Source organism: Orcinus orca, chromosome 2 (genome assembly GCF_937001465.1).
Source record: "Orcinus orca chromosome 2, mOrcOrc1.1, whole genome shotgun sequence".
Taxonomy (NCBI): Eukaryota; Metazoa; Chordata; class Mammalia; order Artiodactyla; family Delphinidae; genus Orcinus; species Orcinus orca.
This window is the reverse complement of record NC_064560.1, coordinates 163792851-163937029: the sequence shown is the minus strand read 5'-3', so window position 1 is coordinate 163937029 and position 144179 is coordinate 163792851. Positions and strand designations below refer to the sequence as shown.

At 38.4% G+C, this 144179-nt stretch overlaps 2 protein-coding genes, 1 long non-coding RNA gene and 1 other non-coding gene across 5 annotated transcripts; 2 read left to right on the top strand and 2 right to left on the bottom strand.

The window, feature by feature from the left end:
• Nucleotides 1-34888: 34888 nt before the first annotated feature.
• On the top strand, nt 34889-77895 carry SGPP1 (sphingosine-1-phosphate phosphatase 1). Of its 2 annotated transcripts, XM_004262117.3 has the most exons (3): nt 34890-35762; nt 68573-68662; nt 75439-77895. In XM_004262117.3, the coding sequence occupies exons 1-3, from the start codon at nt 35067-35069 to the stop codon at nt 75988-75990; spliced, it is 1338 nt and encodes a 445-aa protein (XP_004262165.1). In that variant the 5' UTR covers nt 34890-35066; the 3' UTR covers nt 75991-77895. The 2 variants fall into 2 exon arrangements, with proteins under 2 accessions (XP_049562358.1, XP_004262165.1); XM_049706401.1 differs by lacking the exon at nt 68573-68662 and having other exon boundaries at nt 34889-35762.
• LOC117200277 (small nucleolar RNA SNORA61) lies at nt 63983-64108 on the bottom strand. Its single transcript, XR_004481748.1, has one exon. It is a non-coding gene; the product is annotated as a small nucleolar RNA SNORA61 (small nucleolar RNA).
• Nucleotides 65748-107849, bottom strand: LOC117200194 (uncharacterized). Its single transcript, XR_004481685.2, has 3 exons — nt 107766-107849; nt 68276-68440; nt 65748-66522 (listed from the first exon to the last, which is right to left on the bottom strand). It is a non-coding gene; the product is annotated as an uncharacterized LOC117200194 (long non-coding RNA).
• A 349-nt stretch (nt 107850-108198) lies between these two features.
• WDR89 (WD repeat domain 89) lies at nt 108199-143331 on the top strand. The gene is made up of 3 exons (XM_004262116.3): nt 108199-108291; nt 120377-120505; nt 141737-143331. Exon 3 carries the CDS (start codon nt 141767-141769, stop codon nt 142925-142927), a length of 1161 nt encoding a protein of 386 aa, XP_004262164.1. The 5' UTR covers nt 108199-108291; nt 120377-120505; nt 141737-141766; the 3' UTR covers nt 142928-143331.
• The last annotated feature ends 848 nt before the right edge of the window (nt 143332-144179 follow it).

Here is a 144179-nt window from a genome sequence, read left to right as displayed (position 1 = left end):
CCAGCTCTAAACAAAACTGACTCGACAAATTCATTTTACTCTCTAAATCAGTTTTTCTTCAAGTGAGGTACTGCGTTATTTCAGGATCTTTCATTGTAGAAAGAAATTTTGTTTCAGTGACCAAAAGGTAGGAAACTAGAATAAAGGATGGGAGGAAATAGAAAACTTCAAATACAATGAATACTTCAAAGGAAAAAAAAATAGCAATTTTAGCTCCTTATAAAGAGAAGAGGATCAACAATAAGAACTACAATTTATTAAATGTTTCCTATATGCCGGGGAATGTGTTAAACTTTTTTCATTAATAACCTCATTTATTCTTTGCAAAATTCCTACGAGGTAAGCATTGTGATCTATTCCAAGACTACACAGCCAGCAAGTAACAGAGTTAGGAATTGAGCTTACTTTTACTTGTCTCTTAAGTTGATCTCCTAAGCACCACACATACTGCCTTCAACACAACACACGTTGGACATCAAATTCTACAAACATCATGAAATGGCTCTGATGACGTGGGAGGTAGAGAATAAGAGTTTAATAGCTAATGAAGCAAAATGGAAAGCGGGAAGAAAACTGGGGAGGCAATGGACAAAACTGTCTCTAAATGAGTTCCAAAATCTAGTCAGAAATTCTTAGCACCTGTCTGGTATCTTGGGCAACAATACCTGCTTTAGACAAAGTAAAATAATTAGTCCACGAGCAAACAATTAAGCCAAGAGAAAAGCTATTGGCATTGACGGTGTGGGGCCATTGGTTAAGATAATTTGTGAATCATTTTGCATAAATCATAAAATGTCACATTACGTATTGCTGTAATACATGACTTTCTTGAGAAATTCTAGAACTATAGAATTTTAATTTTAGAATAGAGCTAATCCTTGAACTATAATGTTGTTGGATACTTGCCAGATCCATGTACTGAAATGGTTCATATACCATAAGAAGGATGATAATTTCTTGGAGTTGATTCCAAAGTTTAAGAATTTGAACCAGGAGTGCCTATTGAGGATCTGAAATTATTCTTGTGAACAATAAACACATGATGCTGGACATGACAGGCCACTTTAGGATTGCCAGAGAATTATGACAGTTAGTCTTTTCTACCCAGTAGACATTTCCTCCCTGCTTTCTTGTGGGGACTCCATTTCTTGTGGGGCTGATTTCCTACCGCTCTCCATCAGGGGTACACTTCTGCATCTACCACCACCACCATCACCTTAGGAAATAAACAGATGGTGCAAGACTAGCTAGATACTGGACATCTGTAGCAGCAGAGATTGATCTTGGGGAGGGACCAAGCAGGGGTAATCACAGCCCTCTTTGGGACATTTGTGCTGAAGAAAAGGCACTCTTCTGCTGCTGTGAGGAAAATAAGTCTATAGTGGCAGATGGCCATCATTGCCACCATTTGGAGAAAGCTTGTAAGAGCATAAAGCCAAAAGCAGAGAGAAGAAAATGCTGAGAATTGTGGGTTTGTGACATTATTCCAATGACATCATCTGAGACTCTGAATCTAGCTGTAGTTGAAGCTGGAAGCAATCTTGCATTTCCCGGTTACACAGCTGACAGATACCCTTTTGTGTTTAAATTAATTTGAGTTTAGTTTCTGCCACTTGCAAATAAAAGTGAACCTTGACCAAAGGTACACTATAAATGTATGCTATAAGTACAGTAATACCCAGATATTGCTATAATCTCAGGTGCCTGTGGATCAGGAGTCCATAAACTCTGGCAAATGTGCCACAGGCTTTGCTGTGGTATGATGAAACACAAACTCTACCACGATGGCCGTAATTTAAAAATTTTTGTTTTCATTCCTTTTTTTGAAAGGTACCTGTGCAGTTTAGAGAATCCTAATAAAAGCATCATCCACCCCAATTCAGAAATAGAAAGTCACTGGTACCTTAGAAGCTACTTCATGCCCTTTCCCCATTGCCCAAGAGGTAACCACTATATATTATCTGGGTCTGTGTTTCTTTGGTCTCTGTATAAATGAAATCATACTGTGTTTTTCCTCTGTGACTTGAATTTTTCTTTCAACAATTTGTTCTCGAGAATCATCTATATTGATATATAGTGATGAAATAAAATTTATATTTTAAGGCAGGACAAGAAAAAATTAAACACAAAATTCTCTGTGTGTGTTTGTTTGGGCCTCCTCCCTCCCTAATGTGCACTGTGCATCTGCATTACACATTAACCAGAGCTCCTCAAAGATGCGAGTGCCTGCCTAACCGTAAAAATCAATTTTTTTTCTCTTTCTTCTATCTCTAGCATGTAACTTCTTAAAAGAATATGTTCCTTTCAACATTCATTTATGATAAAAATTCTCCAGAAAGTGGACATAGAGGGAACTTACCTCAACATAATAAATAAAGGCCATATATGACAAACCCACAGGTAACATCTTTCTCAATGGTGAAAAGCTGAAAATATTCCCTCAAAGACCAGGAACAAGACAAGGATGTGCACTGTCACCACTTTTATTCAAAATTGTTTTGGAAGTCCTAGCCACGGCAATGAGAGAAGATAAAGAAATAAAAGGAATCCAAATTGAAAAAGAAGAAGTAAAACTGTCACTGTTTGCAGATGACATGATACTATACATAGAGAATCCTAAAGATGCCACCAGAAAACTACTAGAGCTCATCAATGAATTCAGTAAAGTTGCAGGATACAAAATTAATACACAGAAATCTCTTGCATTCCTATACACTACCAATGAAAGATCTGAAAGAGAAATTAAGGAAATGATCCCATTTACCATTGCATCAAAAAGAGTAAAATACCTAGGAATAAACCTACCTCAGGAGGCAAAAGACCTGTATTCTGAAAACTATAAGACACTGATGAAAGAAATTGAGGATGACACAAACAGATGGAAAGATATACCATGTACTTGGACTGGTAGAATCAATATTGTCAAAATGACTATACTACCTAAGGCAATCTACAGATTCAATGTAATCCTTCTCAAATTAACCATGGCATTTTTACAGAACTAGAACAAAAATTTTAAAAATTTGTATGAAAACACTAAAGACCCCAGATCCAAAGCAATCCTGAGAAAGAAAAACAGAGCTGGAGGAATCAGGTTCCCTGAGTTTAGACTACACTACAAAGCTACAGTAGTCAGAACAGTATGGTACTGGCACAAAAACAGAAATATAGATCAATGGAACAGGATAGAAAGCCCAGAAATAAACCCATGCACCTATGGTCAATTAATCTATGATAAAGGAGGCAAGAATACACAATGGAGAAAAGACAGTCTCTTCAATAACTGGTGTTGGGAAAACTGGACAGCTACATGTAAAACAATGAAATTAGAACATTCTCTGATATCATACACAAAAATAAACTCAAAATGGATTAAAGACCTAAATGTAGGGACTTCACTGGTGGCGCAGTGGTAAGAATCCGCCTGCCAATGCAGGGACACGGGTTCGATCCCTGGACCAGGAAGATCCCACATGCCACAGAGCCACTAAGCCTGTGCGCCACAACTACTGAGCCTGCACTCTAGACCCCATGAGCCACAATTACTGAGCCTAACTTCCACAACTACTGAAGCCTGCATACCTAAAGCTTGAGCTCCGCAACAAGAGAAGCCACCGCAGTGAGAAGCCGACGCACCGCAATGAAGAGTAGCCCCCTCTCGATGCAACTAGAGAAAGCCCACATGCAGCAATGAAGACCTAATGCAACCAAAAATAAATAAATAAAAATAAAATAAAATTTAAAAAGACCAAAATGTAAGGCTGGACACTATAAACTCTTAGAGAAGAACATAGGCAGAACACTCTCTGACATAAATTGTAGCAATATCTTTTTGGATCCACCTCCTAGAGTAATGAAAATAAAAACAAAAATAAACAAATGGGACTTAATGAACCTTAAACACTTTTGCACAGCAAAGGAAACCATAAATAATATGAAAAAACAACCCTCAGAATGGGAGAAAGTATTTTCAAATGCAGCAACTGACAATGGATTAATCTCCAAGATATACAAACAGCTCATGCAGCTCTATGTCAGAAAAACAAAAAACCCAATCAAAAAATGGGCAGAAGAGCTAAATAGACATTTCTCCAAAGAAGACATACAGATGGGCATAAAGCACATGAAAAGATGCTCAATATCACTAATTATTAGAGAAATGCTAATCAAAACTATAATGAGGTATCACCTCACACCAGTCAGAATGGCCATCATCAAAAAATCTACAAATAATAAATGCTGGAGAGGGTGTGGAGAAAAGGGAACCCTCCTACACTATTGGTGGGAATATAAATTGGTATAGCCACTATAGAGAACAGTATGGAGGTTCCTTAAAAACCTAAAAATAGAGCTACCATAAGATCTAGCAATCCCACTCCTGGGCATATATCTGAAGAAAACCATAATTTGAAAAGATACATGCACCCCAATGTTCATTGCAGCATTATTTACAATAGCCAGGACATGGAAGCAACCTAAATGTCCATCAACAGATGAATGGATAAAGAATATGTGGTACATACATACAGTGGAATATTACTCAGCCATAAAAAAGAACTAAATATGCCATTTGCAGCAACATGGATGGACTGAGAGATTGTCATACTGACTGAAGTAAGTCAGACAGAGAAAGACAAATGTCATATGATATTGCTTATACGTGGAACCTAAAAAAAGGTACAAATAGACTTATCTGCAAAACAGAAATAGGGTTACAGATGTAGAAAACAAACTTATGGTTACCAGGGTGTAAGGGTGGAGGAAGAGATATTGGGAGATTGGGATTGACATATCCACACTACTATACATAAAATAGGTAACTAATTAGGACCTACTGTATAGCACAGGGAACTCTACTCAATACTCTGTAATGACCTATATGGGGAAAGAATATAAAAAAAGAGTTGATACATGTATATGTATAACTGATTCACTTTGCTGTACATCAGAAACTAACACAACATTGTAAATTAACTATACTCCAAAAAATAGAAATAAAAAAATTTTTTTTGGAGGAGACCTTCAAGATGGCAGAGGAGTAAGACATGGAGATCACCTTCCTCCCCACAAATACATCAAAAATACATCTACATGTGGAATAACTCCTACAGAACACCTTCTGAACACTGGCAGAAGACCTCAGACTTCCCAAAAGGCAAGAAAATCCCCACGTACCTGGGTAGGGCAAAAGAAAAAAGAAAAAACAGAGACAAAAGAGTAGGGATGGGACCTGCACTTCTGGGAGGGAGCTGTGAAGGAGGAAAACTTTCCACACACTAGGAAGCCCCTTCACTGGTGGGAACAGGTGGTGGGCAGGGGGGAAGCTTCAGAGCCATGGAGGAGAGCACAGCAACAGGGGTGCAGAAGGCAAAGCGGAGAGATCCCTGAACAGAGGATCGGTGCCGACCAGCACTCATCAGCCTGAGACGCTTGTCTGCTCACCCGCTAGGGCAGGTGGGGGCTGGGAGCTGAGGCTCAGGCTTCAGAGGTCAGACCCCAGGGAGAGGACTGGGGTTGGCTACGTGAAGACATCCTGCAGGGGTCTAGTGCACAACAGCTAGCCAGTAGGGAGTCTGGGAAAAAGTCTGGGCCTGTCGGAGAGACAGGAGACCACTGTTTCGGGGTGTGTGAGGAGAGGGGATTCCTGCTCCATGTGCCCACAGAAGGCAGAGCACTGCCTAAGCGAGCTCCAGAGATGGGCGCAAGCTGTGGCTATCAGCTCAGACCCCAGAGATGGGCATGACCCGCTAACACTGCTGCCACTGCCACCAAGAATCCTGTGTGCAAGAGCAGGTCACTACCCTCACCCCCGCCCCGGGGCCTGTGCAGCCCACCACTGCCAGGGTCCCATGATCCAGGGACAACTTCCCCAGGAGAACACACAGCACGCCTCAGGCTGTAGTAATGTCATGCTAGACTCTGACCCTGTAGGGTTGCCCTGCATTCCAATTATGACTGCCATACCCCTTTCCCTCCCTGGCCTGAGTGAGCAAGAGAGCCCTAATCAGCTGCTGCTTTAACCCCCTACTGTCTGGGTGGGGAACAGAAGCCTGAGGGTGGTCTACATGCAAAGGTGGGGCTAAAACAAAAGCTGAACCCCAGGAGCTGTGTGAACAAAGAAGAGAAAGGGAAATCTCTCCCAGCAGCCTCAGGAGCAGTGGATTAAATCCCCACAATCAACTTGATAAACCCTGCATCTGTAGAATACCAGAATAGACAACAAATGTTCCCAAATTTGAGGAGGTGGACTTTGGGAGAAACTATAGATTTGGGGTTTGCTTTCAGTGTCTGATTTGTTTTTGGTTTTATGTTTATCTTACTTTAGTTTTTAGTGCTTGTTATCATTGGTGGATTTGTTTATTGATTTGGTTGCTCTCTTCCTTCTTATTTTTTAAAATTTTATATTTAACATTTTTTTTCCTTTTTTCTCTTTTTGTGAGTGTGTATATGTATGTTTCTTTGTGTGATTTTACCTGTTTAGTTTTGCTTTTACCATTTGGATTGGGGTTCTATCAGTTTTTTGGGTTTTTTCTTCCTTTTCTTCCGAGCTGTGTGGCTAGCAGGGTCTTGGTGCACAGCGGGTGTCGGGCCGGAGGCTCTGAGGTGGGAGAGCGGAGTACAGGCCATTGGACTACCAGAGACTTCCCGGCGCCATATAATATCAGCCGGCGAGAGCTCTCCCAGAGATCTCCATCTCAACACTAAGACCCAGATCCACCCAACGGCCAGCAAGCTCCAGTGCTGGACGCCCCATGCCAAACAACTAGCAAGACAGGAACACAACCCCATGCATTAGCAGAGAGGCTGCCTAAAGTCATACTAAGTTCAAAGATACCCCAAAACACACCACCGGATGCGGCCCTGCCCACCAGAAGGACAAGATCCAGCCCCACCCACCAGAGCACAGGCATCAGTCCCCTCCACCAGGAAGCCTACACAAGCCACTGAACCAACCTTAGCCACTAGGGACAGACACCAAAAATAACAGGAATTACAAACCTGCAGCCTGCGAAAAGGAGACCCCAAACACAGTAAGTTAAACAAATGAGAAGACAGAGAAATATACAGCAGATGAAGAAGCAAGGTAAAAACCCACCAGACAAAACAAATGAAGAGGAAATAGGCAGCCTACCTGAGAAAGAATTCAGAGTAATGGTAGAAAAGATGATCCAAAATCTCGGAAATAGAATGGAGAAAATACAAGAAACGTTTAACAAGGACCTAGAAGAAAGAGCAAACAAACAATGATGAACAACACAATAAATGAAATTTAAAATACTCTAGAAGGAATCAGTAGCAGAATAACTGAGGCAGAAGAATGGATAAGTTACCGGGAAGATAAAATAGTAGAAATAAATGCCACAGAGCAGAATAAAGAAAAAAGAATGAAAAGAATTGAGGACAGTCTCAGAGACCTCTGGGACAAGGTTAAACATACCAACATTCAAATTATAGGGGTCCCAGAGGGAGAAGAGAAAAAGAAAGGGTCTGAGAAAATATTTGAAGAGATTATAGTCAAAAACTTCCCTAACACGGGAAAGGAAATAGTCAGCCAAGTCCAGGAAGTGCAGAGAGTTCTATACAGGATAAATCCAAGGAGAAACATGACAAGACACATATTAATCAAACTATCAAAAATTAAATGCAAAGAAAAAATATTAAAAGCAGCAAGGGAAAAGCAACAAATAACATACAAGGGAATCCCCATAAGTTTAACAGCTGATCTTTCAGCAGAAACTCTGCAAGCCAGAAGGGAGTGGCAGGACATATTTAAAGTGATGAAAGGGATAAACCTACAACCAAGATTACTCTACCCAGCAAGGATCTCATTCAGATCTCATGGAGAAATTAAAACCTTTACAGACACGCAAAAGTTAACAGAATTCAGCATCACCAAACTGCCTTTACAACAAATGCTAAAGGAACTTCTCTAGGCAGGAAACACAAGAGAAGGAAAAGACCTACAAAAACAAAGCCAAGACAATAAAGAAAATGGGAATAGGAACATACATATCAATAATTACCTTAAATATGAATGGATTAAATGCTCCCACCAAAAGACACAGACTGGCTGAATGGATACAAATACAAGACCCGTATATGTGCTGTCTATAAGAGACCCACTTCAGACCTAAGGACACATACAGACTGAAAGGATGGGATGGAAACAGATATTCCATGCAAATGGAAATCAAAAGAAAGCTGGAGTACCAATACTCATATCAGACAAAATAGACTTTAAAATAAAAACAAGAGACAAAGAAGGACACTACATAATGATCAAGGGATCAATTCAAGAAGATATAACAATTGTAAATATTTATGCACCCAACAAAGGAGCACCTTAATACATAAGGCAAATGCTAACAGCCATAAAAGGGGAAATCAACAGTAACAATTATAGTAGGGGACTTTAACACCCCAGTTTCACCAATGGACAGATCATCCAAAATGAAAATAAATAAGGAAACAAAAGCTTTAAATGACACATTAGACCAGATGGACTTAACTGATATTTATAGGACATTCCATTAAAAAACAACAGAATACACTTTCTTTTCAAGTGCTCTTGGAACATTCTCCAGGATAGGTCATATCTTGGGTCACAAATCAAGACTCGGTAAATCTAAGGAAATTGAAATTGTGTCAAGTATCTTTTCTGACCACAACACTATGAGACTAGATACCAATTACAGGAAAAAAACTGTAAAAAATACAAACAAATGAGGTTAAACAATATGCTACTAAATAACAAAGAGATCACTGAAGAAATCAAAGAGGAAATCAAAAAATTCCTAGAAACAAGTGACAATGAAAACACAATGCCCCAAAACCTATGGGATGCAGAAAAAGCAGTTCTAAGAGGGAAGTTTATAGCAATACAATCCTACCTCAAGAAACAAGAAACATCTCAAATAAACAACCTAATCTTATACCTAAAGTAATTAGAGAAAGAAGAAGAAAAAAAAACCCAAAGTTAGCAGAAGGAAAGAAATCATAAAGATCAGATCAGAAATAAATGAAATGAAGAAAACAATAGCAAAGATCAATAAAACTAAAAGATGGTTCTTTGAGAAGATAAACAAAATTGATAAACCACTAGCCAGACTCAACAAGAAAAAAAGGGAGAAGACTCAAATCAACAGAATTAGAAAAGAAAAAGGAGAAGTAACAACTGACACTGTAGAAATACAAAGGATCATGAGAGACTACTACAAGCAACTATAGGCCAATAAAATGGACAACCTGGAAGAAATGGACAAATTCTTAGAAAAGTACAATCTTCCAAGACTGAACCAGGAAGAAATAGAAAATATGAACAGACCAGTCACAAGCATTGAAATTGAAACTGTGATTAAAAAACCTTCCAGCAGGGACTTCCCTGGTGGTACAGTGGTTAAGATTCTGCCTGCCAATGCAGGGGACAAGGATTTGAGCCCTGGTCTGGGAAGATCCCACATGCCACAGAGCAACTAAGCCTGTGTGTCACAGCTACTGAGCCTGCACTCTAGAGCCCATGAGCCACAACTACTGACCCAAGTCACAACTACTGAGCCCGCGTGCCACTACTGAAGCCTGCGCAACTAGAGCCTGCGCTGTGCAACAGGAGAAGCCACTGCAATGAAGAGTAGCCCCCACTCGCCACGACTAGAGAAAGCCTATGCACAGCAATGAAGACCCAATGCAGTCAAACATTAAAAAATAAATAAATAAATAAATGTATTTATTTTTTGAAAAAGGGGGGCTTCCCTCATGGCACAGTGGTTAAGAATCTGCCTGCCAATGCAGGGGACATGGGTTTGAGCCCTCGTCCAGGAAGATCCCACATGCTGTGGAACAACTAAGCCCGTGTGCCACAACTACTGATCCTGCACTCTAGAGCCCGCGAGCCACAACTACTGAGCCCATTTGCTGCAACTAGTGAAGCCCACACACCACAGTCCATGCTCCGCAACAAGAGAAGTCACTGCAATGAGAAGCCCGCACACTGCATCGAAGAGTAGCTCCTGCTTGCCGCAACTAGAGAAAGCCAACACGCAGCAATGAAGACCCAATGCAGCCAAAAATAAATAAATAAAATAAATTAAAAAAAAAAACCTCTCGGTTAAAAAAAAAAAAACCTTCTAACAAACAAAAGCCCAGGACCAGATGGCTTCACAGGTGAATTCTATCAAACATTTAGAGATGAGCTAACACCTATCCTTCTCAAACTATTCCAAAATATAGCAGAGGGAGGAACACTTCCAAACTCATTCTACGAGGTCACCATCACATTGATACCAAAACCACACAAAGATGTCACAAAGAAAGAAAACTACAGGCCAATATCACTGATGAACACAGATGCAAAAATCCTCAACAAGATACTAGCAAACAGAATCCAACAACACATTAAAAGGATCGTACACCATGATCAAGTGGGGTTTATCCCAGGAATGCAAGGATTCTTCAATATACACAAATAAATCAATGTGATACACCATAGTAACAAACTGAAGGATAAAAACTATATGATAAATTCAATAGATGCAGAAAAATCTTTTGACAAAATTCAACACCGATTTATGATAAAAACTGTCCAGAAAGTGGGCATGGAGGGAACCGACCTCAACATAATAAAGGCCATATATGACAATCCCACAGCCAACATCATCCTCAATGGTGAAAAACTGAAACCATTTCTTCTAAGATCAGGAACATGACAAGGTTGCCCACTCTCACCACTATTATACAATCAAGGTTTGGAAGTTTTAGCCATGGCAATCAGAGAAGAAAAAGAAATAAAAGGAATCCAAATCGGAAAAGAAGTAAAACTGTCACTGTTTGTAGATGACATGATACTATACATAGAGAATCCTAAAGATGCTACCAGAAAACTACTAGAGTTCATCAGTGAATTTGGTAAGTAGCAGGATACAAAATTAATGCACAGAAATCTCTGGCATTCCTATACACTAATGATGAAAAATCTGAAAGTGAAATTAAGGAAACATTCCCATTTACCAATGCAACAAAAAGAATAAAATACCTAGGAATAGAACTACCTAAGGAGAGAAAAGACCTGTATGCAGAAAATTATAAGACACTGATGAAAGAAATTAAAGATGATACCAACAGATGGAGAGATATACCATGTTCTTGGATTGGAAGAATCAACATTGTGAAAATGACTATACTATCCAAAGCAAGCTACAGATTCAATGAAATCCCTATCAAACTACCAATGGCATTTTTCACAGAACTAGAACATAAAATTTCACAATTTGTACGGAAACACAAAAGACCCCAAATAGCCAAAGCAATTTTGAGAAATAAAAATGGAGCTGGAGGAATCAGGCTCCCTGGCTTCCTACTATACTACAAAGCTACAGTAATCAAGACAGTATGGTACTGGCACAAAACCAGAAATATAGACCGATGGAACAGGATAGAAAGCCCAGAGATAAACGCACACACATATGGTTACCTTATCTTTGATAAGGGAGCCAAGAATACACAATGGAGAAAAGACAGCCTCTTCAATAAGTGGTGCTGGGAAAACTGGACAGCTACATGTAAAAGAATGAAATTAGAACACTTCCTAACACCATACACAAAAATAAATTCAAAATGGATTAAAGCCCTAAATGTAAGGCCAGACACTATCAAACTCTTAGAGGAAAACATAGGCAGAACACTCAATGACATAAATCATAGCAAGATCCTTTTGACTCACCTCCTAGAGAAATGGAAATAAAAACAAAAATAAACAATTGGACCTAATGAAACTTAAAAGCTTTTGCACAAAAAAAAAAAAAAAAGCTTTTGCACAGCAAAGGAAACCATAATCAAGATGAAAAGACAACCCTCAGAATGGGAGAAAATATTTGCAAACGAAGCAACTGACAAAGGATTAATCTCCAAAATATACAAGCAGCTCATGCAGCTCAATATCAAAAAAAACAAACAACCCAATCCAAAAATGGGCTGAAGACCTAAATAGACATTTCTCCAAAGAAGATATACAGATTTTCAAGAAACACATGAAAGGATGCTCAACATCACTAATCATTAGAGAAATACAAATGAAAACCACCATGAGGTATCACCTCACACCAGTCAGAATGGCTATCATCAAAAAATCTACAAACAATTAATGCTGGAGAGGGTCTGGAGTAAAGGGAACCTTCTTGCACTATTGGTGGGAATGTAATTGATACAGCCACTATGGAGAACAGTATGTAGGTTCCTTAAAAAGCTAAAAATAGAACTACCATATGACCCAACAATCCCACTCCTGGGCACATATCCAGAGGAAACCGTGGTTCGAAAGGATACATGCACCTCAATGTTCATTGCTGTGCTGTTTACAGTAACCAAGGTATGGAAGCAACCTAAGTGTCCATCAATAGATGAATGGATACAGAAGATGTGGCACATTTATACAATGGAATATTACTCAGCCATAAAAAGAAACGAATTTGAGTTATTTGCAGTGAGGTGGATGGACATCAAGTCTGTCATACAGAGTGAAGTAAGTTAGAAAGAGAAAAACAAATATTGTATGCTAACACATATATATATGGAATAAAAAAAATGGTTCTGATGAACCTAGGGGCAGGACAGGAATAATGACACAGACGTAGAGAATGGACTTGAGGACAAGGGGTGGGGAAGGGTAAGCTGGGAGGAAGTGAGAGAGTAGCATTGACATATATACTCTGCCAAATGTAAAATAGCTAGTGGGAAGCAGCTGCAAAGCACAGGGAGATCAGCTCGGTGCTTTGTGACCACCTAGAGGAGTGGGATAGGGAGGGTGGGAGGGAGACGCAAGAGGGAGGGGATATGGGGATATATGTATACGTATAGCTGATTCACTTTGTCTTACAGCAAAAAGTAACACAACATTGTAAAGCAATTATCGTCCAATAAAGATGTTTAAAAAATATTTTTTAAATGCCTGAAAAGATTTGCAAAAAAAAGAAATGTGGTACATATATACAATGGAATATTATTCAGCGATAATAATGAATGAAATAATGCCATTTGCAGCAAGATGGATGGACCTAGAGATTATCATACGAAGTGAAGTAAGTCAGAGAAAGACAAATATCATATGCTATCACTCATATTTGGAATCTAATTTTGAAAAAATGATACAAATGAATTTATTTACAAAACAGAGACTCACAGATTTTAAAAACAAACTTATGGTTACCAAAGGGGAAACTTGTGGTGGGAGGGACAGATTAGGAGTTTGGGATTAACATACACACAGTACTATATATAAAATAGATAACCAACAAGACTTACTATACAAAACAGGGAACTCTATTCAGTATTCTGTAATAACCTATATTGGAAAAGAATCTGAAAGAGAATGAATATGTGTATGTAAAACTGAATAACTTTGCTGTACACCTGAAACCAATACAGCATTGCAAATCAACTATATTCCAATAAAATTAAAAAATAAAATAAAATAAAACTCTTCAACTATTAAAAAAAAAAATAGTGTTCTTAGGACTTCCCTGCTGGTTCAGTGGTTTAGAATCCTCCTTCCAATGCAGGGGACGCAGGTTTCATCCCCAGTCTGGGAACTAAGACCCCCTGTGCTGCAACTACTGAGCACGCATGCTCTGGAGCCCACGAGCCACAACTAGAGAGAAGCCCACATGCTGCAATGAAAGATCCCGCATGCCTCAACGAAGATCCCATGTGCTGTAACTAAGACCCCATGCAGCCAAATAATGAATTAATCAATTAAAAAATAAATAAGTAAAAAAAATAAAATTAGTGCAATCCAAATAAGATCTGTACCTGAGTTTATTAAAAAAAAAATAGTGTTCTTTCCCATCTCTGTAGGGGGTCATGGTCACTGTACGTATCGCTGGACTATGTATCCTTGGCGAACTTTGTATATCATTTTGATGTGTAATCCTTTGTTTCAAAAATGTATATGACTATTCCTTCAACTTATAACAGGTGGAACAGATCTCAGAGCTTTCTGAGAATCTACTTCCAGGGTTATAATCCTCCGTTTGGCTCAAATAAAATTCCCTTTTTTCTTCTTAACTTGGTAGTTAATTGAATTTTCATTGACAGTAGAAAAAAAGTTAATTTATTTTTACTGCTGTGTAGAGTATTCCATTGTGGGAACCTACAACAACTTATTTGTCTATTCTTCTGTTGGAGGACATTTGGGTTTCCCATTTTTTGCTACCACAAATATTGCTTCTATGAACATTCTTATATGCTCCTAAGGCACATGTGCAAGAGATGCCTTAAAGTGTACCTAGGAGTGGAAACAGTGGGATGTTGGGTATGCTTGTGTTCTTTCTTTCCAGGAAATGCCAAATTATTTTCCAAAGCAGTTGTAGCAATTTCAGCTTCTACCAGCAATGTATCAGAGTTCTGATTATTCCACATATTCTTACCAATATCTGGTATTAATGCTCTGTTTGGTTTAAATTTTCATTTTCCTGATTACTAAAGAGGTTGAGCATATTTTTATATGGTTATGAACCATTTCATTTCTTCTTTGGTGAAATGCCTGCGTCTTGCATCTATTTTTTTGTATTAGTTTGTCTTATTCTTATTAACCAACAGTCTTACAATGATTCTGGATGCTAATCTTTTGTTAGTTTTATGTGTCACAGTATCTTCTCAGTTTATTACTCTTTTTGGTGTCTTGATAAATAGAAGTTCTTAATTTAAATGTATTGAATTCATCCATATTTTCTTTCATGGTTTATGGTTTTTGTGCTCAATTTAAGAAACCCTTCTCTACTCCTAATATAATAAAGATACCTTCCTACATATCATTTAAGAGGTTTGAAGTTTTGCCTTCCACATTTACATCTCAATCCACCTGGAATTTTCTTTTGTATATTGTATGAGGAATGATCTGTTGCTTTCCCATAGGGATTCATAATGGCCTCGGCATTGTTTATTGAATGCCCAGTCTTTCCTCCATGATCTGCAGTGGCCATTATGCTGGTAGGTTGTTCTGCTTGTTTGTTTAGTCTTTGTTATGCTCTGTTGGTCTTTGTATACAAGTCCATGCCAATTACACTTTGCTTTCCTTACTATAGTTCTTTAATGTCTTGTTATCTGGTAGATCAAGTCCCCTCACCCTGTTCTCCTTCTTTAGGAGTTCTTCTTGGTTAACCTTAGTCCTTTTCTCGGATATGAATTTTAGAATTAGCTATCAGGTTCCACTAAAAATTTAAAAATCTGTCTAGTTTTAAATTTTAACTTAATTGAATCTGCAGTTAAATTTAGGGAGAACTAAAACTATCAAATAGAGTCTTATCTAATAACCTGACATATTTATTTACTTAGGATTTTAACGTACTGTATTGTATTTTCATAACATTTTATCATTTCCATCAAAAAGGGATTATATCTATTTTATTAAATTTATTCCCGAGTACTTTTGGTTTTTCTGATGCCATTGAAAATAGCATATTTGGGGGTTTCCCTGGTGGTGCAGTGGTTGAGAGTCTGCCTGCCGATGCAGGGGACACGGGTTCGTGCCCTGGTCTGGGAAGATCCCACATGCCGTGGAGCGGCTAGGCCCGTGAGCCGTGGCCGCTGGGCCTGTGGGTCCAGAGTCTGTGCTCCACAATGGGAGAGACCACAACAGTGAAAGGCCCGCGTACCACACACACACACACACAAAGAAAATAGCATCTTTGGGGCTTCCCTGGTGGCACAGTGGTTAAGAATCCGCCTGCCAATGCAGGGGACATGGGTTTGAGCCCTGGGCCGGGAAGATCCCACACGCCGCGGAGCAACTAAGCCCGTGCACCACAACTACTGAGCCTGCGCTCTAGAACGTGCGAGCCACAACTACTGAAGCCTGTGTGCCACAACTACTGAAGCCCACGTGCCTAGAGCCCGTGCTCCGCAACAAGAGGAGCCACCACAATGAGAAGCCCACACACTGCAATGAAGAGTAGCACCCACTCGCCACAACTAGAGAGAGCCCATGTGCAGCAACGAAGACCCAATGCAGCCAAAATAATAAATAAATTTATAAAAAAAGAAAAGAAAATAGCATCTTTTTAAAAAATTACGTCTTCTGGACTTCCCTGGTGGCACAGTGGTTAAGAATCTGCCTATCAATGCAGGGAACATGGGTTCAAGCCCTGGTCCGGGAAGATCCCACATGCCTTGGAACAACTAAGCCCATGCACCACAACTACTGAGCTTGTGCTCTAGAGCCTGTGAGCCACAACTACTGAGCCCACGCACTGCAACTACTGTAGCCGACATGCCTAGAGCCCATGCTCCACAACAAGAGAAGCCACCGCAAGGAGAAGCCTGGGCACTGCAACGAAGAGTAGCTTCCAATCGTTGCAACAGAGAAAGCCTGCATGCAGCAACAAAGACTGAACACAGCCAAAAATAAATTAATTAATTAGGGCTTCCCTGGTGGTGCAGTGGTTGAGAGTCCGCCTGCCGATGCAGGGGACACGGGTTCGTGCCCCGGTCTGGGAAGATCCCACATGCCGCGGAGCGTGAGCCATGGCCACTGAGCCATGGCCACTGAGCCTGCGCATCCAGAGCCTGTGCTCCGCAACGGGAGAGGCCACAACAGTGAGAGGCCCGCGTACTGCAAAAATAAATAAATAAATAAATATAATTAATTAACTTTTAAAAATCATAAAAAAATAAAAATTACATCTTCGAATTGGCATTTGTTGTTGATGTTTTACTGTTGAATTGCAGTTGAGTTTTGCATATTGATTTTTTAAAAATATTTATTTATTTATTTGGCTGGGCCGGGTCTTAGTTGCGGCACATGGGATCTTTGTTGCAGTATGTAGGATCTTTAGTTGTGGCATGTGGGATCTAGTTCCCTGACCAGGGATTGAACCCGGGCCCCCTGCATTGGGAGCACCAAGTCTTAGCCACTGGACCACCAAGGAAGTCCCTGTATATTGGTTTTTATACATTCTTGCCAATTTCTCTTATTGATTTTAATAATTAATTTCTAGATTTTTAAATTTTATCATCTACAAATAATGATAGTTTTGTTTCTTCCATCCCTATCTTTGTCTTATTGAAGCATCTAAGATTTCCAATACAAGAAGTGGTAATAATGGATATCTTTTACTTGCTCCTGATCTTAAAGACATGTTTAGTATTTTACTATTAAATAAAATATTTGGTATAGGTTTTTTGCAGATAACTTTTATCAAGTTAAGTAAGTTCCATTATAGTCCTAATTTAAAAAAACGGTTTTGTTGTGAATGGATGTTGAATTTTATTTAATATTTTTCCTTCATCTACTGAGAAGATCATATGTTTTTCTTCTTAGATCTGTTAATGTGGTAAATTACATTAATCAGTTGTCTACTATTAAACCAACCTTGTGTTCCAGGATAAATCCGATATGCTAGCATTTTTAATGCATTGTTTGATTTGATTTGCTAATGTTTTGTTTAGAATATCCATATCTTATTTCATGAGTGCAAGTAGCCAGCAATTTTCCTTTCTTGTTTTGTCCTTTTCTGATTTTGGTTATCAAGGCCATGTTAGTCTGATTAAATATTACCCTATGCAATGGTACATCTAGAAACTATATCAGCTCTGGAATCCCCCAAATAATATATATATTTAATAAATTAAGTTATAGCATATAACCCCAAACATTCATTCAATCATTTCCATTAATATACTTAAAAATTGTTCAGGAGTACCATTTATCCATAGAAGAGAAATATATACATCTATAGATACAAATATTATTCCTCTGTAAATGGCGATTTCTGAATTATGTTGAAGATGAACCAGTTAAAGAAAGCAGGTAAGACAGATATATTCAAACTAAATGCTTTCATCTACACTATCATTCCTTTTAATTTAATCTTCTTTCACTCCTACATAGAATATTTCTCTGACTATGTATTGTATAGGGCAGTGTAGTAAAAAGAAGACAGTACTCCACCAATACCCAGCAGACTTAATTCTCATTCCAGCTCTGCCACATTCTAAGATGTCTCCACTATAGACTGGTGATAATAATTTATTATAGTATCACTGTTAGGATCAAATGAAATAGTGAATCATCATTATTCTTTTGATATTCTGGTATTCTTGATAACTCAATGTGTAAGAGTATTCCATTTAAATTCTTTTTCAGTTGAGTATATTTTTGGATGAAAATACCTATTTTTGAAAATCTAAAGCAGCTAAATTTAGTTGCAGAATTAATATAAAAAGATTTTAAAAACGGAAATTATGAAGTTGAAAGATTGCTTTGTTCTTCTCAGACAGTAAGTGGGAGTGATATGGATTTATATACTCATAATTTATACATGAAACTAAATAATTTTGTGCACCAGACAATCAAAACAATATGAAAAAGAAGAATAAAGTAATAGGGACCTGCTTCTGAAGTGATAGCCTACTTCTGGATGTATATGCGAACTTGGCGTTGTTAAAAAAAAAATGTTCATGACATTTTTAAAGAGAGTAAGGAAGATTTCATTCAAGACAAACTCCTGCAACGAGGATTTTGCAGTAGGGCAGGTTGTGTGGGCTCAACTCTGAATACCGTAAGGACAAGTGGGGATTTACAGCCAAGGAGCAGGGTAGAGGTCAGTGAATAGAACATTACTAAGAGGAACCATCAGGGGTAAAGGAGATTCTTGCTGAAGGCTGGCCCACGGTAATAAGATATCAAGAGTGCGGTATGAGGAATTTGATCTGATATGAAAGGTGATCAGATACCAAAGGTAGGGGATTTTCACTAAACCCACTCAGCAGGATTCTTGCTAAAACTAGACTAAGAGGCCAAGGACTGAGCCCAAGGCTGATTTAGGCTTGGTCAAGGAGAGTCTCTGTCAGTGGCTGTGATGTCTGCCTCTTGACTGGATGGTTGAAATGTCAGCTTTTTCTAGCCTCACACTGAGATAATCTAAGGTTGCTTCATGTCAACTCGCCTTGTTATCCTGAACTAGCAACAATTAAAACTACAGTGTTCAAATTACAGGTTTGAAGCCTAGGATCCAACGTTTGGACTTTACCTTTCAGCAATAATTTTAGTATCTGGCAACCATTTCTGTTCTTAGTGACTAGCACTAAACTGTAATAAGAACAACTTTGAAAACAGTGGAATGATTAAGCTCCAGATAAATTTTATAATACTGAAGTCTTTGTCCTTTTACTAGATGTGGGTGTGTTAGAATGAATGAGTATGCCTAGGTGTTGAAATGAAACTCAAACAGGTTTGCACTTGACATCCAAATACTAACACTTTTGCTCCTCAACAGGAATCTGAGTATAAAGTAATGTCTTCTTATTTTATTTGACAATGTTGACCTTTATCTGAAGGTTAGGCAGTCCCCTCACCCTTCTTCCCCATAGGACTTAGATAAGATGCTTGCCTTGTTTGTCTATGACAGTGCCACACACCGACCCTCTAAAACTTTGGTTAAGCTTCTTTCCTTCCCCCAGGACCCTGAACTCGGACCCACCCTGAGCCTGAGGCAGCATACAGCCCCTCCTTAAGGGCCGCTCTCTGAGAAGAGGCTAGCCTCGGGGTAAAACATGCCTGATTTACTCTCCCATCACACCACCCTTGCGTCCTACATCCCCTCACCTGGTCCTCTCTAGCCTTGTTCACTCCTCTCTATAAACGAGAACCCCTTTTTGCACAACTGCTGAGATACTTGCAGGTCTTCTGGTCACAGGTTCCCCCTTATTGCAACAGTCCCCCCACTTCCCCTGAACAATGCTTTCAGATTTGACATAGTCTGTCCTTGAATATGACATTTATTGAACTGATTTCACACTATTTCATCCTAAGTAGACATATTTTCAGAATATCTTACATCTGCCATCTTCTTTCCACAGCTACTGCTCTCATTCAGGCCCTTATTAACTTCATCCTTGCCCATTATTAACTGGTATCCTTAGCCTCCAGTTTAATTTGATTTCTCACATGGCTAGCAAATTAATCTCCCTCAAGATCACTACTGCAGCCTCAGCATTCTTTGCACTCTTTTTGTTCTTTTTTGGTTCTCTGTTGCCTAAGAATAAAGTCCAAATTCCTTAGTGAAGTTTTTACGTCTTTCCAAGAGGTCTAACCTCATCTCTTCTTCCTCCCGTTGAAAGCTTTCAGCTGTTTCTAAAACCTTCCTTGATATTTCCAGTCTTGTTGTGTTTGCCCATTTTATTTTCTGCGCCTTGAATGTTTTCCCTCCAAAATTCCCCCCTCTGAATTTCTATCCAACACACATGCTATTCTTTCCCTGTTTGGGAATTAATCTCTTCCACTATTATTCCTCTGACACTGTGTCTGTACCTCCACTAAAATATTTAACACAGTCATCTTTTATTACAGTAACTTTACATTTTTTCTCTCTCCTTCCAGGTTATAAACTTCTTGAGGGCATGATTGTGCCCATTCCTCTGTGTATCTTCTCTGGCCCTTAGTCTAATGCCTTGCATTTGGTAAACACTCAATATTTGCTCTTGTAATTAAAATGAATGGAGATAAAATATGAGAGTTCAGGACTCAGAAGTCAATTGAATGTTGTTTACAGTAAGGCAGGAGATGGAATTTCCTGACTAATAATGGTAATAAGAGAATAGCAAAGATTGAACTGGTTGTTTTACGACCTCCTGGGAGGCAATATAGATAATGTGTCAAGACTGTGGGCTCTGGTTTCAGGCATCCAAAGCAGCCTCTACTACTTAACAACTCTGTGACCTCAGGCATATTCTTTAATGTTTCTATGCCTCAATTTTTCATGTGTAGAATGAAGATAGAAAGATTTACCTTACAGGGTTGTTGTGAAGATTAAATTAGTTACTATTTGTAAAGCATATCAAATAGTACACATCACATAACAAGATCCAATAAATATTAACTTTAATATCAAAATTGGGTATCCAAAAAGGAAAAGCTTTCACTTTATTGTTCCCTCTAGTGATCATTTAAGTCAAATAATTCCAAGGAATTTGTTACCAAATAGTTACTGGACACACTGGTTTGAATTGATCTGCGTCATCTCTAAGGATCATCAGGTCTCTCAAAGATTTGTATAGGAACAGACAAGGGAATGACCTCTTACAACCTACAGCTGTGCTGGGAATGAGCCAAAGCCAAATAATCAAGTTCATATACGTTTTAACAATCTCTTTAGGCTTCAGGGTCTTTCTAGGAGAGTTCTGTAGGAATGGATTTCTAAAGTTCATTCACTCATATGTATTCATTCAGTTATTCAGTAAACACTGTGGGAGGAAAATCAAAATAGAGTTGGTATTGCTAGGAGAGCTCTCTAAAATGGAGCCAGGAGACCACTGAGGAAATGTGACTTATGCATGTCTCTGCCTGGATGGAATCTGACCTTTTGACCACTTATTGTCCTGACAAAGGCATCTAGAAAATCTGCCCAGGAGCTCAAAGTAATTGTTGGACCCTAAAAAAAGTTGGGAGAGCCTACCCCTTGAGGACAAATATTTCCTTTCTTATGTCAGAGTACAGCCTTGGGGCTTTTGCCTTTATAAGCTCCTGACTCCTTCTCTTCCCCGAAACACTCTTTTGGTTTTACCTGAATCTGTATCTTCTGAATTGCAATTCTTAAGACCCCCAATACACCTTTTTCTTATTTGCAGCCTTCTATATTTTATTACACACACACACACACACACACACACACATATATTTTGGTTGACAACATTTAGGTGCTAGGTATATAGAAATCAAGGATATTATTCCTGTCTTCAACTAATTCATGTTCTCGTATAGGAAACAGTATTTTTTTTTTTTTTTTTTTTTCCGGTACGTGGGCCTCTCACCGCTGCGGCCTCTCCTGCTGCGGAGCACAGGCTCCGGACGTGCGGGCTTAGGGGCCATGGCTCACGGGCCCAGCCGCTCCGCGGCATGTGGGATCCTCCTGGACCGGGGCACAAACCCGCGTCCCCTGCATCACCAGGCAGATACTCAACCACTGAGCCACCAGGGAAGCCCAGGAAACAGTCTTGAAGGACTCAGCCAGATGAGAGATGGAAGGAAGTGAGTTCAAGACAGAAATAACATAAACTGACACAGAGAACGGACACAGAGCACTGACACAGAGGCACAAGGGAGAATGAAATATTCAGAGCAATTCATTTCAGAATAACTAAATATAGAGTGAGGGTATCAGGGCAGTGGTAGGAGCGAGAGGCAGGAGCAGGATGATGACGACCTTGTATATGAGGCCTGAATAGCACCTGGCTTCCCTCACTCTGCCAGTCAACGTCCCCTTAGCTTGCATACCTCATGGGGGGAGGGGAGAAGACAACAAAAAGTCTGGTAGTAGCCAAACAGCCTCTGTAAAACCAAAGCTCTGGATAGACTAGACCTCAATCACCTGTTTTTCCTCTTGCATCCTGAGAGATCTAACATTAGCCCTTCGGGAATGCCAAAGTAAAATTTGAATTTTATCCTGAAGGCCACGGGGGAAAAAAGGAAGGATTTTAAGCAGGATAGAACTGTGATCCAGTTTGCCTTTCAAAAAGCAGTTTTTAAAGCAGGGAAGAGATTTGAGGGGGTGGTGAATGGAGCCAGAGGTATGAAGAAGACAATGATTCTAACTGAATATGCTGAGTTTGAGATAATGATGGATATTTGTACGGTGATGTTAAAATGATAATATACCAGATTCAGTTCTTTAAATAAAATTTCCAAGGTATATTCTGTGATTAACTCACTTAAGAGTTAAAAAATTTCTTACCTATATAATGTCATTTTAGCCTTTCCATAATCCTATAAGGCTCTTGTTCTCTCCACTTTGCAGTGAGGATTTGTACCTCTGAAGTTGTAAGTGATTTATTTGCTTAGGATCTTAGAATCTTAGAGGAAGTCAGTGGCAGATCCAAGCCCCAAAGCTAGCTCTTCTGAATCGAGACAGTGTTCTTTCCATAACTGCATACGTTTATAGTAACTCATTAACTCTTTATTCAGTGTCAATTTTGCTCCCAGCATTTTGTTACTGGAAATAAAAAGGAATTAGAAGCTCAGCACAGGGCCTTGCCTCTGGGGGACAGCAAGAGGTTTTGCAGCAACAAAAAATTGTCAGCAAAGCTGTAGATTAGCAATCAGATCTGACTTCTAGTTCTAACTCTGCCTCTAACTACCTGCCTGATTATATTTGATTTGAAAATTGGAAAACCTACCTCAAACAAATTTAAATAGAAAGGGGAATTTATTGGCTCATGAAATCCAAGGAAGAACTGAACAGTCAAACATGAAGAAAGACAGGGCAGCAAAGGTGGCCTGAGGAACAACTGGGAAGAGGGGCTCAAACCTTGGCAGGAGTCTTTGAGACCTTTTGTTTCTGCTGCTATCTGTGGCAGTTTCACTTTCTCTCACATGAACCTTGAATATGGGGCATGATATTGGTAGGTAGAAGGAAAGAAAGCCAGTGTTCCAGGTAGGCAAAGGAGGCTCTGAGTTAGTGATGTAAGTGGTCTATGAATGAAAGACAAGCCTGACTGGAATGGAGGCTTCATCCTTGTTCCTTGGAAATAACATTGGATTGCTAAGGTAGAAACTGATTATGTTGAACCTAAAAGATAAACACAGAATTTGTTATGGTTGAAGCAACCATTATAGATTTCCTGTATAGAGTCAACTGTGACTCTGAAACCCCACTTTACAATGTAAATCTTCAACCACTTCCTAGAATGCTCCTTCCTTCCTTGTCAACTGAACTTGATTTAAGAATAAAGAATGGGGGGCTTCCCTGGTGGCACAGTGGTTGAGAGTCTGCCTGCCGATGCAGGGCACACGGGTTCGTGCCCCGGTCTGGGAAAATCCCACATGCCGCGGAGCGGCTGGGCCCGTGAGCCATGGCCGCTGAGCCTGCGCGTCCGGAGCCTGTGCTCCGCAACGGGAGAGGCCACAACAGTGAGAGGCCCGTGTACTGCAAAAAACAACAACAACAAAAAAGTACAGCTGCAAAGAGAGATGTTAACAAACAAAGAAGTAAAATATTAGGGATAAAAAAATGATTTAAAAAAAGTACTACAGAATTGGGGTAAAATAAACCTGAGTGCAAATGGTCTGCACGGTAAGGAAAAACATTCCATGGTGATCTCAGCCTGTGTGCACCAGAAACAAAGTGGGTGAGAGGCCATTTAATTTGTTGACTGAGATACACTCAGACCATTTTTCTATAAGGTATTTTTCCCGTAAACTCTTTCTTTGGGAGAAAGTGATTGAAAGGCTGGGGCATAGAAAATGTAGAGGATAAAAAATTTAACTGTTACTTATAAAATTTTATCTATATTTGTCATACATTTTCTTTACCTTTGTGGTATGATAGGTACCTTTTTGAGAATTCAAAAGAAATCCTATTTTTGAGAAATATAAAACTAATCAAAGATGCAGGATAAAACCATTAGGTTATATGAAGTTAATAAACATGGGTTTAATCTTTCAAAAATATTCATAATGACCACTGATTGATGCCATAAGTGCTATGTAATGACATCTACATGTCAAAAATATTCTAGTAATAGCAATAATTTATGGTAAATAGTTTGCAACATATAAATTCTGTAGTTTAACAAATACAAAATTAAGTTGAAACAGAAATAGGCTCACAGACATAGAAAACAAACTTATGGTTAACAAAGGGGTAAGGGCAGGGGGAGGGATAAATTAGGAGTTTGGAATTAACATATACACACTACTATATATGAAATAAACAACAAGGACCTACTGTATAGCACAGGGAACTAGACTATCTTGTAATAACCTATAATGGAAAAGAATCTGAAAAAGAACATATATATAGATACACACACACATATATGTGTAAATTATATATATATATGAATTCAGTTATATATATATATATATACATATATATATATATATAAACTGAATCACTTAGCTGTACACCTGAAACTAACACAACATTGTAAATCAACTATACTTCAATAAAAATTTTTTTTTAAATTCTAAACAAAAAAAAAAGAATGAAATTAACTTGGGTTCCTGGTAGATAAAAGAAAATAAATTAATTATAATGAATATTCAGTTTAAAATGAATATCATCATTTTCTTATTAAGTAACACAGTTTCCCCCACCCTAGGGGGTTTTATGGAGATATAATTCACATTGCACATTGTATTAGTTTAAGGTGTACAACATAATGATTTGATATATGTATATATTGCAAAATCATTACCACAATTTTAGTTAACATCCATCACTTCACATAGTTACAATTTTTTTTCTTGTGATGAGAACTTTTAAGATCTACTCTTTTAGCAACTTTCAAGTATACAATACAGTATAACATAGTTTTGAACATAAATTACTTAGAAGGTGCATTTCTAATGATAAAGTTCTTTGAACTCATTGTAAAAGTAGCTGAATCAATGATTTATCACAACTCAATATGATAAATTACCTGTTGAAGGTAAAATGACCAAGGCTAAGACTGTATATTGTGTTTTCCCACTACTTTTAGGAAAGTTCCATTAGAAATGACAGCAACATTTACCTTTATAGAACACGCGTCTTAAGAATGTTTCAGAGGAGGAACCAAGATGGCAGAGTAGAAGGACATGCTCTCACTCCCTTATGCGAGAACATCAGAATCACAACTAGCTGCTAGACAATCATCGACAGGAAGACACTGGAACTCACCAAAAAAGATACCCCACATCCAAAGACAAAGGAGAAGCCAAAATGAGACCATAGGAGGGGCGCAATCACAGTAAAATCAAATCCCATAACTGCTGGGTGGGTGACTCACAGACTGGAGAACACTTATACCACAGAAGTCCACCCATTGGAGTGAAGGTTCTGAGCCCCACGTCAGGTTCCCAACCTGGGGGTCTGGCAATGGGAGAAGGAATTCCTAGAGAATCAGACTTTGAAGGCTAGTGGGATTTGATTGCAGGACTTCAACAGGACTGGGGGAAACAGAGACTGCACTCTTGGATGGCACACACAAAGTAGTGTGCACATCAGGACCCAGGGGAAGGAGCAGTGACCCCATAGGAGACTGAACCAGACCTACCTGCTAGTGTTGGAGGGTCTCCTGCAGAGGCGGGGGGTGGCTGTGGCTCACCGTGTGGACAAGGACACTGGCAGCAGAAGTTCTGGGAAGTACTCCTAGGCATGAGCCCTCCCTGAGTCCACATTAACCCCACCAAAGAGCCCAGGTAAGCTCCAGTGTTGGGTCCCCTCAGACCAAACAACCAACAGGGAGGGAACCCAGCCCCACCCATCAGCAGTCAAGCAGATTAAAGTTTTACTGAGCTCTGCCCACCAGAGCAAGAGTCAGCTCTACCCACCACCAGTCCCTCCCATCAGGGAACTTGCACAAGCCTCTTAGATAGCCTCATCCGCCAGAGGGCAGACAGCAGAAGCAAGAAGAACTACAGTCCTGCAGCCTGTGGAACAAAAACCACATTCACAGAAAGATAGACAAGATGAAAAGGCAGAGGTCTATGTACCAGATGAAGGAATGAGATAAAACCCCAGATAAACAACTAAATGAAGTGGAGATAGGCAACCTTCCAGAAAAAGAATTCAGAATAATGATAGTGAAGATGATCCAGGACCTCAGAAAAAGAATGGAGGCAAAGATCCAGAAGATGCAAGAAAGGTTTAACAAAAGACCTAGAAGAATTAAAGAACAAACAAATAGAGATGAACAATACAATAACTGAAATGAAAACCACACTAGAAGGAATCAATAGCAGAATAACTGAGGTAGAAGAACGGATAAGTGACCTGGAAGACAGAATGGTGGAATTCACTGCTGCAGAACAGAATAAAGAAAAAAGAATGAAAAGAAATGAAGACAGCCTAAGAGACCTCTGGGACAACATTAAATGCAACAACATTCACATTATATGGGTCCCAAAAGGAGAAGAGAGAGAGAAAAAGGACCAGAGAAAATATTTGAAGTCGAAAACTTCCCTAACATGGGAAAGGAAATAGCCACCCAAGTCCAGGAAGAGCAGAGAGTCCCATACACGGTAAACCCAAGGAGAAGCACGCTGAGACACATAGTAATCAAACTGGCAAAAATTAAAGACAAAGAAAAATTATTGAAAGCAGCAAGGGAAAAATGACAAATAACATACAAGGGAACTCCCATAAGGTTAACAGCTGATTTCTCAGCAGAAACTCTATAGCCAGAAGGGAGTCCCATGATATACTTAAAGTGATGAAAGGGAAGAACCTACGACCAAGATTACTCTACCCGGCAAGGACCTCATTCAGATTCGATGGAGAAATCAAAAGCTTTACAGACAAGCAAAAGCTAAGAGAATTCAGCACCACCAAACCAGCTCTACAAGAAATGCTAAAGGAACTCTAAGTGGGAAACACAAGAGAAGAAAGGAACCTACAAACACAAACCCAAAACAATTAAGAAAATGGTCATAGGAACATACATATTGATAATTACCTTAAACGTGAATGGATTAAATGCTAAAACCAAAAGACACAGGCTTGCTGAATGGATACAAAAACAAGACCCATATATATGCTGTCTACAAGAGACCCACTTCAGACCTAGGGACACATACAGACAAAGTGAAGGGATGGAAAAAGATATTCCATGAAAATGGAAATCAAAAGAAAGCTGGAGTACCAATACTCATATCAGATAAAATAGACTTTAAAATAAAGAATGTTACAAGAGACAAGGAAGGACACTACATAATGATCAAGGGATTGATCCAAGAAGAAGATATAACAATTGTAAATATTTATGCACCCAGCATAGGAGCACCTCAATACATAAGGCAACTGCTAACAGCTCTAAAAGAGGAAATTGAAAGTAACACAATAATAGTGGGGGACTTCAACACCTGACTAACACCAATGGACAGATCATCCAAAATGAAAATAAAAAAGAAAACAGAAGCTTTAAATGACACAATAGACCAGATAGATTTCATTGATATTTATAGTACATTCCACCCAGAAACAGCAGATTACACTTTCTTCTCAACTATGCATGGAACATTCTCCAGGACAGATCACATCTTGGGTCACAAATCAAGCCACAGTATATTTAAGAAAACTGGAATCATATCAAGCATCTTTTCTGACCACAACGCTATGAGATTAGAAATGAATTACAGGGAAAAAATGTAAATAACACAAACACATGGAGGCTAAACAATACATTACTAAATAACCAAGAGATCACTGAAGAAATCCAAGAGGAAATCAAAAAATACCTAGAGACAAATGACAATGAAAACACAACGATCCAAAACCTATGGGATACAGCAAAAGCAGTTCTAAGAGGGAAGTTTATAGCTATACAAGCCTACCTCAAGAAACAAGAAAAATCTCAAATAAACAATCTAACCTTACACCTAAAGGAACTAGAGAAAGCAGAACAAACAAAACCCAAAGTTAGCAGAAGGAAAGAAATCATAAAGATCAGAGCAGAAATAAATGAAATAGAAACAAAGAAAACAATAGCAAGGATCAATAAAACTAAAAGCTGGTTCTTTGAGAAGATAAACAAAATTGATAAACCATTAGCCAGACTCATCAAGAAAAAGAGGGAGAGGACTCAAATCAATAAAATTAGAAATGAAAAAGGAGAAGTTACAACAGACAATGCAGAAATGCAAAGCATCCTAAGAGACTACTACAAGCAACTCTATGCCAATAAAATGGACAACCTGGAAGAAATGGACAAATTCTTAGAAATGTATAACCTTCCAAGACTGAACGAGGAAGAAATAGAAAATATCAACAGACCAATCACAAGTAATGAAATTAAAACTGTGATTAAACATCTTCCTACAAACAAAAGTCCAGGACCAGATGGCTTCACAGGAGAATTCCATCAAACATTTAGAGAAGAGCTAACACCCATCCTTCTCAAACTCCTCCAAAAAATTGCGGAGGAAGGAACACTCCCAAACTCATTCTATGAGGCCACCATCACCCTGATACCAAACAAGACAAAGATACTACAAAAAAAAGAAAATTACAGACCAATATCACTGATGACTATAGATGCAAAAATCCTCAACAAAATACTAGCAAACAGAATCCAGCAACACATTAAAAGGATCATACACCACGATCAAGTGGGATTTATCCCAGGGATGCAAGGATTCTTCAATATACGTTAGTCAATCAATGTGATAAACCATATTAACAAATTGAAGAATAAAAACCATATGATCATCTCAATAGATGCAGAAAAAGCTTTTGACAAAATTCAACACCCATTTATGATAAAAACTCTCCAGAAAGTGGGCATAGAGGGAACCTACCTCGACATAATAAAGGCCATATACAACAAAATCACAGCAAACATCATTCTCAGTGGTGAAAAACTGAAAGCATTTCCTCTAAGATCAGGCACAAGAGAAGGATGTCCACTCTCAGCACTATTATTCAACATAGTTTTGGAAGTCCTAGCCATGAGAATCAGAGAAGAAAAAGAAATAAAAGGAATACAAATTGAAAAAGAAGTAAAACTGTCAGTGTTTGCAGATGACATGATAGTATACAGAGAAAATCCTAAAGATGCCACCAGAAAACTATTAGAGCTAATCAATGAATTTGGTAAAGTAGCAGGATACAAAATTAATGCACAGAAATCTCTTGCATTCCTATACACTAATGATGACAAATCTGAAAGAGAAATTATGGAAACACTCCCATTTACCATTGCAACAAAAATAAAATACCTAGGAATAAACCTACCTAGGGAGACAAAAGACCTGTATGCAGAAAACTATAAGACACTGATGAAAGAAATTAAAGATGACACCAACAGATGGAGAGATATATCATGTTCTTGGATTGGAAGAATCAATATTGTGAAAATGACTCTACTACCCAAAGCAATCTACAGATTCAATGCAATCTCTATCAAATTACCAATGGCATTTTTTACAGAACTAGAACAAAAAACCTTAAAATTTGTATGGAAACACAAAAAACCCCAAATAGCCAAAGCAGTCTTGAGGGGAAAAAACGGAGCTGGAGGAATCAGACTCCCTGACTTCAGACTATACTACAAAGCTACAGTAATCAAGACAATATGGTACTGGAACAAAAACAGAAACATAGATCAATGGAACAAGATAGAAAGCCCAGAGATAAACTCACACACCTATGGTCAACTAATCTATGACAAAGGAGGCAAGGATATACAGTGGAGAAATGACAGTCTCTTCAATAAGTGGTGCTGGGACAACTGGACAGCTACATGTAAAAGAATAAATTAGAACACTCCCTAACACCATACACAAAAATAAACTCAAACTGGATTAGAGACCTAAATGTAAGACCTGACACTATAAAACTCTTAGAGGAAAACATAGGAAGAACACTCTTTGACATAAATCACAGCAAGATCTTTTTTGATCCACTTCTTAGAGTAATGGAAATAAAAACCAAAATAAACAAATGGGACCTAATGAAACTTCAAAGCTTTTGCACATCAAAGGAAACCATAAACAAGACAAAAAGACAACCGTTAGAATAGGAGAAAATATTTGCAAATGAATCAACAAAGGATTAATCTCCAAAATATATAAACAGCTCATGCAGCTCAATATTAAAGAAACAAACAACCCAATCCAAAAATGGGCAGAAGACCTAAATAGACATTTCTTCAAAGAAGATATACGGATGGCCAAGAAGCACATGAAAAGCTGCTCAACATCACTAATTATTACAGAAATGCAAATCAAAACGACAATGTGGTATCACCTCACACCACTTAGAATGGGCATCATTAGAAAATCTACAAATAATAAATGCTGGAGAGGTTGTGGAGAAAAGGGAACCCTCCTGCACTGTTGGTGGGAATGTAAATTGATACAGTCACTATGGAGAACAGTATGGAGGTTCCTTAAAAAACTAAAAATAGAATTACCATATGATCCAGCAATCCCACAACTGGGCATATGCCCAGAGAAACCAATAATTCAAAGAGACACATGCACCCCAATGTTCATTGCAGCACTATTTACAATAGCCAGGTCATGGAAGCAACCTAAATGCCCATCGACAGACGAATGGATAAAGAGGATGTGTTACATATATACAATGGAATATTACTCAGCCATTAAAAGGAACGAAATTGGGTCATTTGTAGAGATGTGGATGGATCTAGAGACTGTCATACAGAGTGAAGTAAGTCAGAAAGAGAAAAACAAATATCATATATTAATGCATATATGTGGAACCTAGAAAAATGGTACAGATGAACCGGTTTGCAGGGCAGAAATTGAGACACAGATGTAGAGAACAAACGAATGGACACCAAGGGGGGAAAGCAGGGGGTGTGGGGGTGGTGGTGTGATGAATTGGGTGATTGGGATTGACATGTATACATTGCTGTGTATAAAATTGATGATTAATAAGGACCTGCTGTATAAAAAAAAATAAAATTCAAAACAAGAAGAATGTTTCAATATTGCATAAAGTTAAACTGAAGTACAGAGGGAGAGGGATATAACAAAATTTGTTTAACATGTTGATTGTGGGACATGGATTAAGACATTTTTGGCTTTGCAGGCAAGACACTGAATCACACCCATATAGTCATATCATTACTTGGGAGCAATATTTTTTTCTTTTAAAAAATGTTTATGCTTTATTATAAAAATGCTTGCCACAGAATGTTTAAGTTTGAATCTTTTGATATAGTTAAATTTCTGTTAAGTTTTAAGATATTCTATTATAAAAAGTTCAGACTGATTGTGAATAGCATCCACCAAAACTACTATTCTTTCCAGTGTGGTGTTTTGGTTTCCAGCTTAGACTTTGTCCTTATCATTAACAGATTTATTGCACCAGCAGGACAGTGTTAGCCTCTTAACAACTTGCATTCTTTTTCCTCTTTAGTGCAGTCGTAGGCCAAATTCCCATTTCCCCATCATTTTTGTCTCCATTGCCTTTAAAGGGAATATTGCATTCTGATAAAATCTGCCAGTGCTGAAGGAGTCATAATTTGGCCATGGAATACACAGACAGTCCCCAGTATGTGATGGTTCGATTTAAGATTTTTTGACTTTATGATGGTGCAAAATATTACACATTCAGTAGACACCATACCTCAAATTTGAATTTGATCTTTTCCAGGGCTAGGGATATGCAGTACAAAAGGCTGGGCAGGGCAGGGAGCTGCAGCTCCCAGTCAGCCACTAGATCATAAGGGTAAACAGCTGAGACACTTATAACCATTCTGTACCCAGCCATTCTGATTTTCACTTTCACTACAGTATACAATAAATTACATGAGATATTCAACACTTTATTATAAGATAGGCTTTGTGTTAGGTGATTTGGGCCAACTGTAGGCTAAAGTAAGTGTTCTGAGCACGTTTAAAGGTAGGCTAGGCTAAGCTAAGATGATGGGTAGGTTAGGTGTATTAAATGCATTTTTGACTTACGATATTTTCAATTTATGATGGGTTTATCAGGACCCCCACCTCAAATAGAGTAAGATCTGTAAAGATCACCTTCTACTTTGTTTTATATATTTTCCTCTTTTTCTGCTATCTTTAGACTAATGCCCAGAATAAAAATTTCTTGGATAAATCTGAATAATTCCCCTACAAACAAATTATTTTCACAGAAAAGCACGTGTAAAGTGCCTCACTGAGACTGTTCGACATTTCTTTCTACGAACACAGTTGCTCCTTGACTATGTCTGTTTCACAGAACCAGTCACAGCTAACCCAATGCCGCCTCTCTGCCTCTCACTCCACATAGTGATTGCTTGTATCTCACTTCCTAGAACTGTTTATTATGCCTGGCTTTACATCTTTGAATATACTTGCATGTTTTCTCATGTTTTGTCTTCCTCACTAGATTAGAAATGTCTCAATATTAGACACAATAATTTCCAATCAGGGATGGACTATTATTTGCCTGCAGATCTCTGAATTCAAATGAAATCCTTTCAAATCCCTTCCTTCCAATTCCCAGAACCCGATTCTAGTTCAGGCACTCATTCTCTCGCCTGATTACTGTAATCATCTTCTAATGATTTACCTGGCCTTTGGTCTCTAACCTCTGGCAATTCATTGCTGATTTCCTTCCTAGTCATCTTTCTAAAGCACAGTTCTGCTGGTGTCACTGCCTAGCTTAAAGGCCTTTGATGGCTCCCCACTGCTTACAAAATAAAATCCCCAGCCTTTACAATCTGGTCCTATCTTCCGTTTCTAACCCCATTCCAGCCACTTACCCTTCCTACTCTGTATTCTATGAGCTATTAATTGTTTACCAAATACATCTTTGCACATTTCCATCCCCTGTCTTTATTCATTTTCTCTCTTCCTCAGATGGACTTCTCCACTTATTCATATCTTGCTCTTCAATTATGATCCAGCTCAATTGGATCACCTCTTAACACCTTTCTTGCTGTCCCTAGTCAACTTGTTTCTTCTTTCCAGAGCATGTTGTTTATGACTCAGTTGTAGCACTTACCATCTGCTCTGTACTCCAGAGGTGGATATATCTCTGTCTCCCATTTATACTGTGAGCAACTTGAGCGCACGGTTGATGATTTATTCATCTTTCCATGGCCATGGCCTGGCAAGTGGAGTGGGAGAAGGAGAATAATTCTCCCTGGGAAAGAAGAAAATATTTCTAATGACATAAGGGAGGGGAAGTTTCCAGCCTGTTTCTTGGAAGAAGTTCACATTTTAAAATTATAGACATTCACCGTACCTGAAATAACTTCCTGGAATTAGAGTTCAGAGCCCTTCTGATAAAAAACCATTCTTTCTAGAAGTCAAGTTTGTAACTTGTGAAACATGGAAGTTAAGTCTCTCAACCAGCCTTATCAAACTCAAAAATCTACACCCTGTGTTCAGCCACCAATTATGTATCTTCTGTGCAACCCTGCTAGCTATTAGAATTTACTAAAAGGAAATTCTATATGTAAATCAATAATAACTGTGATCTCTTAAAACCAAACAAAGGCCAGTCTTGAAAATTCCCTGGGCAGACAAAACCAATTTAGTCATTTCTTGCTTATGCCTTTGGAAATTATAAACAAAACTTGAACTGTTTCTCACGGTTGATATGAGGTAACCACTGAAAATTCTACTATTTTAACCAATCACTATGAAGAAGAAACAGTCACGGCCTTTTCACTATATAAGCTGCTTTATAACAATATATCCTTGAGCCTCACTCCATGTTTTGGTTTGAGTGATTCTAGTTTGCAAACTGTTTTTTGGTGTGTGCACAATACCCTTTCACTAATTACTACTTCAGTGATATATTGGTTTTACTTCAGCTGTTTGCGAACTTTTGACAATCAATGACACGTTATTGTCCTGGGATCTATATCTACTCTTGTCACCACTAGTCAACTGGCACGTGGCTTTCAGGACACCAACCGTCAGGGACAGCTCCGTAATTACTTGTTATTCCTTGAGTCGAACGATTCCGGGCGCAAGGTGGTTACTTAGCCTTCATTCACCATTTGATTCTGTGCCAGCAGGTCGTCCGGGTGCTTGGCCACTGGCACCGCCGAACCTGGCACCAGGATCGTGGCCTCTCCCAGTCAACGCTGGACCGAGAGAAGCCAGCAACCCCAGCTGGCGGGGAACGAGGGCTGAAGTTGGAGGAGGAGGACGCGCAAAGTCCCGCCCGCCGAGCGCCGCGACGCCTGGTGGGTATTAATAAGGAGAACCTCAAGGCCGCGGCCCCGCCGAGCCTCAGGCGCCCTGACGCCGCCCGTGTGAGCTCGGGGCGGACCCAAGCGGCCGGGCCCCCTTCCATAGTGGCCATGGGGGCGGGGCGGGGCGCGGCGCGCGCCGGCGCGTGGAGGCCGCGGGCAGTGGCGGAGCGCGCGGCAAAGGAGGGGCGCGCGGGGCGGGGACGCGCGGGGCGGGGACGCGCGGGGCGGGGACGCGCGGGGCGGGGACGCGCGGGCGGGGGCGCGCGGCCGCTGAGGCCTGTGGCGCCGTCACCCGGCAGACTCGAGCGGGTGGAGGGAGGCGCCGCCGGCGAGGCGCGCGGAGACAGATCGGGGCTGCACCGGCGGCCGGTCCACCCTCCCGCCGCCGTCCTCCGGCCCGCGGACCGCGCGGTCCCGTTATCATGTCGTTGAGGCAGCGGCTGGTCCAGCTGGTCGGCAGTTTGCAGGACCCTCAGAAAGTGGCTCGTTTCCAACGGCTGTGCGGGGTGGAAGCGCCGGTGAGCCGCACCGCCACAGCTGACGCCGACCCGAGGGAGGATGAGAAGGCGGAGGCGCCCCTCGCCGGAGAATCCAGGCGCCGAGAGCGGCAGCTGGGGGCGTCCGGAGGCCCCCCGCCGCCCGGGAGCGACCGCAATCAGTGCCCAGCCAAGCCAGACGGCGGCGGCGCCCCCAACGGCGTGCGGAACGGTCGGGCGACCGAGCTGGGCCCGGCCTCGCAGCGCCGCGCGGGGGTCCTGCGCCGCAACTCGCTGACGGGCGAGGAGGGCCAGCTGGCCCACGTGAGCAACATGCCTCTCTACTACCTGTTCTGCTTCGGCACGGAGCTGGGCAATGAACTCTTTTACATCCTGTTCTTCCCCTTCTGGATCTGGAACCTGGACGCCCTAGTGGGCCGGAGGCTCGTGGTCATCTGGGTGCTGGCCATGTACCTGGGCCAGTGCACCAAGGACATCATCCGCTGGCCGCGGCCCGCCTCGCCGCCCGTGGTCAAGTTGGAGGTTTTCTACAACTCAGAGTACAGCATGCCCTCCACCCATGCCATGTCCGGCACCGCCATACCCATCTCCATGATCCTCCTCACCTATGGCCGCTGGCAGGTAAGGGTCCCTGTCCTCGCCCGGCTCAGCCTAGGGGAGTTAAAGGACTCCGAGCCGTTGTTGCTGTCTGCAGTTATTTGAATTTGGCCCTTCCCCTCCCAAACCTCTCTTCCCACAGGTTTTCACAGTACCCGCAAACAGGCCCTTTTTAGCTTTTAAAAAAATAATGAAACGATGGGGGAAACCTTCAGACTTAGTCGTCAAACTCTATTTTAATAGTAATACCTTTCTTGGAACCTAAAGTAAACACTATTCGTGGAGTAATACATTATCATCGGGCTTTGGTTGAGTTTCTAAGCGATTTTAATTTTTGTGATGCACAGAATATAATTATGATTACTTAATGTAATGTCCTTATAATTAATAGTTGGGTGACTAAGATTCACCCGTTTTATATGGTGCCTTTCGCCAGACTGATTTGTTTCAGGCGTAGGTAAAGTCATTGGCTTTATCCCGAGACAATGTTTATGAAACAAACATGGTCGTTCAAGCAATGAAGTAATGAATTTTAAATGAAAGCCACCCTTTGTGGAAGTTAATGGAGCACCGCCTGACTGCTCTTTTAAAGGGGTGTGGTTGCTAATTTGCTGATAGACACAGTTTAATTAGCTTTTGGATCACTGATCTGAACTATCACTTTGAGCTACAGTATTATTGTTGAATTAGCTTTACAAATGGTTTTAAAGTTATTCTTAAAATTAGGGTTCTTGGTCAGACTAGTGGGTTTGTAAAAATGGTAAATATGACAGCAAGATCAGCCTGACAGCCGGGGATGAGTTCTTAACAGTAAACTTTTATATTTTGCCTACTTCTTCTGGCCTCCCATTTTTCAGTTTTTCATGGTCTGTAAATGTTACTTAGATTTAAAAGCTAATTCCTTTTTTATATAGAAGCAAAATTTATTCTTAGACTGATTTTTTATCTGTCTTTCTAAAATTCTTATTTTAAAAAGTATAGTTGGTTTACAATGTCGTGTTAGTTATCTTTTAAATTGTAAGGAGGTTTGTTCATTCTGCAGACCAGTCCCTTAATTTAAGAATAAAGTTAATAACTATGAAGAATCTAAAGAATCAGACTTCCTTGATTTTTTTTCCATTACAGCACAAAATCATCTCACACTGAGAAATACACATTCTGTATAAAACTCCATTATGGTAAGCTTACTTATCTCAGGCTTAATTTCAGTATAGATAAACCCTTGTCCTCATGGACATTTCTGTGCAGTGCATCTCTCTTACAGGAACATGGAAAGTATGTAATGTATATAGTAAGAATGGCAGAATTATGAGGGAAGAGTACCATGAACAGTTTTTTTTTTCCTGTTTAACTTAAGGAGATACACAGTAATATTCAGATTGTAAATTAGTGCTGCCTGTTTTGCATAATAGATAAATATCTCAAGTTTATTTAATCTAAATGCTTCAGAATTTAAGACTGTCATTGACTTATCATATTAACTGGTTAGCTAATGATGTTTCTCTTATTTTTATGAGATTTTCCAGATTCCATAATGATAGAGCCTTTTGTAACTCCTCGTTGAGTAGCTATGTTGCAAGCTATTAATATTAGCAGTCCAAGAAAGAGAAAGTAGTTGTTGCTCATCATTCATTCAGAACACATGCTAACCGGAAGTCTGAAAACAGTACTGCTGGATTGTTTATGGGATGCAGCTATCGATATTTTAACACTTCAGGGTTATTTGAATTATCAGAATATGCTTACATTACAGTTTTTGAACAACCTAGTATATTTAATTCAAAGTTTGAGGAATTTATATATCATACAGTTTTAGAATTTGAGCTAGACAGGACTTTAAAAATCACCTAGTCTCAAACTGTCATTTTACAGATGTGGAAACTGACCAGTTACATTAGAATTAATCTTGGAAAATTGTTTCTTCTTTTACGTGTCCACTCTAAGTTTGAATAAACTTCCAAAATTTGAATGATTGTCTTTGGTTAGTTGTTTTTTTTTTTTTTTTGCGGTACGCGGGCCTCCCACCGCTGCGGCCTCTCCGCAGGCCATGGCCCACGGGCCCAGCCGCTCCGCGGCATGTGGGATCCCCCCGGACCGGGGCATGAACCCGTGTCCCCTGCATCGGCAGGCGGACCCCCAACCACTGCGCCACCAGGGAAGCCCTGGTTAGTTGTTTTGAAAGAAAGACTCCCGTACATGAAAGTTCTGTGTTTATAAATGTTTGGTTGTAATAATGCAGTACAAAAAACCAAAATGACTTTTTAAATTTTTTACTTTTTAAAAAAATCCTTGTTTTGATTGAAAACAAAAGTACCTTCCTTTGCTTAAGGTGTTTTGGTCCTCTTCTCTGCCAATTAGTATTATAGTACTTAGAAGGCTTATATTTCCAGAGTGGGTAATGAAAAAAATATATATTGGAAAGTGGGATAAGAATTAAACAATGCAAGCCTAGTGTTTTTCTAATTAATAGCAGTTTTGGTTGACAGTTGTTTCCATCTGCTCGTGCTCCTACTGCTTATTCAGGACAGGTGTGTTTATTTCTAGTGCCTAGGATGCTGAAACGTCTCTGGAAACTGAGTTATCTCATATGCCATCCCTTTGGCTTGAGACAACTACTTCACTCACTCCTCACTTCATGTTCTTAACTTGAAATCTGGACAAGGTTCACTCACATGGAGCCTTTTAAATGAACCTTTTCTGTTTCATTATTCATTTGTTCTTAAAATGACAGTAAGCCAGAAAAATCACTTGGGTCTTCTGTAAAGTGCAGTTTCTGCACCTTACCCCCAGAGATTCTGATCCATTAGATAAGTGAGGGGTATTGCATTTTACTGAAATTCCCCAAATATTTTTGAGGAAAAAATGTACTTTCTTCAATCCCTTCAAAAATATCAAGGAAGTCTGATTCCTTAGATTCTTTTTTTTTTTTTTAATTTTATTTATGTATTTATTTTTGGCTGCATTGGGTCTTCAGTGCTGTGCGTGGGCTTTCTCTAGTTGGAGCGAGCAGGGGCTACTCTTCGTGTGGTACGCGGGCTTCTCATTGCGGTGGCTTTTCTTGTTGCAGAGCACAGGCTCTAGGCGGCCGGGTTCAGTAGTTGTGGCACGTGGATTCAGTAGTTGTGGCTCACGGGCTCTAGAGCACAGGCTCAGTAGTTGTGCCACATGGACCTAGTTGGCGCTGCGGCATGTGGGATCTTCCTGGACTAGGGATCGAACCTGTGTCCTCTGAACTGGCAGGCGGATTCCTAACCACTGCGCCACCAGGGAAGTCCCCTTAGATTCTTCATAGTTATTAACTTTTTTCTTAAATTAAGGGACTGGTCCGCAGAACGAACAAACCAACCTCCAGCCAGTAAAATCAACTCTTGATCCTTAGAATATATTTTATATTTCTACAACATTGCTGTCTCAGTTCTTTTGCAGTTCGATTCTTTGAATCTTGTAAAGATATGTTAATAATACAAAAAGGGAGATTGAAACAGTATGGCTCCAAACAATTATTTGATATGCTGGAAGAATTTTTTCCAGTAATGCAAGATAGAAAGTGTTATGGCATTTCTCCAGGTATTAAATACCTTGATCCATTGGCCAAGATAATGATTATTGCTCTCATATTATTTGTTGGAATTTTTTGTAGTCTGAATTGGGAAAAAAATAAGAAGTAAGGGACATCAGATATTAAGAACATAGTCTTTTGAAGAATAATCTAAAATAAAAAATAAAGCACTCCTTTTGTATTTATGTCTGCATGTTCTTTCCAGAAATAAAAAGTCTTAATTTTTAAATAATATGGCATATAATGAGTTCTAATTATATACTTAATTTAATAACATTAAGCAAGTTTTAGATGAATTTCATTTTTAAAAAATTAGTGACATCTCACATTTTATAGGGTTACCTATAGGTAACCTATAGGTGTTACCTATAGGGTTACCATTCCCAACTAGGGCATATGCTTTCACTACTTTTAATAATAATAATAGTTATATTATTATCTTTATTAACATTTATTAAGGTCTTACTATGGGTCAGACATTGTTTGAAATGTTTATTACCTCATTTAGTCTGCTCTTAAAACATCCCAATGTTTGGTCCTACTATTAATACAAGTTTACAGATTAGGAAACTGACATAGAGGAAGGATAAATGACTTAGAGTAACATAGCTAGTGAGTCACAGGCTGTCTTTTTTTTTTTTTAATTTATTTATTCATTTATTTTTTGCTGCATTGGGTCTTCATTGCTGCACGCGGGCTTCCTTTAGTTGCAGCGAGCGGGGGCTACTCTTCATTGCGGTGCGCGGGCTTCTCATTGCAGTGACTTCTCTTGTTGCGGAGCATGGGCTCTAGGCGTGCGGGCAGTAGTTGTGGTGCGAGGGCTCAGTAGTTGTGGCTCCCGGTCTCTAGAGCGCAGACTCAGTAGTTGTGGCACTCGGGCTTAGTTGTTCCGCGGCATGTGAGATCTTCCCGGACCAGGGCTCGAAGCCCTGTCCCCTGCATTGGCAGGCGGATTCTTAACCACTGCTCCACCAGGGAAGTCCCACAAGCTGTCTTTAAACTTACAGACAAACTCCAGAGCTTACAGAGAAAACTCTTTTCATAACATACTTTGTGATTTTTAAATAATCTTTGCAATAATAAAATTTTTGAAATAGATATGTGTGTTCTTAAAATACAAAAACAGCTTTTATATACCTTGAGAAAATAATGTGTACATACATGTGCAATAGTGACAAATATTTCTTTTAAACATTAAGTTGTTGACTGAAATCAAATGCTGATTTGATCACCTTTCCTTTCCTCTATCTTCCTAATATAAATAAAAAATTAAGCATAATGAAGTCTTTGGGGAAAAAAAGAACATAAGATATTCCATCATAATGTAGTTTATTGTAGATTAAAAAGGAAGATATCTGTGAGATCATGAAACAATAAAAGAAAGGCAAGACATAAGAGTTAGAAAAGTAGGTCACAAATGAGAGAGACCAGAAAAGGCTTCAAGAGCCAAGGAAACTGATCATTATAGTAATTCTTGGAAGAAACACAGTTTATTAAAAAATCAAATTGGTTCGCTACTTTATTTCTTTTTACCTAGTATGATACTTGTGTTTGAAATGCACATTTTCCTGATTTTGTAAGTACTTATTATTAAATCTTCATTTTAAATTAATTTATTTGAACAGGTAATAGATTGTAGAAAATTCAATATTTATATAAAAATATGAAGAGGAGAGTACAGTTTCTCTTCTTTTTCTGTTCCACAGCTATGAGAATCTCATTTCCAGAGGGATTCATTGTTAGAAGTTTCTTATTTAGTCTTATAGAGATAGTCTTTACTTTTGTAGGCATATATTTATATAGTTTATTTTTCATACAAATGGCAACATACCGTTCTGGACCTTGCTTTTTTAATGTAGAAATATATTGGGGAGATTTTCCTTTTCTTTTACCCAAAAATTAATGAATACTAATTTTGTGCTTGCGATCGTCTAAATGCCTTACATGACTTTTAATCTCCATAAAATCCCATGAGTATTGTCACTGGTTTGCAGAAGAAACTGAGGCAGAGGGAAGATAAGTAACTAGCCCAAAATGACTCTGCAAGTACCTAACAGAGCCTGGATTCAGACCCAGGCAGTTCTGCTATGAAGTGACACTATACTACTGTTATATTGCCTCTCCGTATTAGCATTTTCCATGTTTTATACAGAGAGCTATCTGATTTTTTTCACATGTGCATGATGTTCCAGTATATTAACAGCGTAATTTATTTAAAAGTTGACTATTCCAGTACTGCCAATTCAAAGACTTTCTCTATTTTTTTTCCTATCAGATTGTTGGTATTTTACTAATTTTTAAAAACTATACCTCTTTGGTTTTCTTTTTTTTTCTTTAAGTCCTTGCTCTACCTTCAGATAATGTTACACCATTTCAAGTATAGCAACAGTATACTTCATTTTTCCCTTTTCCCAACTTTTTTTTTTTTTTTTTTTTTTTTTTTTTTTTTTGCGGTACGCGGCCCTTTCACTGTTGTGGCCTCTCCCGTTGCGGATGCGCAGGCTCAGCGGCCATGGCTCACGGGCCCAGCCGCTCTGCAGCATGTGGGATCCTCCCGGACCGGGGCACGAACCCTTGTCCCCTGCATCGGCAGGCGGACTCTCAACCACTGCGCCACCCTCCCTCCTTTGTGTTATTGTTGTCGTACATTTTACATCTACATATGTTATAATACTCAGAATACATTATTGTTTTTGTAGAGTGTTCCAGCATTATTTCTAGAAATATTTTTTTCTCCCTTCTTTCACATCATCCCCTTCTGGAACTTCAATCTCATGTATGTTAGATTTGTTTAGCACTGGTCACTTGTAAATCACTAATGCTATGATGATGATGACGACGATGAAGAAGATGATGATGATGATTGCAGTGTTTCTGCTCTCTGTGCTTCATTTTGGATAGTTTCTATTGCTACAACTTCAAATTCACTGGTCTTCTGCAATGTCTAGTTTTCTGGTAAACTCATCAAGTAGAATGAGATATGATTTTAGATACTATGTATTTTATATCTGGAAGTTCCTATTGGGTCTTTGGTCTAGTGTACAATTAAATTACTTGTCAGTTTAATCTTTTTAGGCTTGCTAGAGTGGGTCTAGAATAACCATAGTCTAGAGCTAATTTAGCCTCACTACTAAGGTGATAACCTTCCAAAGACTACCCAATTCCCTCAGCACTCTGCCTGGTGGGAAAGCAATTACAGGCCTGTGTAAGCTTTGGGAATTATTTGGCCTACTGCTTTCCAATAGAAAAGCCTGATGGATTTTCATCCCGTGTGTGCACAGGTTAGTACTCAGCCAATGATTTGCAGAGACCCCTCCACCCCCACGGGGCTCTTTCTCTGTGCAGAGTCCTCTCTCCAGTACTCTCTTGAAAATTATTGCTGCTTTGACTTCTGGGAACTCCTGTTTCTCTCCCCTCAACTCAGTGAGACTGTTGGACTTTGTTTTGCTTCCTCCTCCTGTGCTACAGCCTGGAGACTGCCTCTAGCAGCAAGCCAGGGCAGTCATAGGGCTCATCTCATTTGTTTTCCCTTTTCTCATGAATCACAGTCCTGTGCTATTTGTTTTCCAGTATCTGAAAACAGTTCTTTCATATAATTTGTCTAGTTTTCTTGTTGTTTACAGTGGAATAGCCTTGTTTTCTTTTACAACAGTTAATCATTTATGGGCAGAAACAGAAATTCTCTTACCTCTACTGTTTTTTTTTTTTAACATATAACAGCTTACTGAGATGTAATTCATATACCATACAATTCATCCATTTAAAATATACAATTCAGTGGCTTTCAGTGTATTCATAGTATTGTACAACCATCGCCACAATCAACTTTGGAACATTTTCATCATCCCCCAAAGGAACCCCATACCCATAGCAGTTGTTCTCTATTTTCCCCCAATCCCTAGGCACACCTAGGCAACCACTAATCCACTCTAGAGATTTGCCTACTATTGTCATCTCATGCAAATGGAAGCATACATATGTAGTCTATTGTGAATAGCTTCTTTCACTTAGCATAATGTGTTAAGATTCATCCATATTATAGCATGTATCAGTAATTCATTCCTTTTTATTGCAGAGTAATATTCCATTGGATGGATATACCACATTTTATTTATGCTTTCATCTGTTGTTGGACATTTGAGTTCACTTTTTAGTTATTCTGAATAGTGTTGCCATGGATATTTTTGCGAAAGTTTTTGTGTGGACGTATTTTTCTTTTCCTCTTGGGTTACTTACTAGTTTTTTTTTCTTATTTTGCGGTACGTGGGCCTCTCACTGCTGTGGCCTCTTCCGTTGCGGAGCACAGGCTCCAGACATGCAGGCTTAGCGGCCATGGCTCACAGGTCCAGCCGCTCCGCGGCATGTGGGATCCTCCCGGACCGGGGCACGAACCAGTGTCCCCTGCATCGGCAGGCGGACCCTCAACCACTGCGCCACCAGGGAAGCCCACTTACTAGTTTTTGAAGCCTTTTATGTAGTGGTGAAATTTGCCTTTTGACTGTGGTGTGATTTGGAAGTATGTTTCCCTAATCATTACTTCTCTTCTGACTTTTTTAACAAGGAGAAATTTTTCTTTTTATGTATCAATCTTTTTTTTTTTTTTTTTATGGTACGCGGGCCTCTCACTGTTGTGGTCTCTCCCGTTGCGGAGCACAGGCTCCGGACGCGCAGGCTCAGCGGCCATGGCTCGCGGGCCCAGCCGCTCCGCGGCATGTGGGATCTTCCCGGACCGGGGCACGAACCCACGTCCCCTGCATCGGCAGGCGGACTCTCAACCACTGCGCCACCAGGGAAGCCCTATGTATCAATCTTTTATTTCATAGTTTCGCAATTTTGTGTAATATTAGGATGGCTTTCTACCATGGTTTCTTTTTTTTTAATTTAATTAATTTATTTATTTTTGGCTGTGTTGGGGCTTCGTTTCTGTGTGAGGGCTTTCTCTAGTTGCGGTGAGCGGGGGCCACTCTTCATCGCGGTGCGCGGGCCTCTCACTGTCGCGGCCTCTCTTGTTGCGGAGCACAGGCTCCGGAGCGCAGGCTCAGTAGTTGTGGCGCATGGGCTTAGCTGCTCCACGGCATGTGGGATCTTCCCAGACCAGGGCTCGAACCCGTGTCCCCTGCATTGGCAGGCAGATTCTCAACCGTGCCACCAGGGAAGCCCCCTCTACCATGGTTTCTTATAGTACTTTTATGGTTTCATTTTTTATGCTTAAATTTTTGAATCATCTCTTGTTTTGAGAAAGGAATCCAACTTGATATTTCCCAATGGCACCATTTATTGAATAATCCATTTTTCCCTACTGACTTGAACTGTCACTTTTATCATATATTAAGTATAGGTATATATTTGGGTCTATGTCCATAATTTGATTTAGAATTGATATATCTAATATTTTGTGCAAGTACTATACTATTACATTTATTGTAGTTTTATAAATAGTTTTTCAGAATTCTTGCTGTTTTTATTTATCTGTCTTCGTGTACTTTTGATTCTGTCTAGTTCTAAAAGAAAAATCCTTTTGTGGTTTTTTTATTAATTGGAAAGATAAAGTTGTCCTTTCACATTTAAGTTTTTGATCCACCTTCAGTTGCCTTGTACGTGCTGTGAGGTATGGATCTGATGTAATGTTTTATATAAATAATTAACTGACCTTGTGCCATTTTTGAATAGTTTATCCTTTCTCCACTTATCTATAATGCCACTTATGTTACATATCAAGTTCCCATATATGTATGGGTCTAATTCTGGGTTCTCTGTTTTGTTTCACTGGCCTGTTTGTCTCTCTCCTTAGCAATATTATCACCTTTCTTAATTGGTATAGTTGCTTTAGAATAAGTCTTGGTATCTGTTTATGAAAGTTCTCTATCATATTCTTCAAGACTGTGTTGGCTATTTTTGAATATTTGTTTTCAATATACAGTTTAGAACCAGCCCTTTAATTTCCATGTAAAAACCTGTCTGGACTTTTACTGAAATTGCAATGAATTTATAAATTAATATGGAGTGAATTGATAGCCTGACAATTTTGAATTTTCTTATGTTTGAATATGGTAAATCTTATTTATGTTTTCTTAAATGCATTTCATGAAGTTTTGTAATTTTCTCCATATGGATCAAGCATATCTTTTGTTGGATTTATTTCTAGTTACTTTATTTATTTTTGTTACTGTTGTAAATGATATCTTGTTAAAATTCAAATATTCTAACTTTTTGTAGCTGGAATATAGAAATGCCCTTGGTTTTTATACATTGATCACATATAAACTTTGTTCAACTCGCCATTAGTTTAATAATTTGTAGGATAGTCTCATCTGTTCTCTATAGGGAAAATCATCTCAGCTGAGAATAATGACAAGTATATTAGTTCTGTTGTAGTTGTACACTTTTTTCCTTCTCATTGACTGAAAAGCTTTAATCAAGGTAATGACATTCAATTCCACAAATACGATCTCTTCACATTTCTAATAAGTACTAGGCAATAACATAAGCCCTCCAGATATCAGAGTGACTAAAACAAATATGGTCTGTTTGCTCAAGGAGATTAGATTGGTGTTTTAGAAATACTCTTGTGTCTGTAGGATGGAAAATGGACTGGAGAGAAGCAAGACTGGAGGCAGGTAAGCCAGGCCTAGTAAGAGGTTACTCTGCCAGTGTAAGGGAGAGATGATGGGAACCTAGATCAGGAGACTGCAGACAGGCCTGCTGCCTGATTTTATATGACTTGTGAACTGTGAATGGTTTTCACATTTTTAAATAGTTGAATAAAGTCGAAAGAAGAATGATATTTTGTGACACGTGTACATTATATTATTCAAAATTTTAGGGGCTATACAGTAAAGCTTTATTGGAACACAGCCGTGTTCATTCATTACATAATTGTCTGTGGTGCTTTTGTGCTACAACAGCAGAGTTGAGTAATTGTGACCTTGATTGTATAGTCCACAAAGCCCAAGATAGTTACTTTCTGGCTCTTTACAGAAAAAGACTTTGCTGGCCCCTGACCTTTAGGTGGCAGTAGAGAGAAATGGTGAATTTGAGAGTTATTAGGAGGTAGACTGACAAGGCATGGTGATTAACTGGGTGTGGTTGTAAAGAGGAAAAAGTGGAATAAAGGATTATTCCCAAATTTCCAGATATTTGGAAAGGTGAGAAATATTAGTTTGATTTATAGAGATAGAAGATATTGAAATCAGGTCAGATTTGTGGAAAGGGGCAGGAGCGTGGAGGAGATGAGTTCTGTTTTAGATACGTTGAATTTGACGTGTCTGTAAGACAGCCATTTGCAACTATCTAGGAGGCAGCTGTATACATGAAAGAGACCTGGACAGGTTTGGTGTCAACAACATAGACGTGCAGAACAAAGTGATTAGAGTGGATGATATTGCCCTCAGTGAGGATACAGAGTAAGAAGAACAGAGGGTCTATAGGAAAAAAAAATTTAAAGACATCAATATTTAAGGAATGGATAGAGTAAAAAGAATCTGGAACAGAATCTGACAAGTAGCAGTTCGAGAGGTTAAGAGGATATCTTAGGGATTGTCTAACTAAGGCAGCGTGTGTGTGAGTGTGTGTGTGTGTGAGTGTGTGTGTGTGTGTGTTGTGGGGGTGCAGTGTTCTAGTAACCCATTTGAACTAGCTTAAGCAAGCAAACAAACAAACAAAAAAACCAAAAAACGTTATTTGAAGGCTAGAGGGGGGCTGTCTCGTGGAAGTCAAGGATAAGAAAGTGCTACCAGGTCTCATGAGGGATTGGAGCTAGGCTCTGGAATGCTATCAGAACTAAAGGCATGCCATCCATCTTTGTTTCTTGAGGTTGCATGGTCTCTCATTTCTGCTTCTTTCTTTTCTGTCTGTACTTTGGCATGTGTATGTCAGCCTCACCCCTAGTTCTATGTCATTTCCAAATTCAAGCACGTAACAGAGACTGACTGACTTTCTGACTTTATTACTATTAGGAAAAAGAATCTGATCGGCTCAGCCCAGCCAATGGATTTGCTTCCCTAGAGCCAAGTGTCTGATTCAGGGGCTGTGGTCAAGAGAGCAGGATCACACAGTATGAGCATGTCTCCAGGGCCACACTGCTGGGTCTAAGTGGGGATGTTTGCAGAAGAGAGGCATATAGATTGGACAGTATCATAAAAAGAATATACTATAAACTGCAAGTGAAAGAAAGAGAGGGTATTCTGGAAAAGGAAAGTAGTTAATATTGTTAAATGCTACTAAAGATAAACGGGATAAGTACTGAACCTTATAGAAGGCTTGGAAAATAGAAGAATAGGAAAAAGCTAGTGTTAACTTTATTTCCTTACAATTTTGAAATAATTGGGACCATATTGTATGCGGACTTTATTCTTTTTTTATTTAATATAATGTGATGGTAAATTTTGAGTCAACTTGGTTAGGCCACAGTACGCAGATTTTTGGTCAAACACTATTCTAGATGTTTCTGTGAGGATATTTTTAAAAGACACTAACATTTAAATCAGTAGATTTTGGATAAAGTAGATTACCTTCCATAATGTGGGTGGAGCTTTATCCAATCAGTTGAAGGCCTTAAGAGAAAAAAGACTGTCCTCCCCCAAGGAGGAAGGGATTCTGCCAGCAGACTGCCTTTGGACTTGAGCTATGTCAAGTCTTCCCTGGGTCTCCAGGCTGCTTTTATACCCTGAAGATTTTGGATTTGCCAACCTCCATAATCCTTAAAATAAATCCAATATAAAGCCAATTCTTTATAATAAATCTCTCAATATATATGTATACATATACATCCTATTGGTTCTTTTTCTCTAAAGAATTCTGAGTAATACATTATGTCATAAATTTTCTATCAGTAAAAATTCCTAGAAAACTATTAATGAATGAAATATTTTCATATTCCTGCAAAATACTTTTTATACTATAGGGTTGTCCTTACTGTTGATATTATTATCTTTATAAACAAGGAAACTGCATTGCAAAGAGACTATAAAACTAGCCCATGGTCCCACACCTGAAGAAGTAGGCACCTTTCGGAGAGTCTGCCGAGTTCCCAGCCCTCTGAAGGTTCCCTCACCTATAGGGCTGCCATATTTTCTCTACGTGTTCTTGCCCATCAGGAACTGAGAAGAGTACTGTTTGGGCAGGTTCCTCAATGAAGAAGTAGTGAATTCAGAAAGCTTTATCTACCATGTGGACTGAAGAACAGAGAAACTAGTCTGCAGAAAAAGAAGAATGAAGTGGATATGTAAAGAGAAGAGATGGTCCTGTGACCGTCCAGTTTATAATTCCAGTTTCTTCTTGAAGCTTAGCCTCATTCTGCCCTAGGGTTCTGTGAGATGCTCTGTATCTTTACAGATACATATCTTTTTTTCCCTTCAAGATAATTTAATATCTGTTATTTACATTTTTAGAGTCCCAATAAATGCATGTAGTAAGTGGCTAGATCCAGGTCTGTGTAGCTCCAAAAACTGATATTTTATTTTATTTTTTTTGGCTTCGCTGCGTGGCTTATGGGGTCTTAGTTCCCCGACCAGGGATTGAACCAGGCCCTTGGCAGTGAAAGCGCCGAGTCCTAACCACTGGACTGCCAGGGAATTCCCAAAAACTGATATTTTAAGCACTACTTTATTATCAATAAATGTTGATTTATTCATTGTTGTATGGTATATATAATTTTATTATAAACATATTTATATATAATCCTTGCCCTCATTTCTATTTCTTTAGTGAAGAATTCTAGGAGAGAGGTTACTGATTCAATGTATATGAACATTTATAGCTCATTGTGTATTGACAAAATGCTTTCCAGAAAGGTTGCCTCAATTTTTACTCCACTAGCAGTGTATGAGAACAATGCAAGATATATCATTAATGTGTTCTTCCTGTCCTTTGTTGTTCATATAAACACTGTCCATTCCTCAAATGGAAAATATAATATTTTTTCTTGGTGCTTGCCTTTGTCCCCTGTTTAAGTTACTTTAAAAATTTTTGACTTCTACTAAGAACAGTCTTTGTAACTGCTTTTTTTAAAATTTTAATTTAATTTTTTTTTTTTTTTTTGGCTGCTTTGGGTCTTTGTTGCTGCGCGCTGGCTCCCCCTAGCTGCGGCGAGTGGGGGCTACTCTTTGTTGCGGTGCGCGGGCTTCTCATTGCGGTGGCTTCTCTTGTTGTGGAGCACGGGCTCTAGGCGCGTGGGCCTCAGCAGTTGTGGCTCGCAGGCTCTGTAGTTGTGGCTCACAGGCTCTAGAGCGCAGGCTGAGTAGTTGTGGCGCACAGGCTTAGTTGCTCCGCGGCATGTGGGAATCTTCCCAGACCAGGGTTCGAACCTGTGTCCCCTGCATTGGCAGGCGGATTCTTTTTTTTTTTTTTTTTGCTGTACGCGGGCCTCTCACTGTTGTGGCCTCTCCCGTTGCGGAGCACAGGCTCCGGACGCGCAGGCTCAGCGGCCGTGGCTCACGGGCCTAGCTGCTCCGCGGCATGTGGGATCTTCCCGGACAGGGGCACGAACCCGCGTCCCCTGCATCGGCAGGCGGACTCTCAACCACTGCGCCACCAGGGAAGCCCGGCAGTCGGATTCTTAACCAGTGTGCCAGCAGGGCAGCCCTATAACTGCTTTAATTGTAAGTAATTTTATTAACTTACTGACATCAGTGAGTGTGAATGGAAAATGTCCTAATATAAAACATAATTCCAATTATGAATTTATTTAAGGAAAGCATATCAGTAAGAGTAAAAACATTTGGTAGAATAACTGAAGGAAATGTTTAGATAAGTGTTCTGTGATAGGATTTGCAATGAAAAGATTAGATAGTGGCATGAAATTAAAAACATCTAGGAGGTCATATAATCTGTTTTGGGTTTGGTAATTTTTTATTGATTTGAAAATAGGAAGGATTTGTACATTTTTCTTTCATCTTTTTGCTGTTGTTGTTGTCATTTTGCTTTTTTCTTTGGCCGCCCAGCTTGCAGGATCCCCAACCAGGGATCGAACCCGCACTCTCAGCAGTGAAAATGAGGAGTCGTAACCACTAGACTGCCAGGGAATTCCCTCTTTCATCCTTTTTGATAAGATCTAAAGACTTAAGTAAAAACATTCTTTTTAGAGGAAATAACATAAATTCAGCAGATAAAGCTCAACATTCTCTAAGAAAAAGAAAATAGAAGCTAGGAACCCTTACCAAACTCAAAATTATAACTTATTTGTGTAGTGATAAAAAAGTGGTAAATTGGAAAAATCATCAGAATAGGCCACTAGAATATAATACTAAATGTTATTTAGCATTGCTGGGTATGTTTCTTATTTTGTAAAGAGAGGGGAGAGGAATTAGTGTAAGATCCTTTGTACTTGCAATTAAGTGCAGTTTGTACCTAGCCTCCATTCTAAGAAAAACTAAGTAAAATGTATCTGTGGTATTTTTGATCCTAGGGATACAAGGAATTAAACAAATAATACACTTTATACAGCTTAGTATAGTGGTTAAGAGCTCAGACTTGGGAATCAGACTTCCAGTGTTTGAATCTCATCTCTGTAACTTAATACCTGTTTGATTTTGGGCCTCTCTCTGCCTGTGTCATTTAAATTAGAACACCTACCCCTTAGGGTTGTTCTGATGATTAAATGAGCTAATATTTGTAAAGCTCTTAGAATAGTGCCTGGTACATGGTAAATTGTATGTTAAATTATTTAATCTATTAATATCTCAGTAGAAAACAAACCCACACACATTTCTTCTAACATCTGCCTAGAATTGAATTTGGGGTATAAAAAAATCCAGTTTGAGTTTTCTATTGCAATGCCTTTTGCATTTTGAAAATTACTGTACTTAATTGCCTTTATTCCACTTACTCTCCCAAGTGCTGAGGCAGCTCCAGAAGAGCTGTTGTCATCCCAGACTAGATTTGCTCCCAACCCTAGAGATTTGAATTAGGAATTAAAAAAAAAAAAAAGTCTCTGCAGAATCTGTACTAGACACTGGAGAGATTTTCTGGGACCTTGTGAGCAAATAGACTATATTATCCAAGAGACAATTAGATTAAAAATGATTTGACAGGTTACAATCATAATGAATTAATGAATTGGATACTGCCTGGAAGACGGGATTTACTAAATTTCTTTTGTTTCTACTCTGGTTTCTGCAGAGGGAATTAAGAATTTGTTGTTCACCTTAACTATCTGGAAAGCTGTGGGCTTTAGAGCTTCCTTTAGCAGCCCTAAAATGATGCAATCTATATAATACTACATGTAGCCCTTATCTTTTTTCCTCACAAATCCCTTCCCTATAATAGGAATTGGGAAATGGACTTATTTTGTTAACATAAGGTCACATCAACTAGTTTGCTAATAAATAGTATTTCCTTATTATGGTTTGTAATATAAAAGACATTTAAAATTATAATTAAGTTCTATTGATGAGTTCTTTTGCTAAATTGTGATATAAAAGTTTGACGGTGAAACAGTAACTAAGATGACAACAAATGTGTATAGGTCAAAACAGTAGATTGAGTTGAAAATGTTTTAGTACACATTTTTATTAATATGTACATTAAATGACTGTATATGGGTCAGATTTTGTTTTACCTATTTGAACCGACATATTACTCTACATTAGTCTACTGGTGTGGAAAGTACCATGAAGGAAAAGATGCTATTTTGATTAAATTTTTTTGATTATTTATTTTTGCTTTTAGTGTAGAAAATATAGTTCATATTGTGTTGTTGAATGAAGTGGCTTTTATATTTCTATGCAACTTGAGTTACTTTGTTTTAGAAAGTGTATATTACTTTTAAAAGCTTAAGCTACAGAATCCTTACCTAATAATGTTTGTTCTAAAACAAGTATTGGAAGTTCCCTTTCCTAGTTTACTCAACAGGATTTTCAGATTGCAGTTTATCATGGTGAATTCCAGAGATGCTCTTAGAACTAAAGTTTAACATAGCCCAGGTTTGAGGCCAGGAATTGAATGATACCATGGCTTTTGACCCCGAGTTATCTTGAATGAGTTACTGTAAGACTGATGTTCTTAGTGGCTAAAGGCTTACATTTACTTCATTCAACAAGTATTTATTGACTGCCTACTATATGCAGACACTAGACAATAATTAAAATAAATACTATTATTTTATGTACATATAAGTATTTGTAATACATATGTACATATAGAATATACATAAAATATATCCTAATGCATAAATATATCCTGTCAAAGATAAGGGTGTTTAATTTCTTTTATTAATGTTTTGTAGTTTTCAGTTTAATTTCTTTTATTAATGTTTTGTAGTTTTCAGTATACCATTCTTTTATTTATCTGGCTAAATTTGTTCCTAGGTATTTTATTCTTTTGGGTGCTATTGTAAATTGAATTGTTTTTTTAATTTCCTTTTCAGATTACTCATCACTGGTGTATAGAAACAAAACTTATTTTTGTGCATTGATCCTGTACCCTGCAACTTGCTGAATTCATTTCTTTCTTTCTTTTTTTTTTTTTTAAACATCTTTATTGGAGTATAATTGCTTTACAATGGTATGTTAGTTTCAGCTTCACAACAAAATGAATCAGTTATATATATACATATGTTCCCATATCTCTTCCCGCTTGCGTCTCCCTCCCTCCCACCCTCCCTATCCCACCCCTCCAGGCGGTCACAAAGCACCGAGCTGATCTCCCTGTGCTATGCGGCTGCTTCCCACTAGCTATCTACCTTACGTTTGGTAGTGTATATATGTCCATGCCTCTTTATCGCTTTGTCACCGTTTACCCTTCCCCCTCCCCATAGCCTCAAGTCCATTCTCTAGTAAGTCTGTGTCTTTATTCCTGTTTCACCCCTAGGTTTTTCATGACATTTTTTTTTTCTTAAATTCCATATATATGTGTTAGCATACGGTATTTGTCTCTCTCTTTCTGACTTAGTTCACTCTGTATGACAGACTCTAGGTCTATCCACCTCATTACAAATAGCTCAATTTCGTCTCTTTTTATGGCTGAGTAATATTCCATTGTATATATGTGCCACATCTTCTTTATCCATTCATCCGATGATGGACACTTAGGTTGTTTCCATCTCTGGGCTATTGTAAATAGAGCTGCAATGAACATTTTGGTACATGACTCTTTTTGAATTATGGTTTTCTCAGGGTATATGCCCAGTAGTGGGATTGCTGGGTCATATGGTAGTTCTATTTGTAGCTTTTTAAGGAACCTCCATACTGTTCTCCACAGTGGCTGTATCAATTTACATTCCCACCAACAGTGTAAGAGGGTTCCCTTTTCTCCACACCCTCTCCAGCATTTATTGTTTCTAGATTTTTTGATGATGGCCATTCTGACTGGTGTGAGATGATATCTCATTGTCGTTTTGATTTGCATTTCTCTAATGATTAGTGATGTTGAGCATTCTTTCATGTGTTTGTTGGCACTCTGTATATCTTCTTTGGAGAAATGTCTATTTAGGTCTTCTGCCCATTTTTGGATTGGGTTGTTTGTTTTTTTGTTCTTAAGCTGCATGAGCTGCTTATAAATTTTGGAGATTAATCCTTTGTCAGTTGCTTCATTTGCAAATATTTTCTCCCATTCTGAGGGTTGTCTTTTTATCTTCTTTATGGTTTCCTTTGCTGTGCAAAAGCTTTTAAGTTTCATTAGGTCCCATTTGTTTACTTTTGTTTTTATTTCCATTTTTCTAGGAGGTGGGTCAAAAAGGACCTTGCTGTGATTTATGTCATAGAGTGTTCTGCCTATGTTTTCTTCTAAGAGTTTGATAGTTTCTGGCCTTACATTTAGGTCTTTAATCCATTTTGAGCTTATTTTTGTGTATGGTGTTAGGGAGTGATCTAATCTCATACTTTTACATGTACCTGTCCAGTTTTCCCAGCACCACTTATTGAATAGGCTGTCCTTTCTCCACTGTACATTTCTGCCTCCTTTGTCAAAGATAAGGTGACCATATGTGCGTGGGTTTATCTCTGGGCTTTCTATCCTGTTCCATTGATCTGTATTTCTGTTTTTGTGCCAGTACCATACTGTCTTGATTACTGTAGCTTTGTAGTATAGTCTGAAGTCAGGAAGCCTGATTCCTCCAGCTCCATTTTTCGTTCTCAAGATTGCTTTGGCTATTCGGGGTCTTTTGTGTTTCCATACAAATTGTGAAATTTTTTGTTCTAGTTCTGTGAAAAATGCCAGTGGTAGTTTCATAGGGATTGCATTGAATCTGTAGATTGCTTTGGGTAGTAGAGTCATTTTCACAATGTTGATTCTTCCAATCCAAGAACATGGTATATCTCTCCATCTATTTGTATCATTTTTAATTTCTTTCATCAGTGTCTTATAATTTTCTGCATACAGGTCTTTTGTCTCCTTAGGTAGGTTTATTCCTAGGTATTTTATTCTTTTTGTTGCAATGGTAAATGGGAGTGTTTTCTTGATTTCACTTTCAGATTTTTCATCCTTAGTGTATAGGAATGCCAGAGATTTCTGTGCATTAATTTTGTATCCTGCTACTTTACCAAATTCATTGATTAGCTCTAGTAGTTTTCTGGTAGCATCTTTAGGATTCTCTATGTATAGGATCATGTCATCTGCAAACAGTGACAGCTTTACTTCTTCTTTTCCGATTTGGATTCCTTTTATTTCCTTTTCTTCTCTGATTGCTGTGGCTAAAACTTCCAAAACTATGTTGAATAAGAGTGGTGAGAGTGGGCAACCTTGTCTTGTTCCTGATCTTAGTGGAAATGCTTTCAGTTTTTCACCATTGAGGACGATGTTGGCTGTGGGTTTGTCATATATGGCCTTTATTATGTTGAGGAAAGTTCCCTCTATGCCTACTTTCTGCAGGGTTTTTATCATAAATGGGTGTTGAATTTTGTCAAAAGCTTTCTCTGCATGTATTGAGATGATCATATGGTTTTTCTCCTTCAATTTGTTAATATGGTGTATCACGTTGATTGATTTGCGTATATTGAAGAATCCTTGCATTCCTGGAATAAACCCCACTTGATCATGGTGTATGATCCGTTTAATGTGCTGTTGGATTCTGTTTGCTAGTATTTTGTTGAGGATCTTTGCATCTATGTTCATCAGTGATATTGGCCTGTAGTTTTCTTTCTTTGTGACATCCTTGTCTGGTTTTGGTATCAGGGTGATGGTGGCCTCGTAGAATGAGTTGGGGAGTGTTCCTCCCTCTGCTATATTTTGGAAGAGTCTGAGAAGGATAGATGATAGCTCTTCTCTAAATGTTTGATAGAATTCGCCTGTGAAGCCATCTGGTCCTGGGCTTTTGCTTGTTGGAAGATTTTTAATCACAGTTTCAATTTCAGTGCTTGTGATCGGTCTGTTCATATTTTCTATTTCTTCCTGATTCAGTCTTGGCAGGTTGTGCCTTTCTAAGAATTTGTCCATTTCTTCCAGGTTGTCCATTTTATTGGCATAGAGTTGCTTGTAGTAATCTCTCATGATCTTTTGTATTTCTGCAGTGTCAGTTGTTACTTCTCCTTTTTCATTTCTAATTCTATTGATTTGAGTCTTCTCCCTTTTTTTCTTGATGAGTCTAGCTAATGGTTTATCAATTTTGTTTATCCTTTCAAAGAACCAGCTTTTAGTTTTATTGATCTTTGCTATCGTTTCCTTCATTTCTTTTTCATTTATTTCTGATCTGATTTTTATGATTTCTTTCCTCCTGCTAACTTTGGGTTTTTTTTGTTCTTCTTTCTCTAATTGCTTGAGGTGGAAGGTTAGGTTGTTTATTCGAGATGTTTCCTGCTTCTTAAGGTGGGCTTGTATTGCTATAAACTTCCCCCTTAGAACTGCTTTTGCTGCATCCCATAGGTTTTGGGTCGTTGGGTCTCCATTGTCATTTGTTTCTAGGTATTTTTTGATTTCCTCTTTGATTTCTTCAGTGATCACTTCATTATTAAGTAGTGTATTGTTTAGCCTCCATGTGTTTGTATTTTTTACAGATCTTTTCCTGTAATTGATATCTAGTCTCATGGCATTGTGGTCAGAAAAGATACTTGATACAATTTCAATTTTCTTAAATTTACCAAGGCTTGATTTGTGACCTAAGATATGATCTATCCTGGAGAATGTTCCATGGGCACTGAGAAAAATGTGTATTCTGTTGTTTTTGGATGGAGTGTCCTATAAATATCAATTAAGTCCATCTTGTTTAATGTATCATTTAAAGCTTGTGTTTCCTTATTTATTTTCATTTTGGATGATCTGTCCATGGGTGAAAGTGGGGTGTTTAAGTCCCCTACTATGAATGTGTTACTGTCGATTTCCCCTTTTATGGCTGTTAGTATTTGCCTTATGTATTGAGGTGCTCCTATGTTGAGTGCATAAATATTTACAATTGTTATATCTTCTTCTTGGATCGATCCCTTGATCATTATGTAGTGTCCTTCTTTGTCTCTTTTAATAGTCCTTATTTTAAAGTCTATTTTGTCTGATATGAGAATTGCTACTCCAGCTTTCTTTTGGTTTCCATTTGCATGGAATATCTTTTTCCATCCCCTTACTTTCAGTCTGTATGTGTCTCTAGGTCTGAAGTGGGTCTCTTGTAGACAGCATATATAAGGGTCTTGTTTTTGTATCCATTCAGCTAATCTGTGTCTTTTGGTGGGAGCATTTAGTCCATTTACATTTAAGGTAATTATCGATATGTATGTTCCTATTCCCATTTTCTAAATTGTTTTGGGTTCGTTATTATAGGTCTTTTCCTTCTCTTGTGTTTCTTGCCTAGAGAAGATCCTTTAGCATTTGTTGTAAAGCTGGTTTGGTGGTGCTGAACTCTCTCAGCTTTTGCTTGTCTGTAAAGGTTTTAATTTCTCCATCAAATCTGAATGAGATCCTTGCTGGGTAGAGTAGTCTTGGCTGCAGGTTTTTCTCCTTCATCACTTTCAGTATGTCCTGCCACTCCCTTCTGGCTTGTAGGGTTTCTGCTGAGAGATCAGCTGTTAACCTTATGGGGATTCCCTTATGTGTTATTTGTTGTTTTTCCCTTGCTGCTTTTAATATGTTTTCTTTGTATTTAATTTTTGACAGTTTGATTAATATGTGTCTTGGCGTATTTCTCCTTGGATTTATCCTGTATGGGACTCTCTGTGCTTCCTGGACTTGATTAACTATTTCCTTTCCCATATTAGGGAAGTTTTCAACTATAATCTCTTAAAATATTTTCTCAGTCCCTTTCTTTTTCTCTTCTTCTTCTGGAACCCCTATAATTCGAATGTTGGTGCGTTTAATGTTGTCCCAGAGGTCTCTGAGACTGTCCTCAGTTCTTTTCATTCTTTTTTCTTTATTCTGCTCTGCATTAGTTATTTCCACTATTTTATCTTCCAGGTCACTTATCCGTTCTTCTGCCTCAGTTATTCTGCTATTGATCCCATCTAGAGTACTTTTAATTTCATTTATTGTGTTGTTCATCATTGCTTGTTTCATCTTTAGTTCTTCTAGGTCCTTGTTAACTGATTCTTGCATTTTGTCCATTCTATTGTCCATTCTATCTCCAAGATTTCGGATCAACCTTACTATCATTATTCTGAATTCTTTTTCAGGTAGACTGCCTATTTCCTCTTCATTTGTTAGGTCTGGTGGGTTTTTATCTTGCTCCTTCATCTGCGGTGTGTTTTTCTGTCTTTTCATTTTGCTTATCTTACTGTGTTTGGGGTCTCCTTTTTTTGCAGGCTGAAGGTTCGTAGTTCCTGTTGTTTTTTGTGTCTGTCCCCAGTGGCTAAGGTTGGTTCAGTGGGTTGTGTAGACTTCCTGGTGGAGGGGACTAGGGCCTGTGTTCTGGTGGATGAGGCTGGATCTTGTCTTTCTGGTGGGCAGGTCCACGTCTGGTGATGTGTTTTGGCGTGTCTGTAGACTTATTATGATTTTGGGCAGCCTCTCTGCTAATGGGTGGGGTTGTGTTCCTGTCTTGCTAGTTGTTTGGCATAGGATGTCCAGCACTGTAGCTTGCTGGTCGTTGAGTGAAGCTGGGTGCTGGCGTTGAGATGGAGATCTCTCGGAGATTTTTGCTGTTTGATATTATGTGCAGCTGGGAGGCCTCTTGTGGACCAGTGTCCTGAAGTTGGTTCTCCCACCTCAGAGGCACAGCACTGACTCCTGGCTGCAGCCCCAAGAGCCTTTCATCCACAGGGCTCCTTAATTTGGGATGATTAGTTGTCTATTCAGGTATTCCACAGATGCAGGGTATATCAAGTTGATTGTGGAGCTTTAATCCGCTGCTTCTGAGGCTGCTGGGAGAGATTTCCCTTTCTCTTCTTTGTTCTCACAGTTCCCAGGGGCTCAGCTTTGGATTTGGCCCCGCCTGTGCGTGTAGGTCGCCGGAGGGCATCTGTTCTTTGCTCAGACAGGACGGGGTTAAAGGAGCCGCTGATTCGGAGGCTCTGGCTCACCCAGGCCGGGGGGGTAGGGAGGGTCACGGAGTGTGGGGCGGGCCTGCGGCGGCAGAGGCCGGCGTGACGTTGCAGCCTGAGGCGCGCCGTGCGTTCTCCCGGGGGAGTTGTCCCTGGATCCCGGGACCCCGGCAGTGGCGGGCTGCACAGGCTCCCCGGAAGGGCGTGTGGCTAGTGACCTGTGTTCGCACACAGGCCTCCTGGTGGCGGCAGCAGCGGCCCTAGCCTCTCATGTCTGTCTCTGGGCTCCGCACTTCTAGCCGCGGCTCGCGCCCGTCCCTGGAGCTCTCTCAAGCAGCGTTCTTAATCCCCTCTCCTCGTGCACCAGGAAACAAAGAGGGACGTAAAAGTCTCTTGCCTCTTCGGCAGGTCCAGACTTTTCCCCGGACTCTCTCCCGGCTAGCCGCGGCGCCCTAACGCCCTGCAGGCTGTGTTCACGCAGCCAACCTCAGTCCTCTCCCGGCACTCCGACAAAAGCCGGAGCCTCAGCTCCCAGTCCCGCCCGCCCCGGCGGGCGAGCAGACAAGCCTCTCGTCTGGCGAGTTCCGGTCGGCCCGATCCTCTGCGCTGGAATCCGTCCGCTTTGCCCTCCGCACCCCTGTTGCTGTGCTCTCCTCCGCGGCTCCGAAGCTTTCCCCCTCCGCCTCCCGAAGTCTCCACCCGCGAAGGGGCTTCCTAGTGTGTGGACCCTTTTCCTCCTTCACAGCTCTCTCCCGCTGGTGCAGGACCCGTCCCTATCCTTTTGTCTCTGTTTAGTTTTTTCTTTTGCCCTAACCAGGTACGTGGGGGGTTCCTTGCCTTTTGGGAGGTCTGAGGTCTTCTGCCAGCGTTCAGTAGGTGCTCCGTAGGAGCTGTTCCACTCGTAGATGTATTTCTGGTGTATCTGTGGGGAGGAAGGTGATCTCCGCTGAATTCATTTCTTAACTCTAGTAGTTTTTTGTGGATTCTTTGGGATTTTCTGCTTTTAACATCATGTCATCTGTGAATAGAGATAGTTTTACTTCCTAATTTAGATGTTTTTTATTTCTTTTCCTTGCCTAATTGCTCTGGCTAGAACTTACAATACAGTGTTAGATAGCAATGGTGAGAGGTAGACATCCTTGTCTTGTTCCTAATCTTGGAAGGCAGGGTGGGAGGAACCTTTCAGTCTTTCAACCATTGAACATAATAGTGTCTGTAGATATTTCATAAATGCCCTTTATCACGTTAAGGAAGTTCCCTTCTATTCCAAGGTTTTGAGAGCTTTTATTAGGAAGGAGTGCTGGATTTTGTCAAATGCTTTTTCTGCACCAATTGAGATGATCATGTGATTTTTTTTGTTTTGTTTTTTGCGGTACGTGGGCCTCTTACTGTTGTGGCCTCTCCCGTTGCGGAGCTCAGGCTCCGGACACGCAGGCTCAGCGGCCATGGCTCACGGGCCCAGCCGCTCCGCAGCATGTGGGATCCTCACAGACTGGGGCACGAACCCGTGTCCCCTGCATCGGTAGGCGGACTCCCAACCACTGTGCCACCAGGGAAGCCTGTGTGTTTTGTTTTGTTTTTACTTCATTCTATTCATGTGGTGTATTACATTGATTGATTTTTCTTTGTTGAACCACCCTTGTATTTCTGGGATAAATACCACTTGATCGTGGTGTATAATACTTTTAATGTGCTGTTGGATTTTGTTTGCTAATACTTTGTAGAAGATTTTTGCATCAGTATTCACAAGGGATATTGGCCTGTAGTTTTCTTGTGATGTCTTTGTCTGGTTTTGATATCAGGGTAATAACGGCCTCACAGAATGAGTTAGGAAGTGTTCCCTCTGCTTCTGTTTTTTGGAAGAGCTTGGAAAATACTGACATTAAATCTTCCTTAAATGTTTGGTGGAATTCACCAGTGAAGCTGTCTGGACTCACGTTTTTCTTTGGAGGTTTTTTTTTTTTTTACATCTTTATTGGAGTATAATTGCTTTACAATGGTGTGTTAGTTTCTGCTTCATAACAAAGTGAATCAGTTATACATACACATATGTTCCCATATCTCTTCCCTCTTGCGTCTCCCTCCCTCCCACCCTCCCTATCCCACCCCTCTAGGTGGTCACAAAGCACTGAGCTGATCTCCCTGTGCTATGCGGCTGCTTCCCACTAGCTATCTATTTTACATTTGGTAGTGTATATATGTCCGTGCCACTCTCTCACTTTGTCACAGCTTACCCTTCCTCCTCTCCATATCCTGAAGTCCATTCTCTAGTACTTTGGAGGTTTTTGATTACTTACTCACTTTCTTTACTCGTAAGTCTGTTTAGACTATATTTCTTCTTGAGTCAGTTTTGGTAATTTGTGTTTTTCCAGGAATTTGTGTATTTCATCTAGGTTATCTAATTTGTTAGCATATAATTGTTCATAGTTTTCTCTTATAATCCTTTTTTAAAAAAATTAATTTATTTATTTATTTTTGGCTGTGTTGGGTCTTCGTTGCTGTGTGCAGGCTTTCTGTAGTTACGGCGAGCGGGAGCTACTCTTCATTGCGGTGTGTGGCCTTCTCATTGCGGTGGCTTCTCTTGTTGTGGAGCACAGGCTCTAGGTGTGAGGGCTTCAATAGTTGTGGCACGTGGGTTCAGTAGTTGTGGCTTGTGGGCTCTAGAGCGCAAGCTCAGTAGTTGTGGCAAACAGGCTTAGTTGCTCCTCAGCATGTGGGATCTTCCTGGACCAGGGCTTGAACCTGTGTCCCCTGCACTGGCAGGCAGATTCTTAACCACTGTGCCACCAGGGAAGTCCATATTGTAATCCTTTTTATTTCTGTAAGATCAATAGTAATGTTTCCACTTTCGTTTCTGATTTGTCAGCCAGGCTGTAGATTTATTAGTCTTGTTGTTGTTCTTTTTTTTTTTTTTTTTTTTTTTTTTGCAGTACGCGGGCCTCTCACTGTTGTGGCCTCTCCCGTTGCGGAGCACAGGCTCCGGACGCGCAGGCTCAGCGGCCATGGCTCACGGGTCCAGGTGCTCCGCGGCATGTGGGATCTTCCTGGACCGGGGCACGAACCCATGTCCCCTGCATCGCCAGGTGGACTCTCAACCACTGTGCCACCAGGGAAGCCCTTGTTGTTCTTTTTAAAGAAATAACTTTTAATTGTGTTGCTTCTCTTGTTTTTCTATTCTGTATTTCATTTTTCTCCACTCTTATCATTTTATTATTTCCCTCAGTTGCTAGCTTTGCATTTAGTTTGCTCTTCTTTTTCTAGCCTTCAAGGTACAGAGTTGTGACTGATTTCTTTCTTTTTAACGTAGGGCTCCACTGTTATACACTTCCCTCTGAGTGCTGCTTTTATTGTATTACATGATTTTTATTATGTTGTGTTTTGTTTTTACTTGTCTCTATTTTATAACTTCCCTGTGATTTTATCTTTGGCCTATGGTTATTTAAGCGTAGTGTAATTTCGGGACCTCCCTGGTGGTCCAGTGGTTAAGAATCGGTCTTCTGGGCTTCCCTGGTGGTGCAGTGGTTGAGAGTCCACCTGCCGATGCAGGGGACACGGGTTTGTGCCCTGGTCTCGTGCCCTGGTCCGGGAAGATCCCACATGCCACGGAGCGGCTAGGGCCGTGAGCCATGGCTGCTGAGCCTGCGTGTCCGGAGCCTGTGCTCCGCAACGGAAGAGGCCACAACAGTGAGAGGCCCGCGTACCGCAAAAAAAAAAAAAAAGAATCTGTCTTCTGATGCAGGGTACACGAGTTGGATCCCTGGTCAGGGAAATAAGATCCCACATGCCACAGGGCAGCTAAGCCTGCACCACAACTACTGAGCCCTTCCGCTCTAGAGCCTGCGGGCCACAACTAGAGAAAAGCCCGTGGGCTGCAACTGGAGAAGCCCCCACACCGCAAGGAAGAGCCCTCGAGTTGCAATGCGTGCTGCAACTAAGACCCAACACAGCCAAACAACAATTAAAAAAAAAAGAGTAGTTTAATTTCTACATACAGTTGATCCTCATTTTTCATGCATTGCTTGTTTGTAAGTTTACCTACTCAGTAGAATTTGTCACTCAAGAATCAGTACATTCAGACCTGTGCAGAGTGGTGAAAAATTTGAGTCATCTGGTATACATGTTCCCAGCCAAGGCTGAGCAAGGCAATAAACTGCTTTCTTGTTTCAGCTGTTATACTGTAAACAAGAGTCCTTTTTGCAGTCTGTTCAGTACCACATTTGTCATGTCTTTGTGCTTTTTTTTTTGATGGCTTTGCTGTTTAAAAGGGTCCCCAAGCTGCAGTGCTGTTTTGTGTTCCTACATACAAGAAGGCTGTGATATGCTTTACAAAGGAAATATACATGTGTGAAGTAAGATTCATTCAGGCACCAGTTATAGTTCTTTTGGCCATGAGTTCAATATTAATGCATCAACAATATAGTACATCCAGAAAATGGAAGAGGAAATTCACTGATGTGTATGTAAGGCCACTCTGGAAATGCTGAAGTAGTGTCTGTAGTGTCTGATGAAGCTATGGAAAAGATGGAAAAGTGTCTGACTTTGTGGATTCATGAGATGATAACCAATTAAAAAAAAGAAAGCATAGTGGACAGCATCATTATGAAGCTGAAAGCCAATGAAATCATGTTACCCAGAGTAAGGAAAATATTAAATTCTTCTCTTGTAGTACTGACTGGCCTGCACATTTCAAAAGACTATACAGCATGAAAAATGTTAAACTTGCAGTAATCCTGAGTCAAGATCAAGAGGCTGTGGGAGAATCTTTAGGTTGTCTGCTAAGTGTTATTTAGGAAAAAGGCTATGTGGAAAAGCAGGTTTTCAATGCTGATGAGACTGGCTTATAGAACTATTTCTCCAGTTCTGTCAATGTTTGCTTCAGTTATTTTTGGGCTTTGTTTGGTGCAAATGTGTTTATAATCATTATATCTTCTTAAAGAATTGATCCTTTTATCAATACATATTGTCCTTTGTCTTTGGTAACAATTTTTGACCTGAAGTCTGTTTTGTCTGATTTTAGTAGTGCCACATAGTTCTCTCTGTTGGTTACTATTTGCATGAAATATGTTTTTGCATTTGTTCACATTCAACCTATTTGTGTCTTTGGACCCAAAGTGAGTCTCTTTAGGCAGCATATAGTTGGATCGTGCTTTCTTATCCATTCTACCAATCTCTGCCTTTCATTGGAGAGTTTAAACCATTTCCATCTAAAGTAATTACTGATAAGGAATGACTTTTGACATTTTGCTATTTGTTTTCTGTGTGTCTTATGCGTTTTTTACTTCTAATTTCCTACATTGCTGTTTTCTTTTGTGTTTGAGTTTTTTATAGTGGACCTTTTTTTTTTTTTTTTTTTACCTTGTTTTAAACTAGCCCACATGCTATATAGCAGACACTATGAGCACAGCTTCAGGACTACTATTCCTCCTTTTACGACCACTGAGACCAGGGTTCAGATCCAATGGGAAAGGGAACTGGAGGGTTATAGCATACCATTTTGATTCCCTTCTTATTTCCTTTTGTGTATATTTTTTAGATACTTTCTTTGTGGTTACCATGGGGATTACAATTAATAACTAGATATATTTTGAAGGTATAACTGACACTTTTAATGGATTGGATGATGGGTATGAATGAGGAAGTCAAGGTTAACAACAAGGTATTTGGCCTGAGGAATGGAACAGTGGAGAAGTCATTTATTAGGAAGGAGATAACCATAGGAATTTAAGTTGGTCAGATGTGGAGACGGCAGAGAAATCAGGAGTTCAGATTTAGTCATGTTACATTTGAGATGCCTGTTAGACATTGATCACGTAGGCAGTTGGATAATAAAAGTCTGAGATTCAGGAGACGTGTCCTGGCTAGAGATGGAAATTTGAGTCATGAACATATGGATTGTATATAAATCCTTGGGACTGGATGAGATCACTAAGGGAGTGAGTGTAGATTGGGAAATGGGCACACTAATACTAAAGAGCTGTGAATAAAGGGGGGAACTAACAAAAATGACTGAAAAGGAGTGGTCTATGTATATTTTATATATTTGTAATAGATTCTGTCATTTCTTAGGAAAGGATAATTCCACATAAATCTGTTTTCTTTCCAGCAATATCTAAATGAGGACAGTGGTCCTAAATATTAGTGGTCCTAAATTTTAGAGACAGTTTAACATAAAATAAAAAGGTAGTTATAATTTGGATATTCTTAAATATAAAATAAGTGTGCCAGATGAATTGGTTATTATGCATAATCTTCCTCCCCCAACATGATCCCACTTTAGGAATATTACTTTATCTAGTTTTTCTAGGTGGTTTGACTTTTTTTTTTTTTTTTGGCGGTACGCGGGCCTCTCACAGTTGTGGCTTCTCCCGTTGCGGAGCACAGGCTCTGGACGCGCAGGCTCAGCGGCCGCGGCTCACGGGCCTAGCCACTTCGCGGTATGTGGGATCTCCCCGGACCGGGGCGCGAACCCGTGTCCCCTGCATCGGCAGGCAGACTCTCAACCACTGCGCCACCAGGGAAGCCCGGTTTTACTTTTTATAGTCATTAAAATCTGTGATCTTTTTTATCTGCTTAAAAGATTGCTTGATAAAATACTTCTTTGCTTTAATACTGTAATTATACTGAATTCTGTTCTGCGGGGAGCGAATGTGAAAGTTATGTAGTCAGAACTGAATCAGGTCTTCCCCCAAATGTGTTTCTTTCCACAAAAAAAATCTAGGGAAAATATTGTGAAGGTAGAGACTAATTGCTTAAAAAAATCAAACATCAATGAAAAAAAAATGACTTGTTCTTTTCCCAAGTAGTCATCTTACCCCAGTGAGATCTAAAGGTGCTCTGGAATAGGGGAAAAGCTTCCACATCTAGCTTGTTTGCATTCCTAACTCTCCCATTTAAACACCTTGGAGTTAGTAAACCTGAATAAAGGTGGATTAAGTTAAGTTAAATTCAGTTAACTTAAAATGCTTCTTTGCCTACCTTCAGTCCTAGCTTTTGAGACTTAATAAATGAATTTTTCTTCTATCTATTGTGTAAGAGAATTCCCACCAATAACTTTGTACTTTTTTACTTCCTTATGGGGTCTAAGTGAAAAAAGAGAAAGAAGAAAGACGCATAGGAGACTTTTTTGGTGGTGGTGGTAGTTTTTACTTCTTTGCCTCTCCCTTGCTATTAACAGTTTAAAAAAAAATTAACAGAAAAATTGAAAATACCTGAGTGCCTGCTACAGAGACAAAAGCCACTGTTATCATCTCTCACCTAGATTGTAACAGCAGCCTCCTAACTGGTCTTTCTGCTTCCACCCTTGCTCCGTTATTGTCTAATTCCATGACACTGCTCTGCTCAAAACCCTGCAATGGCTCCCCATTTGATTCCCCACAAAATCAGATTTCTTACGGAGGGCTCTCAGGCTCTGGTTGCCATGACCTCTCTCACCTCTCCTACCTGCTCTCTCTGTTCCAGCCACACTAGCTTCCTTGCCAGTCACATTTCCTCATTAAAGACTTTGCTCTACCTGATCCCACTCCCTCATATAGGTTCTTTCCTCAGATACCTGGTTGGCTAATTCTCTCACTTCCGTCCAGTCTTGCCTTAAATCTCAGCTTGTCAATATAAAGCCTCCGCTGACTATCTTTTAATACTTCAACCTGCCCCACTCACACTCCCATACTCCTAATCCTGTTTCTGTTACAGTTTTAATTATGATAGGTGTGGTTATGCTCTGGTAATGACTTAACCCTGAAACCAGCTTAACAACGAAAGCTTATTTCTCATTTGTGTTTCATATCCATTATGGGTTAGCAAACGACTCTGTTCCACTTAGAACCTCAGGGATCCAGGCTGATGGAAGGTTGCCCAACTTGTGATGCATCTCAACATGCAGCTTCCAGCGTCCCATCTGTAGGGAAGAGAGAGTTCATAGAATGATTGAAAGGGGCAGAAGTCACCTTTTTCCCAGTTCATTGTCAGAACCAGTCACATGGCCCCAATCTAACTGCAAAAGGAGCACAAGGAATATTTGGTGAACATTACTGTTTCAACACCTGTTCTCTTTTTATTTCTCCATAGTACTTATCATGTTTTATTGTATAATTTGTATATTTTATATAAAATGTCATTTATATATTTGCATATTGTATAATTTGCATATTTTGTTTTTATTATTTAGTGCCTTTCCTCAGCAAGAATTTAAAACTTATTCTCCTAGAAAACTTCACTACTTACAGCTTCTTGGACACAAGCATTTCTTCATTTGCTCCTGCTGTTTGTAATGTCCTCTATCTTTTTTGCCCTGTGCTCCTTTTTCCTCTAAAGAGTAAATCCGACTTATCTTTTGGGACAATTTGAATCTTAATCTGGGAGACTCAACTAACATCCTTAAACTAAGTTAAAGGCCCATCCCTTAGACTCCCTCTGAATTTTTATTATACTCCTATCATAGCCCTTAACCTCCTTATAGGGTTACATGTCTGTCTGCCCCATTAACCAAGTTCCTCATGCATATGGAAGAATGTCTGGAGAAATACATGGGGCCTAGAAAAGAAACTATGAGGATCCGAATAAGGACAGTATAAGTAGGGTGAAGAGATGACAGAATCAAGAAATATTTAGAAAGTAAAATCAGCAAGACTTGCTTATTGGTTGAATATGAGGGATAAGGGAGAAATCAAGGATAATTCATACTTCTCATTTAGATTATGATACTTCCAAGTGACATAGGGAATATGAGAGGAGGAACAAGTCTAGGTGGTAGGATGATGAGTGGGGTTTGAGGTATAGTATGTTTAACTCCATAAGGATCTCAAGATGGAGATATGTGCAGGGGTTGGCTAAATGGTTCTTAATCCAAGGACATGGATAGGTGTTCAGCATGCTAAGTAGTAGTTAAAAGACAAGAAAAGGTGAGACTGCCAATAACTACTAAGGGCAGAACCCTTAGTTAAACTAACATTTAAGGAACAATTAGAGGAATACATGCTCTTGTGAAGAAAACACAGAAAAAAATAGGTGGTGAAAGGGGAACCACGAGAGTGTGATGCTGTAGAAATCAAGGTATTTAGACTTTCAGGAAGAAATATGTGGGCCATGTTAAAAGCAGTAGAGAAGTCAAATCAAAACAACTGTGTACTAAATCTTGACCACTCTTCTTGCAACGTTACTTAACTCTTTCAACTCCACTTCTTATTGAACCACCTTGAATTCTTATTGAATTGAACTATCTCGGCTTCAATTTCATTGAGAAATTTGAAGTTATCAGGCACATGCCTATCCATCAATCATTTCCTCCTTCCGTTTAATATCAGGAGCTTCAAAGCCAAGTCTAATACCAGTGCCATTAATACTAAGAGTTGTCTACATTTTAAGTTTTTTCCCAATTTATGGCTTTCTGCTCCCAGTATCCCACCAAAAATTTTTGCAATAAGGTTGCCATTTGAAATTTTAGTGGAGGGGCAAAAATGGACAACAAATTACGTGATGCTGAATATCAAAAGGAAGATGTGGAAATGGCAAATAGCAGTCAGTCACTGATGGAAGTGAGAGGGAGATAATGCCTCCTCCCCAAAGGAGCAATGATATTCGCCTGGACCAGATTCAGGTGTTATTCCAGAGGCACTTGCATTTTGGAGCTACAGTAAAAGTATGTCTCTTACCTGTTTTTCTTCTGTAGCATACCAGTGATTGAATCTTTACTGTAGAAGCAAAAATGAGCCAATTCCCACAACGAAGATTGTAGAAGCATTCCATTTGATTCATTTGTTCATTCATGTAAAAGTATTTCCTGAATGTCTGCTATGTGCCATGCTTGTGGTTAGGTGCTGGGAATACAACGGAGAGTAAAAAACACATAGTTCTTGTTCTCCTGGAGTTTTGTAGTATAGTGATTTTTTATTTGCTTGTTTATATTTAACCTAATTTATTTAACTAATTTTACTTTTTTTTCCCTTTAGTATCCTCTTATATATGGACTGATTCTTATTCCCTGCTGGTGTTCTCTAGTTTGCCTAAGTAGAATTTACATGGGCATGCACTCCATTCTGGTAAGGAAAACATTGTGTTCATAGAGCTTTATTTTTTTCTAAAATCGACAGGCAATTGTATAATTTTTACTCATTTTCAAACTTACTGGAAACCTAAATGAGAAAATATAGTTACTGTAAATCTTCTTAGTTTTGCAAAAATAGAAACAGGATGCTTTGTAAAGTTTTAATGTAGTTATCACGTATTTCATACAAACAGTTCCCACAATAACCAAGTATTATACTCAGGATAACATTTCTCCCTCCTTCCATTTTCACTTTTCTTTTCTTTCTCATTCTCTTCTATGCCTTTCCTACCACTGAGTCAAAACCAACAATGTAAATACAGACACCAAGGAGCTCTACTTATAAGTGAGGACCCAGTGACTAGAAGCTAAATGAACTTAAAACTGTCCTGGTGCCACTTGTATTTGAATATTAAACTCTAGTTTTCTTCTCTTTCCCGACAGTATTTTAGGGCTTACATCAGATATTTTATTTTGAGAATGCAATTCAGTTTCAAAAGCAGCAGCACAGAGACCCTGTGCTCTTTCAGCCAGCCACGCCTACTCACTTCCCTTCCCCTCCATCCCATTGACATTTCCTAGTTCTGGCCTGTACCATCTCTTAACCAGATTACTGCAGCAACTTCTTAATTAGCAGCCCCACTTCCAATAAGACACTGCTCTGTACAGTGTTTAGCCTCCTGTTGTAGTTTACTGTCCAAAACACAAGTATGATGCCATACTGAATGACTTGACTCAAATGCAAAGGGTGTTTCATATCCCAATACCATTAGGAATGCCTTAACCGCCACATGGAATGCCCTTTCCCTTTTCTTTGCCTAACGGACTATCCTCTCCTGTTCTTCACGACACACAAAAAAACATTATCTCCTAAAGCCTCATTACCTTCCCCATCTTTCCTTTCTCAAGACTGGTTAGGTAGCCTTTCTCCCAGAGCATATTGAACGTAATTCTGGCATAGCACTTATGCTAAATTGCTATTGCTTTTTTCTTTATCTTTCATCCCCACTAGATAATAACATGAGAAAAGTAACCTCTATCCCTTGCATTTAGTGTGGTGTCTCTTATGACACTCTGTGAATGTATTATGTATTATCTTGTAGATAAAGGATCAGAAGAAAGATGGAGAGATAGAAATGAATTCATGGAATCCAAAAGTTTATAATAGGTTATATAAAATTTTTCTTGTCCTTAACAAGTTCACATTTTTAGACTTTTCTACTCATAAAAGTGTCTCATTAGCTTATTTCGTAGCTGTAGAAGTATTGGGTTTCTACTTCTTCCTCAGATTGCTTGCTTCCAGCAGCTGCCCCTTCACTAGTAAATTACCAGAAGTGCCAAATGCTATGTTAAGAAGCAAGCTATTTGTGTTTTATTTTTTATAATTATTTATATTAATGCAAATTATGAATTGGCATATAATTCTGTCTTTCTGACTAATCTCTACTAGTTTTATAATAGACTAAGTATCACATTTTTATATCAAATCTAATATTAGTCACAAGAAAATGTTTTCCATCTCTGTGCCATGTTACAGTTATTCCCTTCCACTACCAATTAGCAATATTGCACCTAAAAAACTAACAAAAGGTTATGCATCTATGAATGATAATATTATCCCTAGATTCATTATCATCATAAAAGAGGAATAAGAATCTTAATATATTGAATATGTAATCTCAACCATGCTGTTCTTAAAAAAAAGGAAACGTATAGTGAATTAATTAAATATTTAAGCTGAGTTCAGTTCATGTTTAGATACTGGATAACATCTGTTCTTGAATCAGCTGAAGTAAGTGTATTATTGTATGTATTATGATGTATTATTTTTCAAATCATGAGTCTGACAACCAAATCATGAGTCTGATAACCCTCGGTCTTTTTTTGGCCGCACTGTGAGGCTTGTGGGATCTTAGTTCCCAGACCAGGGATTGAACCCGGGCCCCAGCAATGAGAACACCAAGTCCTAACCACTGGACCACCAGGGAATTCCCCAGCCCATCTTTTAATTATTCAAAAACGATCTTGTCCCATAAAATGTCTTTATCAGTTTTATTCTGACTAGCTACTGAATTTTATTATGTATAGCATTGCAAGTTGTTTTCCTTTTAAAAGTAAAATCACAGATGACTTGCAAGCATCGTAAATTATGTTTCTGTATTAGAAGCACAGTTATTCCTAATCAATAATATATTGGTTTTATCATTTGATAATTGATATATGAAATTATAGTCATAATGAACCCCCCCTTTTTACATTATGGATCTAATATATTCCCACAATTTTCACTTTTTCCTATATTTTAATGCTTCAGTAGTTACCTGCATTTTGAACTATTTTCTTAATCATAATTTGTATCTTCATTGTTTATTGTGAAATTACTATGGAACTATAGGCAGAGTATGCCCTAGAAGTTGCTAATAGGTGCTTAGATGCCATATTATCTAAGCAGATGTCTTTATTAACATTAAGAAGAAAGTTCTAATAATGTAGTCTAAATAATTTATATTAACGAGCACTTTGTTGATTATTTTCCATATGCTTTGTTTTTATTGTTATAACACAAAGAGCAACACTTAAGTTTATTTTTAACATTTGCCTACGTTCCTAAATAGATTTTCTTAATCCCCAGAAAAGTAGAGGAGTTACCACATCCATTTTTCCTCTATTTATTTATGTATGTATTTGTTTGTTTGTTTATTTATTTGGCCGTGCCATGCGGCATGTGGGATCTTAGTTCCCCAACTGGGGTCGAACCCATTGGGAGTGCAGAGTCATAACTTAATGGGGAAGTCCCCATTTTTCCTTTATTCATCATCAAACCTAGCTCTAAAAATTTCTTGAAACACAAGCCATTTTTAAATTACTAGATTAAGTACTTGACAAATTACTGTTTTGTTTCTACATTAGTAAAATTATGAATATGTTATAATTACATTTACCCAAAATTGTACTAAAAGTTTATTTTTCTATATGTGGAAAGTCTTTTTAGAAAGGTATTATGAGATCATAAAGTAGAATGTACCTCTCAAACCCATTTTTATAACAAGACATAAAAAACTAACCAAACAACAGGAAAAATCCTGAAATCATGTTATAGAGAAAGATCCAGAGCAGTAAACACTAAGAGTTTTAATAGTGGTTATTTCTGGGTAATAATTACTTGTTATTGTTTATCCATATTTTCTAGTTTTTCTGTACTGAACATGTATTAAATTTGAATTTTAATTAAAGATAAAAATTTCAAAATCCATCCCTAATAATGCCTTTATAATCAAGAATTGCATTCCAATAATACATTTTGTTAGAAACCCTGTTGGCATCACTGACATGTTGAATTAGAAGCAGAACACCTGAAATATGTTACAATTAAAAAAAAAAAACCCTAGGAGCCAGCAGAAGTCTTGAATTCTAGCCTCAGTGAATCACTAGCCTCTCTAGTTTTATTTACTGATTGGAAGAAATGAAAAGGAGACAATTTCAGATTTAAAACATAAGAAATCTTTATTGAATTTATGGTATTTGATATCTTCTACCATAAATTTGATAACCATGAACATTCCATTCAAATGTGTAATTATTAACTTTTATGGCATATATGTTATCTATAATTAATAAGTATCTAAAATTATTTCCTGTTTCTTTTTGGAAAATTTCCTACTTTGAGTTCTTTATGCTACCTTTAACATCAGCTTTTCTTTATTGCATACTTTGTGCTGTAATGCTTAAAACCACTTACACATTTTAATATTGTACATTAAATTGATATTACAGTGATAGCCACCATGTTTATGTCCTGAATTCAGTCATTCTTCCTTCTGGTTCTGTAGCATGGAAATTAAATGTGCCTTTTTATCCAGGATAATATTATAAATAATTAATAATTCAATCAGAAAAGGAGGCAGATTTGTATAGAGACTTGTGTAATCTAAGTTTATTATTCATAGAGCTATAAAAGAAAAGCAGAGGACAACAAATATTGGATGTTTTCTGTCATACTGAAATATACATCTAAAAATATAATTGTGTTATCATATATATATATATATATATATATATAACCATGTAAATCAGTAAGAAAAAGAAAATCCAAAGGAATAGTTGCCTTAAAGACACAAATATATATTGTATAGAAAAGGAACAGTCCATAAACATATGAAATAATGCTTAATTAATTATCAGGGAAATGCAAATAAAACATCAAGAAATACCAACAACTGATGGGATATAAATTTCTGTAAACATTTTGGAAATTTTTTATTGTCTTGTAAAATTGAACGTGCACATATACTATGATTCTGCCATTACATTCCTAGGCATATGTCCTGGAGAAACTTTCATAGACCCATATGGGAACATAAAAAGAAAGAACATAGAGGCATTGTTTATAATGCTGCTTGGTTTAAGAATATATACCAATTAAGAAAGCTCAACGATAACCAATGAACTAATCCAAAAGCTGAAAACATCCTAAGTGACCATCAGTGGGAAAATAGATAAATTGTATAACCACACAATAAAATATTACATGGTTGTGACAGTGAATGACCTATAACTAACTACATATGATGAATGAATCTTAAAAACTTAATGTTAAGTGTAAAAAGCAAATCAAAAGAGAATGCATACTGCCTAACATTTTTATAAAGCTCAGGAAGAAGCAAAACTAGGTAATGTTTTGTTTGGAGATATGTGATAAAACAGTTTTTAAAAGCAGGTATTTATTCAGCTAATACCCAGGCTTATGCAGAGTGATAGAACTAGGAAACAGCATACCAATAGATTCAAAGTACTGGTAATATTATAGTTCTTTTTGGGGGCAGTGATTTCATAGATATTCTTTTTGTAATTTCACATATACTTTACGTATCTTATTCTATGTACTAACTATTACATAATAAAAATCTTAGGACAGAAAAACATTAAGCACCTACTCTGCTGCTTAACTGTACTGAATGCTGTTGAGAAGTAACCATTGTTTTGGGCAGCATAAAGGTCACTAGTATCCATGAAAAGAGTGGTTTCAATGCAGTGATGAGTTTAGGAAAAAATAAGAAGTGAGAAGGTGGAGGCAGTGAATATAAGCAACTCTTCTGATAAATTTTTCAGTGATACTAGATCCCAGGGTTTCGTTTTGTTTGTTTTAAGGTGGAAATTCTGAAACAGTTTTGTTCATGTCAGGAATGATTCAGAAAGGAAAGTTCTTTTAATAATAGTGTTATTTCCTCCAATAAACCATCTTCTATTTTCTACCCAGTTGTTTGTACCTAAAAGTAGGAGTAGGAGTCATTTTTGATCCCTTTTTCTTTTGCTTCTCTCTTCATTCAGATCATCACCCAGTTGAAGTTCGTCAACTCTAATTTTAAAATATTTTACTAAATCCATCTATGTACGTCTCTTTATATGGACCATATCTAGAGTGAACCACTACAGTAGCCTCCCACTAGTGTCTCCTGTCTTCCATACTTTACCCCTATAATATATTCTCTACACAGCAGATGGAATGTTCTTCTATAAATATCCATCAGATTTTATTACACTCCTACTTGGGAATCTTTCAGGCTCCCTATCACTTTTGAAATAAAATCTGAACTTCTTACCTAGCCTACAGGGGCCCTATCTACATGATTTGACATCTGCCTGTCTCTTGGATCTCATATCACATCACTCTTCTCACTATTTGAGCCACACGGAATTTCTCTCAGTTCCTTGAACTCACTAGGTTCTTTTCTGCCTCAAGGCCTTGGCACTTGGTATTCCCTCTACCTGGGACACTTCTTAGATCTAAAGATAGGGCTGACTTTTTTGGAATCAAATTTCTGCTCAAGGGTCACCTCCTCAGACAGGTTTCCCTAATCACTCTAATAGGGTCTTTCATCATTCTATCCCATTGTCTTGTTTTAATTTCTTTATAACAATCTGAAATTGTAATATTTATCTATTTTTTACTCACATGGTTATTGTCAGTCATCCCCACTAAAATGTAAGCTCTATGGCGTAGGAATCTTTTCATTTATTAAGCAGTGTATCCTCAGCCCCTAAAATAGCGTCAGGCACATGTAGGTACTCAATAAGTATTTGTTCAGTGAATAAATGACTGAATGGGAAAAGGAAAAATAGGCTTTGTATCCTCTTTAGTCATGGAAATAATTATGTATTTAAATGTGTGATTATTATATTAAATGCATGAAGATGAAGTCTTTGAAAAATAAGTACAGTTGATCCTTGGACAACGCAGAGGTCAGCACAATCAAAAATCCACCTATCGTTACAGAGTGCCCTTCATAAACTTGGTTCCTTTGTATCTGCAGTTCCTTTGTATCAGGGGTTCTGCATCCTCAGATTCAACCAACGGGGATCATGTAGGACTGTACTACTGTTTACTATTGAAAAAAATCAGCAGTTAAGTGGATCCACACAATTCAAACTCATGTTGTTTAAGGGTCAGCTGTATATTGTTTTCCCCAGAAATCACTACATACGTTAAGCATAGTTTATTGTTCATTTGAATATACATTTGTGTATAGCATATATGTATTAATTTGTAAAAGGGCAGAGCTATAAAAGCATAATCATTTTATTAGCATCAGTGAATCTTTTTAGTATTATTAAAACAGCTTTTAGTACCTATTATATAAAGTTTACTTTAAGAATGTGACATATTTAAAAATGTACATTTATTAACATTGAAATGTGAAATATATATAGATATATTTCCTTAAATGCCAAAAAAGTATTATACTAAACAACTCTACCTTCTTCTTTTCTCAGGATGTTATTGCTGGATTCGTATATACCATTTTAATCTTAGCTATCTTCTATCCATTTGTGGACCTGATTGACAACTTCAACCAAACTCACAAATATGCTCCATTAATCATCATCGGGCTTCATTTAGCCTTGGGGATCTTTTCTTTCACTCTAGACACTTGGAGTACATCCCGGGGAGACACAGCTGAGATTCTAGGAAGTGGTGCTGGGATTGCATGTGGATCTCATTTTACCTATAAAATGGGTCTAATATTAGATCCTCCTCTGGATATATTACCTTTACCTAGGCCCCCCATTTCAGTGACTCTGTTTGGAAAAGCCATATTGCGGATTCTCGTAGGGATGTTGTTTGTACTAGTAGTCAGAGATATAATGAAAAGGATCACTATTCCTTTAGCCTGTAAAATCTTCAATATACCATGTGATGATGTTCGAAAAGCAAGACAGCACATGGAAGTTGAACTTCCTTATCGGTATATTACCTATGGAATGGTTGGTTTCTCGATCACATTTTTTGTTCCTTACATATTTTTCTTTATTGGTATCTCTTGATGGAGAAATATTGTTTACGATAAGAAAGGAGGGTATCAGTTACTGATACCTAAAACCATATTCTAGTTAAAAGCCAAATCAGAGTTAGGCTTTTGCAGGAATTTAACTTAAATAATTATTTAAGTAAATTCATAGGAGTCAGTGCATTTTATCATTGCACATCCAGTTATTGTTTTAGGTGAGCTGAGCTATTTCAACATTGAGAAAATGATAAGTATCCATTTGGAATGTTCATGTAATATTTGGAGAGTTTTATGCTGTTATGGATTCAAGTTATATATAATATATATTAAGGAACATAATATATAATTATGTATCTAATATATGTTATATATAAAATAATATACCTAAGTTTTTTTTTAAAACCATGGGGGTGTATTATAAAATCAATAATAATATGCAAACAGTTGTGCCTGTGTATTTGGACTTAATACAGGTATGTTGTTATTAACAGATATATTTAATGTTTATTTACTATGGGAGCCATTTCCTAACCAAATTGCATAATTACTAGACCAGAATTCGTATGCTACCACATATTGGTTTCCTGCCTCTTTTTATACTGCCATCACCTTTCATGTTACTCATGATGTTGAACATAGGAGGCATTTTTAATGGACCAAATTTTCAGAAAAATTAGTTTTTGAATTCCTTTTTTTTTGTTTCCCAGTTCTGTACACTGTGTTGAATGTACTTTATTTGCACTTGTTCTGGACATTAGTTTAATAATTCAGGTACTGAATTTTATTGCTTGCTAATTGTGCCTTTCTGTTGCTGAATTAAGAAATGCCATGTATACTGTGATATAAAAATAAGACTAACTTTATCTTAAGTTACATATAATCAGACAAATATTTTAAAAAATATCTGTCAAGCTAACAGGGCTAGCAGTAAACCACCTTCAGTTCTTCAGCCTTTGTTTAGAAAGAAATGTGGAATGGACTAAACTTTCTCACTAATTTATTGGGAACCTAAATGGATAAATATTTCCATTTTTGTAGGTATTTTTCTGTGCATTGTAAGTTATAGGAACAAGATATATTTTTTGTACATTGTCTTGATCGTTTATACTACAGGTAGATATTTCCAGTGAATGGAACTGTAATTGAACTTTATAGATGGGACAATGCACATTTCATATGTAAACAAACCATTTTTCTAAATTATTTGGAAATGATTGGGTTTAGCAGTGTTAACTTTTAATACCATTTATTAGCTACTGTGGTAAATTATAAAATTTTAAAGTTTCAGTATTTTAGGTCCTATTATTTTTTTCAACCTTTTGTTATTTTCATGGTGGAATATTTGAGTATAAATATTAAACTATTCTTTATGCTGTTCGTGCCTTTATATTTTGAAGTGTAATTGTAATTAGGTTAACATTAAGTTTATTTGTAGTAAGTTTTTCATAAAGAAGAGAATTAACTTTCCATGTAAATGAGCATCAGGTATGGAGTTACTGACTTAGTGCAATATCTGTCTGATTATCCAGAGGTATCAACTTAAGATGTTTCTATTTTGGGCAGCATAACTATTTGAGCTCATATTTTTTAATTATGATTGAGAATTTAGGGACATGGTAATTTTTGCCAATAGTGAATCTGATAATTGTAAGTAAAACAACTAAATTTTCGACATTTACCTATTAGTTAACAGAAAACCAAGGCACTTAGGAACATATCGGTACGTTGGAAAATGTGCAAAGAACTTTTCTTTCAAAATGTGTTCACTGAATCAAATTTTAGGGACTATTTCCCATAATTTGAGTATACGCTATCTTATTAATTTTTATATCTAGCTTAAAAGGTATTCAAAAATATTCCATTTCTTTGTGATTTATTATTTTCTGTCCTATGATAGTTCCATGCTAAATGTATTTTAAAATAAAAGCCAAATTCAAGATTGGAGGGTGTTTTGTTTGCCTTCTATGCATTTGTTTCTGTATTGTCTGGTAGAGATTTATAAAATATATCTAGTATTTTCATTCTAGCAGTCTTTTCCTGTGAAGCGTTTTATTCAATATAAGTACTGTTTTTAGAAATAGAAGACATTGAAGAAATTCTTTAAGGTTCAAACTGCTTTGGACTCTATATATGATCATTCTGACACTGTACTTTTAGTGAAAAGTTTCATAACTTTATTTTTAAAACTTATGCATAAAACATGTTTCAGTAAAATCCACGACTGAGTATTGTCGGTAGTTGGCTGTTAATCCATTAATCCAGGAATTAATCATAATACAAAGAACAGGTACTTTTACAAGCAAAATAAACATATGGACATTTCATTTTGTAATTATAAAGTGCCATGACATGTGAACTGCAAAAACTAGGGCTTCCTGAAAGTCATTATAAGACCTAATATAAAGCAATGCTACTATAGTAGATTTATGTAATTTAATTTTATCTACCAGCTTTCTTTACAAGTAATGTTTATTAAATGTGTCTTTCAAAGACAACATAAAAATTAATTCAGTGATATGAGTATAATTTAAGGGCAGATTTTCATAAAATGTTTGATAAAGATGAGTAAATGTTAAAATGTTTTTATTTTGAGTAAAATTGTGTATAATCACACAATTTTATATGCAAAGATTTTTTATTGCCAAAGCAATTTCATTCTTGTTAATGAAGAATGTTTACTCTAGATTTAAAACCAAACTGTTTAATCTGGACGTCAGTAAGGCCCAGTTTTTAAAATGCAACTTTATAGCTGAATTAGTTTTTCTGAAGGGAGTTTTTGTTGTTTACTGTGGAGATTATTTTGAGAAAGGGAAGAGGCAATAGTTTGAGAAAGTAATTTGATGTAGTGGATGTTACTACGCTATTATTTTGTCAAGTTTTGGTCATGTTCTTCCAGTTTTTGCTGTTATATACATAAGTTAAAAAGAAAACTTTTAGGGCTTCCCTGGTGGCACAGTGGTTGGGAGTCCGCCTGCCGGTGCAGGGGACGCAGGTTCGTGCCCCAGTCAGGGGGGATCCCGGGTGCCGCGGAGCGGCTGGGCCCGTGGGCCGTGGCCGCTGAGCCTGCGCGTCCGGAGCCTGTGCTCCGCAGCGGTAGAGGCCACAGCAGTGAGAGGCCCGCGTACGGCAAAAAAAAAAAAGAAAACTTTTAAACTTGAATTTTAAATAACTTTTACACTTGGATTTTAATGGTGGTTACATAGACTATAAATAGCACAATAAAAATAAGTTTTAACATGCTAATTACAAAGGACATTTTAGAAAGTTTTTCATTTTTAAGCACACCAGACCACTACAAATCTTTACAAACAAAGCATGCCATGCCTTCCTTGTGAGACACACAGGAGGGAAAATTCAAAGAAAAATAAAAGAAATATATTTTTTAAATAAAAATGTTTACAGAAATAAACACTAACTTTTTAACCTCAACTATCTGGTATCTGCTAATTTGTCCTTTTTTCCTGTCATCATGTTTAGTCTTGGTGCACTTTCCATGGATGTCTAAAAAGCCTAGCTCCTAGTACTGTAAGTGACAGGCTATGACAGAAATCTAAAGTGTGTTTTTAAAGGGTATTTTCCTGTCATTTTCTAAAAGCCAAGTGAATTTTAAAATAGCTTTATGATGTATACTATATCATGATGTCTACAACATCATTGGGTTTATTTCAACCTTAAATGTCATAAAGTCCATTATCTCAGGTTTTAAAAGTTCATACACTTATCTATTATGCTGTTTGCAATATTTGATTTAATACATATTTTTAAAGTTTCCTTTGTTACATAATGACATTTTCTTATGAGATGTAAAATGGATTCTCTTTTTAAAAAATAGTTACTACGGTAATATTACCTCTTCAGATTTGAGGTTTGTCCCTTGTCCTAAATTAGGGGTTCTCATAACTGAAATCCATTGTAGCACATATCACAACCTGTGATTATTTATGTATTATTTTCTTAAATTTTATGTCTTCATCTCCATGATGTAAGCTCTATGAGGAAAAGTGGCTTGTGCCTCTATTTACTTCTGGATCCCTGGGACAGAGCACGCATAATAATATATATTGAATGAATACCCAGTCCCTAGACAGGCTTCAGTATGTGTATTTATCTGGGTGAAAAATTCTACAATTTTCATCAGCTTCTCAGAGAGATCGGTGATCTAAAAAAGTTTAAAATTCTGTAATAGTCTACATTTTACTTCTTGTTCTAGCTGTTTTAAAGGTTTAGATTGTAAATAAATGCATCCAATTCATCTAGTAAAAATTTTGTCACTTTTCTTGCAAATATTTAAAGGATAATCATTTAGATTCTTGAAATGTTTTACATGTAATTACTATAATACCCCATTGTATAGAATGTGATTTGTATCCAAATAAGTTTTAAGATGTTATTTTCTTTGGAATTAAAATAAAATCTGAGAAGAAAATATTCTGCATATATGGGGATATAACTTTAGTTTCTAGTAATAAGCTATATAAATATGTTCTTGAGAATATTACTTTGTACAGTTTGATCTTTAATCTTTCACATAACCAACTACTTCACAATCTGTGATTTTTATAATTAAAGTGATATTTATAATTAAAATGTAGATGAGATATAGTCAGGGCTTAAATATCAATTTTTTTACTTAAGCACAAAGACTCCCCTGGATTCCAAATGTCTCCAGGCCCAGACTTGTGGGACTCAACTGGGGTTGGTGACAATAAAGTGGATTCTAATTCCCCTAATATTTAAAGTTCCCCCAGTGTCCCCCTCCCTGCTTTTATCTGGGCTGACTTAAGGGATAAAATTCACGAAACTCATTTTAATGGTGGTGTTACTTTTGCTAATTTCTTATTGAAATGCTGTGATGACAAACTTGAAAAAGTAAAAGAAAAAAAAGAAGTTATAGTCCCTCAACATTTCCACTCTGCAAAATGTTTCAAGTAGCTTTACAAAATAAATATTTTAAAAATATTTCTTTCTCTTGGCAGTACATTCCCAAAATCTTATTTAAATTATTCATGGATACAAGCTGTAAATTTTTTAAATTAACATATAACTTAATTTATAAATATCATTAATTAATTATAACCCAAACATGACATTTATATCTGAAATATTTTTCTTCCTTTTCTAAAAATAAGTTGTCTACATTTTCCAACTATGTTATATATGTTAAGGCTAATCGTAGATTTACAAAATACTTTATTTTTTTAATCTATTTTTTTTTGAAGTATAGTTGAATTACAATGTTGTGTTAATTGCTGTACAGAAAAGTGACTCAATTTTATATATATATATATATATATATATGAATGTATATATACATACACATTCTTTTTCATATTCTTTTCCATTATGGTTTATCACAGGATACCGAATATAGTTCCCTATGCTATACAGTAGGACCTTGTTGTTTATCCATTCTATATATACCAATTTGCACTGCTAATCCCAAACTCCCACTCCTACCCTCTCCCACCCCCCTCCCCCTTGGCAACCACCAGTCTATTCAAATGTCCCTGATTGTTTCTGTTTCATAGATATGTTCATTTGTGTCATATTTTAGACTCCACATATAAGTGATATATGGTATTTGTCTTTGTCTTTCTGACTTCACTTATTATGATAATCTCTAGTTGCATCCATGTTGCTGCAAATGGCATTATTTTGTTCTCTTTTTTATGTCTGAATAGTATTCTACTGTATATATGTACCACATCGTCTTTATCCATTCATCTGTCAGTGGACATTTAGGTGGTTTCCATGTCTTGGCTATTGTGAATAGTACTGTATGAACATAGGGGTGCATGTGTCTCTTTGAATCATAGTTTTGTCTGGATAATATGCCCAGGAGTGGGATTGCTGGGTCATATGGTAAGAATTACAAAATACTTTAGATGTATCTGGCATCTTAGAGCTCATATATGGCAATTTCTTACCAAGTGCATAAATCTATAGTATTATTAGCAGATAATCATGTGCAGGCTTCTTAAATACTTAGGCAGATTGTAACTTTATGATGCATTGTTGAAATAAATGAACGAATGAAATAAGTGAAATAAAATTTCAATGGGCTGAGAGCAGTGTGGTGGGAGAGAGGATGCATTTTAGGTAGAAGTAATCGGATGAAACAAAACATGGAAATGGGATGTATTAGACCTGTTTGGCAAACAAATGGATTGCAGTTTGTCTGGAGCGTCAAGGTACCTGGAAGGGAGTGGTAGAATGTAAAGCTGGGAAGTTTGTTAAATTATTCAGTAAACAATGGTAATAGTGGATGTTGCCTTTCTTTACCAGTAGAAAAGCTGCACTATTTATTGCTTGTGGATGAAATTACACCCAACTTGAAGGTAATCAAAACTATTGTTTGTTCAATAAATAAGGATATATTTTTAATCTGTGATAAAGGAAGAGAGTTGTGTGTTTAGCTTTAAGTCTTATTTACTTATTGAGAAGAGAAGTAAGGCAATTTTTTATTATTAATCCTGGATTTTATATGAAGAAGCCCAAGGCCTTGAAGTTTGGTGACATGAGATCATGACTGCTACAGTTGCAGTTATTTAAAGGAGCCCCAAGTGACTTAGGAGAACTTTGAATGTGAAGTTACACGCCCCCAACCTTCCACCCTCACTAGAGGGTTGTAAAGCAAATAATGGCACACCAAGAACCCCGTGAACGACCCTAAGGAATGCAGCATGAGGACTGCAGAGTTTGCAGGCCTTTCACGTGTTCCACGGCAAGGACTACCTCCCAGGGGATGCACTGGGATTTCTAGACATGCTCTGGGAGTAATGTTGGTGTTCTTCAATTTATCTCCTATCCCACCATACTTGAGACTGAACTTTCTTCTTTGGTTTGAAGTCAGAACCTATCACACATCTGATCAATCCCAACTGCTTGAGACATGGATTGTGGGGTGAGTGTAGGAAGGATGTTTGCTAGTAGAATCACAGAGACACCATAAATATGTTCTATATATGTCAGATAATCCACAGTACACCCATGAGCACCTGATTTTTCTGATTCAACATTATTGTTCAGGAGGGCTCTTAGCTCCCTCATTAGAAGTGTGTATGTGTGTCTATTACCTATTTTAAAAGGACATAATAACTATATTGTCTTATATTTACCTTCCAGTTAGCCCTCAAACATGTTACTAGACAGTGCAGATCTGCAAGTTTAGCCATTCCATATCATTCACTTGAAACTCTCATTCAAAGAACCATTTGGCGACTTTTCCATGAGATGGTTTTGTAAGTAGAACAGAAAGATCATAGAATTTTGTTTTGGGGGACTTTAAGGTGTTCCGTGTCATAATATGTTACATTCTTATTCTTGCCCTTGCAAGTCTATCATAAAGCTGACTTCAGATTCGCAGCTCGCAAGCAGTGGTTTCTCTCAAATCCTGACCCTGATAAAGAACTCTTCATTTTTTACAGAACTTTTGTGAAAATTTTTGTGTATGAATTGCATTCTGCATGAAGATGCTGGTGCCAAACTGGTATTGACTTTTATGTTCCCATTCTGTGTCTGTTTTCTCCAGTAAATACAACAAAACAAGTATGTTGAATAAAAGAAACAGACTCAAGCCAGTATGTTACAGATGACGTCAGAAGAGCAGAATTTTTGTTTTGACTTTGTTTTGTCTTTGACTATAATTTGCTGTATACCTTTAGGCACTAGCTCCGTCTTCGTGAAACACCATGTCCTCACATATAAAATGAAAACGTTGGACTTGATGTTCTCTAAGATCCCTTTCAACACTAAAATTTAATAAACTGTACTAGACGAAGCATGCAAAAGCAAAAGGAATATTTCTATTGGTTTTATGAGGATACTGAAATTTAACGGAAAAAATTTTACTCCGTTTTCACTGAGGGAATAGAGTCGAAGGAGCCTATCTTGTCCTGTCCGTAAAAGGTTTGTAGGCACCCGTTTAAGAAAGTTTCAAGTTTCTCCAAAGAGAAACAATGAGTTAATAGCTTTAGAAGGGTCATAATAAGAGGTTATAAGTCTCCGTTATAATTCTTGTTTGAATCACAAGGTTTAAAGTGACCACTAGGCATTACCTAATCCAGCCTACTATCCAAATAGCTGTGAACTGTAATCACCCTAAACAGATGGTTCTTTAAAAAATAACGGGAGGGGGGCAAGGACAGGGTAGACGCCAAAGACCTCAGTAATTCTATAATTCATTCAACAAATCTTGCTAGCTATGGAGATGAACAGTGAATGAAAAAGAGAGAGAGAGAAAGAGAAAGAAGAAAATTCCCTTTGGGAATCTCAATCAGAACTAAAAGAAAAAACAGAAGAGAATGCTTGATAAAGAATGTAAAACTATCTCATTACAAGCATAAATCTCGTATGAACATTGAAGATTCATGTTGTATTTTAGAAAATAAGACCCTTGTAATAAATTCAAGACATTTAAAAATTGCAGAGCACATTATCAAGTTATATTTTGTAAAAATAAAATAAGCAGAACATAAAATCACTACCTTTGTTCATGAGAACATTTCTAAAATTTCAACAGTGCTCATTGCAGTAAGGCATTTAAAAAATGTTTCAAAAGTTCTGTTAGAAAACATGAGGTTATTGAATGTCAGTCAGCTGTTTTCTTACAGTGAAATTTTTTCACAGAAATGGGAAGTTAACTTGCCACAAAAAATTACATGAGATATATATGGATACATTGGTGGTGTAAAAAAATTCAAATACAAGAAAAGCAGAAGTCCTATTTGACCATTATAACAATTGCATTCTCCTCCCAGAAGTAACCAGTGTTGCCATTTGGAGGGTTTTTTTTTTCTTTTGTATGTATATATTCACACGTGTTGAAATACATAATTGTGTTTTATAAAAGTTGGGTTTTCTAAACAAAAGCAGGATGTTGTACATATTGTTCTGCAAATTGCTCCCCTCTTTTTTGTCCAGTTAATGATATATATTGGAGTTCATAGAGAATTTCTCTCCTGGAGTTATCTTTTTTATCCTGAAACATGGACTTTTCCCTATCTACTCAACTGCTGCCAGGAGCACACAAACACGGTCTGCCTCATGGCTCTGTTCTCAGCTTCTTGCGAATTGTCTGTATATTGTCTTCACTTCCTCACCACCCATTCCGTGTTTTATTTGAGAATTTATAACAATTACAGAAAAGTTAAAAGAATATAATAAATATCTATATTCCCATTACCTAGAATGAACTACCCTTGGTATTTTGTCATATTTGCTTCCAGTCTATTGTATTTTACTTTTTAAAATTGAGATATAAAATAAATAAAATTGAGATATAATTGACAAATAACATTATATTAGTTTTGAGTGTACACATGATTTGATATATGTATATATTATGAAATTATCACCATAATAAGCCTAGTTAACATCCATCACTACACAGTTACAATTCTTTTCTTATGATAATATCTTTTAAGATTTACTGTCTTAGCAACTTTCAAGTATATAATACAGTGTTATTAACCATAGTCACCATACTGTATGTTACATCCCCATGACTTATTTATTTTATGACTGGAAGTTTGTACCTTTTGGCCACCTTCACCCATTTTGACCACTCTTCTCCCCCCACCTCTGGCAACCACCAATCTATTCTCTGTATCCATGGGTTTGTATTTTTGTTTTTTAGATTCCACATATAAATGAGATCATATGGTGTTCATCTTTCTCTGTCTGACTTATTTCACTTAGCATAATGCCTTTAAGCTCCATCCATGTTGTTGCAAATGCAAGATTTCATTCTTTTATATGGCTAAATAATATTTCATTGTGTGTGTACATACGTGTATTTATTTTCTTTATCCACTCATCCATTGATGGGCTTTTAGGTTGCTTCATGTCTTAACTATTATCAGTAATGCTACAATGAACATGGGGGTGCAGATACCTTTTCAAGTTAGTGTTTTTGCCTTCTTCGGGTAAATACCCAGAAGTAAAGTTGCTGGATCATACAGTAGTCCTTTTTAAAATTCTTGAGCAACTAACATACTGCTTTCTATAGTGGCTACACCAATTTACATTGCCACCAACAGTGTACAGGATTCCCTTTTCTGCATATCTTTATTTGTCTTTTTGATAATAGCCATTCTAACAGGTGTGAGGTGATATCTCATTGTGATTTTGATTTGCATTTCCCTGATGATTAGTGATTTAGTTTATTTTTAAAAAGAAGTAAAACATTACAGATGAACCTAAGCTTCTTTTAATCATTGCCATATTCCCATCTCTCATGATTTGCAGAGGCAATTGTTATGAGTCCTTCCAGTCCATTGTTTACTTTTATGCACATATTTGTATATCCATAACCAGTGTACAATATTTTATGTGTTCTTTTAAATATACATCAATGGTATCATTCAACAATTGCTTTTCTTTGATTCAGCATTATGTTTTTGAGATATATCCCTGTTTATAATTTATAGATCTAATTCATTTGTTATCTAATGTATAGTATTTCATTATATAATTATACCACAATTTACTCCTCTAGAAGGGACAATTAAATTATCAATATGTTTCATTAAAAAATATAATAGACTTTATTTTTTAGAGCTGTTTTAGTTTCACAGTAAAATTGAGGAAAAGGATAGAGGGTTCTCACATTCCCCCACCTCTCCTCTCCCCAAACCTTACATAGCCTCTACCACCATCAACATCCTGCACCTGTGCAGTACATTTGTTACAATAGCTGAACCAACACTGACGCATCATTATTAATCAAAACCCATAGTTTACATTAGAGTTCACTCTTTGTGTTGTATACTCTATGGGCTTGACAAATATATAATGACGTGTGTCCACAATTATAGCATCATACAAAATAATTTCAATGCCCTAAAAATCCCCTTGCTCTGCCTATGCCTCCCTCTTTCCCCCTAAGGCCCTGGCAACCACTGATCTTTTCACTGTCTCCATAGTTTTGCCTTTTCCAGAATGTCATATCGTTGGAATCATACAGTAATAGCCTTTTCAGATTGGCTTCTTTCACATATTAATATGCAATTTTATATTAAAATAATATTAATATTAAATAAATAAATTAAATAATAATATTAAAATAACATGCTTTGATGTACAACACAAAGAGTGAGCCCTAATGTAAACTATGGACTTTAGTTAATAATAATGTATCAATGTTGGCTCCTCAATTGTAACAAATATCACACTAATGCAAAAATTAATAGGGGGAGTTGGGGAGGGGATTAGGGGGCATATCTGTATTTTGCCCCCAGTTTTTCTGTAAACCTAAACTTGCTCAAAAAAAAAAATCTCAAGGTAAAAAAAAAAAATAAACTTACAAAACTTAACTCAAAATGGATAAACTAAGAGCTAAAACTATAAAATTCTTAGAAGGAAACATAGGAATAAATCTTTGTGACTTTGGATTAGGCAATAATTTCTTATATATGACACCAAAAGCACAAACAATAAAAGAAAAAATAGATAAAATGGACCATCAAAATCAAAAACTTTTGTGCCTCAAAGGATACCATCAAAAAAGGAAACAGACAATCCACAGAATGGGAGGAAAATATCTGATAAGGGTCTAGTATCTAGAATATATAGAGATCTCTTACAACTTAATAACAAAAGATTAATAACCCAATTTTTAAAATAGGCAAAGGATTTGAATGACATTTCCCCAAAAAAGATATACAAGTGACCAAGAAGCACATGAAAAGATGCTCAACATCATTTGTCAATTAGAGAACTGCAAATCAAAACCACAATGAGATATCGCTTCACACACTAGGATGACTGGTGGCGCAGTGGTTGAGAGTCCGCCTGCTGATGCAGGGGACAAGGGTTCGTGCCCTGGTCTGGGAGGATCCCACATGCCGCGGAGTGGCTGGGCCCGTGAGCCATGGCCGCTGAGCCTGCGCGTCCGGAGCCTGTGCTCCGCAACGGGAGAGGCCACAACAGTGAGAGACCCGCGTACCGCCAAAAAAAAAAAAAAAAAAGACGGACAATAACAAATGTTCGTGAGGCTATGGAGAAATTGGAATTCTCAAACATTGCTAATGGGAATGTAAAATAGTGCAGTGTCTTTGGAAAACAGTTTGGCACTTCCTCAAAATATAAGCAGAGTAATTATATGACCCTGCAATTTCACTCTTAAGTATTTACCCAAGAGAATTAAAAACATATGTCCATGTCTGTGAGTTTGTTTCAGTACAGAAAACAAACTTATGGTTACCAAATGGGATAGGGAGGAAGGGAGGGACAAATTAGGAATGTGGGGTTAACAAACTACTATACATAAAATAGATAAGCAACAAGGATCTACTGTATAGCACAGGGTTAAATTATATTCAATATCTTGTAATAACCTATATGGTATATAATTTGCAAAAAAAAATCACTATGCTGTACATCTGAAGCACAGTATTGTAAATCAACTATACTTCAATTAAAAAAAAACTTACATCCACACGAAAACTTAAACACAAATACTCATAGTAGCATTATTCATAATAGCCAAAAAGTGGAATCAATCCAAACGCCCATCAGTTGATGAATGGATAAACAAAATGTGGGATGTCCATGCAATGGAGTATTATTTGACCATAAAAAGTATTGATATATGCTACAAAATGGATGAAACTTTGCAATTGCGTTAAGTGAAAGAAGCCAGATATAAAAGACTACATATTTGGTGAATCTGTTGCATGGAATGTTCAGAATAGGCAAATATGGACGGACAGGAAGTAGATGCCAGGGACAGGGCGAGGTGGGGGAGGAGTGATTGGGGAATAACTGCTAATGGATATGGGGTTTCTTTCTGAAATGATGAAAATCTTCTAATTAGTTATTGGTGATCATTGCACAATTTTGAGAGTATACTAAAAATCACTGAATTGTACACTTTTTTAAAACTAAAATGAAAAATAAAAAGTTCTATGAAAACCTTTGTGACAATTTCCTTGTGGAATTATGCAAGAGTTTCTCTTGGGTACATATCCAAAGTGGAAGTATTGGGTTGTGAATTATGCACATTCATAATTTTAGTAGCTACAAACAAATTGCTCTCCAAAGCAATAGTACCAATTACAATCCCAATAACAGTACTTTTTTGCTTCACATCATTGCCAACATATCCTATTTTTATGCTTTTTAGTTTTTGCTAATATATGAGTATGAAATGGTATCTTGTTGCTTTTATTTGAATCTCTACTCCTCAGTGCAATTGAATGCTTTTCCCTCTATGACCATTCGAGTTTCCTTTTGTGGTTTGCCTACTCCAGTGTTTTACCCATTTTTCTACTGGATTGTCTTTAAAAAATTGATTTGTAGGAATTCTTTTTTTTTTTTTTTGCGGTACGTGGGCCTCTCACTGTTGTGGCCTCTCCCGTTGCGGAGCACAGGCTCCGGACGCGCAGGCTCAGCGGCCATGGCTCACGGGCCCAGCCGCTTCGCGGCATGTGGGATCTTCCCGGACCGGGGCACGAACCCGTGTCCCCTGCATCGGCAGGCAGACTCTCAACCACTGCGCCACCAGGGAAGCCCCTGTATGAATTCTTTAATCTTTATCTACGTCACTTATTGAGCCTTGTTTGTTATCTTTTGCAGTATGGAGTTTTTTTCTAGTTTAAGATAGTAAACTTATTAACCTTTTGCTTTATGGCTTATGCCTTTTCTTTTTTTTTTTTTTTTGGCTACGCTGAGTGGCTTCTGGGATCTTAGTTCCCCAACCAGGGATTGAACCCGGGCGCTCGGCAGTGAAAGTGCCGAGTCCTAACCATTGGACCGCCAGGGAATTCCTGGCTTATGCTTTTTAAGTTTTATTTATGAAAGCTTTCCCTACCTTGTAGCCAGAGGATATTTCCCCATGTGTTCTTCTAGTATTTATAGAATTTGTGTCCCCCACTCCCATCTGTATATAGTTACTCCATCTGGATTTTACTACCTACTTCTTTGACTTAAACTTCATCCCAGTCACAATGGCCTTTTTCACATTATCCTGTTGTATTTTTTTCATAGCACTGAAATTATGTTGTTTAATTGTTTGCTTGTTATATTCTTTCCCCACTAGCCTGGAAGCTCCATGAGGGCAGGAACCATATCTATCATGTTCTCTGCATTATTCCCAGCACCAACTCAATAAATGACTGAATAGATCCTATGAATGACTGAATAGATCTACCTTATTATTTTACAGTGCTGCATGGTATAATTACATAAATCTACCAGAGTTTACTTAATGCTTACTATATTCATGGACTTTCAGATTGCTGCTAATTTTTTGCTATAACAATGCTACTCTAAAGATTCTTCTATGTGTCTTTATTTATTATTATTATTATTTTGTAATTGCATGTGACTGCAAATAGGCAGGGAGCCAACAGAGGTGAATAAATAAGACTATATCCTGTCCTCTTTCCTAACAGCATTTCTATTTCCTTTTTCCACAGAGATTTAAAGAGCCCTCGTACCCAAAGTAATTTTGAAACATAAAGCAAGTTTGTTTCTTTTAATAGCTAGATCCAAAGAGAAAGTTTTTGCTTTATCATCAAGAATGTATTCTCTGTCCCAGTCTAGTTAGATCTGAAATTCTCTTATGTCTCAGAAATCACCATGGATTGTAAGAAGATAGAAGACCCTTAAAATTACCTCTACAAATAATTTTAACTTTGATCTTTCATCATCGTCATCTTATTCATCTCTGTTGGCTCCCTGCCTGTACATGTCTTCAGCAAGTTATACTAGAATGTTTAAAAGTCCAGTACTGGACATTTCGTAACTATCATTTTTAATGGATATTTATTGCTATTTGTATTCCCTTTATATTTAATAGCTGTTGGTATACTGAAGTATATCAAAAATGTATAATTTATTTTAAGAAAATTAGTACTTAAAATCTGCTTCTGGAGGGAGTCTTTACAACACATGTTTCATCTCAAGGACAAAAGCCGATCAACTAAGAGTGTTAAAGGGCTGTGTTGTGAAGAATTATTCAAATTCTGTTGATAGTGATATCTGCCAAGGGCAAGAGAAAGGGGGTGGAAGATAAGTCAATGAAAAGGTCTCTAAAATCCAGACTGAAAGGGAGGAAAGGGTTCCCAGAAGAACAAAGAGATCAATAGTGTCAAATACTAGTGGAAGGATTCAGGATAAGGGTAGAGAAAAGCCATGGGTTTCTTGTTTAAGTTTAAAGAGAGCAAATTCAATAATATATGTGGTAGGATTAGTAGTCAGATTATAATGAGTTAGAGGGGGAACAAAAGAATTGGAGAATGAGGCAGTAAGTATATTTCTGAAGTTTATAAATTTGTGAAATTAGTAGGTACTACACGCTAGAACTAATTTTATTATATACAGTTTTTTAAATCTACATTAAATCTAAGATTAGACTGCATATGAATCGGAAAGAATGTAAAACCTAAGGCTAGGACTATCCATCCAATGACTTTGTAGCACCTGATCTTAAGCAATAAATTTCAGTACCATTAATCTAGCTTTTATCTCACATTTGTCAAACAAAGAGAAAACATCAGGGAACCACGTCTAGGGGATTAGCTAAACTACCTGGAGCAGTGATTCTCAGGGTGCATTTCCCTGACCGGCAGCATCAGCATCACCTGGGAACTTGTTAGAAATGCGTATTCCCAGGCCCCATCTAGGACTTACTGAATCCAAAAAGATTTGGAGCCTGGAACCAGCAATTTTTTTAACAAGCCCAACAGGTAATTTGGGTGTACACTTGAGTTATTATATTGTAACATATTATAATGGTACTTTCTTATTAAATAAGCCACATAGTTATTAAGTTACTAATCTACTTGGTGGACTTGGCCTAAATGCTATACTGCCAAACCCTTTCAAGGCCTCAGAGCCAACTGAAAGTTTTTTAAGGGTATTGTGGTCTATTGGCCAGTTGTGATATATTAAGAAACCTCAGTGATCCCACAAGTGAGAGAAGTTCCTTTCCTTAAGTCCCTGGGGCTTGAACTCAGAAGTCTCAGGTACCCAGAGCCAATTCCTGACACATCAAAACTACGTACAGTCATTTTTGACATATTTGTCTGTGAAGAACAGAACTATTTGTTGAATTTTTGCCTCACTACCCATTTGTAACATATGCCTCGCAAAAATTCTCCCCCTCCTTTTTTTACAAGTTTATTTGTACATCTATTACATTGCTGTATTACATATAATATTACATAATAATATATTATACTGCATTTCAAAATGATCAGATCCTTTAAAAAGATCCCTTCACGGGCTTCCCTGGTGGCGCAGTGATTGAGAGTCCGCCTGCCGATGCAGGGGACACGGGTTCGTGCCCCGGTCCGGGAAGATCCCACATGCCGCAGAGCGGCTGGGCCCGTGAGCCACGGCCGCTGAGCCTGCGCGTCCGTAGCCTGTGCTCCGCAACGGCAGAGGTCACAACAGTGAGAGGCCCACGTACCGCAAGAAAAAAAAAAAAAAAAAGATCCCTTCATCTAGAAAGTGTGCTTCTCCTACTGAGTTCTCCTTTCAGCCTCGCAATTATTGAAGGTCTTTACATAAAGAAATTAAAAGCTCGCTTCTTTGTATAATATCAACCCAGTGTCAGAAAATAGATGATCTAGCCAGTATTTACAGGCATAGTGTTGACTCTGCTGAACCTGTGCTCACTACCCAAGGCCCTCTCTTACTTTCTCTGACTCTGGTTTGGTCCTAGTTACCTCCGTTGGTCAATCTGTGCTATGGGCACGAGGCTTGAAGTGGCATCCTCACATTTGCCAGTGCTGTGTATGCCAGGGAAGGTCTAAGACAGAACCCCACCATTGAGATCAATAATTGTGTGATTCATATTTGTAAAACTGAGAACATTTATTTTCAGTGTTTTTTTTAAATAAAAATTGAAAATGCTCTTTACTAATCAACATTTTATTTATAGTGAAAGTTATAGCATGGGTTTAATGGATATCTACATCATCAGATTCAAAGCATTTTTTAACAATAACCTTAAGAGTGACATCTTTGTTTCTCCTTCTGAACTTTGTCCTTAATTTATCTTGTAACTATATGAATGTCTAGACAATCTGTGCTTCAGAATTATCATGTAACCTTGAAATGATTGATAGTGATTATGATTGTTTTAAATTCATGTATTCAACATATTTACAATTCATTAAAAAATTTTTCCAAATTGTTTTGAATTCATTGCTACCAATCAAATGCAGGTGCATTATTTTCCTGTCTTTATTAAATCCACATTTCAATTAGTGCAATGGAAAATCATATATCACTAATGTTTATTAATAATCATGCAATAGCATAAACTACCATGTTTCAAATACCATCTAAACATTTATCAACATTTAAATTGACAGTATTTTGATGAAAAACTGTCAATATAAAAATAATTTCTCCTGCCTCAAAAATAATAATCCTTATAAATCATGGTTTGGTTTGAAAGAAAAGAGGAAGAATGTTTATGAAAGTTCCTATAAAAATACATCTAGTATATTCAATAATGTGTATTTAATGAACTCGGTTTCTTCTAGAGTAAGTTGAACTGAAATTTCTGACTATTGCCCTAAATTTATCCAGATTATCAAATCAGCATTTTATTTTCTGCTATGCAAACTTTCCTTAAAATCCCAAATTTGAAATACTGCACTTAAAGACATTTCTATTGCAAGGGGAAAAAAACCCCATAAGTTAGTACCATAATAATTATAAAAGTGTAAAACAACTGCAAGAAACCCATACCTCTCATGCTATTGGAGTCCTTAACAGATGACAAAGAATGAAGACCTCCTAATTGTTAATAATTTAACTACCAGTTCAAACTATAAAAGGCGAATATGTATTATTACCAGATTGGAAATTAGTCTTTGTTGCCAGACTTACACAGCTCTTCCTCTCCACTATGTTCAAAGGAGAGCAAGATGGTGATTTCCAATATTATATACCTACTAATGTATCATTAATAATATTGGTGGGACCTTAACCTACATATGCTACATTTTTCAAGGTTCTCAATATATAAATGTTTCAAATAAGTGTTCAATACAAATTCTGGTGATATAGGTTGGCATTTCTTAAAAAGGTTCTATTCCTGTAAGTGGTATTTCAAGAATAGTATTCACAATACTTTTATCTTATGAAGAGAGTGCTCCCTCGAGAATCAACATTTACATTTCAAAATTTAGTAATATGTATAACCACAGAAGAGTGGAACAGTAGTTGTGTTTTCAAGAGAAAGAACTCTATTTCTTGTAGCCATTCAAAGCATATATCAGAGTTTTGCAAAATCAGGAAGTAACATTAACAACTTACTTTCGCTGTCTTTGATAGAGAAAAAGTGATAAAGTGTATTGTTTTATAGCTAAACGTCAGTTAGAAAGAAATTGACCTGAATGCTTTGAGATGAACTATTTAATTTTTAAAAAATTAGTTGTGTTTAAATGAAAGCCCTTTTTAATGAAAGTCTTTGAAAATTTACAAATAAATTACTTCCATAACTTTGTAACTACAATTTAATTCTCCTTTAACAATGGAGAGTCTAATTTTCTCCTACAGTCAATATCTGGAAGAACAAATTTTCATGTGCTATTCCAGTCTGTATAGAGACCCTGTTCTTGGAGCTTAGAGGCTGCTTTTTTCTAGAAGGGGGATTGCAGCAAAGATTTCTGAATGGGTACATGACATTTTATTTTATTTTTTATAAATTTATTTATTTATTGGCTGCATTGGGTCTTCGTTGCTATGCGCGGTCTTTCTCTAGTTGCGGCGAGCGGGGGCTACTCTTCATTGCCGTGTGCGGGCTTCTCATTGCATGGCTTCTCTCGTTGCGGAGCATGGGCTCTAGGCGCATAGGCTTCAGTAGTTGTGGCTCGCGGGCTCTAGAGTGCAGGCTCAGTAGCTGTGGCACACAGGCTTAGCTGCCCCGCGGCATGTGGGATCTTCCCGGACCAGGGCTCGAACCCATGTCCCCTGCATTGGCAGGCAGATTCTTAACCACTGCGCCACCAGGAAAGCCCGGTACGTGACGTTTTAATGTAGCTATTTTATGTGGCCATTTTGGTGCACTGATATTTTTTAAAGTTTATCACAAGTTAATAAAACTTGCTCATAGTTACATAAAAAATTAAAATATAACACATAAAAAGGGGAGAATAAAAGTCTTCCTTTTACTCCTCAGAAGTAACCACTGCTGACCCTGTAGACTTTTAAAAAATGTATACACTAGCATAAAAATCCCTTTGAAAGTTAAATAAAAATGAGCTATATATATGGTTCTGTACAGTTTCTTCATTTAAAAATTGTATGAAGGATCTACCTAATTTTAATGGCTGCATATTATTGTATTCTTGTAGCATAGTTTAACCAGTATTCTATATATAAATTTAAGATATTGCTAGGTTTTTAAAAATTACAGTGATACAGAGTCTATCCTTGTATATACATTTTAATGCATTTATGCAAAGTAACTGACAAGTCAAAGTTTTTGTGGATTTCATTGTTGATAGATGTCAAATTGCCCTCCAGATAGGTTTTATCAATTTATAACACCACTAATAGTATATGAAAGTACCTGCTTCCCTATTCACTTTTTAGTGTATACATTTTTGTGCTGCTTCAAGGTTTTTTGTTTTATCAAGAATGCAAATCACCTTTTCAAAGTTCATAATTTTTCTAAAGTGGTGAGATAATTTAAATTCAGTCTTTTTCTTTTATGGCTATCCTATTTTTCCAAAACTATTGTTGAATCAGCCATCTTTTACTCATTATTCTGAAATATCATCTTTATCATATACTAAATTCCCATATAAATATTAGCCTTTTTCTAGATTCTTTATTCAGCTTCGTTGATTTGTTTATCTGGTTGCAAAGAGTTTCAAGTACTGTAGCTATATAAGTTTAAAATTCTTATAAGACTAATTAATCCTCCATAAATGCTCTTTTTTAAAAAAGTTTTTTTTCCATCTATTCTCATATTTCTAGAAGAATTTTTTTGGCCAGTCAGATTGTTTTATTGTGGTAAAATACACATAAAATTCAGCATTTTAACCATTTTTAAGTGTACAGTTGTGCACATTCACACTGTTGTGCGACTGTCACCACCATTCATCCCCAGAATCTAGATGAATTCTAGTAACACTTTGTCAAGTTCCAAAACATAATGCTGTTGATATTCTGATTATTATATTCAGTGTAGAGATTTACATAGCAATAACACTTTTACATTATTGTTTCTAACCAAGCACAATATATGTCTTTCCATCTCATTCATTCATCACTAACTTAAGAAACATCTGTTGAGTGCCTATTATACTGAGAACTCTGCTAGGCACTGGAGATATAATTGTAACTAAAGTAGTGTATCTGTTATCATAGATTTTATGAAATCCAGTAGGGGAAATAGAGATTAAGCAAACAATTGTACATATAAACATAAAATTGTGAAGGGAGAGATACATGCTGGGCCTATATTAAGTGATTTGATCTAACCTTGGGGGTCTGGGCAGTCTTCCCTGAAGAAGTGACAACCAAGCTCACTCAAATTACACTCAAATATACTCAAATCGTCTTCAGTATCGTCTTCAGAACCTCCAATTGGCTTCATACAGGCCCAGAACATTTCTTAGGTTTTTCCCCGAGTATATAATCTTTGAAATAGTATACGGGATCTTTTATTCATTTTATTTTCTAACTGGGTCTTTTCTCTTTATCACTTTATACAAAGTGATTGAACTTTGTATTAAATTTTTAAACAGTTGCCTTTGGATTTTTTGACTGTTTTTGAGGGAACTCGTTCTCTTATTCTTGTACATTTTCCCTCAGCCATTAAGACAGGAATGTTTGCCAAAACTTGCATTCTTTGGGAAGTTTTAGGGAGATGCTGCTTTCTCCACCTCTGTGAATGCAAGAGGGATTTATCTATTTGGTGAAATGGTGAGACTATGACATCTGTGTTGAGTAGAATTAATGCATGAAAGGTGGCCCATCTCTCTTAGCTCTTGATAGTCAACAAGTAAGGCAGACCCCAATCCACTCTGCAGCAGGCTGGTTCACATGTTTACTCTCTTGACATAGCTCTCCTGTTATAGGAAGGATGCTCGAGTTCCACACACTACGTTACTTCATGTAAAATTGTTTGGCCAAGAAAAAATTGGAAATTATATTTTTATTCTTATATCTTGGATTTTTACCTATTTCAGAATGAAATTAAAATATTTAATTGTATCAGCTTGGAGAGTTTGATTAAAGAGCATTCTGTCAATGAAGTACTTACTATTCACTAGACCAGTGGTCACCAAACTTTGTTGATTGCACATTCATCATAAAAAATTTTTAATCATCTATTCCTAAACTTTACTTAATAAATTACCCACATGTACTATAATAATGTTCTTTGTATTATAAAATATACATGGAATCAAAATTGTTAAAGGATGAGATTTTTAAATAATTTTTACTTATTAATCATTCTCAAATGTTTTGCTCTCAGCAATAATAATAATTATAATTTCATTATGTTTTAAAATCTTGGTTTAACAATTTGGATATAAAGCTTCTTGAAAGTCTGATTCTACATTCAATTTATTTCACTTCTTGGTTTTAATGTCTATAATGTATGAAAAAATACTTCAAAAAGGTACTAAGGTTCAAAGGGAAGTGGTGCAAAATCAGGATACTCATTTTTTATTATCTATATCCTAATTATGGAAATTTCTGTTGAAAATTCCACTAGAAAAGTAGAAGTTTTTGTTGAAATTCCACTAGAAATCTTCCCTAATGTCAATCAGATGGTGTATATCTAACATATGGATTAAATATCTACTGTAAGTCTTCATTGGAAAACTTTCAAACAAGTTTGACAATTCTGTTTCCCAATTTCAGCAGACTTGATTTTTTATAGATGACAAAACATCATTTTCAGCAATAAAATCACAGAATGATAGAAACATTTCCAAACGTGTTTTCAAATTGTACTTGCTTTTTTTTTTAAAATATGATGGCTACTCAGTGAATCACCTTTTTTTAAATAAAAATTTTATTTATTTAGTTTATTTATTTGGCTGCGTCGCGTCTTAGTTGCAGCACGTGGGCTCTTACATGTGGCATGTGGGCTTCTCTCTAGTTGTGGTGTGCGGGTTTTCTCTCTCTAGTTGTGGTGTGCAGGCTCCAGGGTGTGTGGGCTTTGTATTTTTTGGCACACAGACTCTCTCTCTTTAAGTTACCCGAACTCAGTAGTTCTGGCATGCGGGCTTAGTTGCCCCGTGTCATGTGGGATCTTAGTTCCCCGACTAGGGATGAAACCCAAGTCTCCTGCATTGGAAGGCAGATTCTTTCCCACTGGACCAACAGGGAAGTCCCTGTACTTGCTTTTGATAAGCAATTACTTTTCCATTCGTTGTGAAAAGGTCGTTATTACCTTGAAGGAACAGATAAAGTGTTCCTTTTTTCTGTTCCCCAAAATATCTGCCAACATTGCATTTGCAGAGAGCCCCTTGTCAGCACAGGAAATTTGAAACACTTTCTCTTTTGTAAACTCATCTTCATTTTGGCAGCTCTTTTAAGTACTCTGCCACAAAATATCAGTAAACCTCTCTCTGTTGTATAAAAAAATTTCATGCCCATTCTACGGCTAATTAAAAAGTATTGTAAAGAGTCTACACCAAAATTTTAAAGTCTTGTTTCCATTAAAATAGATGATATTCTGTAGAATTTCATACAGTCTGGCTCCAACTTTCCTGTCATTGTAACTTACCAATGAAGAATCCAGTGATTTGATTTCACGTGTTATTAGCACTGTAACCATGTTCCAGAGAATTCATTTATTCTAGTGAAACCAGTTGCTCCACTAAAAAAAATCAGTTTTGCTTTCCCATGCAAAATTGTTTTTATTAGCTAAGTCATTTATTACTGAAAACATAACCTCTCTGGGATATCTTTCTTTTAATGGCTCAAGAAAAATAGTTCTTCCTGTACTTCATTCTTAACTCAGAATTTAACAAATACCATAAGCTGAAACAGATGAGAAACACTTATACGTTCATCCAAATGAATAGGAAGAGAATAGAGCTAACTACCTGCCTTTTTTTAACTTTTTCATTTACTTTTTTTTTTTTTTTTTTTTGCGGTACGCGGGCCTCTAACTGTTGTGGCCTCTCCGGTTGCGGAGCACAGGCTCCGGACGCGCAGGCTCAGCGGCCATGGCTCACGGGCCCCGCCGCTCCGCGGCAGGTGGGTTCCTCCCGGACCGGGGCATGAACCCGTGTCCCCTGCATCGGCAGGCAGACCCTCAACCACTGCGCCACCAGGCAAGCCCAAGATTTACATATTTTGTTCCTTAAATGGTTACTTCTTCCACCCTGCTAAATCAATTACCACCTTCTACTCAATTTCCATCTTCTAAAAATCCATTAAAATCTCTTTTCTTCCCCCTTGTTTGCTTGGTCCTTTTGGATTATTAACTTGTTTTCATTCCTTTATGATAATTTTAGAAAATAGGAGGAAGTAGAGAGAAACTGTTATGTTACTCTACCTTTTAAAACCAAAAATCCACGGAAGGTTTAAGCAGGAGAGTCAAGGATTTGCTCTCTCTACAAGGTAAAGCACTGGTGACTTTATGGAGAAGAGGCTGAAGGAGGGAGAAAGTAGAGGCAAAGCTGGTTTAAAGCTATTGCGAAGTCCAAGTAAACAGTAAAGAGGGTCTGAGTTAGGAAGGTAGCAGTGGGGAAAGCAGGGGTACAGGAGAATGTTTTTTTCTTCCTCCAGATGCTATCAATGTGTGACTGAATGAAAAGGGTTAAGTTGAGGGTCAAAAATTATGTAAAGGGCTTTCGTGTATGTGGTTGGCTAGGATAAGGAAGCCACTGAGAGGGGCAACAGCGAAGGTGCAGACAGTTTTTTGTGGGACTTTGGGGACATTACATTTAGGAGGAGGCAGCGGGACTGAAAGAGGATTAGGATGAAGGGAAATCAGAAGCCAATGGTATTTCACAAGATGCAGAGGTCAACATTTTCAAATGTAGGTAGGTCCTGTCAGACAAAGTAGAGAAAACCCTTGGGTTTGGCAATTAAGAGTTGATTTGTGACCTCTGAGAGAAGTTTTCATGGAAGCCTAGAGATGAACGCTATATTCTACCTGATCAAAGAATGAGGGTGAGATGATGAAATAGAGGCAGCATATAAGATATAGAAAATGGAATAAATCAATGGGTTCTCAGGGTCACAGGAAAGGTTTTTATAGAATGGAACAGACTTACATATGTGTAGGAAGAAGGAAAAGGTAGAACTGAGGAAAAGGTTGAAAATAAAGTGAGGACACAATTGATGATTCAAGGCCTCAGAGGACACGTGATTAAGTGCCTCAGAAAGAAGGGCACCCCTGAGGTTCCTAGGATTTCCTTCTTGCAACCTCTGCTCCCCTTAAAACACACACAGAATACACCCACCTACAAAATTGTCTTGTACTCGGATGTCTCTATCATACCAGTTCAGTCTATAGGAAACAATTTGTCATTGTAATATATATCCCCAAATATGAATTATTCAGTCCAGGACAACACAAAGGAGGCACTATCAGAAGAGTCTAAGGTTGTCTTTGGCACTCCTAGTTTTGTTCCCACTGAAGTCTCCCCATCAGTGTGTGGTAAACAGATCTCCCATGCTCTCTGGTCATCCAGCAGATAACTGTTGTATAAAATATCCCCACACACACACCTCCCAAAGACTCTATACTTCTCAGGAAGAATACAGAGTTAATACACAGCTATTTTATAACTCTCCACCCTCTTAGCTTGCTTTACTTTTCTTCAGAGGAGCAGGGCTGATTTTCACCTGATTTACTTTAGCAGGGCTACATCAATTGTTATAATATTGAGATACTCTACTTCTATGCTGGCAAGCAGATAGCTGCTGCCCCACATCCTGAGTGCATCCCCAGTTCTTGCTATCCTAGCATCTCCCAGACTTTCCCATGATCTGGCAACTAAAGGGATAACACCAGTGAAAACTAGTCTAAGGCCTGACCATGTTCTGAGGGGTTAGGGTGGGAGTAGGAAGGGGTATGTGGGAACATAGTTACAAGCGAAAGCTGATATACTAACACATTATTGGGAAGTTCAATGTCAAGGAAGTTGGAGTGAGCAGGAAAGGGAAGTGAGGCAGGGAAGGAAGGGAGCAAACACAGAGGAGTACAAGGGAATATGAACCCATACCAAGTATCACAAAGCTGGCCATACCAATGTTAAATATTTGAATATTCCACCCTGCATAGTACTTGTCATTAGCTGAAATTATATTATATACTTTAAAAATATACATTATATTTATATTTCTAGTGTCTTCCCACTAGAAAGTAAGCTGCATGAAGGCAGGAATTTTGTTTTGTTTAACATTGTAATTCCAGGATGTAAAATGTACTGAGTACATAACGGGTGATAGATAATATTTGTTGAATGAATGAATCAACTCATATTAAGGAGAAACATTTTCCAAATAAAGCACATTTTATGTAAATTCCTGGCCATAATACATGTAGTACTTTATATTATTTTTGCAGAGTGGTTTCCATTTCTCATTTTTTATTCTCCAGCTTCCTAATCATGCCCAGAGGCCTTCTTGTACATAAGAAATGACCATATGGTAACCATTTCATGTTACCATCATCTACCTGTGGTTCCACCATCTATCTACTCAAAGACCTGGCAAAACTCTGAAGTCCTTGGTTTCCCTTATCTTAGCCCACCAAATAGGTAGTCAAGGCATCTAAAAGGGAAAAGAGGGAGATTTGTTTTCTCCTGCACAGAGCATTCTCTCAAGGGTGGGGGACAAAGGTTACAATTTAGCTCACTTAGACTTGGTATTTATGACTTTGCTCTTTGAAACAGTTCTCTTTCCTTCACTGCTCATGCTGCTCTAACTAGTACTCAAATATGTCTTTTTTTTTTTGAAATATACATTTTCTTAGTGTGGAAGTTTTATAGGAAAAATTATTACATGCTACAAGTTTAAGTGGGAAATGATTATCAAAAGTAGTCAGTTTTATAGTACAACCAAGAACTACCATGTTTAGATTTTCAATTTGGGAATTTAAGGGTGAGAAAATGCTAATTAATTAGATTAATATATTCATGACTGAGACAATCTACTTAATGTTCCTTTCCTCTTCTAACCTTTCACTTCATCAGCCTAAGAGCAATCATCTGTAATCATTTATAATCATCTGATTGCAAACTTATTCAAGATGCTGACTCTCACTGTGACCCTATATTTTATCTCCATCATCACAACATATTTTTTAAAATTTTCTTTTATTTATATATTTTTCTATACACAACATATTTCTCTAAATGAAAGAAAACACAGTTTTGTTGCGATGTGATATTATTGCTCAGATATCAAGATGCTGGCCATCATGATCAGATTCATCTTTATAATGCTCGGCACAACTTAGGATATTGTGCCATCTGGCAAGGAAATTTATTTAATATAATGCTTAGAAAATCAAAGCCAACCTCCTACTAAATATTTTTCTAGAATAGAGGTGAGAGAGAATCACACAATATGTAAATCCAAAAAGATGTAGACAATAAGTGGGGATACCAGTGGTATTTGAGTCTGGGGGCTAAAAGTTCCAGAAATCCTACAAAAGAAAACAGAAAGGTTTCATATTTCTTTTACAGCTCAGATGAATAGTTTTGTATTATACCATCATATAGATCAACTGGAGATCACATGAAAAAAAGAAAAACCCTAAGGATATGAGATTAGTCAAGGAGTATATTTCACATAAGTTCATATCAATTATCTTATTACTGGGCTCTACTCTACTTTGCCTATAACTTTGATCTACTTCATTTAAACTTCTTAGATTCCACTTCCTGGCTGTTGTACACTCCTAGTGCTATCATTAAAGTTTTTTTCTTTTTTCAAGGATAATTTTCAACAACTAAAGGGCTCAGCAAACATCTTGGTTTTGGTTATCCTTCCTATAATCTCTCAGAGCAAGTGGTGAAAGTAGACCAAATGTTGGAATTTGAACCAACAGTTCCTGAACGTCTGCACTGTGGCATGCACTGTGCTGGGCACTTTATTTACACTGTGTTAATCTTCATAACCCCATTGAAAGGAATATATGGTCACCTGATGAGTAATTTGAGGTTTAGAGAGATTAAACAACTTGCTCAAAATCACACACCTAGTTTTGAGTAATAGATATTATTAAAATATCTGCCTATTGTAGTTACATTTGGGGGGGGAAGTCATTATATAGAGTTACAAAGAGTACTATTTACAAGTGAAATGATGCTGGGATTTTCTTATAAATAATCAGATAGGAGATGTGGTGGGAATGTGGGTGAGAGCATAGATATAAGTAAGTTTAGCCATCAGTTAAAGTTGGGTGATAGGCTCATATACATAAGGGTTCATGATATTTTTTTCTACTTTTGTATACAATTGAACTTTTCCACACTGAACAGATTTTAAAAGTAAACTGGAAAAATAGAATCATGATAAAAAAGAAAGTGTAAATGTGTAGTAGCGTTCATCTTAGCAATTCAATAACTCTTTCAGCTATATCCTTTTAGAGCTGATCTTGAGGAAGGACCCTGGATCAATTTCACGTGCATGGGTAAATGGGCACTTTCATAACTTATCTAATAAAAAAGTGATGGGAATTCCCTGGTGGTCCAGTGGTTAGGACTGGGCGCTTTCACTGCCGGGGCCCGGGTTCAATCCCTGGTCGGGCAACTAAGATCCCACAAGCCACGCAGCACGGCCAAAAAAGAAAAGCAGAAAAAAATGAATATTCATAGCAATTATTAAGATCCTAAGCTGTTCCTATTGATCCTAACCACACCTCTCTCTTTAAATAAACTATGGTCCTAATTCTTAATTAAACAGAAGACCCAAAGACCAGTTTGTCAGATAGCCTGGTCTGTCTTCGCCTCTTGACTCCATTTAGTGTGCTACTTTACTGTCTGTTCATTCTTTTTAACTGCAAAGTGGCAGGAAGAGAACAAACAGCTTAAAGCAGTTGATTCACCACTTTTGAGCAGCCCTATGGAGAGGTTTTCTGGAGGTAGGTAGTGTTTTCAATCAACATAATTATCAGTTTCAGTACTAGCTCTGCCTCTTCCTCAACTTTCAGCTGTCTAAATTAAAAGGGGTAATAGGAAAGTCCATCTTAAAACTGAAGTAGTTAAAATACCACCACTATCTTGAAAAAATTTGGGCATGGTGACCGGTATAAACCAGCTGGCACCTGTTACAGGATGTTTTAGCCACCACTCCACCTTCTGGCTTCAAGGGCAGTGTTGCTGACATTTTCAAAAGCTTTAGAGCTGGTAGCTTACCAGGAAGTACTCCTCATATAGTAGAGGCCGGCTTGCCTACGACTGGGCCTTATTTACTGAGAAACCTCTGTGATTGAAGAGTTGGGCAAAGTATTTCTGGTGCTAAAGAATGGAGCCAAAGACTTCAAATGTAGGCTGTGAGGCCAAGATCTCAAGGACTAGCCGGCCAAAAGAGGTAGGGAGTTAGAGAGGTAGGCTGGAATGGAGTTTGAAGGTAGAGCTGTTCCTTTTAGACGTATTTTACCAGAGAGTGGAAAATGGAATTGGTTTGTACATCCTATATGCTTATACTAACCCACTCCCCCAAATACAAGACACAGTGTCAAACACGGTTCTTTGGAATGAGTTCCAAGCCTGAAACCGGACCCTCAAACGAATGATCTGAAATTCTTCATCTATGTGTTGCTGTGAAGGTATTTTGTAGATGTAATTAACATTCATAATCAGTAGACTTTAAATAAAGATTATCCTGGGCTTCCCTGGTGGCACAGTGGTTGAGAATTCGCCTGCCGATGCAGGGGACACGGGTTCGTGCCCCGGTTCGGGAGGATCCCACGTGCCGCGGAGCGGCTGGACCCGTGAGCCATGGCCGCTGAGCCTGCGCGTCCGGAGCCTGTGCTCCGCAACGGGAGAGGCCACAACAGTGAGAGGCCCGCGTAGCGCAAAAAACAAAACACAACAAAAAACAAAAAAAATAAAAAAAAAATAAATAAAGATTATCCTGGATAACCTGGGTAGGCCTGATTCAATCAGTGGAAGGGCCTTAAGAGCAGAACTGAGGTACTCAGAAGAAATTCTGCCTGTGGATTGCAACTTCAGCTCACGCCTGAGAGTTCCAGCCTGCCTCTCCTGACACCCTGCTCTACAGATTTCAGACTTATCCCCTAGCCAGCCCCTACAACTGTGTAAGTCAATTCCTCGCAAAAAATTCCTTAATATATGTCTCCTACTGATTCTGTTTCTCTGGTTGAGCCCTGGTATAGTGATTGTGCCTGAGTATTTTCAAGCAGTTATTATGTGTAATTCAGACTTCATATTTTAACAATAGCAAATACAAATATTTTTATGTATATATAGGAGTAAGAGTATGTCTGGGCTGTATATATATGTGTGCTCTTTTGACTAGGCTTGACCTTCAGCTCCCATGTCCTTCCTTGTAGCATTTAAGAATCCTGTAGCAAGAATTCTGCTAAGGCAGCTTAACCAGAATCACCCTCCCTCAATATCTGATTGAGTGCCTCATCCTTCATTATCCCCCAGTTGATGTCTGATTACACCCACCTACTTTTGGTAAGAATACTGTTGAGTGATGTAGCAATAATCCCCCTTATGCCTGATGTTTCTTCATAGTAATTTTCCATCCACTGACCCTCTATCCCCTACTCCTTGGCTATAAATTCCCACTTTTCCTGTTGTATTCAGAGTTGAGTCCAATCTCTCTCCCCTATTACAAAACCCTACCACAGTAGCCCCCGTTGAATAAAGTCTGCCTTACCATCTTAAAAAGTGTCATGAATAATCTTTTCTTTAACACCTCCACACTTTTCTTGATCACATATTTCTCAATAATTTTTTTAACCATTCATATATATATAAACATATATACATATATATGGTTAGATTTCAAAGTTTATACTGTTATATCATGTTCACTATTTTTAAAAATACAGATATAAAAAGAAAAAGAAAAATGTTGATATTAAAAAGTAAATATTACAAATGGGGATTGTACTATTCTCTTCCTGTATCTCAAAAGTCATCTTGCATTTATCTCACCTTGAGGTCATTCCTTAAACTATTTCCCAACAGAGGGTGTACCAAGGTGATTCCTGGGTTCACATCTTAAAAAGCAGTAATGGTGCCTGTTGCAATTTCTACTTTTAAATTCTCAGTTAAACAAAAAATAACTACTGAAGTTTTTTCTCTTTAAAATGGAACACTTTGAGAGCGTACAAAAGACTCCGAAAGAGTGAGCACTTAGGACAGTTAATACCGATCAGCCAAATGTGTCTAGGAGTCAGTCACTCAGTTGATTTATCACTCTGCTGAACCCTGCTAACGACAGTAGCAGTCTTGATACCTGCAGTTTTTAATGGTTTTTATTCTTAGTCAAACGAATTTAATTAACATCCCAAATGGACCACTGATTTAAAATAGGAGTCAAAAGGAAAATTCTTTCAAAATGTTAGTTAATGGAAAGCATTAAAACTAATAAATCTGCATTTTTGTCTCAGGGTGATTTTCGTATCCATATATGTCACTTAGTACATCATATCAAATATTTAAAGGAGAAATATAGTGGTGATTACACCCAATTTGGCTATTTATTGAGAATTACAAAAAAGTTATGTTTCTCATGTTTCATTTGCCAATAAAACCTGAAACCTTCTCTCATCATCTACAAACAAGACGCAAAAAATTAATAAAATAATTTGATTTTTTTAAAACATAAAAGCAATTATTCCAACCATCAGTCAAAAAAGCAGTTTCTGCTTGGCTTAAATCCTCTAAAAGTGTACTTAATTTTTAGTCCAGCAACAAGCCCTTTTCTTACATATATGAAAATTTGTATTACATATTAAATAGAAAAAAATTTGTTGGAAGGAAAAATTCCACTCAAAAAGTTTTGGTATTTATACATTGATTTTTACTTTTGCTAAACACAAAGTGATGAAACATTACTAAATGTGCTCACAGAAGTGAAAGGAGTTCATGATTCAATAAAGGCAGGGAAATTCTGCCTTAAACTAACATGTTTCCAATAAGACTGAAAATAGACGTGATAATCCAATCTCGAATAATATACAATGTGCGTGCCTCCTGAAACTGGTCACGTTTGACATTTTAATTACAGCACTATTTTTCTGTCAAGACAGCAGCCAGGTCTGCTTCATGTCGTATCAACACTTGATTTATGTAAGCAGCGACAAAACAGTATAGATAGCTGTTAAGTTTAGGGCGCTTTTCAAATATCCTCGAATGGACACTAATATGCAAATCAAAGACCATTTTGTTGTAAAGGCAAAAGCTAAGACTTACTATCCGCTTAGTACGTTAATTACGAACATCTAGCAGAGAGCCAGGCACAGTAGTGGAATGTTTGAAACACTAGTATTTATCTTTACAAACATACATGAAGTCTTTCCAGTCTTCCTAAGTGTCCTCTGGCCTTAATGGTGCTGATAAGTGAAAGGATTAAAAAAGCACAACGGAACACATGAAAACCACAATAAATGTCAGCGGTTGTTAGCAACGAAGAGCTCAGCGACAACCACATTTAAAGCCATAGGATCTTTGCGCCCGATACTTGAAATCCCAAGGTTCCCTGGGGGTGGAGGCGGAGTTACATTCAAATTGACAGCTTTTTCAGCCAATGACAGAGCCAAGCAAAGGACCGCGAGAAGCCCTAATTCTTTCACATTACAACGCTGAAATCATACGAGTTCTGAGCGTATGTGGGTGTTTCAGGGCCCGATTCGAACTACTAAGTATTTCTCACCCGCAGTTACTGTCTAGTCAACATAGCAATTCTCTACCCGAGTGTGGCTCTGTGGGAGTTCTAGCGTCTAAACGCTGAAAGAAAGTCACATCGCCCTATGTCAACGGAAGGACCCATTCGTCCGAGGAAGAGGCGGAACTCGTTTTATTCTTGCTCTTTATTGGCCACGCAGCAATGAGACCTAAGCTTTCAGCACAAACGATAAGTCGTTAAAACTTCCGCTAACGTAACGTAAAGGGCAGTGCTGTGCAGCGCTATACGGAAGCTGGGTCTACGCTGGCGCAGATATCTTGCATTCGTCCAATCCGGAGAGAGGCCACTCCCTGGCGCTTCTTCGCTCCCCCCGCCCAACCTCTTTCCCTTCCCCTGGGCTATGGCCCGCCTCTCTGCTGCTGACCAATCCTCTGCATCCTCCTTTGTGCGTTTATCCAATCAGAGAGGTGGAGGGTGGAGTTCCGGTCGACCGGTCCGCGCAGAGGCTGTGCTCCGAGTTCTCTCCTGCAGCAGTTGTGGGTTCTCTGATGAGGTATATTTCCCAGACTTGCGTTGTGCAGGTTCCTGGGATGGGCAGCTCTCTAGACGGGCAGCGACAGTGCCGGTTGACTGTAGAAAGCCGAAGCCGCTGAGCCTGTAGCACGAGGAGCAGAGGGAAATGGGGAGGAGCTGGGAGGAGAGAACCACGTGTTGGGGCTTCTGGTGCAGTTGTCGGAGCCCCTGGGTCATGCCCGTGCTGTCCCTGCCCCGCGGGCCTTCCAAGGGTTAGGTTGGTGTCGCCGAAGCCGCCCCCAGCACTCCTCTGGGTTATTTTTGAGTAAAAACAAAGCGCCTATTCGTCAAGTGTTCAAGGAGAGGTAGCCAGGACCTATTTTTCCCCTACCCTCATTCCCTTCCCTCGCATTCTTAAATTACCCACCTCCTGGGTTGGTTAATTTTCGGGGTCAGAAAGCAGATTTTCCTTTGGGAAGAGACGTGCTGGAGTATATAGTACGAACTCTGAGACTAGCTTTCATGATAGGCACTTTACGTGTATTATCTCATTTAATCCACACAGCAACATCTAAAGGGTTAGGTACTGTTACGGTTCTCATTTTCATGCGAAGAAACAGATATGTTAAGTTACTCGTCCACGTGTTCTCTTCAGCTTTTCTCTGACCACTTAATTGAGTGTGACATTCGGCTTCCACGCACGTAAAATTTAAATATGGTATTGCTTGTAAAATGTTGGTCTTGTTTTCTTTCCTAACTTGAAGTTATTTTAGAAGTTAATAAAACATACCTAGAAGTAAATCGATTGATGTTATCGAGGTAAAATGATCTAGTAGAAAGACATAAGAGTAGGAGCCATTTACTAACCTTTGGGCAAGTCACCTCAGCCGCCGCTTCCTCCACTGCAGAATTGAAATCAATTCCAGACTTGTCTACTTCCTGGAGTCGTGAGGATTAAATGATATAATATGTATAAATTACTGATGTTAACTACATATGACAGTTTTATGCTTTTCAAATTCTTCCCTGTGGAAGCCAGACTATCATTAATATGCAATATATATTATAATTAAAGTATTCTGTATATACACACATACAGTGGATAACATGCAGCCTAGTACCACCTGAGTGTGAAATACCTTTTAAGCATATGTGGCCCACTTATCTGCTTATCCAGGGTTCAGGATAGTATTCCCTGTGAATGCAGAAGTGGTACTTGTCTGGTTTGTATTCTTTCCTCAGACTGCTGTAGATAGCATAAAGCAAAAGTAGATCAGCTCATTTAACTGCTTTTCTGAGTTCTGATTACTTTTGGAGACTCTGAAGGGAGGTCCCATTTCCTTGCCTTTTTCAGCTTCTGGTAGCCTCTTATATTCCTTGGCTTGTGGCTCCTTCATTTTAAAAGCACATCACTTCAATCTCTGCTTCCGTAATCATATCACCTTCTCTGCCGTAGTCAAATCCGTCTGCTTTCGTCTTAGTGGGGGCACTTGTGTTTATACTTAGGTCCCATCTAGATAATCCGGAATAATCTCTCCATCTCAAGATCCTTAGCTTAATTATAAAATCCTTTTTGATGTATAAGGAAACATTCATAGGTTCCAGGAATTAGAGCTTGGATGTTTTGGGGGTGCATTATTTTTAGCTTGCCACAAAGGGTATAAAGAAGGGTAAAACATATCCTATCCTAGTGCAGCTTAAAGTCTAGTAGGATATGCTGTAAGAGAAAAAAAAAAAATGACTTCTGGATTGCTGTGAAAAGACCTTCTAAATTACCATAGGTTGGTACTTCAGCTTTTCCCCTGGAAAACAGAAGAGGTAAATGAATATTCCTATGATAATGTGGATACAAAGCCTGAATTAACCCCTTAGAAGAGTGAAATTTCTTTATATTCTAATCTTCTGCCTTAAAAATTCATGTATTGCATTTAATTTCATATTTGTATTTGATACTATTTTGAACTATTGCCACATCATAACATTGCTGTTCTACGGAGATAGACAGTTTATTTTGTGGCTTCTTATAATAGCCAGTTTACTATAGTCATAGGTGTGTCCCCTAGTTTAAGAAGCATGACCTCAGATGATGGGGATTTATTATAAGGAAGCCATCTATGCAACTAAATACGCTGAGTCTCATTGCTCCTAAGGCTAGAATATGCACTAGGCTTCTTGGAGAACTGGACTGATAGTCCCTCATGATTGATATCCTGTAGTCCCCCCAGCAAGGAGATAGTAGCTCTGATGACTTCAGTGTTTTGTTGTATCTTCAGAAGGAGGTAATATTCTGTTCCTCTCATGTCTGGCTGGAATTAATAATTCTCAGGAGACAGAATCTGATGAGTTGGGTTTGTTACCATCCCACCCAGTGTGGATATGTTGGAATAAGATAAAATACGAAAGAACCCAGCTTCAAGTAGGCATTCAGTATATAAGAACTACTCCGTAACAGTCTCTGTGCTTTTTGCGTGGAGATGGAAGGGTAAAGGGCAAGGAGAAGCACATGCGGGACATTTCTGTGGGCCAGCCCTAGAAGTGACATACATTGCTTTTTCTCAGGTTCTTTTGGCTAAGACTCTGTCACATAGCCACACCTAACCAGTCTAGTTGTGTGCCTACCCTAGTGATCTGCTGATGAGTTAGCAGTCTGCTACAATGGACAGTACCTGTAGCCAACTTCTTAAGACTTGTCCTCAGCCCTTAGTTTCCAGCCTTTAGTTTCTTCACCCTGTGAACTCTGTTGACGTCCAAATGCCTCTAGACAAACCTATTACACAAAGTTCTTTTTTTTGCTGGCTCCATACCTTTGCCATCATCAGGTCCACAAGAAGAAGTCTCACATCCTTTGCTCTATAAATAACAATGCAGTGCGATGCACCCATTTGTCCTTGTTCTGTTTGAGCAGGTATCCAGCCACAGTCTCTTGGACTTTTCCAGGCATGGCTCTTGTATCAGCAGTCTACAGGGTACCAGATCAAGGTCTGAGTTTGACTGTAATGGCCTATATGGGAAAAGAATCTAAAAAAGAGTGGATATATGTATATGTATAACAGATTCACTTTGCTGTACAGCATAAAGTAAATCAGCTCTACTCCAATAAAAAATAATAATTTTTAAAAAGAAATTTTAAAAAAACGTCTGAGTTTGAACCACTCTCATGCATGGTAAAGTGGGCCCGAGCAAAAACTTCTGTAATATTTTTCCACAAATAACTTATTCCAAAAAAATTCTTTATCAGCTTCTTTAGTGCTTTTATTCCCTCAAATTGGTGTCAAGCTAATGATTACAAGACTAGTTTCAGGCCGTCTTCTTTGCAAGTCCAATGTGGGTGGTCCACCACCTAACTTAGGGCTGTGAGGGTATATAGTACACGGTTTATAGCTACAACATTTTTATTTTTGTGCACTTAAGGTACAGTTTATTGGGTATTTTCTCGATAATTATATAACTGATAATCCAAACCTAAGCTATTTCACTTATTTGTTAAATGTTCCTATTTGGTTCACCAGCCTTCTCTGTTCCTTGGCTGGGTAGTAATTCAGGTGAAATAGATACAGAGGAATGAACATTAAAAAATTTTTTTTAAATAAATTTATTTATTTTTGGCTGCGTTGGGTCTTCATTGCTGCATGCAGGCTTCCTCTAGTTGCGGTGAGTGGGGGCTACTCTTCCTTGTGGTGCGCAGGCTTCTCATTGCGGTGGCTTCTCTTGTTGCGGAGCACGGGCTCTAGGCGCACGGGCTTCGGTAGCTGTGGCTCGCGGGCACTAGAGCGCAGGCTCAGTAGTTGTGGCTCATGAGCTTAGTTGCTCTGCGGCATGTGGGATCTTCCCGGACGAGGGCTGGAACCCATGTCCCCTGCATTGGCAGGCGGATTCCTAACCACTGCGCCACCAGGTATGTCCCGAAATGACCTTTTTTTTTTTTTTTTTTTTTTTGCGGTACGCGGGACTCTCACTGTTGTGGGCCTCTTCTGCCGCGGAGGACAGGCTCCGGACGCGCAGGCCCAGCGGCCATGGCTCACGGGCCCAGCCGCTCAGCGGCATGTGGGATCCTCCCGGACCGCGGCACGAACCCGCGTCCTCTGCATCGGCAGGCGGACTCCCAACCACTGCGCCACCAAGGAAGCCCCGGAATGAACATTTTTAAAAACTATCTTTGAAACGGATAATCTCTGGGAAGCTAGCATTTAAGTGATTGAGATGAATGGTAGTTAGAAGTGATTTTTTTTTTACTTCCTGAAAAATAGTATTATTGTAGAGTTACGTTATTTCACATTTATGCATTTAGAATTGGATTCAGTTACCTTGTTTGTGTGTGTGTGTAAGTAACTCCCTATCACTTAGCTTTAAATGCAGATTTTTCTTGGGTTCCAAGTTCATTTTGGCTGAATTAACTTGTTCATCATTTCAGCTAGATAACTTGTACATCATATAATAATGAGATTTTTAGCAAATCTCTTTACATTTTAACGACCATAAAACTTCATTATGTTTTCTGCTGTATATTTTCCAAATTTTCTTGGCTGTGAAACAACTTGAAAAGTATAAAGCTTAAAATTTTGGCAGCATGATGTAATAGAAGAAGCACTTGGAGTCAGAAGGTATATCTAGACCATGCAAAATATTTAAGTTTTCTGAGCTTAAGTTTCGTATTTGTAAAATAAGAATAATAGTACTTCTCCTACTTAACTCTCGGAGTTGTGAGAAACAGATGAAATAAATACTGTAGTCCTTTGAAAAATGTAATTCTTTCATAAACAAAATACAAGGTTGTAGTAAGTATCTGTTATACCTTAAAAGGGTTCAAATTTAGCATGAATTTTATTGTGAAATCCACTAGTTCATGTGATTTTTTTTTTAAGTTTTTTGCTGCTTCATAAGATGCCTGGACCAAAAAATGATAAAAATCCTGTCTATCAACTCTTTAAAATTAATATTAGTGTTAATTAATATTATTTTCCCAATTTCATTCCTTTGGTTTGCTAACAGTACAATTTCATAGGAAAATTAAAAGAAACCTCTTCTTCCAAAGACTAATAACTTTTCCTCATAGCGTAAATTAGTTTACCATATCAGTTAATATATTTCTTTTACATGTTCCTTTGTATTAGTATGTATGCTGAGGTAAGTGATGGCTCCATTCTCTTTGTGGACATTCATCCTGATCATTAGTACTTTATATTGGCCTAAAAAAAAAAGAATTTCACCATTTCTTGAATTGCAATGGAGCTAGTGGTTAAGAGCACAGATCCTTAAACCTGACGACCTGAGTTGAATACTGGCTCCAATTATAACTACTTTGTAGGCTGTTAGGATTAAATGAGTAAATATTTGTGAAGTGCTTAAAACAGTGCCTGACAAACACTATTAAATAAATTCCTTCCTTAATGATTTTATTCAGTATCATTCATCAAGTATTAATGTGAAATAATAGCTAAAAGAGAAAAAGCTCTAGGGGATGGCTTATATTTTAAATTATATCTTGTAGCTGATACTTTAAGTCTCTAAGCCTATAAATACTTGGAAATTTACACATCCATTCAACTAAAATTTGCACTGGATTTCACATCATTGATATTACCACTGTCTTAAAAAACTTTGTTAAGGCCTTCCACGTATTCATGCTTTAAATATTTTAACTTTATGTTGCTTGGTTGTATGAAGTCATTTTGATTAGTGCAAATAAGAATTATAACAGGACTTTACATATGAATGGCCATTTAAGAATGCTTTGTAAAATATTTCCTTTATATCATTTGAGAGGCAGTATAAGAAAGTATTTAAGAGTGTGGGCTCTGAAACCAGTTTTTTTTTTTTTTTTTGCGGTACGCGGGCCTCTCACTGTTGTGGCCTCTCCCGTTGCGGAGCACAGGCTCTGGATGCGCAGGCTCAGCGGCCATGGCTCATGGGCCCAGCCGCTCCGCGGCATGTGGGATCTTCCCGGACCGGGGCACGAACCCGTGTCCCCTGCATCGGCAGGCGGACTCTTAACCACTGCGCCACCAGGGAAGCCCCTGAAACCAGTTTTGAGTTCCAGTCCCTGGTATGCATTTGTGAGCAAAGTGACCTCTGGTGTATCACCTACCTTTTCTAAGGTTTACTTCCTAATTATATAAAATGGGAGAAGTAAGTGTACCTATTTTGTAGGGCTGTCTGGAAGGTTAAATGAGATACAATGCATATAAGGCATTTAGAACAGTGCCTGGATTATAACAAGAGTTCATTATGTCTTAGTTACTGTTAATGTCACTGATGCATACAAAAGTATCAGTAAACAGAACAAGTGGAAATGTGAGGCAACCAAGATTCAGATTGGATCTGTGATTTACTGAAGGTCACAGGCAAAAAAAAGAAAGTAAGCCTCCTTACTTCTAGTGCAGCTCTTTTCCCATAAAAACACTGCCTTCATTTCCACCTTTAACACCTTTCAGCTCACTCATATTGACTAGGTCCATCTCAGAGGCACGTTCCTTCGTTTTCCATTGTGTTTCCAATTCTTGGCTGCTTGTTAGAGTATTTTTATCTTGGTTCTAATTCTGTCAGACTGCTTCCGTTTCTTCATGAATCCTTCAGCCCTGTATTACTCAGACCTAAAGTTGTTAGCATGCATGACAGGCATCTATTTTCAAGAAAGGAAGAAAGAATAGATACTGAAGCTAAATTTTTCATAGCGGTTAGTGTTTGTTGTTGTTGTTTTTAAATTAATTAATTATTTAAATTTTGGCTGTGTTGGGTCTTCGTTGCTGTGAGCGGGCTTTCTCTAGTTGCAGTGAGCGGGGGCTACTCTTCGTTGCGGTGCACGGGCTTCTCATTGTGGTGGCTTCTCTTGTTGCGGAGCACCGGCTCTAGGCACGTGGGCTTCGGTAGTTGTGGCACGTGGGCTCAGTAGTTGTGGCTCGCGGGCTCTAGAGCGCAGGCTCAGTAGTCATGGCGCATGGGCTTAGTTGCTCTGCGGCATGTGGGATCTTCCTGGACCAGGGCTGGAACCTGTGTCCCCTACATTGGCAGGCGGATTCTTAACCACTGCGCCACTGTGATTTCATTAGCCTATCATTAATTTGTATTTAATGTAGCACTGAATTATTTTTGCAGAGCTATTTTATTCTTTCCAAACTTTCCCTTCCCCTGCCCCCACCCCACCCTGAGGTTGTAAAGTCAAATTGAAGTTATTTCTTAGGAACTGAGAAGGGAGCCTGAAAATCACACAAATACCCTGAGCCATTATAAAAATAGGAAGAATACAATTTCATGAATCACTGGGTTATTTTTTAAAATCTTTAAAGATTATAATGTGGATGTATCTTTTTGGCATCAAAAGCATGTTTGTATCATATAAGCAAGGCACAAAGTATTTAGTGCATTATACTGGAATTTTGAGTTAGTTTGATCCTGTAAAGTATTTTGTGAAAGAAGAGTTGCATTTTGAACATTCTGGTCTGAGATTTGGGTTTGCAGATCTAGTTATTAAATTGCATTCAAACCATCAGGTGTTTGTTGAATACTTTCTGCCTGTAGGGTACTGTGTAAGATGGTAAGATGATGTTCCCAAATCCTAGCCCTTTCCTTAGCTTCCTCAGTTATGCCTTCCTGGTGCTTTCTATGATGTTAGGAGGTTGAGTGAATTTACCTCTAAACTGTGGTTATGGATGTTTTATCAATATTGATAATATTACTACTATTTAATTTCTCCACAAAAGGGACAGCTGCTTCTAAAGCTTGGGTGGGTGTGTGTGTGTGTGTGTGTGTGTGTGTGTGTGTGTGTGTGTTTCCTGTCTTTGACTGTCATTGTTTTACATCTATGTGTAGTTCCTTGTCTTTGCCTCCTGCCTGCCTCTATTGAGTGTGTTTTGTGTGTGTTTATATTTTTATACTCCTCTTATGGGAAGTAGCATTTCGTGAGGTAAGCTGTGGAGTTAATCTCAGGCTGGTGGAGGATTGATATTAGAGAATTGGAAAATACAGTTCCTGTCCTTAAGAAGTTTATACTTTACACTGAGAAAGAAGCAAATATAAATATATAAAACATATAACTAGAGATAAATAACACTTTAGTATATTTGGTATATGATTGCTAAATGAATAGCAGTTGATCTTTTGGCATTCAGAGGAAGTAGAAACTCACTTTAGGCTGAGTTAAGAAGGATTTTGTAGTACTGGTAGAATTTGAGCTATATCTTGAAGCATGGGTATTATCTAGATAACTCAAGAAAATGATGTAGGGTTCTTGGAGAGAGTAGCAACTCTTTTGCAGTTGTATTGTGGGGAAAATATTTTGCCTAGCCTATTAAAGTATTGATGAGTCTGGGCTTGCTATAAAATATAGTGTGTAATTCACATGTTCAAACATCTGCAGTTCATGCAGAAACAACAAAAGAATGTATGTCGTACTTTATAAAAATTAAGTGTTTAGTTTATGTACTTAAGAAATGTTTGTGAAATCTATATTTGCTTTTATTTCTGATATACTGAGTGTCAATATTTTTTACAACATGAAGTTGGCTTCTAAGAATAAAACTCTCACATGATATTTCTCGTGTGGGAAGTAAGAAATTTTCCCGTTCTTGACATCTTTGGCCAGGAATCAGATGTTAAGTCAAGTGTTTCCTGTCATGCTCTGTATCAGGCACAGAGGAGGTTATTGCAGTTGCAGGCGAGAGGTAATGGAAAACAGGAGGATAGTGGCAGGACAAACAGTGAGGAGATGGATGTAATGGGTGACTTTCAAGGTAGGCTTTATTAGCGAGGAGAATCTTGTCGTTTGCCTCCTTTTAATCAAAGGTAATTCTGAGATTTTGAGCCTTGGTGACTGAGAAGATTGTGCAGTTAACAGAGATGAGGAATATATGTTTGAGTTACATTTTGAGTATATTTAATTTGAAGTTTTGGCAGCACGTTCGAGGGTAGAGATCTAGGCAGACATTAGAAATATGGGATTGGAATTTTGAAGAGAGATCAGGGTTGAGGATAAAATCTAGGAGTTCACATAGAGGTAGGAATTTATATTGCTAGGTGAAGAGGAAAAAACAACTTAAGAAAATCTCAGTTATCCTGGGTAACAGTGGAAATTTATTCTGTTTAGAGACTTTGTAATTAAGTCCTGAATGATGTTTTTTGTCATTCTCTAATTTTTGCACCTGTTGCTCGATGGCAGTAGTCATCAGTGCCATGAGCAAAGAAGGCAAGTATTAAAAAAGAATTTGGTAGCTTAAGTCTTCATGTTTAGTAAAGTTAAACTTGACAGTACAATATTTCCAGTCCTTTTTATCCTTCACATCAGATCTATACAGTAAGTGTGGAATTTTTTTTTCCTCTTAATATCCGGCTTTTGTAGCATGGTTCAAGAATTATGCCTTTTGTTGGTTATTTCTCTGATATCAGGATCTTTCACTGTGTTCAGAGGAAAGGAAATGAGTTTAGAACTTAACTAGATTCTGATCTTCCCGTGATATGGCACAAAGTGCTTAAGAGAACTGGTCTGTCCTATTGAATCTTTACACGAATATAAAGCTATAAATATTTATGTTTAAGGGTTTTTACCACTGCTTTAATTTCTATTTCAATAGATCCCTTTTGGATACTCATCTAATTTGGAGTAGTAAATAGTGAATCTATACTTCAAAATGTAAAAGAAGATATCTTTATCTATTTATAAATATTTATAAACTGTTGCCTTTTGTATGAGAGATATGTGGACATGATTATAAGCTCTCCAGTATTAGGAAGCCTCATTCTGGCTTAACCTTATTTCAGGCACTGGTTAACAGTGGAAATTAAAAGAATTATTAGTATGTTAAAGTGTTAAAGCATCTTTCTGTTTGGTGACTTTTGGGGAGAACATTTCATACTGTGATTTCACTGTAGAAGTATCTAGTCTGCTTGTCTCCCTGCCCCCACTGCCCCCAGTGTATATATTCAGTTTGATGTCAGTTATCATGGTTAACAGCATGGGGGATATGTGTATATATATATATATATGTAAAATCTAATAGGTTATTCTGCAAGTTTATTGTTTGACACTTGCATTTCTTTGAAATTCTCTGTGCTGGCACTTCCTGGTCTTTCGGGCCAGGCATCATTCTGAGCACTTAACATGTAGTAATTAGTTTATATCTTATAACAACCCTGTTAGGTTGGAACTGTTAACCTCTGTTTAAAGAATAGGAAGCTGAAACACATAACTAGTGAAGCCAGAATTTTCTTTTTTTAACATCTTTATTGGAGTATAATTGCTTTACAATGGTGTGTTAGTTTCTGCTTTATAACAAAGTGAATCAGCTATACATATACATATATCCCCATATCTCCTCCCTCTTGCGTCTCCCTCCCATCCTCCCGATCCCACCCCTCTAGGTGGTCACAAAGCACGGAGCTGATCTCCCTGTGCTATGCAGCTGGTGAAGCCAGAATTTGAACCCTGACAGTCTGGCGGTATACCCATTCTCTTAACTACTGTGCAATACCTATTTCTCTAAGCCTCAGTTTCCTCACCTAAAAAGCAGCAATAAAAAGATTATCTTTTAGGATTATTGGTAGGGTTAAATGAAGCAATACATGTGAAGAGACTGATACAGGAACCTAGTTATTAGTTAATACTAGCTGTCTATTGTTTGGACACTTTTCTGAGGTTCTTCTGGTTCTTTCTTTGTCTCCTTTATAGTTTTTTTTTTTTTTTTTTTTTTGCGGTACGCGGGCCTCTCACTGTTGTGGCCTCTCCCGTTGCGGAGCACAGGCTCCGGACGCGCAGGCTCAGCGGCCATGGCTCACGGGCCCAGCCGCTCCGCAGCATGTGGGATCCTCCCGGACCGGTGCACGAACCCGTGTCCCCTGCATCGGCAGGCGGACTCTCAACCACTGCGCCACCAGGGAAGCCCTCCTTTATAGTTTTTATTTTTCCTCTGCCCATTCCTTTAACTGGTGTTTCAGGGTTCCATTCTTTTTTTTTTTTTCCTAATTCATATGTATGTATGTATGTATGTATGTATGTATGTGTGTATGTATGTATGGTGGCGTTGGGGCTTCGTTTCTCTGCGTGTGCTTTTTCTAGTTGTGGCGAGTGGGGACTACTCTTCGCTGCGGTTCGTGGGCTTCTCATTGCGGTGGCCTCTCTTGTTGTGGAGCATGGGCTCTAGGGCATGCAGGCTTCAGTAGTTGTGGCTCGCGGTGTCTAGAGTGTAGGCTCAGTAGTTGTGGCGCACGGGCTTAGTTAGATCCCACATGCCGAGAACTTCCCGGACCAGGGCCCGAACCCGTGTCTCCTGCATTGGCAGGCGGATTCTTAACCACTGCGCCACCAGGGAAGCCCTCAGGATTCCATTCTTGACCTGTTTTCTTTGGTTTTTTTTGTTTTTGTTTTTGTTTTTTTTGCGGTACGCGGGCCTCTCACTGTTGCGGCCTCTCCCGTTGCGGAGCACAGGCTCCCGACGCACAGGCTCAGCGGCCATGGCACTCGGTCATAGCCGCTCCGCGGCATGTGGGATCTTCCCGGACCAGGGCACAAACCTGTGTCCCCTGCATCGGCAGGCGGACTCTTAACCACTGTGCCACCAGGGAAGCCCTGACCTGTTGTTTTATATCATTCTGTATAATTCCCTTTCGGGAGTTTCATCCAAGTCCCTAGTTTTTCACTACTGCCTATTTCCTATAGTCTGATGACCCAGTTTTATACTTTCCTCCTGAGCTGTAAACTGATGTATCCAAATGTCTATTTTACATCCTCCCTTGGCTACCCCCATATGTCCCTCCAGCCTGATGTGGATAAAACTGTAAAAGGATTTTAATCCAAAATGGAATTGAAAGATATGGAATGGAGAATCTGACACTTGTGCTCTCAGAACAATGAAACTTAAAGGCTGAGAGACTGATTTCCCATAAATGCCTGATTTACAAAAGAGTGAAACTTAACCTCTGACCAATGAATCTCTCCCCATCTTTGAGCCAGTGAACTCTGCATGGCCCCTAATTGGACCCTCCCCTTTTGCACTCCTTGCCCATAAATGCAACCCAGCCTAAACCTTCAGTGGACTCACCTGTAGCTTACTTCAGCATGCATGTCCTGAACTGCAATATCTCTGCTACTCCAGGATAAACTCGATTTTCGGTAACTCAGCTTACCTCTTTTCTTTTAGGTTGACATTGCATGGTGTCATAAGTGATCTGAAGGCGCCAACCACTTGAACTTCCGGGATCAAGTGAGGTTCCTGCACTTGAGTCCTTTGCACTGTTTGCTTCTGTGAGTCGCTGTAACTTTCAGTTTGGTAAGTCTCCTCTCAGATCTCAAGCTACCTCCTTTTGGTTGAGCTGTCTTACTTTATTCAAAATCTAGATAGAGACAGATTGTCTTTCTGGTAAGTACTCTTTTGTTTCTGATAATTTTATCTAGTCATCTGAATGTACCAAAGGTGGCCTCCCCCTTGGGGAATCCTAGCCAGTGCGGTACGCGGGCGTCTTACTGTTGCGGCCTCTCGCGTTGCGGAGCACAGGCTCCGGACGCGCAGGCTCAGCGGCCATGGCTCACGGGCCCAGCCGCTCCGCGGCATGTGGGATCTTCCCAGACCGGGGCACGAACCCATGTCCCCTGCATCGGCAGGCGGATTCTTAACCACTGTGCCACCAGAGAAGTCCCCACTCAGGCGGCTTTTAATTCCATGTGTATAAATTGCCTGCACAAGGACTTATCCTTGTTGGTCAAAAGAACCTGTATCGAATGGGAGACAGTGTTCACCCCTGACCTTGTCAATCTGCCTAATAAATTAGCTCACACCATAGAAGGTGACTCTAGAGAAAAGACAACTAAGATTTTGAATCTACAACACCAACGGATAGAAACTCCAAAGCAAATCCGTCCTACAGGACTATGACATTATTGTAAAAAACCTGACCTTGGTAAAAGGATTGCTACAAATTGAAATCCAAATAGTCACAACCTTCTAAGAACCCATGGCCAAACCCACCCCCAATGATGGGACTCCAAGGACACACAGGGACTGTTCCTTGTTCTGCCATTATGTAGACTGGAGGAAACGACTCTCCAGATCAGGGACAAATTCCTTACAGTATTTTTTTTAATACATTTATTTATTTGTTTGTTATTTATTGCTGTGTTGGGTCTTCATTGCTGCGCGCGGGCTTTCTCTAGTTGTGGCAAGCCGGGGCTACTCTCTCTTGCCGTGCGTGGGCTTCTCATTGCGGTGGCTTCTCTTGTTGTGGACCATGGGCTCTAGGCACACAGACTTCAGTAGTTGTGGTGCACAGGCTTAGATGCTCTGTGGCATGAAGAATCTTCCTGGGCCAGGGCTTGAACCCATGTCCCCTGCATTGGCAGGCGGATTCTTAACCACTGCACCACCAGGAAAGTCCCACCTTACAGTATTAATTGACACAGGAGCTACTCTTATAAGTGCTCAACCCCACTACAATTGAACAGTCCCTTTCTTGGAGTAATATGTATGTTCAAATAGTGGGAGTCTTAAAAAAACTGCAATGTGTCCATATTTCTCAGCCCATATTTTTTTGTCTGGACCTTTGCAAGATAAATGCCTGCTCCCAAACGTTTACTGGGATGAGATTTTCTGGAGAAATACAATGCTGCCTTTTTTTTTTCTCTCAAAAGGCAGAAATATCCCTTGAGTTTGAATTCTACACTTAGGAAAACTTAACCCCTTTTGCCATTATTGGCACTCTACAAACCAAGGCAGTCCAAACTTTGTACTCATCTGTCCTATTAAACCTGGTATTCCCTAATATTTGGACAAAATTCTTAACAGAAAAAGGCACAATTCATGGTGCCCCTCCCATTATGATCCAGATTGACCACACAAAACCTCTCCTAAGAATAAACAAATATCCTGTGAATAAAGAAGGTTGACAGGGCATAAGGCCCATTATAGAGGACCATAAGGCCCAAGGGCTTATTATCCTTTGTGCTAGTCCTTGTAATACCCTTATTTTGCCTGTTAAAAAAACAGGATGGGGCTTCCCTGGTGGCGCAGTGGTTGAGAGTCCGCCTGCCGATGCAGGGGACACGGGTTCGTGCCCCGGTCTGGGAAGATCCCATATGCCGCGGAGCAGCTGAGCCCGTGAGCCATGGCCGCTGAGCCTGTGCGTCCAGAGCCTGTGCTCCGCAGCGGGAGAGGCCACAGCAGTGAGAGACCCGCGTACCGCCAAAAAAAAAAAAACAAAAAAAACAAAAAAAACAGGATGAGGATGGAGATTTGTCCAAGACCGTTGGGCAATAAATAACATTGTAATTCTCTGCCGTCCTGTCTTTTCTAATCCCCACATGCTGTTGGTATCCATCCATACTGGAAGCAACTTTTACATTCTAGTCAACTTATACAGTGGGTTTCTAGTATCCCTGTTGAAAGGGGTAGTCAGTGTCTCTTTGCCTTTACCTGAAGGACAACAGTACATCTGGACAGTCATGCCTCAAGGCTTTACTGAGGCCTTCTGACTTCTCACAAGTTTGAAAGACTGGTTTAAATGACATAAAATTCTCTGGAGGCTTTCTGGGACTAGCTGGTCATTGTCATGATTGGATCCCAAATTTCTCCTTAGTGGTTCAGCCCCTATATGCCTTACTAAAGAACACCAACCTGACCCCATTGTTTGGATGATCAAGATAGCTTGGCCTTTCAGATCTTGAAGGAAAGCCTAATAAATCCACCTGCCTTTGGACACCTAAATTATCAGCTACCCTTTTTCCTTTTTGTATATGAAAAGGAAGTGAATGCCCTCGGATTACTTACCCAAAAACATGGGGACTATCACTGACCTTTAGGTTTCTACAGCCAACAGTGAGATCCAGTGGCCTGAGAATACTCCACCCCCACCCCTTAGAGCGATGCCCGCTTCCACTCTTTTAGTAAAGGCTACTGAAGAGACTGTTATAGGATCCTCCTTGATCATCTTTGTACCTTAGCCTGTTGAGCCTTTCTTAAATTTTGCACCACACTCAACACCTTTCAGCGAGATGTCTTACCACCTATGAAATCCTCTTACTAACCTCCCCTCATATGACTCTTATTCATTATAACAGTCTCAACCCTGCTATCCCTCTTCCCTCTTGCACTGATGAAGTTCCCCATGTCTGTTTGACTTTGATGGATCACCTCTTGACCCCTCATGATGACTTACAAGAAACCCCCTTGGTGAATGCTGATCTGGTTAATTGATGGTTCCCTGCCTAAAAAGTGAGAATGGCAAATTCTGTGCCAGGTATGCAAGGTCATTGAGGCTGCACCCTTGCCTTCGACCACTTCAGCCCAACAAGCGGACTTACATGCTCTCACTCAAACATGTGTTTTAGCCAAAGGCAAGACGGCAAATGTCTGTACAGATAGTTGACATGCCTTTGGGATAGCCCATGACTTTGGAATGTTATGGAAACAGTGGGGTTTCCTTACTTCTAGTGGAGTTAAAATTAAGAATGGCCCTTATGTCCAAAATTTGTTGGATGCCGTACTGCTGCCAACAGCTCTAGCTGTCATTAAAGTTCCTGGGCATTCCAAGTCTGGTTTTCTGGAAGCCAAAGGAAACCACCTCACCAGGAATCCTGCAAAAAATGCCACCCTTCTGAGATCTATAAACCAAACCTCTGTCATAGTCCAGAAGGCTACTCCCCCTGGCAAGGACCTAAGGGAACTAGCCAGGGAAGTACAACAGTTGGCCTCTGAAAGAGAAAAACAGAATTGGAAAGTCAAAGGCTGTTGGTACTGTGAAGTAAAGGGACTCTGGTTTGGACACAGTAATAAATTGGTCCTGCCAAAAAAAATCTAAAATTTCCCTTTTTAACTACCATATATGAATTAAACCATTGGTCCAGTGAGAAAATGGTAACATTTATGAATCAATATTGGTGGAGAAACATCGGCAAGGCCACAAAAAACACATATCTTGTCCTAAATTCAACCCAGAGGAGACTATCTACACTGCCTGGGGACATTTTGATTTACCCAATAGACCATTTGAGGTCTGGCACATGGATTTCATACAGTTGTCCCTGTCTCATGGATATAAATATATTAGACTAGTAATGGTGTGCATGTTTTCACATGGACTGAAGCATTTCCATGTAGAAAGGCAGCTGCCTCTTCTGTAGCTAAAGTCCTTTTAGAAAAGATTACTTCCATTTGAGGAACCTCCCTGGAACTCCATAGTGACTGGAGAACCCACTTTACTGGGTAAGTACTTTCACAAATCTGTGCCATCTGGCCAGTTCTACAACATTTTCATTTTGCTTATCATCCTCACTCTTCAGGACTGGTTGAACATACAAATGGAATTATCAAGATCCATTGGCTAAATTAGTTAAAAATCTCCAGATACCTCAACCAAAAATATTTCTGCTGGTTCTTCTAAATCTTGGACCCGTTCCATTCAGGATTCATAAGCTCTCACCCTTTGAAATAATTATAGGACAGCCAACGCATTTAGTCCCTGCTTCCTTTGACCTACAAATAATAAAAGGGGATATATTTCAGTTTTGCAAAGATCTAATTAAATCCATTGACAATAATAATGCTTTGGAGGAATAATCTTTCCACAGCATGCTCCAGGAGACAAAGATGTCAAACACCACCCTTTGCAGCCTGGTGACTTCGTCTGCTGGAGAAGACATATCCATAAAGTTTCCCTCCAACCTTGTTGCAAGGGCCCCTACCAGCTGTTGCTGACTAACCCCTGTGTCGCTAACCTCCAAGGGATGGACTCCTGGATTCATGCGTCTCTTCTGTAAAAAGGCCCCCAAACTTGAGTGGATCTGCAACCTAACTGGTGATTCAAAGCTAAAATTTTCTACTGAACCAGATGACATCAGAAGTAGACAGCTTTCCCAAGATATCCGGACAGGCCTGTGTCATGCTGCTTAAAGTTCTAATTGCCCTTTCTTTGGCTTTCTTGCTGCTCTCTTTAGCGCATCCCTTGGCGCACCTTACCAAAACTCCCTGATTCTGCCAGCCTTACTGATTGTTTGATTTGTGCCAGAGCTAATAACATTCATGATGAACCTGAACTGGTAACCTGGCCATTAACCTTAGAAGGATGGAGAAATCTGTCTGGCAGAGATGTAGGCTTTTCCTTTGGTACCTTTGAAGAGGTGCATGTTCTTCCTTGCAGCAAATTGGCACCAGACATTACAGCATTCCATTGGGTGCCCCCTGCCCATAAAGGAATACCCCTTAATCAAGTCTGGACTCTTACCCAATCTTTCTTTGTGTTTTGAAAACATTTATGGTACTGGCAAAACTCTGGCCTCCCTCCCACTAAACGCTTGTAACTATACAATTTTATATGACTCAGATGATCATGAATTCACTCCCTGCTGGAATCAAGAAGACTAAATGTCTCCTCCATTAATGTATCTCTGTGGTGGGATAATGAAAATTATAATGGTACCAGGGAATGGGAAGCGGATGTGCTTCCTTTCAATGGTACTTAATAGGGAATTGATCAAAAATCTGGTGAATGGTGGGAACTTAATTCAACTCACCTTCTCCCTAGAGATTCCCCAGACCTCCACGAGAAACTCACCCGCAATAATCAAACTGATCTATTATTCCAAATGTATAGAAATTTAAAATGTTCTTATAGCCATTCCCACCATGCTGACTGTCATGTGCTATGTGTAAATGACCATGTTTTTGATCCTGAGAGCTCTTCTTTTATACCAGGAAAAAAAGGGGGCCCACTTAACACCCTGTCTTTAGAAAACACTGGTTATTTCTTTCTGTGCAGAAACACTCCTCCTTAAATGGAAGGGACGTTGTGGAGTTGTTGCCCTTCCGCTGCCTATGTACCCAGTCTGGGTTCTTTCTCCTAACAACTTAAAAGAGCACGTCAAAGCTGGGATGGATATAATTTTGGATGGATGCCCACAAATAACCCCATAGTAGATAGAAAGGGGTTTGGGCGTGCCTTTGCCTGAGTCTTTTTCCCCTTGGGTTGGAGTAACAGACTTGAAAAAGCAATTTGAAACCTCTCCGTAGTCATGGCAACTACCTTTAATGCTTCTCTTAGAGCCTTTGAAAATCAACAAACCCAAACAGACAGCCTAGCGGAAGTAGTCTTACAAAACCACAGAGCACTACACCTCACTGCACACTAGGGAGGAACCTGTGTCCTGCTTGGGGAAGAAGGCTGTTTTTATGTTAACAAATGGGGAAAAATAATGCAAGAAATAAAAATGATGGACAGTATCAATCTGTTAACTGAAATAGGCCAAGCTCCAGGACTTGGGACATTCTCAACCTATTAAATATTAGGTAGCTGGGGAAACTGGTTGAGAAGTTTGTTCCAGTCAGTAACCATAACTGGACTTCTGACCCTGGGTGTCATCCTCCTAATGAAATTTCTGCTGTCTTATTTCAGTAGGCAAATGTCTTTCCCTCAGACGTATGTACAAAATAAAGTTCCTAAGGCTTATCATGAGGCTCAATTGACCATGGAAATCAACCTGACCACCTTAGAGGACTATGACTGAGATTCCCCATGTTGTTCAAATGAAGCCAAAAATCCACTTGCCATTTCCCTCTTCGGTGGAACAGAACATCTTAGAATGGTCCTCTGCAGCTCCAAGGGACACACAGCCCAACATCTAACAACATCTCTGACTAAACAAATACCCACGCAATAAGGTTGATCAGCGATACTGTCTGTGAAAGATCCTGCTCAAGCGAGGGAAGAGTGAAAGGATTTTAATCTAAAATGGAACCAAAAGATATGAAATGTAGACCCATTCATGTGCCCTCAGAAAAACAAAACTTAAAGACTGAGAGACTGATTTCCCATGAATACCCGATTTAGAGAATTATCAAATTTACAGATTTATCGAAACTTAACCTGTGACTAATGAGCATCCGCCAAGAATCTCTTCCTATCTTCGAACCAGTGACTTGCTGCATGGCCCCCAACTGGACTCTGCTTTTTGGCACTGCTTGCCCATAAAAGCAACCCATCCTAAACCTTCAACAGACTTGCCTGTAACTCGTTGCAGCTTGACTGTCGCGAATTGCAATTCCTCTGCTGTTCCCAAATAAACTTGATTTCTGGTACCTTGAGCTTCACCTCTTTTTTTTTTTTTTTTTGCGGTATGTGGGCCTCTCACTGTTGTGGCCTCTCCCGTTGCGGAGCACAGGCTCTGGACGTGCAGGCTCAACGGCCATGGCTCACGGGCCCAGCCGCTCCGCGGGATGTGGGATCTTCCCGGACCAGGGCACGAACCTGTGTCCCCTGCTTTGGCAGGCGGACTCTCAACCACTGCGCCACCAGGGAAGCCCACCTCTTTTCTTTCAGATTGACTTTTTTCTTTTTTTGGCTGCATTGCAGCGGCATGTGAGACCTTAGTTCCCCGACCAGGGATTGAACCCGTGCCCTCTGCATTGGAACCACAGAGTCTTAACCACTGGACTGCCAGGGAAGTCCCAGAGATTGACATTTTATTTTCCTAACTGATCAGAGATTGACATTTTATTTTCCTAACTGATTTTCAAAAAGCAGAGAAGTTTAAAATTTTAATTAATTCAAGTTTTTCTTTGCTGGTTTGTGCTTTTGGATTCTAAGAAGTCTTCACCTAACCCAGGGTCATAACTTCTCTGCTTCTTTCCTAGAAGTTTTGTAGTTCTTGCCCTCACATTTAGTTCTATGATAATTTTGAGTGAATTAATATAGTGCTTGTTCAGACCTCTCCTTTGTTTGATGTTAATAAGCCACTGCAGTGTTGAGCCTGGGATGCTGGAGGGCTTTCCTCATTGTTCTTCTCCACTCGCAACTTTTAGCAGGCACTGCTGGCATGTGCCAGATAGGGGATTTCTCACCATGCTGTTTCTCCTCCAGCAGTAGACTGTTGATGCTTTTTACTCAGTGTGAGAATCGTGATGGAGGCAGAGGGTCATTCTCCTCCGTGATGATTTGTTTGTTTTTTCAAATGTATACATCTGTGCATAATCACGACTCACAGAGTTCTCTTGCTTTCTTCCCCAGTCCAGATTCCCCCAAAAGATAACCAGTATTCCGATCGCCACCATTGTAGATTTGTTTTACCTGTTCTTAAACTTTGTATAAGTGAAATCCTGTAGCAACCTTTTGTGTCGGGCGTCTGTCACTAAACAGTTCTGAGATTCGTCCACCTTGTTGCATGTACCAGTGGTGTGTGGGGTTTTGTTTTGTCTTTTGCTGTGTATAATTTTATTGTATTAATATACCACGGTTTATAAAGACTGTTTAAACAATTGAATAATTGTCTAATTATCTAATTAATCATCTTGTAATTATCCTGAAAGCTTGTAATTATCCTAAAAGTAACATGCCAGTGGTCTATTCACTTTGTGGCTGAGGCCAGAACCCTAAGAATCATCTTTGACAATTGTTCTCATACCCCTCTTGAAGTCTAATGAGAAAATGCTGTTTATTCCTCTTTCATAATCGTGGCCTGAATCCAGCCACTTCTCCCTACTTTCGTATCTCTTGCCCAAAATTGTGCACAAGCCTCTTTACTACTTTCATTCTTGCCCTGGGTCTGTTTTCCAGTCAGCAGCTGGAGGAATCTCTTCACAGACGTTTCTCACCTGCTGTCAACCTGCAGTGGCTTGCTTTCTCTCTTGAGAATAAAATCTGAAGTCCTTACCGTGGCCTGCAAAGCTCTTACCTGACTGCAGCTACCCCTTCAACCTTATTTCCTACACCACTTTCTTTCTCTGACTCAGTGTTAGCCGCACTGGCCCACTTGCTATTTTTCTCTGCCCAGGAGAGAAAATTATCTTCTGCCCATTTTTGGATTGGGTTGTTTGTTTTTTTGATATTGAACTGCATGAGCCATTTATATATTTTCGAGATTAATCCCTTGTCGGTTGCTTCGTTTGCAAATATTTTCTCCCATTTCAAGGGTTGAATTTTCGTTTTGTTTATGGTTTCTTTTGCTGTGCAAAAGCTTTTAAGTTTAATTAGGTCCCATTTGTTTATTTTTGGTTTTATTTTCGTTTCATTATTTTTCTCTTGGTTCACACGGTCCAATACTTTGCTCCCTCATTTTATTCTGGTATTGGCTCAAATCTCACCTCATGAGAGAGGCTTGCCTTTAATGACCAAATCTAAAAGGCTATTCCTGCCCCATTTCTTGCCTTACCCAATATTATTTTTTATAATACTTATCACTATTTTCATTATTATAATTAGTTATTTGTCTATATATCTGTCTGTCTCCCCACTGCTCTTTGTTGAGAGGAGGGACTTTGCTAAATCCACTGTGTTTTAGGCCTGTCATGTTAGCCATTTGAGAATCATTTCTGAATTATTGAATAGGGATTTAATGATTTTTTAAAAATATTTATTTATTTGGCTGCGCCAGGTGTTAGTTGTGGCATGCGGGATCTTTAGTTGCTCCATATGGGATCTAGTTCCCTGACCGGGGATCAAACCTGGGCCCTCTGCATTGGGAGCATGCAGTCTTAGCCACTGGACCACCAGGGAAGTCCTAGGGATTTAATGATATTGCTTATCAGTTTTTTTTTTTTTTTAGTTTTTAACTATAACATAATATTCAAGTGGATTGTTCTTTGATAATGTTAACATCATTCTATTATAGGTCACTACTCTTTTTATTCCCCCTCCAGTTATTACAGAGAGCATTTGCAGTTATTGCAGTTATTACAGAGAGCATTTGCTTAATTTTTAAAAGCATCTATTGAGAATTAGAAAAAGAAGTAGTAAACATAGAGTACCAATTCAAGAATTGGATTATTCCACATTGCTACTATCTGTTCCAAATTAAGACATCTGGTGACTGAAGAAGTTTGGTTTATTCTCTGTTTGGTTAACCAGCTGGTTGTTTTGGAAAGGCAAAGGCAGTTCATTGTTCTTGTTGAAAGAAGCTGGGTATTCATAGACTTACTATAAAGGGTGACTTTTGGGTGAAAGATTTACTTGAGAAACTGGATATCTCAAGATGTTATTGAGGAAAATGTCTTTGTTTTTTAAAGATACTTTGAATGTTATATCTGGAATCTGAAGGATAATCTCATACTGCATGAGAAAGTGTGTGTGTGTGTCATTCCTTCCCACCCCCTCCCTCTTTTCCTTGGTAACAAATTCCTGCACTTTAAAAACTGTGCTCTCCCTAAGCATTTTAGTGTATTTAATGCATGAAGTGCCATATGTTGCTGCAACCAGTATCTTGAACATTCGTGTGAACAAGAATAGTATATTCAGGCTCGCTAACCAGGATTAATTTACAAAGACATTGTCTCAGTCATTAATGAATATGATATTGAAAATTACATTGAAATTGTAGCAGATGTCAGTTTAGCATACCTTCCACTAAATATGTAGCACTTCTGCCCAATTTAAAACAAATTGTTCTTTGATAGATTGTTTTAAGGCCAATTATGTGTCAGTTTAAAACATACACACAAATTTCTCTAAATTTTTTTTTTTTTTTTTTTTTGCTGTACGCGGGCCTTTCACTGTTGTGGCCTCTCCCGTTGCGGAGCACAGGCTCCGGACGCGCAGGCTCAGCAGCCATGGCTCACGGGCCCAGCCGCTCTGCAGCATGTGGGATCTTCCCGGACTGGGGCACGAACCCGTGTCCCCTGCATCGGCAGGCGGACTCTTTAACTACTGTGCCACCAGGGAAGCCCTCTAAATTTTTGATATAAAAGTTTTCTTAGAAATGTTCTGCAGAAGTTAAACCAATGCATGCTTTTTATCCCAAGGTATTGATTTCTCTAGGGCATACTGGTAGTGCATATGAGGGACTGTTCTTTAATGTCCAGTATAGAACTTTTGTAGCTAACATTAGATTTTTCCTATTTGCCACTGACCTTGCCACTAGCACATGACATTAGACATTAGCAGCTACTGCTTCCAAATGCTCTGCTAACACGACATTGAAACTTGAAGAGTACTAGCCAGGTATTTGTCGATTGTCCCTCAATTGAGTTTGTTTGACGTTTTCTCAAGATTAGGCTGGGGTTATGAATTTTTGAGACGAATGCCACAGAAGTAAGCTATCTTTCTCATCACATCACATCAGAGGGCAAGTGACATCAACATGACTTACTACCAAAGATGCTGACCTTGATCAGTTGGTTAAGGTGGTGTCTTCTGATTTTCTCTAGTTGAATTTACTATCTTTTACTCTTTCAATACTCTGTTCTTTGGAAGCAAGTAATTAAGTCCAGCCTATACTCCAGAAGAGGAGAACTGAGCTCCAGCTCCTAGAGGAGGTTGTATCTGCTTATATTAGTTGGAATTTTTCTGTAAGGAAGATATGTCCCTTCTCCCTCATTTATTTACTTACTCAATCATTTATTTTTATCAGTATGGATTCATGGGTGTTTATTTTATTGTTTGGCTGCTTTTTTGCTCAAACTGGTCTAGAGTGACCAGTGGGAGATCTTGGCTCTTGCGTCTTTTTTTTTTTTTAAGCACTTCTTTACTTTCAGGCACTATTTGATGCTGTAGGCTCATCTTGTATTTTCCCTGTCCAGACCCAATTTCAGGCCATTTGTCCAAGGAGGTCAAAGGGTAGTTTTAATTTTTTGGGGGGTATAGTTGATTTACAATGTTGTGTTAGTTTCAGGTATACAGCAAAGTGAATCCGTTATACATATACATATTTTTAGATTCAAGGGTATTTTTAATAGGGTAGATCTTAAGCCTTTCTGATTGGTACCTAACTAAAAGATAAGAATTTTGGAGTTCACTGAGAACTTGTTTCACTTCAGTGAAACTATATCATCTTCTAAAACATACTGAAGTTCATTTGCTCTTTAGAAATGTATTTTTCATTAAAAAATTAAAAATGAAATCTTAAAAAGCACCCACTCGGGCCTCCCTCGTGGCGCAGTGGTTGAGAATCCGCCTGCCGATGCAGGGGACACGGGTTCGTGCCCCGGTCCGGGAAGATCCCACATGCCGCGGAGCGGCTGGGCCCGTGAGCCATGGCCGCTGAGCCTGCGCGTCTGGAGCCTGTGCTCCGCAACGGGAGAGGCCACAGCAGTGAGAGGCCTGCGTACCACAAAAAAAAAAAAAAGCAAAAAAACACCCACTCAATTTGATATGTCAGTGGTTTATTCAGAATTGAGAGTTGCTGATTTGATATTCATGTTCATGAAATTTTGCATATTGTTTCATTTTTTAAAAATAGTTTTAATATAAAAGTAACAGAATGCTTTCATTTTTAAAAGCTGTAGAATGGTATTTTTTAAAATGTGAATGTGAAATGAAATAAGGCAAATCAAATGAAGTTATTAGAAAGGAAATCAATATTTGCTTATTTTCTTTATGCCAAGAATTATGCCCACTACATCCTTCTGCTTTGTGTTCCTGTGTAATCCTCTGATTATCTCTGTCACCCTATAGTGTAATTGTTTACTGGTCTTTCTCCTAACTTCTTGAAGACAGCAAGTATGTTTCTCATCTGAATCTCCAGCATTTAGCACTGTACTTGGCTATAAAAGGTGCTCAATATCAAGTATGTCCATTTCTATCCCCATTTTAAAGATGAAGAAACTGAGGTTGGGTTAATTTGTACAATGATGACTTTGCTAGTTTGTGGTAGAACAAGGGCTTGAAATTAGTATGTTTTTTTCTTAAACGTATTGCTTTTTTATTGTACCACACTGACAGATTATTGACAAGCTGAAAATTACTTCACTGCATTATTTCCAAATTGACAATCTCTGAAAACATTCATAAGAAACTGGTAACATTTGACGACTCCTGGGAGAAGAAAGGGGCTTGAGGACAGAAATGTTCTAAGATATTAGTTTTGGAACCTTTTGAATTTTGAGCCATGGGACTATTTTAGAAATTCAAAAATATAGATAAATTTTAAAAATACACAGAAACTTACCAGATAGAGTTTTATATTAAGTTTTAAAATATTGTAGCATTTCAGAGGTTTGTTTGTTTTTTTGTTTTGTTGGTGTCTTTAGAATGAGGGATCCTACCATTATTACTGAGCATAGGTTTTTATAGTCTTCTGACAATTCCTTTGTGTATCATATTTTTTGGAATAGGTGGGAAAGGGGAGAGGATAGAATGTTCTAAAGGGAACAAAAGATCAAAGTCCCCATCTTTAATATGAATGACATTTGACTTTTTAAAGTATGTTCCCTAAATCTTTATTTGTAGGAGCCTCTTACATTAAGTCAGTACTTGGTGATAACACCCAAGACTTTATTTGATTATCTCTAATTAGTTAGGCTGGTTCTGGCTGCATTAACAAAAACTCCACTGCAAATTGACTTAAATAGTCAGAAAATGTTGAATCTTATACACATGGAATTAAAGTTCTTTCCATCAGTTGGATTGGGTACCCTTTAGAATTAGCATTCCACATGTGAACAGATTGTAGTTGGGAGGGGAATACATGCGTGGACTGGCAAAAATGTAAGGTTTCTGAACAATTACTGGTTTAAAAGGATGGCATTACTATGGTTAGGTTAATCAGGATCCATCCCTGGTGCTACAGGCAACTGAAACAATGTTGATGCCACATGGAGGGGGAAGAGGGATGAGTTGGAGGGGTTCCATCATACTAGATGTCTTCTACAGTTTCTTAATTGCCCTTCAAATAAAATAAGATATATGTTTGACCCCTCCACTGCTAATAATAAGTTTTGAGGAATGTAATTGTTCGTGGTGGATAATGGGTTGCATAGGGGTTTCTTTTACTATTCTTTATTCCATACAAATTCCATAATAAAAAATGGGACACAAAAAAATTAAAAGTGATGGCTGCTTACTGTAACCTTTTTCTGTGTTTGTGTGTTTTTTCAATCATCCTGCTCCCTTTGTTTAAAAATAAATTTATTTATTTATTTATTTTTGGCTGCATTGGGTCTTCGTTGCTGTGTGCAGGCTTTCTCTAGTTGTGGTGAACGGGGGCTACTGTTCGTTGCGGAGCACGGGCTTCTCATTGTGGTGGCTTCTCTTATTGTGGAGCATGAGCTCTAGGCGCGTGGGCTCTAGAGTGCAGGCTCAGTAGTTGTGGCACACGGGCTTAGTTGCTCGGCAGCATGTGGGATCTTCCTGGACCAGGGCTCGAACCTGTGTCCCCTGCATTAGCAGGTGGATTCTTAACCATTGCTCCACCAGGGAAGCCCCCATCCTGCTCCCTTTCTTTCTCCTCTGCTTATATGTAGAATTAATATGTAATTCTTCCTCTCAAAGCCTAATAGGCATATTCCTTAATTAAAGTTGACACTAATATTTTAGTACTTACATGGAAAAGGAATAGCATAGAATTGAAATGAACACAGGTTCACAGGTTTTAAAGTTACAATTTGGGTTTCAAATCAAACTCCCCCTGTTATTACCTATGAGAGCATTGGCAAGCTAGTTTCTCTGAACTTCAGTTTCCTCTGAAAAATAGTGATAATAATACCTGTCTCATAGGGTTAAATGATTAGGGTAAAAAAATTAGATTTATCAATAAGTTTCTAGCACACCGCCTAGCATTTGTTGAACTCCAATTATGATTATTTTCTTCTCTGTGAGACTCAATCACCCTAGCCCAATTTGATAGATATGTTAGCATTATTGTAGTTAAATTATAAGTGTGGATTGTGAAGTTATTAGAGCCCATTCCTGAATGACTTTTCCCATTTAGCTTCTCCCTGCATTGGGGACATTAGCCGAATCTCTGCATTGTGCAATCATCAGAGCTAGTTCCTTGTGGTCAATGGGCAGTATTAAATTTCAGCTGTGGGGAATTAGTTTTTCTGACCCAAGTCTGTTAAATTGTTTCAAAAGAAAACTAGTCCTTTATCCAATGTACAGTTCAAATACAACTCTTATTCTTTAGTTGTAAAAATGTAATAGTATTTGTTGGTTATGCTGTCAGATCTTTCAAGTATAATGAACATTTATTCATACCTGAAAGACAGAAATATATCTATTTCTAAGGATACTGCTCATTTCTGACTTCCTACAAAGTAATATGCCAAAGACTTAGTATAGTGCCTTTTGTAATCAGTAGTTTCTAAATAGGTATAAAATGTGTGTTTTCGTTTAATGCATTTTTTCATCTTGTTTAAATGAGAAAGAAAGCTACTTCCTCTTCCATCATGGAATGACTTAAGCTACCTAGGCTGTCCTTCAGATTTCATATTCAAACTTGGCCAATTCAGGAATAAGAGCAACACCTAGTTGCGGCTAGATGTATTTAGGATGTACTTTATATATAGAAATAACATTTTATTGGGTTTATTTTAATAGGAAGTAAAATGAAAGAATATTTTGATTGATAAAGATAACTTAAATTTTACTAAGGCAAAAGCCACAAAAGAAATACTTATGTTTAGGGATTTTGTTATCAAGTAACTATTTATTACCTAAGGACATTTCTTCAGATTAGAGATTAGTCAGCATTTCCCTTCTAATGTGTTTCAAGGTGGCAGTTCACCAAGAAGTTAATATTTTCACCCCCTTGAAGCTTAGCCTAAGGTGTTTGTTTTAGGGTGTCTTTCTAAACATCTTCCAGCTACTGCATTATATTCAGACATGAGAATTCTGTGTCCCAGTAAAGACCACAACAGCAGAGGGGGTGGCTCAGTGCCAGGACACTGCTGGGGGTCTGCTATTTCCTGATCTGTACCAGGTGGGTCAAGATGAGATATTAGTAATTTTTTCAGAACAGTTAGGCCAGTATTTAAATTGGGTTATGGTTGCTTGCTACATCTGCTAACTCAAGGACAAGGAATTTTTTTTAATGAAAACTCTTTAGCCAAGTGAACCAACATAGCTTTAGACTCTACTAAACTTCCTTTACCTGGACCTCTTCTCCTTGTCTCATGTCAGTGTTGGGAAAGTAAGAACTGTAATATGATCCAACAGGTAGTGGCGGTAACTCCATCCATTACTTTCTCTTTTCTCAGCTGTTCTCTTTTGGCTTATCTTCATTTCTCTTCTTTTCTCCTCCCTACTCTATGCTTTAGTACTCTTTTCCGTCCCTCTCTTTTTGTCCCCTCTTTCATTTGTGTGTGTGTGTGTGTGTGTGTGTGTGTGTGTGTGTATGTGTGTGTATTAATATAAGAAAGGCTCACTCTACATCCTCAGCTCTCACTAGCCTGTTGAGGTCTAGAATGTTAACTAAGCTTCCTTTTATGCATCTAACAGAAATAAATAGAGAAAAGATTAAAATTATGGATAATCTTATTTGTTTTCTTTATATGTTTTTGTTAGGTTGAACTATATGAAGTTGTCAATATTGTTTTGATCTACAGAAATAGATTGAACCTTATAGTTCAATATACTCTTAGTAGCCTTCAGCAGAAGTGAGATTTAGAAATGGATTGGAAGGGAGATCAGCTCGGTGCTTTGTGACCACTGAGAGGGGGGGCGATAGGGAGGGTGGGAGGGAGACACAAGAGGGAGGAGATATGGGGATATATGTATATGTATAGCTGATTCACTTTGTTATAAAGCAGAAGCTAACACACCATTGTAAAGCAGTTATACTCCAATAAAGATGTTAAAAACAAAAAAGGAAAAGAAAAAAGAAATGGATTGGAAGAGAGCCCTGAGTAGGAGAGTTGGATATTCCCCAGAGGTTCTGGCTTAGAGAACTGGGTGGATCAGAGTGTTGTCATGGTGCCAATACCATTGACCAACATGGAGAACATTGAGAAGCATATTCTGATTTTGTTTTTAAGGAGAAGGTTGGTGGGGGCATAAATAATCAGTTTTACTTTGAGGTGTAGTGGGACATGTTCGAGGAGAAATGGCTAGTAGACACTTGGAAATATGGACTTGTAAATAGATGAGCCCATTGGCACTTAGGTGGCACTTGAAAACATGAATGTCAATGAGGTTGCCTTGTGAGAATGTCAAGTGATAAGAAAAGAGAGCCTATGGCTTATCTTGAGGACTGGGAAGTGGGTCATACAAAGAAAACACAGAGAAGGGCATACATAGAAGTAAAAGGGTTTATTCATCATTTTAGAATGATCCATTAGTATATTAAATTAAAATTAACTATGTAGCCTTGGAAGTTATATTTCAAATATGATTCACTTGCATATTAATGTGTTAAAGCATAAGCCAGAGGTTTTCATCTTTTCCCTAAGAGATTAAACTATTTTACTCTTTGTATCTATGGACAAATGAATATGAACTCTACAGCATGAGAGTGTTGTAGGAGCTACCTACCTTCTAACATCTATCTTTTTTTTGAAGTACTATGCTGCATTTAAACAGTGTGTCAGGTGGACAACCATTGAGATTGTTACCATTACTACTGTCTTAAAAGTGTTTGTTGTAGCGTTCCATCTGGGCCCACTCTGCCTGCCTCATCAATCCCCAGAATCCTTGCAGGGGACTGTTCCAGTGTGAAACAGACTCTCCAGGCAGCACTGTGGAGGGAAGGAGTACTGCACTACTATCCTGCTTGGGGGTAGCAGTGCATAGTCATAGTCCTATAACTTACTATTAACTTAAAAGCCACATTAAACTTTCTTATTGTTTAAAATCTGATATTTAATATGCAGAGATCAATATGAAGCAGTAGCAAAGAATTGTTTCTTTTGTAATCTCATTAATACTTTGACTAGTATTTCAAGAATGGGCAGTTGTTTCTATCTGGAATTAAAAAGGATTTTTCCTTGAAGTGTATAGGCAGTACACTCTTAAGTGAACACACATTTTAGGATGTATTTGAAGAGCTTGTAGTAAAAAAAAATTAAGTTAAATAAGTTTTTTTTTTCACAAATACAAATTCTTTTTCTATATTTCCTTTTTGTACTTTATTTAAAGTACTGCTAAAGAATGCCAGGGTTTCCCTGGTGGCACAGTGGTTGAGAGTCCGCCTGCCGATGCAGGGGACGCGGGTTCGTGCCCCGGTCCGGGAAGATCCCACATGCCGCGGAGCGGCTGGGCCCGTGAGCCATGCGCGTCTGGAGCCTGTGCTCCGCAACGGGAGAGGCCACAACAGTGAGAGGCCTGCGTACAGCAAACCAAAAAAAAAAAAAAAAAAAAAGAATGCCATTATTTTACTAATTTCCATAAGCACAGCTCCCCCTGCAAACACACAGACACATGCAATATCATTTTAGATTTATTCTGTTTCTCCTGGAAGAACTCTTCAGCTCTTAATGCATGAAAGTTGAATCAATTATTCATTTATTCAACAATCATATTGATAACAAAAAAGCAAGAAAGAGTCAGGTAATAAGTTCACCTCACCAGTAAAATCAGGTTTTTAAAAAATATTGAGTGAAAAGAGCAAATTGCAACAAAGATACATATAATTGTGATGCCACTTAAACAATTTCTTACCCATAGGAGTTGTGTCTATAAGGTTTCATTTCTTTAAATAAAAAACTGAGGCAAATATGGCAAAATGTTAAATCTGGGTAATATGTACAGTACTTGGGTGTCTGTTTCCTTTTTTCTACACTTCTTTATATATTTGAAATATTTCATAATTAAGCATTTTTAATTTTTTAATTAATAAAATGGGCAGTATGATAGGGGGGTGACAGGCTACTTTAGGTTGGTTGATCAGGGAAGCTCTCTCTGGGGAGATAACATATTGAGACCTGAATAACAGGAAGGAGTTACACAAAAAAGGTACAGAAAGTATTCCAGGCAGAGAAGCAGCTATTGCTACAGTCCTGAGACAGAAGCAAGCATGACATGTTGAAGGAGAGAAGGCCATTTTAGCCTATCTGGTTGTAAAACCAACAGTTATGCTGTAGAGATAAATGGTCATTTAGTCTCAGAATACTTGAAGCATGCTCACCATTTTCAGACTTATTCTTGTACAGAGTTGTTCCATTTAGGGCTTACATACTAATTGTGATATTGACATATCAAAAGCACACAGAAGCTGGCTGCCTGAGGAGTTTCTCAGTGGTCAAGTTGGGGACAGTTTGAGCACCAAGAAGAATTTAAGTAAGTGATCAAACTTGTTATTGTGAGTCTCTATGATGTGATGCAATAGGAAGTACCCAGGGCTTCCCTGGTGGTGCAGTGGTTAAGAATCTGCCTGCCAGTGCAGAGGCCATGGGTTCAATCCCTGGCCCAGGAAGATCCCACATGCTGCGGAGCAACTAAGCCCATGCACCACAATTTGAGCCTGCGCTCTAGAACCCATGAGCCACAACTACTGAGCTCACGTGCCACAACTATGGAAGCCCGCGTGCCACAACTGCTGAGCCTGTGTGCTGCAACTACTGAAGCCCACGTGCCTAGAGCCTGTGCACTGCAACAAGAGAACCCACCGCAATGAGAAGCCTGCGCACCGCAACGAAGACGCAATGCAGCCAAAAAAAAAAGTACCCAGCATCACCTAAATTTTATCCCTGATAACAATATTAAACTGGAATCTAATCATGAGGAGGAAGCAATTAGAAAAATTCAGAATATGGGACATATTATCAGACAACTGGCCTGGACTTTAAAAAAAATTCAGTGTTAAGAAAACAAAAGATTAGGGAGGTGCTCTGTGTTAAAGTATTTAGAAATGAAGTGATATTTTGTCTGCAGTTAACTTTCAAATAGTTCATCAAAAAATGTGTGTGTGTGTGCTTATAGAGATAGAAGAAAGCTAGTTGTTGAACCTCGGAGGTGAAAGGCTATGTGTGTGTGTGTTCGTTGTACTATTCTTTCAACTTTTTAAGTTTTTAAATAGTCAAAATTTAAAGTTGGGGAGGATGCTTATTCTTTTTTTGAAGCCCAATGCAACTTTTAAATATTTTTTGCCTTTTGGTTTAATTGTTTTGTTTGGAGCCACTCTGACAGATCCAAATTCTTCCCCATGTGGTGTTAGTGGTATTGATAATGGTAATACTGGTCATTTTTACGTAACATTTGTTGAATGTGTATCATGATATGCCAGACACGTTATTTCAGTTAATCCTTCTAACAACTCTTGAATTAGTGTTCATTTCTCCTTGTAAAGACGAAAATACAGACGGTTAAAAAGCTATCACTAAAGCAACAGAAAAAAAAGCATTTCATCTTAAGAATGAAAATGTGAATTTGTGAGGCAGGCTAGAATATTCATTGGTGAAAGCAAGATAGAAAAGTTTGTGATAAAGTCACTAGGCATGCATATTTTTCTGGCCTTGAACTTGTTCTGTATACAACCTACCATAGAGAGGCAATCTAGCATGGTGGTTAAGAGCAGAGTCCCTGAAGCCAGAATGCCTAAGTTCAAATTGCATCTCCAACATTTACAAGCTGCTACTGCCTGAGAAGCACATCTCCAGAATTCCTACTGGGTACCTCTATTAGTTTTTTTTTTTTTTTTTTTTTTTTCCTCTATTAGTTTTTTATTGCTGCTGTAACAAATTACTGCAAACTTGGTGGCTCAAAACAACATAAATTTATTATAACTCTGGAGGTCAGAAGTCCAAAATGGGTCTCAATGGGCTAAAATCAGGGTGTTAGCAGGGCTGCACTTTCACATGGAAGCTCTAAAGGAGGCTGTTTCCTTGCCTTTTCAGCTTTCTAGAGGCCACCCAATTATTGGCCTCCTTTACCCAAACCAGCAGTGTGTCTCTCTGAACCTTTCTTCCATAGTAACATCTCCCTCTGACTCTCATATTCTGCCTGCTTCTTCTACCAGTACTTTTAAGGGCACTGGTGATTACTTTGGGCCCACCCACATAATCTAGAATAATCTCCCTATTTTAAGGTCAACTGATTAGCAACCTTAATTCCATTTACAACCTCAATTCCTCTTTGCCATGTGACCTAACATATTCATAGGTTCCTGGGATTAAGGCATGAACATTTTTTTTTTTTATGGATTTATTTACTTCTGGCTGTGTTGGGTCTTCGTTGCTGCATGCGGGCTTTCTCTGGTTGTGGCGAGCGGGGGCTACTCTTCGTTGCAGTGCTTCTCATTGCGGTGTCTTCTCTTGTTGTGGAGCACGGGCTCTAGGTGCATGGGCTTCAGTAGTTGCGGCACGCGGGCTCAGTAATTGTGGCTCACAGGCTCTAGAGCGCAGGCTCAGTAATTGTGGTGCACGGGCTTAGTTGCTCCACGGCACGTGGGATCTTCCCAGACCAGGGATCGAACCTGTATCCCCTGCGTTGGCAGGCGGATTCTCAACCACTGCGCCACCAGGGAAGCCCCATGGCATGAACATCTTTGAGGGACCATTTTTCTGCTAACACATCTATGTTTAGATTCTATAGTTGTTAAGGCAGCTGGGGCCAGGTGAAGATGATCTCAAAGTGGAGATCCTGGCTAATGCGGAGGACTGTGCGTAGGACCAATTATTAGGTTTGAGCTGAAAGGAATTACTAAGCAAGGTATGTACATGTTTTAAAATTCTCTTACTGTCAGTAGATTCAGTATATACAAAGTGATTGAATTAGAAGTAGGCAACTGAGTTTTAGTTGCATCATGGTAGGGAAATGATTAAACTATTAGATTTTAGTTCTGTTGTTTTGTGCCAGCTCTCAGAGGGAAATGTTCTTGATTTAATCACAATGTAGAGACGCTTTGGGTTTAATTTTAATTTTTGTTTTTATTACAGATTTTTACTACCCTTGGATGCACTCCTGATATGGAGAAGATTGAGGAACAATTTGCGAATTTGAACATTGTTAAACGTTCCTCAGAAACTAAAGAGCCTACTTATCTGCTTGGCATAGACACATCAAAGACTGTACAAGCAGAAAAAGGAAGCTTGGTTGCTGTTTTATGTTCTAATGGATCAATCAGAATATATGATAAAGAAAGATTAAATGTACTGCGAGAATTTAGAGGATATCCTGGACTTAATGGAGTCAAGTTTGCAAATTCCTGTGACAGCGTGTATTCCTCATGCACTGATGGCACTGTAAAATGTTGGGATGCTCGATTAGCCAGTGAAAAACCTGTCCAGCTGTTCAAGGGTTACCCTTCCAATATTTTTATCAGTTTTGATATCAGCTGTAATGATCATGTCATTTGTGCTGGTACAGAAAAAGTTGATGATGATGCATTGTTGGTATTTTGGGATGCAAGAATTAATTCTCAGGATTTGTCTACTACTAAAGACCCACTTGGTGCATATTCAGAGACACATAGTGATGATATCACTCAAGTATGTTTCCATCCCAGCAATCCCAACATGGTAGTCTCAGGTTCAACTGACGGCCTGGTAAATGTATTTGATATTACTGTTGACAATGAAGAAGATGCACTGGTTACAACCTGTAACTCAGTTTCATCAGTAAGCTATATTGGTTGGTCTGGGAAAGATTATAAACAGATTTACTGCATGACACATGATGAAGGATTTTGCTGGTGGGATCTTAATCATCTGGATACCAATGAACCAATTACATGTTTGAACATCCCGGATGTCAGAGAAGTAATTAATGTGAAAGAAGGGATTTTGGACTATTTGATTGGCGGCCTATATCATGAAAAGACAGACAAATTGTTTGTAGTTGGAGGAACAAACACAGGAATTATTCACATAATGAGCTGTACTACATCAGGATTGGTGCATGTGACCACGCTTCAGGGAGGGCATGCTGCTACAGTCCGTTCTTTCTGTTGGAATATGCAGGATGATTCTTTGCTAACTGGAGGAGAAGATGCACAGTTGTTACTTTGGAAACCTGGAGCAGTAGAGAAGACGCTTACAAAGAAAGACAGCATGAAAATAGCATCCTCTGTGTACCAGCGAGTTCGAGTTCATAGTAATGATTCTTATAAGAAAAGGAAAAAGCAGTGATGTTACATTGGGAGTTTACTTGACAGGTTTTATAGTTGCAAATAATTATTTCTGTGTACTACCTGTTGTAGACGTGTTTAAAGCTCATATGTAAATAAAAACAAGCCAGTTAGCAAACAGTCCTGAAAAAATGTTGAGAATGGTTTAATTCAGGTCTTTGTGTATTCCAAAATTATTTTTTTTAAGCTGCCATTTGAGTATGTAATCAGTGAGTTGAAAGTAAAATTACATTCCTCATTTTAAAAACCCATCTGTTGAATTAGTAAATGTTGAGTTTGAAGAAATAGCTTTGATAAAGGCTTTTTAGAAGTAGATGGCTGGTGTGACTTTATAAAACAGGTGGTTTGGGCTGTGTTTTTTAAGCTCAATTTTTTACATTTTAAATCATCTTCATTATTTATAAATAATGATTTGAAATAGTGATTTGCATTTATTTGAGAAAAGTATATTTAGTAAATATTTGCATCCACACTTTAATATTGTTGGTCAAACAGTAAACAGGTGTTTCACTGATGAAAAGGAAATTACCTTGCAAAATGCTTTTTGAGACTCAAAGTGAATATACAAAAACAAAAGTATTTATAATAGTAGAATGACTTTTTATTTCAAAATATTACAATATTTTGTGATAAAATTTTCTTATAGTGTTTCATCCATCCATAATTTTAAACTTGAATTTTTGTTTACTGCTAATTTTTCCATCCTTCCTTTTAAATATTTCTCTAAAGAATCTTAATTAAAAAGTTGATCCCTCTAAAGGTTTGGTATCTTATCTCTGAGACTGTAGCACTGGGGGAAATTTTAATTTTTCTATAGAACATTTGTAACTTATATTTAGATATGATTTAGCTTAACTCAAATGAGACTGAACAACAGGTAAGTTGTTGTTATATTAAATATATTAAAAATACATGTTTGTTATTTGGAGGGATTCAGCTATTCTTGGTATTGTCCAAACCATAAACCTGAGGGTAATATAGTACTTTTCCTTTTTCCCTTAACCAGTCAATCGCCAAGTCCTGTGCCATTCCACCTCCTAAAATCTGTCAGCCTGTTCTTTTGACTTTACCCCCCCGGCACTACTGCCTTAGATAAGACTTTCATCATTTCTCTCCTAGATTACAGACTCTAATCTGCTCCAGTTCATTCTCCCTACTACTTCTAGACTGAACATCGAAAACACAGATTTGATAATGCCTCATGCTGCTTAAAATATTTGATACATTTTGATCTTTTGATAGAGGACTGTTTA

Excerpts from the sequence above, each read along its gene's own strand:
- SGPP1 (XM_004262117.3), top strand. The coding sequence starts at position 35,067 with ATGTCGTTGAGGCAGCGGCTGGTCCAGCTGGTCGGCAGTTTGCAGGAC. Across the intron at positions 35,763-68,572 it reads TCACCTATGGCCGCTGGCAG|TATCCTCTTATATATGGACT; the intron begins GTAAGGGTCCCT and ends TTTTCCCTTTAG. Across the intron at positions 68,663-75,438 it reads TGGGCATGCACTCCATTCTG|GATGTTATTGCTGGATTCGT; the intron begins GTAAGGAAAACA and ends TTCTTTTCTCAG.
- WDR89 (XM_004262116.3), top strand. The coding sequence starts at position 141,767 with ATGGAGAAGATTGAGGAACAATTTGCGAATTTGAACATTGTTAAACGT.